Raw genomic sequence first — 120557 nt, 5'->3', positions numbered from 1 at the left:
GCAAGAAATACAAATCGCTTGTGAGTTGTGTTATACCCCCATCTCACTAGATGGCGATTCCGCTGCGATCGTCAAAAATCGACAAAGCGTGGTATATCGTAGCTTGAACGTGGCTTGATCTTTTCAATCTTCTCCGTCGTACCTTGATCTTTTCTGAAGCGGCAAGGATCGCCACCATCATCCTGGTCGCCACAAAATTTTGAACATGTTCAAAACTTACGTAGCGAGATCGCGGAGGTGCTAAAGCGCATCATAATCGAGTCAAGAGCGTATTACAAACGACATATTCGTAGCTGTAACGAAGCTCCAACGCACAAAGCGTAGGAGAAGCGCATTAAAAGCGCCACCGATCGCCCGTGTTTTTCAGGCTCGTTCCCAAGACAATTCTGCTACGCTGCTTCCGTTTACGAGGCGACTGCCTTGCGCTCGACACGCTTCACACCGTTTCCACCACGACGCTTTCCCTTTGGGTGATATGTGGCACACGTTCTCAGCCCGCTGCAGGCATTCGCGTTGCGCTTTTGCTGCGCCGCTGATGACTGGCCAGCGATTGAGCAGCGACCGTCTGCGCTGCTATGAAACAACGTGCCGATGGTAGCGGATTATCACATTTTCAACAGATTACGAGGCGACACCACGACGTTTTCAAATATACTTCCCAGAAAAAGGACCAAAAAGGGAAGCTGCCCAATCTGTTATGCGGCGGTCCAAGAGGAAGCTAACAAGAGGTTATTGTGGTGGTAGAGGAGGAGGAAGAAGAGGAGGAGGAGGAGGATGAAAATCTAACTGCTGAGCCAGCTTGAAAGAGAGAAAAAAAGACGCTCGCATGTCTTGATGACGAAATGGGTTACCTCCGCAAAAATATATAAATTGAATATGTTTTAAAAATAGAATGAATTCTAACTACAGTGACAGTAAACAATATTAAAATTTTAATGATTCGATCACTGATGTATTGATTGGGAAAGCACACTTTATGGGGATTCTGGCATTGTGCCACCCCCCCCCCTATGAGTGCTCTCACATCAGTAGACTACTTCTTGAAAGCAAATTTGAAAGGAATTTACCTAACAATTTTGAGTGACAAACTTTTGTGGAAAAAAATAAACAAAATATAAAACATTTTTATGCTCTTTTATGAAATTCCGGATGCATCCCTCATATTAACTATTAGGCTCATCGACATCTTTTGAGTGAAATTTTAATATATATTGTATATTATGACTTAAGTGACAGCCAGGATCGGACCCAGTATCTTTTTGGCCTCCTCCTTCTACTGTCCTCGTATCAGGTCCTCGTATTCAACTTCTAATTGAAGTTGTTGTATAATGCTAAGATGTATAAGTCCAACCAAATTCTGGACATCCATCTTGGTCGGAGGTTGGCAATCGACTGAAAAATGTCTCATGTGCCGCGATCAATATGCCGATTGCTTGAAATCGTTTCAAGAGCCCATCATGAACGTAACACAATCGTTCCATTCGTAGCACCACCGTACCGAGGTCCTAATTAGCGTATGGGCCTCGTTGTACGGTCGCTTTGATCGCAGAAGCAGCGCATCACATCTGCCTCAAATCGTGGCAAGAGAGTGGCAGCGTCGTACTACCAACGTATTACCATCGCCTTCAGCGCAGGTCCGTCGCAGTGAAGTTGTAGTGCAATCGCCTCGCAGGCTAAAAATAGAATTCGAGGACGATTCTGCTACGCTTTGCGAGATTTAGACAGATCGCCATGGTCGCCATGATCGCCATCCTAGTGAGATGGGGGCCTTACGCGTTTGCGATTACTGCTGCTGCATAGAGTACAAGTGCAAGTGACGCGTGTAGCGGTATCCTCAGCGGGGCCTAGTAGGTAAGCACTATATAGGTACCAATCCTGCAGACGCAAGCTGAAACCCTAATATCCTAATCCTAACCCTAACCCTAATCCTCATCCTAATCCTATGAATATCTATGAATATTTATGAGCTTGCGTCTGCAGGATTGGTACCTATTTAGTGCTTACCGGCCTGGTATTGGATATAACAACACGCGTGTGGCCACATGTATGTGGCTGTATACACTGCCTATAACATAAAAACTTTCTTACCACTTATGACCAGCATTTGATAGTAGCCTAGGCCTAGGCTATAGATTTCTAGATCTTGAGCCTTTTAAGTAACAAATTTATCATACGTTAGAATGACAGAATGGGGCTTCACTGCAGAATCATTCACAATAAAAGAAATAAATAGGTTTGTCAGAAAGTCGTACTCACCGGTACGGTAACCACTGAGGACATCGGCCGATTACGGTATGTTGTTTACGTTTCAGCAGCGCGCACACATGCATATATGCATGCAGCCAGCGCATGAGTAAGTACGTACCGTATACCGTACCATACCCGGTCGACAGTCGGCATGATGGCATGCATGCTTTGTATTTCGCTGACCCGAGAGAGGTAAAAGGGACTGGGAACTTCAAAGCTATACGCAGGGCTGCGAAAAAGAATGCCAAAAAGTTACGAATTGTAAAAAAAACTTTAAATAATGCGACCAAAATACCACAAACAACCCCCCTCATGACAATCTGTGAACAATTTAACCATGTTTAGAAAAAATTCCAGCTCGATTGAGTGGAAAACCACGGAGAAAAGCTGCGTCAAACAAACGGAAGGACACACAAGATTAGCCAAATTATAGTAAGGATAACACTAATAATAATAATAAAAAAAGATCGCATCCGAACTGCCGAAAATCATTCTTCAGTGCTTTAAAAAGTGAAATACATAGTAACTGAAAAATTTACAATATCATATTAATTTCTCCAAGAGATTTAGTTTATGATAATTTACGTAGTCACACACATCGATCTTGAAAATGCCTGTACGAATTTTATTTTAGCCTAAGCCTATACCATCATCAATCTAATTTTATTATTTATCCTCATAATAATAATTATTATCATTATCGATATTATTATTATCATTACAATTATCATTATCATCATTATCATTTTTTTTAAATTATTACTATCGATACGATCATTGTTACCATCATAATAATAAAAATATCAACAATATTGTTTTTTATTCATCCTCATCATAATAATAATTATTATTATCGATATTATTATTATCATGACAATTATCATCATCATTATCATTTTTTTATTATTACTATTGATACGATCATCGTCACCATCATAATAATAGAAACATCAGGTTAAGCTTGGCCAGCTGGGAGAACAGTTTTTGGAACTTATGTGGCTACCCTGGGTAAATTATAATATAAGGCCTATTTCTATTAGTGGTATTATTATTATATTTATTATTATCATTATTATTGTTTTCGTTGATGTTGTTATTGGTTGTTGTTACTATTATCATCATCAGCACCATTAGTATTAATATCAACAACAATATTGTCTTTTACATTTTATTTCCAGCGACCACTGGGTGTGGAAACCCATATTATCCTCCAGAGGATATATCATCGCTTATAGTAGGGGGTACAGTGGCTGCTGCACACAGCTGGCCTTGGCAGACACTGGTCCTCAATAGAAATGGGGCTCATATGTGTGGCGCTACCGTTATTGATGATCAATGGATCGTCTGTGCGGGACATTGCTTTGGTAAAAGGTAAGTTCGAGGCTTGCTCGAGGGGGGGGGGGGGCAGGGGGCAGGGGGGGCACTTGCCCCCCCCCCCCAAACGTGCCACCCTGAAAGATGAAAAATGATAAATTATTTAAGGACAAAAGTAAATGAAGGCACTTTTCTGCCTGAAAATTGTCATTTCCATTGTCAAAAATGAAAAAAATACATTATCATAGTAAGCCTCGCGTCTTTTGACGAACAGTTCCTCTGTGAAACATAGCTTTGATAAGCCCCTTTTCCATCTTATTACAGTGTGATAACGTTTAACCTTTTAATGAATACATTTCAGACTAAAAGCGAATGGCAAATTGATAGTGGTCCACCAATGATTAGGTTTATAATTCTATGATGCTGGCTGTGTCGTCTAACAAACGCGCGGTCGCCCAGAAACGCTCAGACCGGACCCGATATCACTAACGCGCGTGAACACTAGTTACTCGAGCAAGATATGGAATCTATGTCATATCTGTCAAGCCCAGAAACCATAACATCTCGAGAAACTTGTTTCAATTATTTCATTTTCAACTAAATATAAATTGTGTGAATACAGTGATAACAAGAGAGCGGTGTTGGCTCAGTCGGTAACGCGTCTGCCCGTCGAAGTCGAACCAAAGATCGTAGGTTCGAGTCCACCCTGGGCGGATGACTGAAGTCAGTGCGTTGTGTGTAAACGTCTCTCCCATTTTCATAGATGCAGGCTATGTTACAATGGCAAACACTTCGTCCCCCGGATAAGACGTTAAATGGAGGCCCCGTGTAGAGGAAAGTCACCACCTTTGCACGTTAAGAACCCACTGCACTATTCGTATATAGGGGGAAACCCCGGTGTCGAGGTCCACCTAGCTGCATCCCCCCAATCATTTATATCGGGAAAGAGACCTGTGGATCATAGTGATTCAGTTCGCTTTTCGCCTCCCAGGCACAGGTGACGCCAAACAAATAATTCAGTGCCCTAAACATGCTAAAGAAAATACCAAGGTCATTTCAACTCAATATAGACACGTTATCAGAAAATTACACTCAGAATAATCATGTGTAGAGGATTATAATTTGTACTATAAAAAAAAATCTTAAGATATTTTCACAGCCCCGTATTTTCCTTATTTCTTTTCATTGGCATGATTGGAAGGCGTTTTGTCTGATACTATTTCAGCTCATATAAAGCACTTATGTATTTTAGATTCCAAAACTCCCATTACCTGTTACTAATCAGATCGAGATGGCAGCTATGTTCTCTGGTTCATCCCAGCTTTTGTTATTCATGGACGTTTGCAAAAAAAAAAACCCGGGAGTGGGTGGGGCTGCAAGACCTAAATTTTCGAAGAAACGTACACTCTAAAAAATGAAGTGCTAATTCAGCTCTTAAAGTGCATGCATAGTGACTGCACTTCGGAGTGCTGATTTGTCTAGTTCAAATTTGAACGAGAAAAATCAGCACTCCGAAGTGCAGTCACTATACACGCTCTTTAAGAGCTGAATTAGCACTTCTAGTCGATTTGACAGTCTCATAGGCTCAATATACCAACCTAGAAATGTTCTTTCCGATGAAGTTTTTTTCTTGATTCGTGTTCCTTCAGCTTGGTTGCCCAAAGTTGCCGTTTGGGCAATTTTGCTAATTTGCATAAATCCAAAATGGCCGCCAGATGCAATATTGAAAACCAAACTTTTGAACCCCTGTCCACAAAATGATGAGTAATTACTCGTTTCAGGGGTTTAGAGATGTGTAAAACCGATTTTTGTAATCATTTTTGCAATATAAGGTCATCTTCAGGTCAAATCAAAGATGGCCGCTATATGCCTTCTTGAAAAATTGACTTTTGTTCCCCTTGCCTCAGAATGACGAGTAATACCTCTATTTAGGGATTTTGGGGTGTGCAGAATCCACTTCTGCTTTCTATTTTGCAATATAATGTCATCTTCAGGTCAAATCCAAGATGGCCGCCATATGACGCCATCTTGAAATATCAATTGTTGAACCTTTTGCCCCAGAATCGTGAATAAATACTCTATTCATGAGTCATTTTGTATGTTGATTCAATTCATGCAGTTATTTTGCACAAAGGATAATCTTCAGATCAAATCCAAGATGGCCGCCAACCGCCATCTTAAAAAATTATAGTCCGAGGCTTATACGTGTTAGAACTAATGTGAAGGGATTTCAGTAAGAATACTCATTTATTTTATTAATTCTCAAGTTCAAGGTCAAGGTGAAGTTACATCTTAGATGTCACATTTTAACATTAATTGCTCAACTTAGAATGAATCCTCTTTAGGTTTGGGCTATGATCCATTTCGAGTCTATTTTTATTTTTGTAAAGGTCCATCCATAATTTGTACTGAAGAGGCTTTTAGGGTCTTATTTGAATTTGAAAGTGTTTTATCAATATTTTTTTCTAAATCAATGTGTCCAATGATTGGTAGGCATCAGTTTGCCTTAAAAGACGATGGTGTAGCGCTAAGCCTTACAATTTCGAGAGTGACTATAGAGCTCCACTCTAGAATGGCAGTCTCTAGAGCAATTTTTTACAGATGAAGGAGGATGGCGCTATGACACGTTTATATAGAGATGCTGTCCTAGCCTTCCTCCTAGGCCTTTGGTCTGCCAATTTAGCATTCCGATTATTTTCTGACGTCTTGACCCCTGTACTAAGTAGCTCTCCATAGAATGGCGACTATCATCTACACCTTCATAAATGTTAGTGTCTTTGCCGGCAAGTTTTATGGCACGTTTGCAGGTGTCTTTGTAACGGAGGTGTGATCTACCGATGGGATGAGACCAATCACACAGCTCACCTTACCTTGGCGAATCCAAGAAGGGATTTGCCAAGGTTTCATGCGGCAAACATGCCCCAACCAGCTGAGGTGCCTTTGACTAAGGAGTGAGGATAAGCTTTTGATGCCAGCACGTACGCTGAAGGGCCTGCCATTTGCGCATGATACGAAAGCTGACATGGAAGGTGTTTAGCCACTTTTCTTGGTCGGCGTACGTTTTCCAGGACTTACTTCCGTGCAGGAGCTAGGCCATGACTGTGACAGATTTTACAATCCTGATGCTTATATGCTTGTCCTGTGAAAGGGGGCAAGAGACATATAGTCGGTCCAAGGTAGGTGAGGAGTTCACCACAACCAGACGAGTGTGTGCTGTATATATACATATCTGGAGGACAGTCGGTGTCTTGAGTCTATCAGAGTTCTGACTATCTCAAAGGCTGATGGATGATCCAAACCCCTTACATGCACAGGACAGGCAGCTGTTATGTATGACTAGGTCTTGTATTCCCACTTCTTGAGAGGCAGGGGCGACATCGTTTCCGTAAAACATTTCACGAATGAGAAAAATCCTGACCGTGGAACAGTATTAGGGGAGCCTATCTTCTGCAGGAGGCTAAAGAGTGCACTCCTGCTGACCAAGTCAATTGGTCTTGTCAGGAGGAAAAGTCCAATAATAATCATAAAGGAAGTTAATAAGTGAACTAATTTTTATGAAAAAAAAATTACGGAAAAAAATCACTTTTTAATTCAAATAATATTTTAAAGTCTTTTCATTGGAAAAGTATGGTTGCACAGAAATAAAAAAAGGATCAAAACTCCAGGACATAAGTCTCGTACAGTAATTTCTCAAGATGGCGGTTGGCGGCTATCTTGGATTTGATCTGAAGATTATCCTTTGTGCAAAATAACTCCATGAATTGAATCAACATACCAAATGACTCATGAATAGAGTTATTATTCATGATTCTGGGGCAAAGGGTTCAACAATTGATATTTCAAGATGGCGTCATATGGCGGTCATCTTGGATTTGACCTGAAGATGACATTATATTGCAAAATAGACAGCAGAAATGGATTCTGCACACCATAAAACCCCTAAACGAGTCATTACTCATCATTTTGTGGACAGGGGTTCAAAAGTTAGGTTTTCAGGATGGCATCTGGCGGCCATTTTGGATTTATGCAAATTAGCAAAATTGCCCAAACGGCAACTTTGGGCAACCAAGCTGAACTTGTTCTAAGACCCCATAGGAACATGAATTAATAAAAAAACTTCATCGGAAAAAACATTTCTAGGTTCGGAAAATGTCAAATCGACTATTCATTTTTTTGGAGTGTAAGAGCAAGGGGATTTGTGGTGGGGAAGCTTTTGCATTTTCTAGAATAAAATTGAAGGATTTCGTGCACACTTTTGGTGAATTTTGCCCTCTCGATCGGCGGCCCCCGGCCTGCCCGGCTGCGTACGGTCATGTTTGTCATCTTAAAGTCTTTAAAAGGCCTATATTACATTGGTTTGAAACAATTTCGTTTGCAATAAGGCTCGTAATTTGCTGGAACTGCAACCCTGGTCATGAATAAACACCAGGCTGGGTCAGAAGGGAGGAAACAGAAGAAGCAAAAAGAACTCCAAGACTGTTTAATTCTTAAGAAATTTTTGAATGCACTTAGAAACGCAACTTTTATACTGCATTTTTACACAAAAGCCTTACGGGGGGGGGGGTGGGGGTCCCATAGCCTCTCCCGCTCGATCGCTTCGGTATCTCACGCTGTCAAAAATTTGTGCCCCCTTCGGGATTTTGCCCCCCCCCAAAAAAAAAACTGAAATTGTTCCGGCGCGCCTGCAGATGGGGGTCTTGGGGGCTCTTGCCCCACAAATATTTTTTCACGATTAAGAAAACAAAAACGAGAAGGGTGCGATATATTATTTTCTAAATGTAATTTCCAAATCTATCACAAAATTGGATTTTGTAATAAAAATGTCTTTCCGTGTTTTATAACTTAACACGACACACCATATCTAGCCCCCCCCCCATTATACATGTAGCTATATATTATGCGAGAGAGCGCAGACGGACGAACGACATTTGGATCCCTTAGTCTCGCCTTCACCTCAAGTGGGCGAGACACAAAGGGGCAGTTTTCAAATGGGGCACGGGGCACCTGATCAGAGGTCAAAAGGGGCACACTATAGAAGAGAAATTTCAATACGAAAAAAGAGATCAATTAAAAAAAAGGGGGGGGTCAATAAACACAATTCGAAATGGATTTTGCAATTAAAAGATGCACCTGCCGAAGCAGGCAGGATGCCGGCTAAATAAGGAAAACAAGTCATGATCGGGCATGACAAGATCTGTTTTAAAGGAAAAGTTAACACTTAAAAGAAATCGTTGTAAAAATAGAGAAAAAAATATTGGCAAAGGCCTGGTGAAAATCCAACGATTAAGAAAGTTACTAATATGTTAATTTTCTTTTATTTGTGACGTCATATACGAGCAGGTGCCCTATATGTAGGCATAATACAAAATGCATACACTTCACTTTTTAATGGTTCATGATGACCAAATATTTTTTCCATGATCGGATGGATGTTCCTCAAACCACAACAATATTTTTTTTTTCATTTCTTCTGTTATTTTTACTATAACGTTTTTGTCAATGTGAAAAGGGCACAGAACTTTGCCAAAATTGACGTTTTTCTTGGGTAAAAAGGAACATGTTTTAGTGCTCAAAAGTGGGGGTACTGAGTCCCCTGCCCCCGTCCATCTTCGGGTTCGCGTTCCTCAGACCAGACTGAGCGAGTAACTGGAAATAACCATTCGTCATTTTGTACGCGTTTTCTTTTCAGGCCTAAGCCGGCGGACTACTCGTTTGTATTAGGAGCACACAACAAATTAACGGACAGAGACTACACAGTCACAGCAGAGACCATCATCGTTCATAAAGACTACTCATCATTTACACTCGAAAACGATATAGCACTCGTCAAGCTCGGCCAACCCATCACCTTCAGTAATGAAATCAGCCCAGCTTGCCTTGTTAGCAATAGACCCCAGGATGGCAATATGGCCTATGTCACTGGCTGGGGAACCACTAGTACGTACTTAAGTTTTCTTATTTCGTGCTTATTTAGAGCCCCCTAGGATTTAGAGCCTGTCTGAAGTAATGGGGCCATGTATATCCACGAATTTTAGGCAAGAGTATACTTTGAGCTAGCCTCTTGTCGAGGCCGCGGCTATAGGGTTAGGATGGAGGGGCTCAACTAACCTGTCTTTGCTTCCATGGCAGTCACAGCGGTATGGGCCTTGTTTTACAAAGAGTTACGATTGATCCGATCAATCTCAAGTATATGGAAATCCATGCATCAATGTCATAATTTATCTTACGGAGATTTGCTCAATATCCTTTGAAAACAAAGAGAAGCATACTGAACTGTCAAGAAAACAGTGAATGTATTGAATATACATCATTTTTAGAAACTATTTTGAACAAACATGTAATTTTAGATGTTGACGTTGCTGGCTTTCCATTGCAACTCTTTGTAAGACGGGGCCCTGGTCAAAATGTAATTTAGGGTCAATATGAACATATTTGGGGGAAACAAAACGAAATCTTAACCAATGTTAAGGTTTTTTTAAAGGTGCAGACCAGATGTCACACTGGGCGCACCTGTAAGGTTCAACTTTGTACCTTTTTGGAAAGGTGCAACTTTGCACCTCTCTTAAAGGTGCAAATTAGTGAAAGCGTTCCATATATACCCCCACCAAAAATAAAAGAATGTTGGGACTTCTGGTTTGTTCACTTTAAAATTTTCTACAGATTTTTAGGAGTTGCTTGTTTTCCTTTCGAACCCACCTCGTATAACTGCAGTCAAGACTTCGCGCCGCGCTATGCTAGCTAAAACCGCTGATACCAGAAGAGGGGGGGGGGGGGGGGGGGGGTTAGTGATCATAATCATGCCGATAGTTAATTCGACTAGTTTAGACTCAGAGACCCTTTGCTGACTAAATAAAACGGCGCTTATTGACAATTACACGCCCCTTGATCCTGCTCGAAAATTTGACGGAATAAAGCAATATGTTGGTATGTATTTCCTCTCTCCCATCATATATGTTCTATAAGGATATATTATCTTTAACCTTCTCCATATTTTTTTTCAATTTTAGTGGGGTGCATATTGAACTCTTCCCCAAATTAGCCGAAAAGGTGCAGAATGCCACCCAATAGGTGTTTATTTGCATCAAGAAAGGTATAAAGCTAAAACCTTAAAGGTGCTCCCATTGTGACATCTAGTCTGCAGTTTTAAAGGTGCAAAGTTAAACCTATAAAACTGCCAAGGATCCATCTTGACACGTTTTCAGAGACAGATATTTTTAACACTATACGACATTATTTAGGAGCAACACAAACAAAAAAGTACTTTTCATTGCCGAGCCGGTTCAACTTTGCGAGCATTTTGATAAGGATGAAGTATGGTAGGAAACTAGACTTTTCGCTAGGTTCAAACTTGCACCCCAACCACCCGATGAGGGCCTGCGCAGGCGCAGTTAACTGTTTTGACATTAAATTTTACATCTCAATAGATTTGAAAATGATTTTCTTCTTAACCTTAAAGAAACAAAAATGAATCCAATCTTCGGTTGTTCACAACCAAATTAGATTTTAATTCAAATTCTTAAAGTTTGGAGAGGCGCTGTAAACTTAGCTTTTATATGATAAAACAAATGGGTTATTGAATAAGAAGAATCTGGGAGAGAAATTTCTGTTTGCAGTTGACAGCAGATCCAACTAATTGTCAATGACATTATGAACAATAATTATGATCATAGGTTCAGGCGGAAGCACTACCACGCTCCTTAATCAGGTAGGAGTGCCGATCGTCTCGAATGCAGTTTGCAGGGCTTCTTATGGGAGCGAGTTTTACCCGGATGAGATGGTGTGCGCTGGATACCCAGAAGGAGGAAAGGATTCGTGCCAGGTAAATGGACTTATGTCATGTATGTTGGGCCCCGTGACATGTATTAGAAATCAAGCAGAATTAGTCCAGGATAGGCCCCATAGAAACTTGACCAAACCTTGTTTTTTATATATACAATATTTTTTGATGGTTTCTTGTCAATTCGAGGGTGCTGATTACGAATCTGGATGATGCCACTCGTGTAACCTTGAGCATTTTCCGCAAATTGGCAAAATCCAATGGCCGTCAAATGCAAATTACCCATAAAAATCCTAAAATTGTCCGCACATTGGCTATGAAATGCATGGAAGCGTGTGGCAGGAGTAAAATACACTCTGAGAAAATAATTTTTGACAAAATATTTATTTTCCTGATATTCAAAATGGCCGCCACAGTCCATTGTATACTCTATTATGTACAATATGAATAGGGAAGACAAATTTTTACAAAAATGAGCACTAAACCGCAAAAAATAGCGATATATGAACGAAGTAATATATGCAAATCATCATTACTAACGAGATATATCATTTATTATATCATAAATGGGAAGATTTCTGTATTTTTATGTCTAAAATGGCCGCCACTAGCTCAAACAGTATTGCGTACAATGGCAATGGGGGCCAAAAAATTCACAAGAGTGATCACTAAAATGCATATTATTAAGATTAAACGAGTGGAATACTGACTAAAAACATTGTTAACGAAATATATTATTAATATGCCATGTATGTGATGAATATTGTATTTAGATATTCAAAATGGCTGCCAAAGGCCGTAAAAGCATTATCCACAATGAGAAAGTGGGGCAAAGAAATCACAAGAGTGATCACTAAAATGCATATTATATGTGATAAATTCATGGGAAACTATTTAAAAACGTATTTTCTAACGAAATATATCATTCAGGTTTAAAGTTTGTGTTAAATACTGTATTTTTACTTTCAAAATGGCCGCCAGAGACATTAACAGTGTTATGCACAATGCAAAGTGGGAAACCAATATTCACAGGAGTGAGCACCATAAATGCAGGTATTAGTGATCTATGAGTAAAATATTGTCTGAAAGCATAATTTCTATTAAGAGATATCATTTATTATGCCAGATAGGTGATAGATACTGTTATTGGAAAGTCAAAATGGCCGCTACAGGCCCTACGATATTATGCACAATGTGAATGGGAACAAATTATTTCAGCATAATTTGGCTTTGCTTGGCCAATTGGGGATGTATGAGTAAAATATCGTCTGAAAACATGGTTTATAACAAAATATATGATATCTTGTGTAATTTATGTGATAAGTGCTGTATTTTGACATTCAAAATGGCCGCTATAATCCCTATATTTATCATGTACAATGCGAATGGAGAAACTAATTTTCACAAGAGTGAGAATAATGAAATGCATATGACTGTGATATACGAGTAAAAATATTGTCTTAAACATGATTTCTAACTAAATACATCACATATTGGTTGTGGAGGTTATGAATGCTGTACTTTGAAATCCAAAATGGCTGCCATAGGTCCTAAAAGTATTATGTACATTGTAACATTAGACATATAATTTTGACAGAATTTGGCTTTGTTTGACTCTAAATATTGCCTATAATTGTGAATTCTGATGCAAGTGTGAAATATTGTCTAACACCATGGTTTCTAACAAGATATATCATAATGTTGTGTATTTAAGGTGATACACACTGCATTTTTAAATTGAAAATGGCCAACATAAGCCCTTATCGTATAATATACAATTTGAGTGTAGACAAATAATGTTCACAAAAGGGCATATGGCAGCCATTTTGTATGATGAAATGCAGTATTTATCACATAAATTACATAAGAGATGATATATTTTGTTATAAATCATGTTTTCAGACGATATTTCACTCATACATCCCCATTTGGCCAAGCAAAGCCAAATTCTGATGAAATAATTTGTTCCCATTCACATTGTGCATAATACCATGATTAAAGGGGAAGTTCACCCTGAAGAAAACTTCGTTGCAAAAATAGCAGAAAAAATAGTAAAAAATATTGGTGAAGGTTTGATGGAAATCCGTTAAAGAGTAAGAAAGTTATTAGGGTTCAAAGTTTTGGATTTGTGACGTCATAAACGAGCAGCTGCCCCATCTGTTATGTAATATAAAATGCATGAATTTCAAATTTTGCATGGTTCCTGATGACTTAATTTTGTTTTCTTTTCATGATCGGGTGTGAAATGATTTGTCTATTGATATACAAAAGGTACAGTGAAAACCATTTTCAATTTTCTGAGAAAATGACATTTCATTGATTTTTTACCATTCGCTATGTAGGAATGCTGCTCGCATATGACGTCACAAATCAAATAATTGAAATTCTAATAACTTTTTAATTATTTGATGAATTTTTCTCAAACCTTCGGCAATATTTTTTATTATTTTTTCTGCTATTTTTACAATAAAGTTTTTGTCAGGGTGAACTTCCCCTTTAAGGGCCTGTAGCGGCCATTTTGATTTTCCAATAGCAGTATTTATCACCTAACTGGCAGAATAAATGATATCTCTTAATAGAAATCATGCTTTCAGACAATATTTTACTCATAGATCACTAATACTTGCATTTATGGTGCTAATATTGGTTTCCCACTTTGCATTGTGCATAATACTGTTCATGTCTCTGGCGGCCATTTTGAAAGTAAAAGTACAGTATTTAACACAAACTTTAAACCTGAATGATATGTTTCGTTAGAAAATATGTGTTTTAAACAGTATCCCATTAATTTATCACATATATATGCATTTTAGTGATCACTCTTGTGATTTCTTTGCCCCTCTTTCTCATTGTGGATAATGCTTTTAGGGCCTTTGGCAGCCATTTTGAATATCTAAATACAATATTCATCACATACATGGCATATTAATAATATATTTCGTTAACAATTATGTTTTTAGTCAGTATTCCACTCGTTTAATCTTTAATATGCATTTTAGTGATGACTCTAGTGAATTTTTTGGCCCCCATTGCCATTGTACGTAATACTGTTTGGGCCAGTGGCGGCCATTTTAGATATAAAAATACAGAAATCTTCCCATTTATGATATAATAAATGATATATCTCGTTAGTAATAATGATTTGCATATATCACTTCGTTCATACATCGCGATTTCTTTGCGGTTTAGTGCTCACTTTTGTGAAAACTAGTTTTCCCTATTTATATTGTACACTGTAGTATACAATAGACTATGGCGGCCATTTTAAATGTGAGGAAAATAAATATTTTGTCAAAAATTATTTTTTCAGGGAGTATCTCACTCCTGCCACACAATTTTATGCATTTCGTAGCTAATGTGCGGACAATTTTAGGATTTTTATGGGTAATTTGCATATTTTGGCGGCCATATTGGATTTTGCCAATTTGCGGAAAATGCTCAAGGTTACACAAGTGGCATCATTCAGATTCGTAATCAGCACCCTCGAATTGACAAGAAACCATAAAAAAATATTGTATATATAAAAAAAACAAGGTTACACCTCTTCTATCCTGGACTAAATCGGCTGGAATGAAGTGGCCGTCGGTCAACCACCAAGAAGTCAGGCCCCCACCCCCCCCCCCTTTCCTGCCGCTATTCAGCATACACCATGCGTTTGATATGATTCGAATGCTGCTGCAGGAAATGTTGCCAGACTGTAATAAAAATGGGCTTTGAATATAAGGGTGTAAATCGGGGGCGGTTCTCGACTAAAACTTTTGGAGGGGCTTCTGGGGGTTTGAGATATTCTGGTCATTGGTCATTATTTTAATACAAGGGAAATGGCCTGTCATTAGGCAGCAAGGGGATTGGAGACTACACGGCAGCTGGGAATTGGTAACTGTACTACCAGCCAGTCCCCCCTAAAACACATTATTTTAAACTGAAAAGTGAAGGAGCGTAGCGGCCGAGGGGAAAAAACATTATGCTTTAGAATATTCAGAACCATCTCGTAAATGTATAACCCCCACCTAGGCACGGCATTTGTTTTGTGATAAATAGCAATCAGAAGGGCCTCCTTCGGGAGTTTACTCTGTTTATTGTATTTTGACAACATTTTATGCATGAGGAAAACACCTGAAGTGACCCTCAGGACGATATCTAACACTCTTAAATATACATTTCAAAAATATCGCATGCACCATAATTAGTCATCTTCAATTGACCATAGTAATTACAGTGATAGCTAATTTTCTTGAGTCCCGATCCACTTAAAGACTGTTCCCGATTCTTAAATTCTACTAATGAGGATGAAATTGGCAAACTAATTGGTCCAATTAAGCGTGGAAAGTCTTGTGGGTGGGGTATTAGTCCCGATGTTGTTAGGTATGTTAGATAATCATGTAATAGCTAAACCCCTAACGCATCATAATAGTTAATCTTTCATTCAAAGTCGGGAAAGTAGCTCCACAACTCTATATTTTAATTTCATCATAACCATTTGTCCTAATGCTTAACATCGTTTTAGCGGATTCATTTCCTTCAAAGTTAAAACCATTGTTTTTACTTGAAAGACGGTGCATTATGTTCCCCGCCCAACACAATCTGATTACTATACAGTGCGTATCAAAAAAAAGTTTTACACTTAGAAAAAATCCTGTAAAATGATACAATCTGTAAAATGATACATTTGTAATATCCTGAAGATTTTTTCTCACTTTAACATTGGTACAGATCCATTTAAGCAAATGACGATATAACTGTCGAAAAATATTTCCGCTTGAGTGAGCACCACTTACTTTTGAAAAGTTAGTGAAAATGATTTGCGCAGAACTTTGAAATAGTTATGCGAATAAAAAGTAGACATGAAGAACATGTGAAATTTATCTAATAAAATTGATTTGAAGATATCTTTTACCTTTTTAAACTTGTTTCTTTGCCCAAAACACTTTGAAGAGTGAATTGCACCCCACCCCACTCCCCCACACACCGATGCCATCGTGACGATATTTGCTTTACACTGAGCTGTGATTTACATGAAACAGCTTAGGCTTGATTTTCATTTTGTTAATCATTGTCAAGCTTGGGAAAAGTGTGGAGAAACAAGTATTAAATGAAAAATGAAATGTAAACCAACTTTAAAATGATAAAAACTTAGTGAAAAAATGCTGGAGATGTCTGATATAAACTTTTGTTCAGATTCAGTTATATCCTCAGATCCAGCCGGCAGAAAAATGGTAAAGGTTGTGCTTACTATGTGTTGAAATTTAAGTTTGGGTGGCAAAATTGTTCCAAAATGTTTGAATGTGTCAATTTTATTTAAATTGACTAAAAGTGCAAGGGAAATATATTAGAAATGTTTCAGGTTAAGTTTGATTTCGCCCTTTCCCCTTGACACAGCTTGAAAACAAGCATTTCTGCGCAAACATATTTCTGCGAGCTTTAAAAAATGGACAGTGCTCACTCAAGTGTAACACTCTGTCAAAACTTTTACTTTCATTGGATAGATGAGACCCAAACCCAAGATTATATGAGAAAAAATTACCCACATGTTGTATATTTTTTAATTCCCAAGGCTTTTTCAAAGTGTAAACTTTTCTTTGATACGCACTGTATATTTAGTGTGTTTTTCGTTTAAAATATGAAGTGAAAACATTCTGCTGAAAATGAGATGTCCTGTGTGTTTCTCCATTATGCAGGTCAAATTTGGAGTATGAAGGACAGTGTGTGTGGGTGGGTGTATGTGTGTGCTTAGAAATCTATAAGAATTTTATTCATTTTGATTCTTGTTATACAGGGTGATAGCGGCGGACCAATGGTGGTGCAAAATAAAGACACTGGTTTATGGGAACTGGCTGGAGTCGTGAGCTGGGGATATGGATGTGCCCAAGCGGGTAACTACGGTGTCTATACCAACGTCGTCAACTATTTGGATTGGATTGCCAACACCATGGCCACTAATTAAGGCGCTAATGAATAATATTAGAGTTCATCCTGGTTAATCGAGGTTGATTGAAGTGTAGAGTAAATATATAAATTCTTGGTAGATCATGAGAATTGCATGATTATGTAACCCTAAAGATCCTAGTAAAAATATCCTATAACACCTACGCGTAGTACGGTGTGAAGAACACAATTGGTGTTTTGCAGGAATCACATCCTACGACAATAAAAGGGGAGAAATTACCACATCAGATTAGATTACAAAAAGAACACCTTTATTCAAGAAGGCATAGGATGAACATGCCGGCTAATATTTACACAATCATAAGGTAGCTTCAAAGAAACCAAACACAAACATTGGCGTGATACATTCTTCTTTCTTCATCTATGAAATGTAAAATATAAAAACATTATGCATCAAACTATGAACGCACAACATTCTAAAATGATCAAACGTGCAAATCACATGATCTGATTCCTAAACCAGCATATGTAAATCACTACAATAAAAATCAGCTTTAAAAACTATAAACAAGAATTTAACGATACAACGTGTACAGCCTTAAATATGATAAACAGCAAAACTACATTACCTTTCCATGACATCAAAAAGGCATACATGCATTGTAACTCAGGTACAACCTAAGGTGCTAGTTACACAATTAAACCATCGTGCAAATTTCAAGACATTTAGGCGGCCATCAATATTGAATACACAAATACTATGATTAGCAACAAATACATAAAAGTTTTTGCTCATCAACTTCTTATGGAAACCTAAGCAAGTACAAGTATTACAAAATATTCAACAAAAGCTACTGACTGAAATACATTATCACTTCAAACAGTAAGGTAATGCTATATCAACCAACATTTACTCACATTGACGTATGTCATTACATTTAAACAAACCACATGCTAGTCTTTCCATTTGTATAAAGAAAATAATAATCCATAAAAGTACCTATAAATAACCAACAAAACATAATACAAATAAGACATACGTTGTAACTAACTGCGACCTAAATGCAAACCCTTAATTCAACAGGTCATCTAAAACCGTCTCCTTCAACCTCTTCATCTACATTGGACAATCTAATGCACCAATCATAACTTAACCACTGCCATGCACTATGTCCTTCTAGAAAGTAAAAATAAACCAATCATCCTGTTCTGTAACAACTTAAAAAGAAAACCGCTTTTAGACTATAACAGTACAAAAACCTGAAATTGTAACAACAGCAAGTAAGTAGCGAACAAAACCTGTAAAACATGACAAAATTAGGCACAAAAGGGCGGCCGCATCATCAAACCACAAGGCGGGATCAAATTATACATGTATAATTAAAAAACATTGACTACATGTACTTCCCCAAAATCGCAGCATAAAAAAGGAATTTATACGGTCAGTATTGAACAAAAGCATAATAAGTCCTCTATTCAATAAGCACGCCAGGGTAAGCACGCGGTGTAAACATTAGTAATATCCAAAAGGAAGTAGCACGAGCATAAAAAATGAATCAAGCAATAAATATTCAGATTAAAAAGCATAACCTCACTGTACAGTGGGAAGTCCAAAAACCGTCATTATACAAAATTGGCTATTGGTTAAAAAAAACACAAATGATTACAGAAAACAACCAACAAAAGTAGGTGTACAAAAATTTAACTATGTGTTTACAACTAGAGGCCTACTGGACCAACAATAAAAATTAAAACAATACCAGTATAAACAAGGGTAAAACATTCCTAAGAACTGACCATACGGGCAAAGCACTGAGTAGACATGATAAAAAAATAAAATAAAATAAAAGACAAATATGACAAATAGACAAGGAATAAACCACCATCAATACAGTCAATAATTGTGAATGTTCAAAGGAAGAGTACAAGGGTCAAGTGAAAGCAGTAAAAATAGTCCAACAGTCCGTGTGGCGTAGAATGCAACATGACCGGCTGCTGCTAACTAGAAACGCTGATGCAGGAGACAGGTTGGGGGCGTGGAGGGGCCAAGGGAGGTGGGGTAGTAACCGGCGCATAGACGGCAAAGCGACCTATGTCTGGGCCTATGTCTGGGCCTATGTCTGGACCTATGTCTGGACAACAGATGGTGTTCCGAACCAGTCCAAGTAGAGTCGAGGGGTTGGCTCGAGGATCATAGATAGCAAGGGACATGGAGAACCAAAGAGGCGAAAGTCCATAGGTGAGTAGTAGTGAGGCCATCAAAAGTCCTGTAGAAGGGCCCATCTTGAGGGCAATGTCATAACAATCTTGGGCAGTTCCACTGGTAGACGAAGTAGAGACATCACGAACATGCTGAACGTCAGGAGGTCGACCAATGGGAGCAGAGTTGGTGGTACCCATAAGAACTGCACCAAGGCTGGCCGGGATCACATCAGATGCATTCTCCCTCTCAGGCTGGTAGATGGAGACCTCATGTTGTCGGTCCAGAGGACAATGGGATTCCTCATCCTGAACAGTGGTTGCTATGACATCAATCACAAAAGAACTGGAGTGAGTAACACCATGCTGGCAAATATGGACATCTGGGGGGCGTCCTTGGGGGACCAGGGCATCATCAAGCTGAAGAGAATGTGGTGGATCCTGACGTAGATCAGGGATGGTAATTTGCTCAAAGCAGTCCATGGTGAACTTCCGATCAGCACCTGGATCAATGACTCGAGTTGGGTTATCTGGAGATAACTGAACGTGAGACGCTGGCTCAAGCATGTACAGGTGCAGTTGACGTGTTGTCATGTCAATGGAGGTACTGCTAGCTTGGCTGATAGCGAGATCAAAATCGGCTATTCTATCATTCGCACATGCGAACCGAACAGAGGTATTGTTAGTCTGGCCGATAGCGATATCAAGAACGGCTAGCCTATCATTCGAATGAATGAATCGAAAACGAGCGCTTGTATGCTGAGAATGGTGCATGCACTGTTCAGGTGTGAGATGAGAGAACAGTGTATCAGAGCGCAAGAGCCTATCAGCCCCGTCAATGCAAGTAGAAGTTGGCGTAATCTGGAAACCAGAAGTACTGCCAGGGATAACTGACAAGTCTTTGCATGTTTCATCTCTCTCTGATGAACCAACATAGCGAACACTGCTATCAACATCAGCACAGAAATCGATCCGATCTTTACTCGCACCGAGTGTGCAAGTGCCTGATAAGATATCAAATGAAGGGGGATCACATCCCAGTCCAACAGTGAGTTCATGACCTTGGAAACAATCAGGCCCCAAAGAACACTCATCATCGGGAGGAATACTCAGATTACACATCACATCATTGTGAGACCCATGATCAGCACTAGCTAGATGCGTTGCTGACAACTCAGCAGCGCAACCATCAAGACTAACAGACTGCGTTAAAAGGTCGGTTAAATTTAAATCTCCGGACGATTTAGCTCTAGACCCATCTAACTCAACGCTAAACCGCGAAGTATTGTTAGTGTGAACAGGCCTACTCCAATCACCTACACCTGTCACTCCAGTGTTACAACCATAATGAAACATGTCATGACTACTTTTTCCATCTTCTCGCAAAGCAATGTCATCAACTTCACGACTGGAGATACCACTTTCATCCACATGTACGAAGCTCAAATCATTATCCTTGACATTGTATCCATGTTTATTTACATCACTTTCTTCATTACATCTCAACTCACTATCATTGTCTTCATGTTTATTTTCATCAATTCTATCATCACATCTGAACACCTTGACATTGTCTTCATATTTGTTTTCATCACCTCTGTCAATACATCTGAACTCATTATCATTGACATTCTCTTCGTGTTGATCATCATCACTTCCTTCATCACAACTCAACTCATTATCATTGATATTGTCTTCATATCTATTTTCATTACATCCTTCATCAATTCTCAACTCATTACCATTGACACTATTTTTCTCACATCCTGCATCATGTCTCAATTCATTGTCATCCAACTCATCTTCATCTTCACAACAATCAAGACTTTGACTGACATGATATTGATAATTGTCATTGGCTACTATTTGTGTGTCGAAACCAAAATGTATGCAAACAAGATCCCATATGTCTGCAAGTGAAGTGGATTTGTTTACAATAGAACCTCTGGCGATAATCGGGCAAGAAGCTGAAATTTGCCCCAGCATGAGTTCCAAAACCACAACTTTCTGAGCGGCTGTCTTACCGCCAGCAACGTCAAAGGGGTCGTCAACAAAACCCCGTAAGGTATTTGCCTTCGACTTCCTTTGCCATGAAACACCCTCAGATAGAAAAGGCGAAAAATCAGTAAAAGAACACAAATTTATCAATAAACTATGCTTCCACTCTAGGAAGGACTCGGGAGTCTCGTACCGACTCAACCTGCGCAACTGTGCGGGCGCTTCCGCTGACTGCGTCATCGTATCGTACTATACGCGAGGCTATCAAAGCGTTACCTGTGTGTCGCTAACGCTGGTGGAGCGATGAATCATCCAGTTCAAATTGTAAAAATCACTACAGTAAAAGGCTATACTGTCGATGCGTGACCCAGTTTTGGCCTAAAAATTCCTATGTGGCAGGGAACGAACCTAGCGCTGACACCACGACAATAAATGGGGAGAAATTACCACATCAGATTAGATTACAAAAAGAACACCTTTATTCAAGAAGGCATAGGATGAACATGCCGGCTAATATTTACACAATCATAAGGTAGCTTCAAAGAAACCAAACACAAACATTGGCGCTAAGGTGTTCAAACTAACCCCAGAAAAGTGCTAAATTAACCAAAGAATATATTACAATAGCTCCAGACAATCGGTGTATCTTGGTGTGGACACTTTAACGTCTGCCTCGATCGGTAGGATCATGGAGCTATAGCTCCATGGTAGGATGATCGAATTCTTACGTAGTACATAGAGACCGGTAAGCTCAGTGCGTATAGGTCATCAGTCTTGTTCCAAACTCGTCAATAAAGCTATCGATGTCACGAAGAGTGGTGATATTCCGGCTGTCATCATCAAGCTCTTGATATAGTAAGAAGGTGGATATCAAAATTTATAATGGTCACAAAATAATAACTGAAATTACGATATTGTAAGTGAGGTAATTGGGTCTCTGGTTCACTTATGCCTACGGGGTAACGCTAATTCACATGACATTCTAAAATTGTAAGTCCTCATTTTGCCAGCGGTAGAAGAGTTTAAATGATGGTGAGAGAGAAAAGGAAAACACACACAATCGGCCGGGTTTATGTCATGTCGGTGTATCTATTCTGAATCTATGAATTACGAATGAATCATGACAGGTAATAAAATACAAAACGGAGGACAATGCATGCAACAACCATTTGTCTCGTCCATCTTATTGTAGAGTAAATATTAGCCTCAGATAATTACGAGAGTATGTGTGAGAAGGAGAGAGAGAATTAGAATGAGTTCATGGTGCAACCCGGGGGGGGGGGGGGGACTTCCATTCACGAGTGGATACCATGCGCGACCATGGGGTCTCGAAAAGCACCCTAAACACGTAATTTCCATATTCTGAAAATGCGCCCCTTAACAAGTATTGGCGTGTGAAACCCTACCCTAAACAAGTATTGGAAACAAAATGATACTCTTGGCAAATATTCCCTGAAATGAACCCCTAAAAAGTAAAGGAATGTTTTATTATTACGGGTCCTTCGGTCGTCGGCTTTACCTTTTTTGGTTAAGTACAACCCCACCTTCTACATCTTGCGCAAATCGGACTCTAAACACGAAGTGTTGGCATGGTTGGGGCAAAATGGACATCCTTTATAAAACATTTTAATTTTGTTTTATCATCCCCGCAAATGGTCGCGCATGTTATCCACTCGTCAATGTAAGTGCCCCCCCCCCCCCGGGGTGCAACATAGAAGAGAAACTCAATGGTTGAAAGGTGGTTTTGTTAGATTGGAAGTTCATCCTCAAAATTGTTTGGTTTTAATTAAAAATATTGTTAATATTTGATGAAAATCCATCAAAAAAATACAAAAGTTATATATGAGTAATTAACGTATTTAACTTTGGACGTCATACACTTGCAGCTACTCCATATGTCATGTAATATAATTTCGTAAATTCACTTTTTCTAAAGGACCATGAGAATTAAAAAAAAACATTTTTCTCATGAACTAGGGGTTGTGAAATGATGTGGCTGATGATATATTCCGGGCAAATATAAAATCTTTTTTCTTCAGAAAATCAAATTTTTGGGAAATTTATATCGCACGATATAATGGAGAAGCTGCTCGTCTGTGATGTCACAATAATTTGTTCAAAAATTCACAACTCAGTCGTTCTTTGATAGATTTTCATCAAACCATCACCAATATTTTTCTTATTTTTCTTAAATCTATTAAAAATCAATTATCGTCAGGGTGAACTTCTCCTTTAACAGAATAGACTGTGGGATGGTCGCTAAAATTGTGACTTTCCGTGGGGCGGCAAATACAACCACGGTTCTTGGACATGAAAATATGTAAAATATTATGAGTGAATACATGCACAATGTTGCCATCGGTAAATTCTGCTCCTGACCTCAAAATTAAAATAATAATATGCAAAATCGTACCATTGATTCGACTGGAAATTCCGCCATTCACCCCGTGTGTTAAGGACTTCCGTGAACGCACACAAGCGTGCACAATGCATGTAACCTCGTTCGCGTTTTTTTTATTCGCTGTACATGATATACGTTATAATACAGAATGTACGATGGCGGATAAGATGTCGTCGTCTTCGTCGTGTTTTGACAGCGAAAATGACGATTTATCACTAGCAAATATATGCTACATGCACATCTTACCCAAGGAAAGAGGGCCAGTAAATTCCTTTCAAGTAAAGAGCTAGAACAAATTTAAGCCTTTGCTGCATTCGTTGATGTAGACTACCTGGGACTTCAGAATAAAAATAGCTATTCGTGCAGCAGAGAAGTTTGCGATTGACTTGCATGCAGCCCAGCCCAGCCCCGGCAGACCAGCCCGACGTCCGACCAGCATTTCAGCAAGATCCGAATGGATCAAAATAAATATAGATGTTTGATGTAGGCCTACTGCGTTTACATCTTGCCCAGAGCCAGGTCAAACATCGTTCGTATATCATATCACCAGTATTGAGCAATCAAGCGATCGAAGGTAATTTGTTTTCACTTTGTGCTCTTGCATTTCACTCTGCAAAAGTGAAGCGGTGCAAACTTTGATTTTTGTATAGGTCTACATCTAGATTTCTTAATTGAGTCGATGAATAATGTGACTCATGACTTACTTCGTCTTCTATTCATAGGCTTGTAAATGTGGCGGTGAAGTAAGTCATGACATGAGTCACATTATGTATCGATTTAATTAAGAAATCTAGACCTATACAAAAATCATCAAAGCTTGTACTGCTTCACTTTTGCAGAGAATGAAATGCAAAAGCACAAAGTGAAACAATTTTGGCATGGACAAAGATCGCTATAACAAGGATCACCATCTCAAAATCATCCTCTGTATCTTTTACACCTTCGATAGCTTGATTGCTGGAATGCTGGTGATACGAACGATGTTTGACCTGGCTCTGAGCAAGATGTAACGCGTTACATATATAACGTTAGTTTGATCCATTCGGTTCTTGCTGCAATGCTGGTCGGGATGGGCAGGAGCGTTACGGGTCGGTGGCCATGCAGGAGGGGAGAGCAAAAAAATCTCCGGTCTTATCAGGGGCAGATCCATGATTTTCCAAAAGGGGGCTAATTTTTCAGAGGAAAGTTTCGACCAGCCCCCCCCCAAAAAAAAAAAAAGTTTTTCAACCAATTGACAAGCAAAAAAAATTTAAATAAAGGTTTTCACCCACAAATGAAGTATATTTCGTACACGAAAAAAAGGGTCTTCAATTTCAAAAGAGGGGGCACCTTTGTTTTAATGGCATATTTACATTACAAATTTTAGTATTTTGTTTCTCAAAGGGGGGGGGGCAGGCAATGGTGTCATGAGGCAACATTTTGAGGGGCGATATGGTGTATCGGGTAAAAAAAAACAATGCAAGTGAGCAAAAAATTTTACATTTTTATTACAAAAATCCAATTTCAGATTTTGACATAATGTTAAAGAAGATAACATATTTTTCACCCTTCTCTCTTTCCTTTTCCTTTTTTTTCTTGGTCTGTACGCCACGGTAAACAAGATTTTGTTTATGATTTTGCATGCTTATTTAAAAAAAAATAAAATCACCTTTTCATGACAATCTATCTGTTCTTCTTTCTTTCCTTTTTCAGTTCCTCTTTTTCCCCTTTCCCTTTCATTCTCCCCTTTTCTTTTTTCCCCTTTCATTCTCCCCCTTTTCTTTTTTCCCCTTTAAGTTCCCGGTGAACTCCGCCAGGGGGGATAGCTTGCCCCCCCTGCACTGTTAAGCCACTGCTCCCTGGGATGGACCGGGTTGCATGCAAGTCAATCGCAAACTTCTCTGCTGCACGAATAGCTATTTTTATTCTGAAGTCCCAGGTAGTCTACATCAACGAATGCAGCAAAGGCTTAAATTTGTTCTAGCTCTTTACTTGAAAGGAATTTACTGGCCCTCTTTCCTTGGGTAAGACGTGCATGTAGCATATATTTGCTAGTGATAAATCGTCATTTTCGCTGTCAAAACACGACGAAGACGACGACATCTTATCCACCATCGTATATTCTGTATATAACGTATCATGTACAGCGAATAAAAAAAAAATAAAACGCGAACGAGGTTACATGCATTGTGCACGCTTGTGTGCGTTCACGGAAGTCCTTAACACACGGGGTGAATGGCGGAATTTCCAGTCTAATCAATGGTACGATTTTGCATATTATTATTTTAATTTTGAGGTCAGGAGCAGAATTTACCGATGGCAACATTGTGCATGTATTCACTCATAATATTTTACATATTTTCATGTCCAAGAACCGTGGTTGTATTTGCCGCCCCACGGAAATGAAAAACTAGAGACATTTTCCTTGTCCATCCCACAGTCTAGAATGAACAATTCGCCGAAATGGCCAAACCTATCGTCAATTATTTCCTCTACCACTGTTACAATCTACTGAAATATTTGCATCTGATTGGGTGAGAGACATTTGGTCAGTGAAAAATGGACGAGAAGATGGTTCGGACGGTGCCCCTTTCGTATTTCAGACCGCACTGTTCTCAATTCGAATTTAGGAATTCTCTCTGAGGAATTAAATCTACCTCCCCTTATTTCACACACATACGCACGCGCGCGCACACCCCCAAGTCACTCTCACTCATTATGCAATGGCATTAGAATGAGAGGTAGAGCGACGAAATACATCTATATAAATCAATGTGGAATACGTGGATATGTGTGAGGATTGGAAAAGAGTGTGTGGGTGAGGGTAGAGATACAGGGAGATGGGGTGGGTGTATGTGTGTTGTGGGGGGGGGGGGGGTGACGAACCATAACGATTGGAATCCACATGAAATTAAAGAAAAAAAAATTCAGTGTAAGAGAGTAGTGAGGGTTCATGGAGAGAAAACGAGAGTAGTGTGCGTGTAGTTACATGTGTGTGCGTATACCAGAGATGCGAGAGTGAGGGAGCGTGCAAGAGAGGGAGATAAGATGAGAGAAGGCAGCAATTACAAATACCAGGGGAAAAATAAAGAAAAGTTTGACAAAAGGATTGAGTTGACATGGGATAACATGTTTGAAAACTGAGTTAGAGTAAGAAAAAAAAATGTTATAATGTGTGCGGATCCAGAGGGGGGAGGGTGCTGCCGCCGGTGTGAACCCCCTGCTTTTTTTTTTTACAAAACAGTGATAAGCACAACACAGTAACATGCAAATTAGACAGATGGTGATGTTCCTCACTCACTATTTCTTTTTTTTATTGTTACTTTTTTACAGATTTGACAACAAGGACCAACTTGACTGTATCATATAGTATCAAACGATGCTAATTCCACATGTTCAGGGAGGAATTAATCGTTGTTTCACTTAGAATATTTCATATTTCAGATCATAAAAGACAAAAGTAGTGAGTGGGTGACGTCATCGGTCTCCTCATTTCCATACTGACCAGGATGTGCATATAATAATAATAATAATAAGACTTATATCGCGCCAAATCCACTCTGTAGAGTGCTCAAGAGGCTTTTAAGGAAATTATAATAAAAGAAATTAAGAAGAATTGAAGAGAAATGTTTTAGGTAATGTTTCAAGAGGTCAAGCCCTGTTTTGTGAAATCAAGCGAACTTTTATAATGTCATTACTTTCTTATTTTACATCCGATTTTGATGAAATTTTCATTATTATGCTTGGTGGATTTTTCTCTTTTATTCAAATCAACTTTTTGACTGGGTGGACTTGCCCTTTAAAGACCAAAAAAGTGCTTAGAATATCCAGTTTTCAGGTCGGAATGTCAATAATTTAGATATCGATCTTGTTCAAGATGGCAAAAAGTGCTTAGAATGTCAATTCTTTTTTCAAAATCTGATTGTGATGTCTCTTTGCTGCATGGCTTGATTGAGAGATAGGTTGACTGATCGATTGGATCCATTTATTTCATTTCGTTAAATTGATATTTACAAAGTACATGTACAGCATACATGATAATCACATACGTGCACTACTAATACATAAAAATATTAAATGAAATGAGAGAACTTGAGGAAAGGCCTTTAAGGCTTTGTATGTATAGGTTCCCTCAAATACATGTGTTACAATGCGCATATCAGAATCTTCAATTTGTTACCTCCCCCGGAAAGAACATATCAAAATAATCCTACACTTTAAAAACTGTGGTGTTAAAACAAACACCAACTGGTGTTATTAGAGGACCACATCCTGAGGTGTTAAAATAACCTACAGATTGAACATAACACCAAAGAGTGTAAATGTAACAACCATGGGTGTTAAACTAACATCACCAATTTAACACCAGTGTAAAATAACTGGTGTGGTCCTCTATGTACACCGGTTAACACCACAGTTTTTGCTGTGTACATGGGAATATGTAAATCCACACACCCTTACACCAAAAGCACACTCACCACACAGTCATGTCTCACTCATCAGAGATGATTTAAATGGCAAGGTAAAGTTGGTATAATCAATGTAAATAAATAATAATATGTCCATCTATATGTGCATACACTCAACTGCGCTTTGATACTTGGTATCATAATTTTACCCCGGCTGTAGCTGAGCCGCCATATTAATAGGCGCTAAACCGTTCAAGGTATTAATCCTATCCATTAACTTCACCTGGGTCGAGCGCAGCAAATGTGGACAAATTTAATGACGAAAGAAATTACGCCATGGCTGGGATTCGAACCCACGGCCCTCTGTTTCAAAGTCCGGATACTTATCCACTGGGCCACGACGCTCCAGTGGTACCCTTATGGAACAAACACAGTGTTACCACAGTGTGTTCACATAGTTGACTATGTGTAAACTATGTGTTAACTATGTGGTCACAGTGTTGTCACAGTGTGAGACTTCAGATCACATAGTTAATCACATAATTGCCCACATAGTTGGGTAACAAACACAGTGTTACCACAGTGTGTTCACATAGTTGACTATGTGTAAACTATGTGGTCACAGTGTTGTCACAGTGTGAGACTTCAGATCACATAGTTAATCACATAATTGCCCACATAGTTGGGTAACAAACACAGTGTTACCACAGTGTGTTCACATAGTTGACTATGTGTAAACTATGTGGTCACAGTGTGAGACTTCAGATCACATAGTTAATCACATAATTGCCCACATAGTTGGGTAACAAACACAGTGTTACCACAGTGTGTTCACATAGTTGACTATGTGTAAACTATGTGGACACAGTGTTAGACTTCAGATCACATAGTTAATCACATAATTGCCCACATAGTTGGGTAACAAACACAGTGTTACCACAGTGTGTTCACATAGTTGACTATGTGTTAACTATGTGGACACAGTGTTAGACTTCAGATCACATAGTTAATCATAATTGTCCACATAGTTGGGCAACAAACACAGTGTTGCCACAGTGTGTTCACATAGTTGACTATGTGTAAACTATGTGGTCACAGTGTGAGACTCAGATCACATAGTTAATCACATAATTGCCCACATAGTTGGGTAACAAACACAATGTTACCACAGTGTGTTCACATAGTTGACTATGTGTAAACTATGTGGACACAGTGTTAGACTTCAGATCACATAGTTAATCACAAATTTTGCTCACATAGTTGGGTAACAAACACAGTGTTACCACAGTGTGTTCACATAGTTGACTATATATGTGTAAACTATGTGGTCACAGTGTTAGACTTCAGATCACATTGTTAATCACATAATTGCCCACATAGTTGGGTAACAAACACAGTGTTACCACAGTAAGTTCTTCAATCATACCCGAGAAAAATTTAACAAGCAAGAACAAGGGTCTTCAAGCTCGCGCAGGGCGGGGGGGGGGCATGCAGGGAGGAGTACTAAACTTGAAAAATTGTTTGATGCACTATTCCCAATACAATCTCCATTTAGTTTTTAATTTACACTGAAATTTTGCCGGTAATTTTGATATTTGATGATTTTTTTATTTTCTTTTAAGATCATCATCGCAATGGATAAACTATCAGTAAAGGCTATAACGTTAATACTAGAGTTATGGATCTATACTAGATATCCGGAACTCTTCGGTAAATCTCGGCCTCGGAAATCTATTTTCGGCGAGGCATGCTAGCGCTAGCGCGCTAGTGCGTTTCAAATTCACTCGCTAAAGCTCACCGACGCCCGTTACAGTTTATCGCTTCATCCAATATTTACGCCCGTTAGAATCTGATCTTACTGCACTTTGTCTTAATCTTCTTGAATTGATAAGGATATCAACCATGTGCGTCTTAGTACACTGGGTGGAAACAAGGAACTGTTACTTCTAGCGATTTTGTAACAAACAAAAAGATGTCGGTCAACTTGGTGGACCCGAAGTTTGAGGGCCTGGTGGAGTCCGGAACCCCGCAGAGAAACGGCCGAAACATTGGCTGGGATGTGGAAGGCCAAGGTGTTAGTGGCCAGTGGTAAATATACATTATTATATCCTGATTTGTACCTAATATGTAATTATTTATGCTCTCCCTTTGTCCAGGGGTAATTGCCGAAGAACCGTATGTATATAGATCTATAGGCTATGTGGTGCTCGACTAGCCTGGAGGCGTCTGAAACTGAAAGTCATGATTTAATTTAGGCAGTGTATACAGCCACACGCGTGTGTCTTTACCATCCAGCCACACGCGTGTGGTTATATCCAGAACACCTATCTGTGGATACCGCCACACGCCGCCAGTAATAACAGTAAAACACGTATGTAGGTCTGACCGTCTATATCACGATCAAAATAACCTCATTTCTTCATTAAATTCTTACATTCTAAACCCCTTTGATATCCTTAGATCGTTTCAATTTCATTCTCACCGTCTTCTCTCCTTGCTTTTCTTGTCTTGTTACAAACGGTCGTCTGTTTAACAGCAAATTCTCTTTTTCTACTTGTGTCGATTCTGGCTTCCTTCGCGGTGGCAGACCCATACAGCGTTAGCGCAGCGCAGTAGTAGACATACGTACGTACACAGTTTGGGTTTAACTACTGCACTGCGCTAACGCTGTATGGGTCACCGCGAAGGAAGCCAGAATCGACACAAGTAGAAAAAGAGAATTTGCTGTTAAACAGACGACCGTTTGTAACAAGACAAGAAAAGCAAGGAGAGAAGACGGTGAGAATGAAATTGAAACGATCTAAGGATATCAAAGGGGTTTAGAATGTAAGAATTTAATGAAGAAATGAGGTTATTTTGATCGTGATATAGACGGTCAGACCTACATATGGTATGATGGGGTGTCCAAACTTCGCGCACTTTTCAAAAATATTCATCAGGCTTAATTTTGTCCACAAATTATTCATAATTTATACGAAACCAATTCAAGAAATAGTTACCACATTGACGGCAAGATCGTAAACTATAAAATCATGGATGAAATGTAAAGTAGGTCAAGGGGTTTCGCCGGTATCGCGATCTCAAAATTCTATTCCGATCGGCGAATGCGGGCTGTTCTGGAAAACTGTTCAGAAAAATTGTGACCTAACTTCGCGCACCAAAGCTTTTGTGGAGATTTAAACAAAGACTCAAGCTCAGAAAGTGAAATATTTATATCAGATTGATGGTAAAATGCTATGGAATCGGTTAGTACCATATTTAACTCACATTTTTTATGATTTCTGCTTGTAAAATGGTGATATTGTGATGCTTGTTGCTTTCTTCAAAACGGGCGCTTACGGTGACAAACTTGCCGATCTTTGCCAATATTTTCATGAATACTGGACTAATCCTAAAGAAACTTTTAGCGAAGGGTAATTTTAGGTCGCTTTTCACATTGATAATGTCAGATTTTAAAGATATTGGCTAGTTTTGTAAATAATGACCGTCCGCGAAGTTTGGACACGCGCGAAATTTGGACTCACTGCCATACGTGTTTTACTGTTATTACTGGTGGCGTGTGGCGGTATCCACAGATAGGTGTTCTGGATATAACCACACGCGTGTGGCTGGATTTGAGTGACCTGATAAAGAATTAACTCCATCAAATGTTATTTGAATGATTTTGTTTACCCTTATTTTCCGACCTACCTTTTTCATCTTTGTCAAGTTTCACAACTACAGGATGTTTGTGTTTTTTCTTAATCATATGGGCCACGTACGTGCACGAGCCATAGACCCAACGTCAGCTTAAAGGGCGACGCCATATTGCCAGATTCTGGCCAGATTTGGCGCGCGCCCTCACCCGGCTAACGTTGAGCGCCATTCATCTATACACTAATTCCTCTTGATTACCATTGATAAAAACCTCGTTCAAATCTTTTCCGGAATTATTATGAATAAGCGATTGATGTTTTTCCGTTAATCAAATATCCGTTATTATACCCATATTTTTGTGATATTTATAACATTTTTATTTTAATCACAATTTCAGTCCAAACGCGGGTCAGTTTTTGAGAACCCACGTTGTTTGTGCATGCCCACGTATGGCCTTACGCGTATTGAACGGAATGATGTTGGGTCGAACACCAGAATATTGTTGTGATTGTTTGTTCCGTGTTTGTTGGGGATGAAGCTATGATGGCGACCAGTCACGTTTGACAGTACCGCCAAATCGTTAAGATTAACTAATTAAGGTCAAGGTGAGACAAGAGAAATGAGCAAGGCGCTTTATGGGGGGGGGGGGGGAGGGAGAGAGAGAGAGGGGGGGGGGGGGAGTTAAGAGGACCCAGTGGGGATACAGTTTCATCATCAGTGCAGGGCGTCGATGAACAACTTAATTCTTTTTCTTCAAAATGTGGAAAGTGACAGAAAAATCAGAAAAAGGTTAATTGGTTCTTATTTTTTGAAAAAAAACCCAGAATTTATCAAGATTGCTGTTTATTCTTCATCATGGTTGTAGAATTTAATAAAGTATAATTCTTTCAAAAAACTCAAATTGTGATTAATCGTATTGGATTTATTTCACTCTTTTCTTTCGCCTTGTTTTTTTTTCTTCCAAAAATCAGGGAGATGAAAAATATGAGAGCTAGGACGTAAACATATGGACTCCGTAACACAAAGGTTTACGATGAATAGCAAAAATGAAAGAACGCTTCTGATTGGTTCTTAGTATTTTGCGACAAATGCACGTGTAACATTGATCTTGATTAGCCAATTCATTTAGAGATTGATCGCTAATCTTTGTGTTACGGAGCCATGGTGAAGTTATGACGTTGGAGAGGGCGCAGCCCCATGCACTTGCAGATCCAGATTGATTTTCATGGGGGACACTTAGAGTGCCCCTATATTTCTTCAGTATTATTTTTACACGCAAAAAAGTCAAAGAAGACATCATGCCACTCATGCCACCGACAGCTGCCTCGTCAAAGGGGGGCGGTCAATTATTTTGATTTTTTTTCATTTTGTCCTCGAAAGGGAAGCCGGGGGGGGGGGTCAATTCATTTTATATACATTTATATTGTGTTTATATATGGGAGGGGGTCTGCTACTGAGCATGTTTTTACAAGGGCTTAATATAACAGCAATGGCACGATTTAACACAATAAAATGTATCATGGAGGTTTATACTAAATTAATACATAATTAATAATTGTTTTAATTGAAAATGAAAATAATGAAGGCACCCATAGATCTTAAAAATATCTCATAAATACAGGCCTAAACCTGTATGAAGTTGAACAGGCATAAAGTATAAATGTTTAGCTATAGCTGAATTGATCCCGCAACCAAATAATGTTGGCATAAACTAGCTGTTATATCAGTGGCGTAACGACATGAACGAGCGAAAAAAAATTGGGGGTTATACACGATATGGCGTATCGATCAGGCAAAATTTAAAAAGAATTTAGTAAGTTGCAACCGACATGAGCATAATTTTGATGTTTTGGTTACAAAAATCCAATTGAACAAGTTCACAAGATTCTCTTTCTTTTTCCTCTTTTTTTCTGAATTGGGGGCATATGCACGACCCCCCCCCCCCCCCATTAAATCATTAAGCACCACTCTGTTCTGCCACTGTCTAAAATTGGATTTAATCTTTTAGAATTTTAATCTCTTATCTAATTAATCTAAAGGGATAAGGGTAAGACAAAAAATAGTTGCAGATTACTTATTTCAAAGTATTTTTACTTAACTCCCCAACTCTGCTCTTGCTGCACTGCACGTAACGGCCCTCCACCAAATTGCCAGGCCGACTCGCCCCGTGAGCAAGTGACCGCGTTCGCGTAAGTTCACCCGAAGCCATGACTAAATTCTGGCCATAAACATCACCTAACTAATCACTCTCTGACAATATTTCAAAGTGTATTTTATTACAGTCGATCCTTTGGGCCATTAAACGATAATATTTTCAATGTTATCATGACAAATAATTTTAATGAGATAGTGGCATTGTAGAAAAAACAAATTTATAAGCACGAAATGGCACCAGATATATCATCAAACATACAGCGCAGCGTTCGGGACTGGTGAGTGGGACGGCTCGCTTGGTGTTTTCGCCCCAACGAATTCGGCGAAAACGTTACCATTGCGCCGTGCGAATGTTAAATCTGCGGCTCTCAATCAGAGACTTGAATGTCTCTTTTTGCATTATCGAAAATAAATCATAGACTTTGTTTGATTTATTTACAAGTAAGTTGCATATCCGTCGTGATAATTAGGAAAATCCATGATGTCTTCTTCTAATTCTGTAAAAACTATGTCTTGAAAATGCCTATGTCAGAAAATTGCCGGAAATCGTAAAAACTTGCCTAAAATATCTCTTTTTGAAAGTTCATCCATGGTCTGGAAAAAAATGTTATAACTTTAGTAGACGTATACCGTAAACAAATACATCCTCGATCACTGAAATAAAGTGTTTGCTAAGCTTTTGTAATTCAGGCCATGTTACCATGACAACTTGGGAAAACCCTTATTTTTTCGAAAAAAAACTTTGGTTTTAAGGGTCATTTTACAGACATAAAACTAACCCAATTTTGAAGAATTGTGTTTAAATTTCACATAAAATTAAATTATCTATGTTTATACTTTCGTATATGAATATTCATATTTCTTATAGAATCTTAGTTTTTGATTGGTCAATGTTTCAGTCATGGATAATGACAGAGCGTAAAAAAATCTGAAAATGCGCATTTTATCGGCAACCAACAAGCAAGATGGCGGAACACATTAAGTTGGCGCTTTGCACGTACGTGGGGCCAATAGATTGGCGCGGTTCCAAAATGCCATTGAGTACGCGTGGCGCTTGCGCCACGCGTAATTCAATTTTGGAGATTTAGCGCCACGCGTAAATCATTCCATCGATGAAGCGCCACGCCTAAAAAAATAGCGCCACGCCAAATTCCGCGAGCGCCACGCCTGAATTGCTCGAAGCATTTTCTACCTCCATGCTCGAGCATGGACATATTACGGGAATAGAAGCAAGTGCGTGGCTGACCGCTACCATGCATCCCAAACCCGGGGATGCCAGCGCTAGCGCGCTGCACCCCGCTCACCACGGCACTGACTGACTCCAGCACACCTCCCTGACAGTGTAGGCATGGCGGTTTTAGTGAGCGTGTTTACGTTATTTGCCTGCATGGCGAGCTGGTATAGCCAGAGAGCTACACATTTTCTAACAGAGGTACATGTACACACACAATCAGTGACTGAGAAAGAATGTATTGCTATGAATTCAGTATCGAAGTCTGTGCATGATCGAGTATTTTAAAATTAATTTTTTATGATTGTTTTGAGTGACCTGATAAAGAATTAACTCCATCAAATGTTATTTGAATGATTTTGTTTACCCTTATTTTCCGACCTACCTTTTTCATCTTTGTCAAGTTTCACAACTACAGGATGTTTGTGTTTTTTCTTAATCATATGGGCCAATAGATTGGCGCGGTTCCAAAATTTTGAGGGGGTGGTTGTGTCTCCTAAATAAGACGACCTCTCTCCACTATAAGAATAATTTTTAAAAGTGCCATCATTCAGAAAGGAATTTGGCCCCCCCCCCTCCGAAAAATGACAAGCAAATAAAAAAAGTCATCAATTCCAAACTTATTTTGGGTACACTGTACATGCACACACCCCACCCCTGGATCCGCGCCTGTTATGATAGACCCGCTTTTATTTTCATTTTTATTTTTTTAATGACTTAAATTGATTGAGATATTGTTATGTCACTAATCTATAATTTCTCTTTCTTTGATGGTACCCGTGACGGTAATGAAATATCTGAGTGAAGTAATGAACACTCACAAAATAGAAAACGCCAGCTTAATTCATACATGCAGTTGGTGTTTACAAGGTAGTACACGGGTCATATAAAAAAAGTTCCTATTTTTTTTTCTAAAGTGTAATACAAAGAAAGTCAAAGTTACAATTTTTAGTGTTAGTGGTAAATGGTATTCGATGGTTGAATGTTATTTGAACTGATTTATGAATGTGTAATATTTGGGACTTGGGTTGAGGTGAGGTTTTTTTTTTTTTACCTGCACGAATTGTCAAATCAATCTTGAAACTGAAAGATATGCCTTTGTTTACAATTTTTCAGGGTGCAAAGTTTCGAGTGTTGGATAATTGTGATTTTTTTTTCAAGCAAAGATAAAAGTTATACATTTTTTTATAGGTGTTTGACAGAAATTGCAATGTATGAAATAAGTTGAGTTTTTACCAAAGTTAGGCAATCATAATAGATCATGAATGCCAATATTTTCCATGTTCGTACCATTATTTCATGTCTCACTGTTATGCTAAAACGGGCCAACATTGAATAAATCCCAAAATACATCATCATGAATGCTCAAGAAACCTCGATATCTAAGCAATATTCCTTCAAAGTCAAATAAGCTTTGTCTCGCCTTTGCGTATTTGATCTGACGGTATTTTCCACTCCCCCCACCTCCCATCTAGAATGAAAACCCCAGACAACACAAGTATCAGATTTCTGATGACCATGTGGTTCTCGATCAAGATTGCGCAATTTGTACTTTTCCGTAAACAAAAGGGAATGGGAGGAGGGTTCGTGAAAGGGGCTAGTCTACGTTTTCAGTCGGTTCTAAAATGTCAAACTACCAAAATGCATATTCTTCAGTAAACTATACATGTATTTAAAATAAGGAATAGTTGGATGAAACTAAAAACGTTTGCATTAAATATGACTGGAAAATGTCCATAATTGAATTTGAACCACGACTGGTACTTTTATTAATCATATCGTGCTATCATTGATTTCTTGCCAATAAGGCAAGTCTCCAATCTAAGACTAGCAAACAAACTTCTTCTTTATTAACATACATGTACTCGTCCAAAAGAATGATGAAAGCTGGAACGTAATTTTCTCAATATGGAAGAGATAAACAACTCGGGGGGTGGGTAACTCTGAAATAAAGTATATACAAGGATATGAAATTTAAAAATATATAGCATGTGAATTGAAAACAGATTTAAAGAAATAAGATCAAAAGTGGCAAAATATGTCATGCTAAATATATTACTCAATTTGATTTATTCATATACATATGGTATCCTGTTCCAAACTCTATTAATAAAAGAAGTACAACTTGTTAGAACAGAAATAAAGAAAAATAGAGGACTAAGCATGGAAGAAAAGATGGAATGGAGGAGAGACCACTCGATCTCAGACCCTCTGATTCATGGAAAGTCAGATGAACTGATGCCAAAAGGAGGGACATATGGAGTTGGAAATCGGTACAAAATATTTTTTCCGGGGGGGGGCTTGTTATCATCTACCAATACAGCAGATCAAGTTGACCAACTGCTCACACAATCCACACACAAATTACAGCGCAAACATGTGGTGTCACTCAATGGTCAGAAGAATTAAAAAAAAAGTTTTACGACCCTCGTTACTTACTCGCCACATCGAGCCTGGGGATCCACTTGTTAAGATCACTTGATCGACTGTAAATAAAATGTAACCTACGAAAATCCTGGGGGACAAGCTGTCCTTATCTGACCTATAGTCAAAACACTGAGGCTAATCATTTGTACGAGAGCCAAACCAGAGAAGGGAGATCATAACAAAATGTATATAAAACTAATTCTAAGCCATTAATACACGAAAACAGTTCTAAAACATTCTAAATCGATCGTTATTCTGAGATGTTTGTGACTTCTGTTCGAGAACGGGATTTCATAACGAAATCAAATGTATATAAAATATATTTTTACTTGTTAGCACAGGTCTCAAATCAATTTCGAAATGTTCCTGATTGTCCGTATATCTGAGATATTTACGACTTCTATTCTGTTTTATTTCCCTTTCCACCATTGTCTAAATAATATGCCATTTATATTTCTTTTTGGAGAACGGGATTCATAACGAAAGGTATAAACAATATATTTTTACTTGTTAGCATCTCAAATCAATTTAAAAATGTTCCTGATTGTCCGTTTAGTACTAGTAGTCTGAGATATATAGGACTTCTTATTTCTATTGTTTTATTTCCATTCCGCCGTTCCTTTTGGAGAACGGGATTTCATAACGAAAGGTATATAAAATATATTTTTACTTGTTAGCAGTTAGCACATCAAATCAATTTTAAAACGTTCCTGATTATCCGTTAAGTAATCTGAGATATTTAGGATTCTGTTTTATTTTCCTTTCCGCCGTTCCTTTTGGAGGACGGGAGTTCATAACGGAAGGTATATAAAATTTATTTTTACTTGTTAGCACCTCAAAACAATTTTAAAACGTTCCTCGTTGTCCGTTTAGTAATCTGAGATATTTACGACCTCTATTCTGTTTTTTTTTCCTTTCCACCATCGTCTAAATAATATTATGTCATTTATAGTTCTTTTTGGAGAACGGGATTTCATAACGAAAGATATTTTTACTTGTCAGCATCTCAAATCAATTTTAAAACGTTCATGATTGTCCGTTTAATAATCTGAGATATTTAGGAATCTTATTTCTATTCTGTTTTACTTTCCTTACCGCCGTTCCTTTTTGAGGACGGGAGTTCATAACGAAAGGTATATAAATATATTTTTACTTGTTAGCACCTCAAATCAATTTTAAAACGTTCCTGATTATCCGTTAAGTAATCTGAGATATTTAAGACTTGTTATTTCTATTCTGTTTTATTTTCCTTTCCGCCGTTCCTTTTGGAGGACGGCAGTTCATAACGGAAGGTATATAAAATATATTTTTACTTGTTAGCACCTCAGAACAATTTTAAAACGTTCCTGGTTGTCCGTTTAGTAATCTGAGATATTTAGGACTTCTTATTCTTATTCTGTTTTATTTTCCTTTCCGCCGTTCCTTTTGGAGAACGAGAGTTCATAACGGAAGGTATATAAACTATATTTTTACTTGTTAGCACCTCAGAACAATTTTAAAATGTTCCTGGTTGTCCGTTTATTAATCTGAGATATTTAGGACTTCTTATTTGTATTCTGTTTTATTTTCCTTTCCTCTGTTCTTTTTGGAGAACGGGAGTTCATATCGGAGGGTTTATAGAGTACATGTATTTTTTTTAATTAATTAGCGCCTCAAATCAATTTTAAAATGTTCCCGCTCGTCCGTTTAAGCAGCGCGCACGTAATGCGCACGCGCGCGCAACGGCGCGGCCGCGCCCAGCGCTAAATTTGGGTGTTGGAAAATATTATCAATTCTGAAAAATGCGCCACGCGTAATTCCTTACTTTGCGAGAGCCCTGGTGGCTGTATACACTGCCAATTTAACCCAGGGAGTTTCCTGGCCTGGGTTACTATGAATTTAGCTCTACACAGTACTCTACGTAGTCGTAGGGTTACTCCCCACTGACGCCTGGGATCACGAGCTATATTCACCCACGTACTGGTACAAAACCTGAAACTTTCGCCCCCGAGATTTCTACTTTCCCTCTAAATCTAGCCCTAAAACATGTAGGCCTACCTGTCATGGGGTTCAACTTATTTTCCAAGTGAAGTAGATTACCGGGTGTAACATTTCTGCGATATTGATTTCATTTTTAAAGAAGAATTCATAAAAAAACAAATCGCGCGATTTGCGTGCTGTCGCCAAGCGAAAGACAACGAAATCAAGATGGCGACATAAACACGGCCGTAAGCTCTTTCCATCTTTTCTACTAGCCTGGAGGCTTCTAAAGAGTAAAAAATCATTTACTAATACTATACTAACGTAGTCTTGAGGAAGCAATGATGATGATTTTTTTTAAATATGTCATATACTTCTTCATCATTGACGTCTTGACACTCTCTCCATAGTGTCTTAAGCGAAGGACCAAAACAAAGATGGATTTCCCTAGAAAATCCATCTTTTTAAACCAAAATCACAAGAATTCTATTAATTCTATTCATTCTTACACCTTCCTATGCCTAATGCGTAGGGAGGTGTTAAATATTATTATATAAAAATATAAAATTTAGAGATAGAAATTAGAGATGAAAATTCTTATTCAACAAATCTTAAAATTTATTTCGTGATCATCAATAATTTATGTATATTAATATGAATTATTTATAATGAAAATATAAATTTTAATGGGTTAGTTAATGATTTGTTAAATAAGAATTTTCATCTCTAAATTGTTAAGACGGGATTGCTTTCCGGAAGTACGTCATACATAAGCGGTTCAAGGGTCGACGCTATTGAATTTCCATTGTTTACATGTGGAACGGGGGGTCTACGCGGCATCAGTTAGGTAAGAAATCTTCATTTTTTTATATTTTTTATGATAATATTTAAAACCTTCCTATGCATTAGGCGTAGGAAGATGTAAGAATGAATAGAATTCTTGTGATTTTGGTTTAAAAAGATGGATTTTCTAGGGAAATCCATCTGTTTTGGTCCTTCGCTTAAGACACTATGGAGAGAGTGTCGACGTCAATGATGAAGAAGTATATGACATATCTAAAAAAAATCATCATCATTGCGTCCTCAAGACTAATACTAACGTATCTTATGGTATGTTTATGCTTCCATTGCGAGGACAGAATCAGCGATTTCAAACGTCGATTCAAAACGCCGATCGTAAACGTGGTTCTGGGAGTGCTGTTTATGCTTAACTTTTCAGAGCATATCATGATCTCCAGCTGGCTTCGCATCGTAAAGCGAGGTCAAATTGGGCGCCTTTTTTCAAAAGTTTTTTTTTTTCCGATTGTTGTTTTTACGTAGAGATAACAAGGAGCAATACGACTGTATTTGCCCGCGGATTTTCATCTCACCGGAAGCATGTACCAAATGACGTCATTTAAACACGTTTATGATCGTGGTTCTGTTTATACTTCCCCAGGAAGCCTGATTCTGGTCAAACGACGTTTACAAACGCACCTTTTTGTGAGTTTACGATTGGCATTTTGAAACAGCGTTTAAATGAAAGTAAGCATGGACGCAACCGTGTTTTGGACTAATCACGTTTGGAAACGCTGATTCTGGCCTGAAAAGTGGAAGCATAAACACGGCCTTACTCTCACCTAGCCAGGCGGCTTCTAGTTCTAGAGAGTAAAAATCAGTTACTAACGTAAGGTTACTCTCATCCGAAGCCAGGTCTTCCTTCTCATTGACCCACACGACGGAAGCCAAACCACCTGAAACTTTCACCCCCAAGATTTCTACTTTCCTTAATAGAAAAGATCTAGGCCTAAATCATGTACATTGAAAAAACTTCATTTCCGACATTTCTACGCTCTCGTTATTTTTTAACAAGAATTCATCAAAAAAATGAGAGAAATATTGTGAAAAGACGGAAGAGACTTGCCCGATGTTTACGCCGCCATCTTACTTCCTATTGTTCTTCGCCAACGTTACCCGACGCACGCGTCTATGAGAAGGAAGACCTGGCTTCGTATGAGAGTAACCTTACGTTAGTAAATGATTTTTACTCTCTAGAAGCCGCCTGGCTACTCTCACCCACGTTACGCGACTCAAGCGTCCGTATCGTGGGTGAAGAACAATAGAAAACAAGATGGCGGTGTAAACATCGGGCAAGTCTCTTTTTTTTCATGACAATTTTTCATTTTTTTAATGAATTCTTGTCTAAAAATAAAATCCATAGCATAGAAATGTCGGAAATGAAGTTGTATCCCAGGTACATGATTTAGGGCTAGATCTTTTAGAGAGAAAGTAGAAATCTCGGGGGCAAAAGTTTCAGGTTTTGGCTGCCTACATGCACATGTATACAATAGAAGCCCTGGCTTCGTATGAGAGTAAGTTACGTTAGTAAATGATTTTTACTCTCTAGAAGCCTCCTGGCTAGACTGGATTAGCATTACATCGGCTAATTAACAAATTTGGGGACAAATTTAATGATGTGAAAGATTCTTACTAGTTTTTTAATAATAATTATCTTATTTAGATCTACTGAAAAATATGTCTACAACTCAAAATAGTTTGTGTGTACAGAATTCAGATAAAATTATTTACGTCTATAACTTAAAAACTGGTGTCTGAATTCTGATTTGATAACTTGTCTATACTCTGTAGTAATAATTCTAATAATGCTAAAACCCCATTTTTACAATGCATTTCATAAATGGCTCTTTGAAATTACTCTGATTATTTATGTCTGTCCTTAATGTGCCTGTCCCTTACAGAAAAAAAAGCTGATGTACTAAAGAAAGAGAAGGAGTTCCTAAACACCGCAACCAGAGTAGATGAGGCTATGGATGAGTCTGATGCCACAGATGAGGACATGGAGGATGAGGCTTCAACCTCAAAAAAAGATGTGAGAAAGAGGGTACATTGAAGATTTACATTCAACTTAAATTTTTAAGACGTGCATGGATCAGGAAATTTTGAAGCATACTAGCCAGGAAATTTAGTCCAAAGTGATAAGTGTTTACCTGAAGCAGGCCAGACTTTATTCTGTGATTTGCAAAAAAAAAATGACTTATACATAACTTGATATCGCTGCCAGTGGTGATTCAAAAAATTGCTCTTAAATTTCTACTTGAAAAAAAAAATTGATGGAATTGGAAAGTATTGGTGGTACTACTTCAATAAAAGAAAATTCATTAGAAAAACTAAAAATAATGATACTTATGAATTTTGTCTGGATTCCTAGTCTAGATACAGAATTGCATTGGATTTGCACATGACCGCGTACCCAGGTGTCGCAAATTTGAACTCAGAAGATATGCGAGACTTAAATGTGAGTGGCGCGGCGCGGTCACCCCAAAAAATCGTAGCTGGATGGTCTTGAAAATGTTGAGCGGGGGAGGGGGGGGCTACATTAAATTTAATTTTAAAAATTCTAAACATATTCCATATCTGTTCATATTTTATTTCCATTTTTGGTTGCAGGTTGGGAAAGCTGCAAGATCTGCTATGGCAGAGCTTCTAAAGAAGAAAAAGACTGAAGACCAGCGGAACCATAAAGGTCAGTTTAAAAGTTTATTATTTACGGCAAGATTCTGTGGCCAATTAAATGAAAAATCATGACCAGAAAACAAAATTCTCATATGTCCAGAAAGAGTATCTTCTCCAGAGCATTGCATTCATGCTTTTGGTGCAAATAGAATTTTACATCACAACAAAGAATACCTCTTAATTATCGAAGGTTAAACATATACCACATAAAAATTGTATCTGAAATTATGATGGAGTAGATGCTCTTTCAGGACATACATCTATATGAGATGAGAGTTATGTTTTCCGGACATGCTTTTTCATTAAATTGGTGATTTTTTTAAATGTTAAAGTTTTTTTCTGACTCTCTTGGTAAATCATTGTAGGATATTGGCACTCTAAATGGATGAATTTCCATTGCTAGCCCTGGCATATCAACATTCACAAATAACACTGTGTCTCACACACAGATTTGCTTTATGGTAAATTCTAGTAGAAGGGGCTATGAAATGATGTGTCTGAGGATATATCCACCGCAAAAATAAAAAAATCACTTTCAATTTTTGAAAAAATTGCATTTTGGCCAATTCATATCGTCTGTGATGTCATAAAATCATATTCTAAAAAAATCTCTGTTCTTTAATGATATTTATCAAACCTTCACTGATATATTTCTCAATTTTTTTTTGTTTCTTATTACAACCAATTATTCATCAGGGTGAACTTCCCCTTTGATAGCTTTTACATTTTCTTGTGTATTTTGCCAAGAATGATTGTCTCTGCGTGAATCTACAAATGAATTCAGAATATCACAATTACTGTAAATAGGAAGATGCTCTGTAATTTCTCATATTACCAAGCTTGTCAATAATTTCAAGGCGGAGGGTTAGGGTGAATCTCCCTGAAAGAGAAACTACATGTACTAGAATAGCACAGTCTCTCCAAATGGTAATCTACAGTGAAAATAAGTTTTTGATGTGGAAACAAAAACAAACTAACAGAAAACGGAGGAAAAGGACACCGACTTTGATTTGAATCTACGTAACCATAGAAAACATTTTAATGTTTTAAGTAAGTGATTGATCTTCACAAATGTCTTGTCATTTTACATTTTACAATGATGCTGCCTGTCACCGGTACAATTTCTTCCAGAGCGGCGGACCAAAAAAATTAGAAATTCACAGAGTCAAAGGCTTAGACAATCAACCAGTTTAAGAACTTAATTTCCTTTAAGTCACTTCCTTGTCATTTCATAAGATATTTTCAATCAAGTAGGACTATAGAAATAAGATTACCGAGCCTGAAATCTTGATTTTCTTGCTTTAACTTATCCGCCCCTAATATTATAATCCTGTTTCATGGGTATGCATGGTTTTTTTGTTGTGTTTGTGACTCTTAGATACTCCACTGCAGCTGAGTAACCAACAGTCACAAACAGACGGAACTTGACTTGGCTTTAATTAATATTTATATATGATGTAGAGTCTTTGATAAAAGTTTGAGACTTTGAGCCAGTTTTTGTGTCCTTTCATTTTCTTATATTCAGCACACACAACAAGCATGACAACAATTTCCCTGCACTTCCACGGGCCAAGTACGTGCACGCATGGGCCAGAAGCTGAAAGATGTCCGTGCATCTCGAAGACGTGCAGAAAAGCAGGTTTAAGTGTGATACCTTTTTTTTTGTTTGGAAATAAGCCTTAATATTGCCTCATACGAGTCATTAAAAAACCCATTTTATTCTGATCATGGGTATATATTACACGAAAATGTCTTTCATGTATTATGACATGTCTGCTAATACAGCCAACTCAGGTTTATATAGTGTGTGCTTTCAAAATTTATCATGACATTCCAACTCCTGCTTTATCACCTTGTGATATTCATCAAACTCAGATTGATATATTTTTATATTTATACTATGACAAATCATTTTCTTGCCATGTGCCTTCCGTTTGATACTGTTTCCAAGTTCCAACTAATACAAAGGAATACTTATATGCAGCTATATGGACGCTAGTATATGCACTTCATGCAAGAGATTTGTGGACATTTTTTGGCTCTTGTTCATATTTTTCTGATATTTGTATATAGGTGTGAAAAGGCAAAATATATGCAAAGTGTTCTTATTTTTGAAAAATAAATGTTGGTTACTTGTTCCTGTTTCGAAATTTCACAACTCTCTGTGATGGTAGGGATTTGCTTTACTACATGTATAGGCGTTGCTTTTCCGACTACGGCGGCGTCGTCGTCAACATTGAAATCTTAACCAAGGTTAAGTTTTTGAAATGTCATAACTTAGGAGTTAGGAAGTATATGGACCTAGTTCATGAAACTTGGACATAAGTGTAACGAAGTATCACTGATCATCTTGCATGAGTGTCCAGGTTGAATGATCAAGTTCATTTAGGGTCTAAGTTTTTTTTATGTCATAACTTTAAAAATATAAGGGCCTATTTTATGAAACTTGTACAAAAGTTAAATTGCTGATAATCTTACATTAGTGTCAGCCTGTCAGGTCACATGATCAAAGTCAAAGGTCACAGCACTGAAACCTGAACTGTTAATTTTTTTAACTGTCATCATCATGATCCTATTTCATGAACTTGAACATAAGGGTAATCAAGTACCACTGACAATGAGTTTCAGGTCACATTGTCAAGGCCAATGATCATTTATGGTCAATAAAATTTGACCATGTTTGGTTATCAAAATTGAAATCTTTAACCAAAGTTTTTGAGATGTCATCTTAACTTTGGAATTTTTTCGACCTAGTTTAGGAAAATTTAAAGCCTGTGTATAGCCTGTGTATTTAAAGCCTGTGTATAGCTTTGGTAAAGGGTCAATAATGTGATTGATAATCGAATATCATCTAATATGACAGTCTTACTGAAGCGTAGAGACCGTTAGATATTTTTCCAACTGCACTTCTCTGAGAAAATTTCAAATATTCAAATCTTGGATATATAGCGCCCTCTCTCGGCGATGCTTGTTTTAAATTTTAAAAATGGGCATTCAAGCGCTTATTTTATAAATTTAGTGATTAGATATCCAAAAGTTACAGACAAAGAGCATATCTTGAAAGTTTAAGCCCATTCCATGATTTGGAATAGGATTTAATTGAAAGACAAAAACGCACAGATATTTTAATTTGATCGGGTGACCCGATCAAGTTAAATTTCCATGTAAAATTGCAAAATTTATCCTGTAAAACACATTTTCATTTCATATCCTCCACATCATAACTATTAAAGGGCATATCCATTCATATTAGCTAGCAATGAATTGGAATAGTGATAAGTGCATTTTGGTGGATTTACCAAAACTATACACAAGCTTTAAGTTTCACTTATCATCTTGCATGAGTTTTAGGTCACATGATTAAGGTCAAAGGTCACTTAGGGTCAATGAACTGTGACCATGCTCGAGATATTTTTTTAAATGTCATAACTTTGAAAGATTATGGATCTGGTTCATGAAACTTGGATATAAGGGTAATCAAGTATCATTGATAGTCTTGCACTAGTTTTTAGTCAAATGATTAAGGTCAAATGTCATTTAACTTTGACTATGTTGGGAGTAATTTTAGAAATGTCTTCATAACTTTGAAAGTAAACTTGAACATTAGGGTAATCAAGTATCACTGTTTTTATTCAAAGTCAGCATTGTTGCTATATTGAATTGCGTGACGCAGGCGAGACTGTCAGAGGCGTTCCACTTGTTTTTTTTTTCAAGTAACCTTTTCTTTTAAGGTTAAACAGGTTATTTTAGTTCGATGTTTTCATCACTTGTAACCTTGCAAATCTTGTTTCGAATGAAGATACTTGCATTTGAATGAAAGAACAACCTCAAAGATAAATTTGTCAGAATATAGACTCATAAATGTTAGATACCTTAAAGGGGTACATATCAAAATAAATATAGTAAAATCCACCGAGCAAAACGCTGAAAATCTGATAGCAAATAGTGAAGTTATAGAATTTCAAGCTTAGCAATATTTTGTGAAAATAGTCATATGCAAGTCATCATGAATGTGCAATAGGTTGACTAATGATGTCATGTCCCCACCTTCCTTTTTCTTATTTTATTTAATAAAATCATGATCATTTCATATTTTCCTACATGTGTACACGACATGTCTCCCTTGTAACAAAATAAGTTGGCACAATGATTTTCTTACAAACTAAATCAGTTGTCAATCCAATTTTTGTAATTATATTTGGTGACAAAATTTGACTAAATATAATTTTTTGAAAAATACAAAAGATTACGTGGGGATATCATCAGCTTGCTCATTGCATATTCATGAAGACATGCATAGCACTGTTTTGCCCTAGTAATGCAAAAGTTAAAAATGTAATGACTTTGTCATCCTTGTCAGATTTTTATGAAATTTTCAGTATTTTGTTTGTCTCATTTTACTTTATTTGTTAAAATTGTATTATGTCAGCCTGGAGTACCCCGTTAATATGTTTACATTTAAGAAATATTTCATACCAGGCTTGTTTTCCCAAACAATTTCATTCCACAACGTATGTTTACTTGTGAAAATCGAGGAGAAAAATTCATGTTTGTATTCACAGTGCTGGTATTTATGACCCAGTTATTTTCATGTTGCTTTTATTTTATTACTGTTTATTAAACTGAACAAAATGAATTTTTTCATTTTTTATTTCTAATTATATTTTCTCGTGTCTTGTGGATTGCTCTCCCTACTCTTCAGATTGGGACCAAAGCACAATGTCTACCATGATACAACCACCCAAGTACCTACAGCCAGTGACAACAGACAAATTCTCAAATCAATTATGTTGTGATCAGGAGGATGGAAATTTTTAGTGTTGATTTTTTTTTCTTTTTTTACAACTGGGTATGCAAAATGATGAAAGATATATTCTAAAATTTGATTTGAATTGGTGACACTATTATTAGCTTCCACTCCTATTGAGATCAGCACTAATTGGCAATGATGGTATACTTTTGTGGTCAAGATTGCGGGACACTGTGCTTCGTTCCAGTTGGCCTGTGTTGCAGTGGTCTACATGGTATGTGCTGCATGGGTATGTAGTAGTGGACTGCATGTGGTAAATGAGCTAGTGGCACATGCATACCACAGTTTGGTGGATTGTGTAGTCAATGTCCGTGTGGTGGACTGTGTGGTAGACATCACAGTAAGATGAGCACCATAGTGTGGGGGACTAAGTGGTGTATGTCATAGTGTGGGGGAGTATGTGGTGTATGTCATAGTGTGGTGGACTCTGTGGTATATGTCATAGTGGGGTGGACTCTGTGGTATATGTCATAGTGTGGTGGACTATGTGGTATATGTCATAGTGTGGTGGACTATGTGGTATATGTCATAGTGTGGTGGACTATGTGGTATATGTCATAGTGTGGTGGACTATGTGGTGTATGTCATAGTGTGGTGGACTATGTGGTGCATGTCATAGTGTGGTGGACTCTGTGGTATATGTCATAGTGTGGTGGACTCTGTGGTATATGTCATAGTGTGGTGGACTATGTGGTTGATGTCATAGTGTGGTGGACTATGTGGTGTATGTCATAGTGTGGTGGACTATGTGGTGAATGCCACAGTGTAAAGGACTATGTGGTTATAAACGTGTGGTACACAGTGTGTTTAATATGTGTTTCGGACTATGTGGCGACTGTGTGGCAACACTGTGTTACACAGTGTTGTAAACACAGTGTTACCACACGTCCCAAAATAATATATTAAACACATGTGGTACACGCTGTGAACACACTGTGGTACACACTGTGTTACACACTGTGGTACACACTGTGTTACACACTGTGGTACACCCTGTGTTACACACTGTGGTACACACTGTGGTAACACTGTGTTTGTTCCATAAGGGTAGAAACTGTCAAAATAATTAAATGTTAAGAGATGAGAGTTCTTTAATGAAGAGATTAAACGAAAACTTAGCTGTTTGAAGTTTGATCTCCATTTTATGAAGTAGGTGTACTGAAGAGCTAATGTGAGAAGCCCGCCCCGCGCATGCGCCTTCCCACAATTAAACGTGAGGACAGAGTTTAAAAACCCCACGTAGTGCCCACTGGTTTAGTTTTCCAATTCTGGGTAAAATTTCCCATACACTACGTGGAGATATATAAGTACAAGTATGTAGGCGTGTGAAGCTATAACCCCTCTTAGACCTTCAGTTAACCAAACATGGGAGGGAGCGGAGGGCACATTAGCTCTTCACTACACCTACTTCATAAAATGGAGATCAAACTTCAAACAGGTAAGTTTTCGTTTAATCTCTTCATTTTATTTCAAACGGTGTACGTTCGATCTAACGTGAGACTTAAAAGTAAACTCTGGCCTCGAAACCATAACTGAAAGGACATATGTTTGGTGTAAAACTCACATGAGCTATTTACAAATCTGTTGCTTCATTGGTCGAATCTGCAGTATCCCCTAAGAGCGCAGACACAAACGAGTCAACTTCCTCTACTATTGGCTTGTTATAGAATTCCTGGGATGTTGCTTCTGACCTCCATTCCACATGATGCACAATGTTTTCTACTGACAAAGTCCTGCCAACTTTAGAGGCAGCAGCAGATCGCGTGGAGTGGGGTTTAAACACCCCAATGTCTATACCTGCTTTAGACATTACTAACTTAAGCCATCTGGCAATAGTATCCACTAGACACACGGCAATGTGGTTTCCGGGTGCTGATAAACAGGTAGGTTTCATGTCCTCTAAGAGGCCTAGTACGGCCAACATATTCTAACAAATGCGTACAGATGCAAACACGCGAGTCATGTCCATACTTCGTAAGCACTAACTTCTGCCCAGTCTTCCCCGGTTTGCTTGTTTTTAACAGTCCATCTACTGAAAAGGTGACTGCTGAGTCTGTAACATCCATACTGGTGATACTAAGAAGGTGAAGGGTATGCTGTCGTTGAGCAGACACTAATGTTAAGAGCATGCAAGTTTTCATTGTCAAGTCCTGAAGGGATAAGGACGTCAGGGGCCATAATCCTCACAAATAAGATATACAATTGTCACATCCCAAGTTCTTTCATACCTAGGTCTGGGAGGCTTCAAATTAAACACACCCTTCATGAAGCGGGTAACAAGTGGATGTGTACTAAGACGTATTCCATCTGACAAAGTCACTGTAGCTGCCAGTGCTGATCTAGATGTATTAACCGCACTGTATCATATAACGTGTAGACAAGTCCATAATCGTCAGGAGAAATCTGTGACCCGACCTCGTTCTGGGTAAGGGTCCGACACAATCAACAAGAACCCTAGTAAAAGGTTCATCAAATGCAGGAATGGGTATCAATGGAACAGGCTTGATAGAAGGCTGTGCCTTACCAATAATCTGACATGTGTGACATGTCTTACAGAAATGCACAACATCTTTGTGCATCTTAGGCCAATAGAAATGCCTCATAATTCTATCTTCTGTCTTCCGAATACCGTCATGACCTGCCATAGGTAACTCATGAGCCATTTTCAGAATATCTGTGCGGTAACAGGGAGGAACTACAACCTGGTGAATTATACACCAATCTTCATCAGCTGGTCTCCGGGGTGGTCTCCACTTCCTCATCAAAATGTCATCTTTGACATAAAAGCACTCAGGAACCTTATCAGCCTCAGAACATGCTTTCTGTGACAAGCATTTTAATTCTGGGTCTGCCTGTTGTGCCTGTACAAGGGAGAATTTACTAAACAAACTATCATTGTTAGCAACAGAGCCTTCAACACTATCCCCATTCAAATCCTTGAAAAAGGTTTCAGCTAACCAGACATCAGTACTGTCCTCTACATCAGCAGATACCGCAACATCCTTTTCAGCTCTACGAGTCTGAGACCTAGTAACAACAGAATCCGGGAAAATCCCAGGAAAATCTTCCTGCAACAATTCAGTTTCAGCTACCTCAACGGGCTTCTCCGAAACCACTGGAGATGCAACAACTTTTTCTCCAGCCAAGTCGTTACCTTACAAGAAATCAACACCTTCCATGGGTAATTCTGGAACGACACCAACAGTCACAGGACCACTAACTAGGTCACACTTTAAGTCGACCTTATGCAAAGGAACCGACATGAAATTTGGGCCAATACCTTGAATTAAGACTTTGGCATTCTCTGAACTCTCCGGAGGAAGAGCCGAATCCCCTGGCACCATCAGGGACTGTGCAGCCCCTGTATCCCTAAGGAACACCACTGACCTACCAGCAGCACCAGTCGAACAAGGGGATACTTCACCATCATGCAAAAAACTTCTAAAGGTTTCATCAACCTGCTTGACTTTATCAGCAAATACTAGAGAAACACTCTCAACATCTTGATTGGGCTCTGATGGGACAAACTCCATCGAGGGAACACTTGTTTGCTTGACAAAACCCATGTCTTTCTTAGTTTTGGTTGGCATTCCAACCAATTTCCAACATGATTCTTTCAAATGTCCCGATTTATGACAATGAGTACAAATTTTGGAACTACGACTCTCAGACCTTTTGGTTGATTCTGTGCCCCCACTAGCCTGATTCTTATTAGTGTCTTTGTCCTTGCTTGCATACTTTTCCTCACTAGGTTTATTGTGGGATTCAAATGACCCTTTTCCTTTCTTTTTCCAATAATTCTTGAAAGGAGGCCTATCTCCACTACCTTTATGTGTGACCTCAAATTCATCAGCTACTATGGCTGCTTTACTGACTTCAGTAACTATATAGTCATCTAAGTGAGATTTAATGCCAAAAGGAAGACTCTTTTTTAATTCTTCTAGGAGGACAACTTCCCTAAGGTGAACAAAGTCTTTGTCAACTTTCAGTGATCTATACCACTTATCGAACATCATCTCTTGTTCCCTAGCAAATTCAACATAAGTCTGGCCTGATTGTCTTTGCATGTTCCTAAATTTGTCTGTACGCTTCTGGTACCAACTCATATGCATTGAGAATTGTTTCTTTCACTGTAGCATAGTCACATGATTGCATTTCAGAGAGTGAAGAATAGACTTTTGCAGCCTTTCCAACAAAAACACTTTGGAGGAGAAGAGTCCAGTATTCCTCGGGCCAATTCAGTCTCTTGGCCACTTTTTCAAATGACACAAAATATGTATCAACTCCCTCTTCATCAAATTTTGGCACAAGGCGAATATTTTTCGCCACATCAAAGCCTTGGGGAGATTTATCTTTAACAGAGTTAGTATTAGTATTTGCATGAGCTAACTCTATTTCTTTCAACTTTAACTGGTACTCGAATCTCATTTTCTCCATTTCAATGTTTTCTCTGATTCTTTCCTTTTGAAGGTTTTCTTTGATTCTTTCCTTCTCAAGGTTTTCTTTGATTCTTTCCTTTTCCAATTCAATGTTTGCCAGTTGGATCTGAGCATCCTCTGACATATTGATAGAAGTTTCAGACTCCTCTGTAAGCTTCATGTGACTAGCTAACAAGCCAATTATCTCTGCCTTCTTTAAACCTGGGGCTAGAGATACACCCAAATGATCACAAACTGTTATCAAATCATCTTTCTTCAGTGACTTCAAATGATCATGTGACAATTCTGTCATTGCAAGAAATTCTTCAACATCAAATGTAGCTATAGTGAATATACACAAATACAAGCAAGTAATAACACAGTATAGTATATTCTAGATCTTTCCAAAAAATTCCAAAATGTTTCCAATTCAAATTGGCTTTTGTTTTAAATTGACTTTCGTCTCAAATTGGCTTTTATTTCCTGAAAAACTGTTTTTAGTTTCAAATTGGCTTGTACAAATTTGGTTTTCGTCTCCCGGACAAGCCCCCAAAATCATTTGTTACGATACTGCAACAAATAACAAAGAAGATTTTATTTAAATTTCCTTTTTTTTATTACAGGAAATAAATCATGTATTTAAACAAAATAAAACCAAATAATCTTACATTAATCTCTTGAAGTGTCTGATGTACAATCCAGGGTTATAGTTCACTGTTATGGAAGTCCAATATATATATTCCAGGTAGGCTGGGAAGATTCCTTATTAATGATGGCAATGATGAAACTGATGTTGAAGGACGATGAATAATAACAGTCACTGTAACGAGTTGAAATGTCCGTGAAGACGATGTTGACGATGATTAACAGTCAATTTCAGCAATCCATGGGTTGAAGCGTGTTCATTGAACAGGTTGATGATGTTGATGATCTCGATGAGAACTGAAAATTCCTCTCTCAAAATAAATGCAAACAGTTCATTGATGGTGTGCAAATAATTCCACACAATATAGATATTCTAGGTGGAAATAAACTGCTCTGATCTGATCTGGTGAAGTGATCTCATATGATGTGATGATCTCATATGATGTGATGTGATGATCTCATATGATGTGATGATGTCCTTGTAGAAACTGCAGCTTTATATATACCCAATTACAACTGTCTAGATCATTCTAAAATTCAGTCACCACTTTTTCTTTCAGGAGCCTTCTTCATTTCTAAAACATCCTTGAATGACCTCATTGAAATCAACAGTGTCAATAAAATAGCTAAGCCTATTGTTCATAATCTCTATTCACAAATAACAATAAAACTCCTTGGCCTTTAAATGGCAAGGCCTGCATAATAAAGACATTCTGGAATGTTCTTTACAATTCTTGGCTATCCTTAAAGGGAAATAACTAATAGATGAATGTAATTGCTTTTAAAATTCTTTTACAATTATTCTTATATATAACAGAAGTTACACTTCACTGGAGTAACTCAACACTGTCTGTTGTTGGGGTATATATGTTTTAAAAATACCCTAGTGTTAAGTTACACCGTCAGGCTGCAGGTGTTGAAGAACTTGAAATCGGACACCAAATTAATGGTGTGAGTCCGAACCGTGAAACAACAACAAAGCTGGTGTTGGTATTTTTTTACACCAATGGGTGATTTAAACTTTCGTTTCTGCAGGTGTTCGAGGGTGTCAAATGAACACCAAATGGTGTTAACTTCATAACATTCTCCGACTCGTGTTCAAATCGAACACCAAGACTGGTGTTGATATATTTTAACAGCCTAAATGTTGGTATCTTAACACCAGTGGCAGTGTTACTCCAACACCAGATGGTGTGGTCCTTTATTGATTGGGCTGATGTTAGATTTAACACCCGTGGTGTTAAATATAGCTAACGTCGCATAGTCTCCAATATTATATTTAATGGGATTATCAGTGATTCACCGTATGATTTCTACTTAATGGACAATGAATTCTAGTTTGTTATGCCTATTTAATAAGAGACATACCACTGCCTTGTTTCCTTTTGAATGAACAGCCGAAAGCAGCACACGATCCCGGCATGATTTCCTCAAAATTAACTGAAAGGAGGGGAAACTTCAGACCAAGCCCTGATCTTCATCATAAGTAACGCACTTACAGCAACCTATTTTTGCCCTCTTTTAAGATGGCGGCCGCCCCGAACATGGATTCACAGCAATTTGATGAAGTTCGCCCTCTAGTGTCAATAATATACATCTGTATGATCGAGATAAACACTCTCTTCCCCAGGCACTGACAGAAGATAATTTTCGTTAACTGTCAGCAAAATTTATGTATTTTACTTTACATCAACATGGGTACTTGCACACCTGACACAATTTCAGAACCTCAATTTAGTAATATCGTCATTGGTTTATTTACTCAGGTTAAGATACCACTGCAGTGGGCATGATCACGTCTTTTTGTACAGGTAATGCTACAGCAACACCAACGAAACCGATTCCAAACCGATCGGTTGTCTGTCATTTGTAATAACTTAATAACTTTGATCGGTCTGGAGTTGGTTCGCCAATGTGACTGTGACAGAGCAATCGGAGAGAATAGGTATAAATCAGCAACGTGGCATTTCGCTTCGACTTCACACAATGTTAGTGAGGCAAGATGAGAGGGAGATAGAGCACAAGTTATCATCTGAAGAGCATATATTGGACAGATCTCGGCCGATTATCGACCGACCTCTGTCCGGACAATAGTCACTAACCGACAGATGTCAAACCGGTATGCATCGATCTACGGCCAATGTGATTGACATAGGCCGGACATCGGTCCATGATCACATATGTATTGGGTGCCCTTTATAAACCTCGCCATTTCGCATGTACAGTACATCTTTCGGCGTGTTTGTACAATACACAAAGCAAGAAGTTGTCAAGAAGGAAAGTGCACCGGCTGTCAATCGCCTAGGCATCGTACGATGTCCGTACAATACTAATAAATTTTCCTTGTCTGGTTTCTCTTATCACTCTCAAACAACCCTTTTAACAGCGCACCTGACATGCCCGAGGGTTATCATGGTCATATTATAGTAGGTACATGTAGTTGACGAGGAAACTCTCTACAACGCATCGATTCCTTTGAAAATACAATTAAAATCACAATGGAGAGAGGGTTTTGTCAAAAGTTGGTGGACTGGGACACCCTGGGACAGCAGCTCATCCGAAGATTTGCACCGGACGAACAATTGCAAATATGTATATGTCGTTGTCAAGAGTCATGAGATTCTGATGCTGTCCCGGTCCACAAAGTTTGGACAAAAGCCTATCAGCCCTTCAACGTCATTTCAATTGCATTTTCAAAGGAATCGATGCGTTGTAGAGAGTTTCCCCGTAGTAAATGCGAATTGGCCAGTGTATTGGGAAAAAAACTCGGCCCTAATCCTCATTTCGATTTTAATTGAAGGACTAAACCTGTATCAAAATGTGAAAAATTATGAATTCGGTAGATATCAAAGTGCTCAGTGCTACAGGAATATTATCTATCACATGCTTTTCAAATGATTTCAGTGAGTTGATCGAACGAGTGTATCAAAATAAACACTCTTCTCCAGGTACTGAGAAAAGATAATTTTCGTTAACTGTCAGCAAAATTTATGTATTTTACTTTACATCAACATGGGTACTTGCACACCTGACACAATTTCAGAACCTCAATTTAGTAATATCGTCATTGGTTTATTTACACAGGTTAAGATACTGCAGTGGGCATGATCAGGTCTTTTTGTAAAGGTAGTGCAACAGCAACACCAACGAAAGCGATTCTTAACCGATCGGTTGTCTGTCATTGGTAATAACGTAATAACTTTGATCGGTCTTTAGTCGGTTCGCCGGTATGACTGTGACATAGGAATCGGAGAGGGTAGGTAAATCAGCAACGTGGCATTTCGCTTCGACTTCACACAATAGTGATGCATTAGTGAGACAAGATGAGAGGGGGATAGAGCACGAGTTGTTGTCCCAAGGTATAAGGGGCACCAAACCCTTATATCCTGAGACGTGGTCCGCCGGTCCCTGGCGAAAAAAAATGTATTTAATGTAACATCTTTTCAGCAATATCTTCATTCATCGGATTGCGGCTTCAAGTTGTTTACCGGTCATCATTTCTTCATCATGCTGAGGTTCTTCGTACTCGCCTGCGCTTTGGGCGCCATCCAGGGTAAGCTCTGGATCTTCTATCACCCAAAGTATTTTGTTTTACTGAACTATATTTGTTGAACGGTTTGCCCAACTCGTGCTGAGCCACGAGTTCGCTGCGAAGTAAAAAAAGAATAATTGCCCATCGGTTTGGTAACCCTTAATATTTTTCACATCTCTATACCAAGAAAAATATTTGTTGTACTGGATAACTTCAACTTAAAGAAAAATATAATTTCAAAGCATTTTTACGCCTCACACACTCTTTGTGAATAATTGTGGCACATGCAGACATAATGATTTGCATATTTGTTTTTTTTTTCTTTCCTTTATTATTAGCTAGTTTCGTTTAGACATTTTAACATTTTTGTTTAAATATTTATGTATGTACTTTACATATCCAAAGGCTCAAGCATCTGCTTATATTATCATACCACTGTATGTCGTCTGCAACCTTGGTATAATCAGTTATGTAAATGCTCATAATTTCACATTTTTTGTGTAAAAGGTAATGTATTTATTTTTATGATGGTCACACTAGTGCGTATTAAAATTAATTACACTTAAAAAATATCCTGTAAAATTATACATTTGTAACATCCTGAAGATTTTTCCACATTTTGACATTGATACAGATCCATTTAAGCAAAAGAGGATTTAACTGTCAAAAAATATTTCCACTTCAGTGAGCACCACTTACTTTTGAAAAGTTGGTGAAAATGATTTGCGCAGAACTTTGGAATAGTTATGCGAATAAAAGTAGACCTTAATCATGAAGAACATGTGGAATTTAGCTCGTAAATTTGATTTGAAGATATCTTTTACTTTTTTTAACTTGTTTCCTTGCCCAAAAAACTTCGAAGAGCACATTGCGTCCAACACTGAGGCCATCATGACGGTATTTGCTTTACACTGAGCTATGATTTACATGAAATGGCTTGGGCTTGATTTTCATTTTGTTAATCATTGTCCAGCTTAAGAAAAGTATGGAGAAACAAGTATTAAATGAAAAATAAAATTTAAACCCACTTTAAATGATCAAATCTGAGTAAAAAAATGCAGGAGATGGCTGATATAAACTTTTGTTTAAAGTCAGTTATGTCCTCAGATCCAGCTGAAAAAAAGGGTAGAGGTTGTGCTTGCTAAATCTAGGTGGCAAAATTGTTACAAAATGCTTAAATGTATCCGTTTTATTTCAAAGTGCAAGGGAAATGTATGAGAAATGTTTCGCAGGGGCACCCTTTCCCCTTGACACAGCGTGAAAACGAGCATTTCTGCGCAAACAGATTTCTGCGAGCTTTCCCAAAATGGACAGTGCTCACTCAAGTGTAACATTCTGTCAAAACTTACTTTCATTGGATAGATGAGACCCAAACCCAAATTTATAAGTGAAAAATTTACCCACATGTTGCATATTTTTAATTTCCAGGGCTTTTTCAAAGTGTAAACTTTTTTTGATACGCACTGTACATTGTCATGACATGCATGCAGAAACGAAATTAAAAATAATAATTAAATTCATCTAACAGTTAACTATGATTCATAAAACCATTTTCAAATGGTACATTCACCCTATCGATAAATATTTATTTCATTTGATTTTTTTTATAATAGCGTATTTTAGCATCCACTACACAGACGTTTTCTGCAACATTGAAAATCTATTGAAAATGTCCGTCAAATCAAAATTATCAAATTGGAGGACCCTGTCGAAGGTTGGTGGCCTGGGACAGCACATCGCCTGCAGATTCGGACCGGACAAAAACATGCAAAATGTTGTCTGTCCAGAATCAAGGACGGCACTGTTGTTTTAATTCACTGATTTTAGACAAAGGCTGCTTTATTATGAAGGGTTTTTGACATAAGATTATCTGCGTAATAGGTGTCTGCGTAGTGATTGCTAAAATGCTCCAATAATTGGTGCCGCCTCGTCCTGTTGTGTTGCCGCGTTCCACATGGCTATTTAATATACCATATCCTCTCTCCCTTTAAACTAATAATAGGAGGGATCTTTGATCCACCAAAGGACGAAACGTGTGGTAAACCAGCAATTACTCCACTAGATATGTCAACTTTTATCGTTGGAGGGCACGAAGCCAAGCCTAACAGTTGGCCTTGGATGACACAAGTGATCAAGTACACCTATACTTATAAAGACTGGTACCATTACTGTGGAGCGACCCTTCTTAATGAAAATTGGATCGTTTCTGCAGCTCATTGTTTTGATGAGTAAGTATGAGGCACTGAAGAACGCGAACTTTGATAGACCCTTTTGTTTTTTCTTTAAAAAAATCACAGTGGTACTTGTATATAATTTCACTTTTTAATGTCTTCACAACATTTTTCACAGTATTTATGTTATCACATTCTAATAGCTAAGTTTATATGTATTTCATGTATTTTGAATCATGATATTATTGTAACTTAATGTGTTTTTATCCTTTTAAAATCATGACGTTGATGTAAGACAGGAATTCAGCTGATCTTTTTTTATCCTGTATAAATTTTTCTAATAAATAAATAAATATAATATACACGATACGACGAGAACGATTCGCTTGTGCCGAGAGCATTTTGCATTATATTGTGAAGAGCCAAAACGTCTGCATCGTCACATTAACGAATTTGGAGATGTGAATTTAATTTATAAAACAGATCGGCAATATATAATTCATGTAGGAAAAAATGAAATTCCGCGGATCACACACTCGAAAATGCAGCCAGTTGCCCCCTATGATACTCATTCGCGGCTGACAAAAGCGCATGAATGTCATCTCCATAGGCTAGCTTTCTCGTGCATTTGAGGGCGCTCAGATTTTACGCGCAAGAGGAAGCCAAAGGCATAGACGGATCCAGGGGGGCAAGGGGCCCGCCCCCCCCCCCCTATTGGTGGAGCAACAAAAAAGAAAAAAAGGGAAAGAAAGAAAAAAAGAAAAAGGGAAAAAGATGACAAATAGAAGGGGAAACATAAGCATAAGAAGACCAGTGAATAAAATAAGATGAGGGGAAGACTTGGAAAATATTTAAGAAAATCTTTCATGCCACTATATAAAATTTTCGCTCGCGCTTCACGCTCGCATTGCCTATCAGGTGATTTACAATATGGAGTTGAGATATCAAGTTTGGAAGTCAATATATTACAAAAATACATATTTCATCTCGAAAATCGAACTTTCATTATTTTGTGTGATTTATACATTGATTTTAAAAAGTGCCCTGTAAAAATTTAAGTTTTGTGGTTTGAATATTGACATTTTCTGCTCGCGCTTGTGCAAATTTTGATTTATCAGGTACCTATTATTTTCGTGTATTCCATAAAGTTTTCAAAATATCCTTTTTCGGTTCTGATTGTCAAAACGAATCAGCTAGCGCTGCACGCTCGCATTTTGATTCGCGAGTTATGTATGTCTCAATATTGATTACACAACAAACTACTTAAAATCCCCTATTCATGACAGTGACATTTAGGCTCGCATTAATGATTAATAATATATTAACTGATGCATCCTATTTATAATTACAAAAGTGCTTGTAATGTTCAGTTTTCAGGCCATCATAATTATCGTCAGATTTTGCGCCCTCATAGGCATTAATGAATAAGATATTAATTTAATAATTGAATAGTCCCTTTTGTTTAATTTCACGCTTAGCAAGAAGAATAGGAAAACAGTCTTCATTTTCATATAATTACATGACTTAAGGATGTGCCGGTCCTATGTCAAAACTCAAAGTGAAAATAATGAAAAATATCAGCTCTTAATTAAGTGCGATCCATATCCACCTCACAATTTTCCTACAAAGTGCTTGAAATATAGAGTTGAAATTGACTCTTTTTAAGATCAGAATATAAATTAGTTAAAGCTTAGAATTTCCATTATTTGGGTAAAAATGTCAAAAAATTCAGCTCGCGCTTCGCACTCGCACTATTTGATTTGTAAAATATTTAACGCCTTCATTGCTAAATGCATGCAGTCTTTTACAGGTACATTTTCCATAAATTCATTTCTGCTCGCGCTTCGCGTTCGTAATTATTTAGTTGATTTATTTGCAGGTTTGAAAGAAAAATGACAAGCAAAAAAAAAGGTGTTCTTTCACTTCAGAATGAATGTGATCTTGGCGAGGAAAACTTTGACAAGCAAAACCAAAAAATAAAAATTGTGGAAAGTCACTACATAATTAAGGTGCTTTTGGTTATATATTCTACTTTTTATTGCACACCTACCTGAATTCCATGGTGGTGCTGCCTATTTAGTGAATAACACACGCAAGTACCCCCAGGCAAATCTTGAAGGTACACACTGCAAAAACTCTGGTGTTGAATCAACACCAGCCCGGAATGTCCATACCCGAGAAGTGTGAAACAACACCAGTTTAGTTTTGGTCTAACACCAGATAGGTGTTTATACAACCCCAATTAGTATTAAAACAACATTGGTTTGATTCCAAATTGGTGTTGTTTCAATACTTCTCTGGTGTGGACATATTTAGATTCCGGGCTGGAGTTAAATCAACACTGGAGTTTATGCAGTGCAAGTGCTCAGCATCCCCGCTTCCAAGGGCCATGGGGACCTGGTTACTTTGTAGGGGCCACAGAATAGAAATAATGTTTTGTTGTTTGATTCAGATACCGAAAAGTGACTTTTGGTATCATTGTGCGCATTGTCTTTATTCACTCATGCATAAGTGATGGACAACTCGTGTGTGTAAGAGGAGATTCTGAGCTTTACAATGATAAGTAGGCCTACTGAGTCTATTGTATTTGTGATTACGTTATGATAGATCGTCGATAATTCTCAGTTTCGTTTTTTTTTCCTGGGACGCACTGTAAATTAACTTTTTGTGTCATTTTTGCAGCAATGACATGCAACTATGGGACTACCTATTTTATGTGGGAGCTCACGAGAGAAAAGGATGGGGGGAAAGCACTCGCCAGATGCTCGAAGCAGAAGAGATCATTCTGCATCCAGGTTACCATCCTTTTGGTGATCACGATCATGACATAGCCCTTATAAAGATCAAGGGTAGTGTCCAAATGAATGATTACGTCTCGCCAGCCTGCATTGCTTCAGATAGGCCGGCTGATGGTAAAGATTCGTATGTTACTGGCTGGGGACATCTAGGTACGTATAAGTTGGTCATACGGGGCATTGCAAGAAACCTTTGTTCAATTCATCATTATAGAGTACCGAAGCGATGACGTCAGTTGCCATGGTGTCATGGCGGCCTGGTTCTAAACAAATAAAAGTCGGAATACTTCCGGGTGGGTGTTTCATAAAGCTGTTCGTAAGTTAGGGGCGGCAATTTAGAATACAATTTACCACACGAAGGACCACCAGTCGTTCTTAACTTACGAACAGCTTTATGAAACACCGACCCGAAAGTATTCCGACTTGCTCATATCGCTTTACAGTGAGTCAGAAAAAATGTCCCACTTTTGTAAAGTAGAATTGTTTAAAATATGAATATTTCATCATTAGTTTCATGATATGTCTTGATAGAGGTATCCTCCCAGTACAATCAGGTACCTTTTTCATTTGATCCCGTGCACGCATGACTGAACAGCGGACAATCTTTAGAAGACGGTCAGATCTCACTTGCGCCAAGTTACAGAATGGGGAGTAAAACACTCTTTTGAACAAAGATAGTCCGACAGACTGAAACACACACACACACGTACGCCCACCCTAACACACACACATGCACACGCACTGGCAGATCCACTCAAACATGCACACACACACACAAATATCACCTGTACGGTGATATTTCTGAACAGCCTTTCTGCTGGAACACCGAACATCTGGGTAACAGCGGCGAAACCCTTGCAAAACAACTGCTAGTCTGCTACACTCTGAGTCCTTGCATACTCGGTGACCATTAATGACCTATGTTGGGTTGTGAATTGAGGACGACCATGATTCGTGTACTTTTGCTACTGTAAAAAAGACGCTCAAGTGACTGCTGCCAAATCAGGCAAGCCCTTTTGTAGGCAAGTGCAACAAATGCACAGACATCCATTGTAAATTTTCATTGTTAACCAACAAAAGACATAACCAGCATATTGGATTTATGCGCACTTGATGATGATGATGGTGAAGAAGATCAAGATGATGACAATGAGGATGATTATATGATGGTGGTAGTGAATGTGTTTTAAGGGGAAAGATTGTCGGGAATTACCACTTAAACATTCAGCGATCTTGCAAAAAATCAATGCTTAATCAGAGAAGAGAAAACTATGAACCAGTTATTACCATGTGTGTTGTGTGTGTTTGGGTGTGTGTGTGTGAGCATGCCAGTCTGTCTGTCAGACTGTCTTTGTCTAAAGCACTGTTTTATTCATCACCCAGTAACTTGGCGCAAGTGAGATCTGACAGTCTTCTAAAGATTGTCCGATGTTCAGTCATGCGTGCACGGGATCAAATGAAAATGGTACTTGAATGTACTTGGAGGATACCTCTATCGAAGACATATCATGAAACTAATGAGTAAATATTCATATTTTAAACAATTCAACTTTACAAAAGTGGGACATTTTTTCTGACTCACTCTGTATATTGCTTGTTTCTATAGCACATCACATTTTTTGCAAATACACATGTGTATAGATGATCGTCAGCTGCGACTCTGTTTAGAACCAGTCGGTTTGTTATGACATCATGACGTTACACTTCGGTACTGCCGAACCGTGGAGATATCAGGAACTTTTCGCACAGCGGCGCAGAATAGCCTATAGGTAGTTTTCGCATTTCCTATGGAAAACTCTTTATGAAATTAAAATCGCAATGGAAAGCTGAGAGGCTTTTGTCGATCAGTTGGTGGACTGGGACAGCAGATCATCCGAAGATTTGCATCGGACGATTCCGATGCTGTCCAGGTCCACCAACCTCCGACATATGCCTCTCAGCTATCCATTGTGATTTGACTTGCATTTTTTTAAAGGAATCGGTGCGTTGTAGAGAGTTTCCCCGTAGTCAAGAAGAAGTCCGATAGACTCTTTTACAACGCAGCAAATGCAAGTCAAATCACAATCAAGTATCTGTCGAGGGTCGATGAATCGGAACTGCCTATTCGTCTGACGTTTGGGAGGTGACGAAAAATTCAGTGCAAACATTATGGCCCGAATTCATTAGGAAGGACTAAAGTTATACCGGGGTTAAATTTAACCAGAGGTTAACTAATATCCGGGTATAAAGTTAGTCCACCACACTTTTCACAAACGGTGGACTTACTAATCCATGGTCTAACTTTAGCATCCGGGGTTAAATTTAACCCACGGCTGAGTTATACCCAGGTGCTAACTTTAGTCCATGGATAAAATGACGTCAAATGACACTTTTATACCCCGGGTATAACTTTTAGTCCACCTTTGTGGATTCGGGCCTATGTCGTTTGCTTTTCCGATTTATTCCGAACCTCGACAAAGACTTCACTGTGACTTGATTTGCATTTTCAATGCATTTGCTGCGTTGTTCAATTCATTCTGCGCCGCGGCTGTGAAAAGTCCAACGCTATTATTCAGATCTGCATGGCCTCACCAAGGAGTTGCTAAGTCGTACCTAGACGCAAGTTGATTTGCCTTTATTTGCCACTTTCTCGCAACTCGCAACTCCTCTTAATTTTGGAGATTAACCCTAACTCTCTGGGCTATTTTGAGAGTTTATAGTCCTGAAGGGGGCCCTTTAGGCCCGTCCCCCTAAGATCTCGACCGCGGATTGCGCAATCCCGAAGAAAATTTGCACGAAGGTTAAGAGTGACATAATTTACGCCATTGCAGATATAAATTGCACAAAATTCATATATTTTTAATATTAATTAAGCTAATTTCTTCATGAAATCATACGTTTTGCTCTGATTCACTAAATAAAGCTCCTTGAAAAATAATTTGTGGTGAAAATATTCTAAATGGCAATCCTAACAACTGTAAAGGAAAAAAATCCGGTACCAGCAATTTTATTGTGTATTTTTTTTTAAAATATCTTACGCATTTCTTTGTTTTTAATCTTTTTATTTTGTTTTTTTTTCCACTAAATTCATCGGGGACATTATATGAGTCATGGGTAGCATCAAATTAAAAAATTAGAATCATCAACCACTTACAAATTTTAGGTGAAACAGATTTAGTATTTATTTTGTGCATGATAATACGTTTTCGAGCAATTTTGGTCCGACATTCACTTACATAATAATATTGCGTAATTTCTTAACCGCGTGCCCGGGTGTCACAAACACCGTGTTTACACTTAATCGGCATTTGAATCGGCTCGCGGTTCTGAACCAAATGCCGATTAAGTGTAAACACGGTAAAAGTTGGTCTAAAAAGTTTCGCGAGACTTGAAAGTAAAAAGTCAGCGAATGGCGCGGTCCAAAAAAATCGCGCAGTGGATATATCGCGAAAGATTTTAGAGGGGGGTTCTGGTCGACCGAGAGCAAATAAGTCGTTGGAAAGTAAAAATTTGACTGACTACAGGAAGAAAAATATGGCGTCGTTTCTGTTTTTTTTTTGCCATGAAAATTCTAGAATCTGACGGGGATTCTCCGGATGTTCTCCACCAGGTTATGGTACCCATTGTCAGTGATACTGATTGTAAGCGGGCTTATGGCGGTATCACCTACAATCCCGATTATATGATTTGTGCTGGCCTATACGAAGGGGGCAAAGATTCCTGCCAGGTAGGTATACAAAACTAACATAACTTTAATATAGGCATATCAAACCAGTATTGCAATGCTGTTGTTCAACTTTGAAGAGTGAATGGCTATTTGGGGTTTTTAGTGGGGGTATTCTGTCTACATCTTCTACATAACTAAATCATATTAATCAGACCCTTTATTCGTAAATTTCGTCCGATATATTTTTCAATACTATGAATAATGATAACGAAATCCACACTTTAGAATAGCGGGAACAATGTGGAGAGGAGGAGGAGGGACGTCAATACCGTGCTCGAACATGCACTTTCAAAACTGTATACGGACGGAATCACCGCTGTTATGCTGACAGTCCTTCTTCTGTATTCACTTATTTTTTATTTTTCGCATTTTTTTACGGGAAACTCTTTACAACTAATCAATTCCTTTGAAAATGCAAGTCAAATCACAATGGAGAGCTGAGGGGTTATTGTCGAAAGTTGGTGGGCCGGGACGCGCGTTTCCGTTTTACACCCTGGCGAAGGCATTTTCCGGAAAAGTAGCCAAAAAGCGACTAGTGAAGAGTCTACACACGTCGCTGGTTGCATTCAGCGTGCGACACAGGAAAGACAAATTGAAGTTTGATGGATTGATACACTTAGAAGCTGCCGAAAGAAAGATATAGAAGACTGATGAATAGATAGAGACAAGATAGACAGATAGATAGATAGATAGAAATAGAGAGAGAGAGGTGGATAGACAGATAGAAATAGAGAGAAAGAGGGAGAGATGGATGGATAGATAGATAAATAGAGAGAGGGGGAGAGACAGAGAGGTCGATATATAGAGGGAGAGGGGGAGAGAGAGAAAGAGAGAGAAGGATAGATAGATAGATAGATGAGAGATAGATAGATGTTAGATAAAGAGGGAGAGAGACAAAGAATATTAACAAATTAACAGATAGATAAGTTTAAAAAATAGATAGATAAATAGATAGAGAGAATAAGAGAAAGACAGACAGATGGATAGATAGATAGAGAGAGAGAGATATATATTAAATAGATAATTAAAGAATGAGAGAGACAGAGAAGATTATCAACAAATTAACAGATAGATACTCTAGTTCAAAAATAGATAAATAGATAGAGAGAAATAGAGAAAGACAGACAGATGGATAGAGAGATAGATAGAGAATTTGAGAGATAGATAGATGTCAGATAGATCGAGAATGAGAGAGAAGAGCGACAAATTAACAGATAGATACTGTAGTTACATAGGTAGGTAGAGAGAGAGAAATAGAGAAAGACAGACAGATGGATGGATAGAGATAGAGAATTTGAGATAGATGTTAGATAAAGAATGAGAGAGACAGAGAAGATTATTAGATAAATACTGCAGTCACATAGATAGATAGATATAGAGTTTGAGAGATAGACAGATAGAGAGAAAGACAGACATCAGCGAATCGGAAAGGCAAATGATCAAGGCAAACTTTCGTATTGAACCTGGAAAGTATAACTATAAGCTCAGCTGCATTTTCAAGTACGGTATGTATTTTCTGCGGATAACTTCGGTGCGGACTTTGGATCGCGCGCCCAGCTGATAATGTAAACAAACGTAGACGTGGACTCTTCACTAGTCGCTTTTTGGCTACTTTTCCGGAAAATGCCTTCGCCAGGGTGTAAAACGGAAACGCGCGGCCGGCGCAGCATTGGAATTTCTTGACCCTGGACGACATATTTGCAATTGTTCGTCCGGTGCAAATCTTCGAATGATCTGCCGTCCCAGTCCAACAACTTTAAAAAAAAAGCCTCTCAGCTCTCCTTTAAGATTTTAATTGCAATTTCAAAGGAATTGATGCGTTGTAGAGTTTCCCCGTACTAAATGCGAAGACTCCCTACTACTCAACTGTACAAGAACTTATTTCTGATTCTTGTTCTCCATGGATAGGGTGACAGCGGTGGACCATTGGTGGTTAAAAATTCAGACGGTCAATGGGAACTTGCTGGAGTCGTGAGCTTTGGCCACGGTTGTGCCAAGGAACGTTACTATGGGGTCTACACCAACGTGGCCTACTACTACGACTGGATTCAGAGTTACATTAACTGAACCTTCGTATGAGACAGAAAACATATCACAGTTCCTCCAAGATTGAGTGTAATCAACGAACGTAGAGGGCAATGCAAAGTGTTGACGCCCTCTACGCTCGTGAGTTGTAATCTATGATGACATAATAAAATCCAAAACGTTTGATACTGTGTTCTGATCGTCTAAGAAACAAGCATACATAATCAAAATATAAGTTCCTGGTTGTCAGTTTCATTCAATTCTATTCACAGTCTATGAGTATTATAACAATAAGCCAAGTAACTAAATAAGACATCTGAAACAGAGTACCTTCTCATGAAAGTTTTCAGCACTACCAAATAGTCATCGTCTGATAGTTAGCATTGTAAAACCAAAAAGAGCAAAGCGCTTCTCTGTACACATAGTTTGCTAAGCAAACCCTTCATTCGAGGAAAGTGGTCTAAATATTCAGCAGAAATAGAATGTTTTCTTATTGATTCTTTCAATAAGGGACTGTATCCTGGAAAATGCAAGAGAGAAGGGGAAAGATGAAAGTGTATGCCCTGAAACAGTAGGTGTGGAAGATATAAAATTATCATTAAAAAGTGTTTTAACCAAGGGCCGGAGGAGTGGATAACATCCACAACATGAGAACTGTGTGTGCAGGGGTATAGACGCGTGGAACATGAATAGAGTGTCAGAAAATGCCAAAAAGAACCCCGCATTATTAGTCACCATGTAGGTCCCAGTGACATTTAGGATGGATTGCGCATAAATTACGGATAAAATTTGATTACAGACGCTAAACATCCGCAATATTCGTAAAGTATGCTGTTTTAAGACGGTTATTTTCCGCACATGTCCGTAATCATCCGCAAAGGCACATTTTTCCGTTCCCAGGAGTTTTGGGCTGCCCAAAACTCCTGGGAGCGGAAATCATCCGGTTTATATGCTCAATGCATACGCAATGCATACTCAATGTATGCGCTGAATTTTCGCAGTTATCCTGTGATATCCGCAACGGACATGGGGTTGCGGATAAGTAGCGGACTGGGATAGAATGCGAAACGAATGCATAGCGTGCCTAATACGACTTTATACCAAGCTATAATAATTTATAAAGAATGCTTACAGACTGGTCACGAATAGTGCGTTTGTATTACGACTGTTTCGCGAACAATTTGCGAGTACACAGCAAACATTCATCGTAAACCCAGATTACTATATAAATGTAACAGAAAATGAAATTTGACCGTCATTTTAAGAACAGTTGTGTAGAATATTGGATGTTGCCATGGATCATCACGGACAATTGATAGTTGCAGCCATCCAACAACATAACAATCTTCTCTTCCAAGTTCAACGTTTGATCCAAATACGGAAAAGAAAGCGAAGGAGAAATCAAAGAGCTGTCTGGGGGAGACCTTGTATTGGCAGAAGACTAGATCTGGGCATGTACGATAGATTGATGGTGGAGCTGCGTAACGAAGATCCACGTGCCTTCCAGAACTTTATGAGAATGCCCCAGACATGTTTGACGAACTGGTGAACCGGCTCACTCCTCGACTGCTCAAGACACAGACCAACTTCAGAGCGAACTTAGAGCCTGGACTCAAAGTGGCCATAACGCTACGCCACCTTGCCTCTGGTTCAAAATACAGGGACATGCAGTACGGTTGGAGGGTCCCTCACAACACAATCAGCAAAGTTGTCAGAGAAGTATGTACAGCCATATCAGAAGAGTACCTTGATGAACAGATGACTTGCCCTACCAACGATGAAGAATGGCGTGAAATTGCCAATGACTGGTTGCAGAGGTGGAACTTTCCTCACACAATCGGCGCGATTGATGGCAAGCATGTGGCATGCAAAGCTCCCCCAAACTCAGGCTCGGAATATTACAACTACAAGGGCTTTTCAGTATCATTTTAGTTGCCCTGGTCAGTTCTGACTACAAGGTTCTTTTGGCTGACGTATCAGGAAACGGTTCCGCATCAGATGCTCAAATATACAACCAAAGTGAGCTGAAGCAAGGTCTCGAGAACGGCGACATTATGGGTTGGCCAAATCCAGATCCCTTACCCAATGACACCCAAGATGTCCCATACTTCATTGTGGGCGACGATGCTTTCTCTCTGAGAACATACCTAATGAAGCCATACAGTGCAAAGGCCCTGACCAGGGAAGAGCGTATCTATAACTACAGGCTGTCGAGGGCCAGGAGAGTCGTCGAGAACATATTTGGTATCATGGCGAATATATAGATTCCAAGTCCTTCTCACCACCATGCAGCACCATGCCGACACAGTCAGGCTGATACTGAAGACTTGCATTCTGCTCCACAACCTAATGCGCACCCGCTACCCAGTCCTACAGAACAGGCTTGTGGACCGGCAGCTGAAGAATGGACAAATAGTTCCTGGAGAATGGTGAAGGGGCCAAAACCTTGTTGACACAGTGGAGGTTCGAGCACGACGCTGAAGAGTGGAGTGCTCTTATGTTATATGGTCTTGATTCAAATGTATCACATTCGCAATGCGACCGTTGTTTCCGCATCACGTGCGCATTGCATTCTCTATGCATACGTAATACTTCCGCAATAATCGTTTAGCATCCTATTTTTGTCCGCAATACATGTGTTATACTTCCGCATTACTTTCGTTATGTCTACAATACATTCCACAATTTTACAATCAATATCCCTCGTAAAATAGCATTCGCAAGGTAATTTGTTTTTATTCGTGATATTTCCGCTTTTAATCGTAATTTGTTCGCTGTACATCTTTTATGTATCCGCAATTTTAAAGTGGATTTTTATTTTTTTTTCCCAAATTTAATGCGGATGACAACGAATGACCGAAATTTGTATTCGCAATTCATGCGTAATTCAACTTCCCCCCAGTGGGACCTCGCATTTAGTCATGAAAATTTAAAACACAAAGACAATGACTGTCTCGTCTCTTCAACTGAGAGCAAGATTAATTTGTCCTAGTCTTAATGAAGACCTACTTGTTGATATCAGGGTCTGTGCCTGGAAATTATAGCGCTCCTGTGGCAATCAACAAGCTGGAATTCAGTCAGACAATGAACTGCTGGAACTGATTTAGAGTAAACTTTAGTATAAGTCCACGTGTTTCTTTAATATTGATCAAAGTTTACAGGCAGACAGCTTACGGATACATAAGCACAATAAGAATTGTAAGTGGCAAAATGGTGGAGAACGATTAAACCAATTAAAAAAGTCAGATGAGCTTCAATGACAGTGAATAATAGGTTGAAAATACCAATGAATCATGTTAAATAATAAAAAGGGAGGATATATTGCAGTAACTTATTGGACTGTTTTATTTCATTGACTGAGTACTACACTGAGATAACGAGTTCTTGTGGTATATGTTGTTTTCAATTGACTGAAAATGAGAATCAAGAGATATATGCAAGCGGTTGTAAAGAGCTTTTGTGAATCACTGTAGTAGAGTGATATACTATAAAAACGGTGTTACAGGCACATTGGCGGCCCGTATTCTGAAGTCGGGTTTAACTTAAACTCAGGTTTAAAGTTGTGGTTTAAGTATGGATGGCCAATTGTTACATAAATCCCCAACAATCGAGATATCATATTTCAGCTCATTTGCCTCTCAAAATTATTCATAATTGTGTAGGAAGTATAAATAGATGATTGTCTTCACCATCGATGAATCAGGAAAGAACACGGTGAACATAACACACAACTTAATAAAAATATTGACACTTTTGGCTTCCCATAATTTTAGTACAGAGTTAGACTATGGTCTAAGTTAAACCTGACTTCAGAATACGGGCCAATGTGTTTAACAGGACCAAACTATCAAGGGCCCGTTGCATAAAAGTTACTATTACCGTAACTTTGCCATCCAGAGGTAACTGCCGCGGAGACCTTAAAGGGGAATGAAACCTTTGGAACAAATAATAGGCTTGTATAGAAACAGAAAAATCAAAGAAAAAGAATAAAGAAAGTTTGATAAAAATCGGACAAATAATGAGAAAGTTATGAGCATTTGAATATTGCAATCACTATTAATGCTATGGAGATCCTCCCATTGGCAATGCGACAAGGATGTGTGATGTCACTGATGAACAACTTTCCCTTTGGTGGACTATAAAATACCCTCAAAATGTCTCTTTTTGCTTTTTTTTATGATGATACAAACTCTTTATCCATGATGTATTTTTAGAAAATATGTATTACATGCCCTCATGTAGAAAGAACACATGATCTATGGATAAATGTGATAAAAGAGGCAATTCAAGTGAAATATATACTAAAGTAATGGGAGAGTTGTTCACAAGTGACATCACACATCTTTGTCACATTGCCAATTTGATATCTCCATAGCATTAGTGATCGCAATATTCAAATGCTCATAAGTTTCTCATTATTTGTCCGATTTTTCTCAAACTTTTGTTAATCTGTTTCTTTGATTTTTCTGTTTTCACACAAGCTATCTTGTTCCAATGGTTTCATTCTCCTTTAATTCCAATGGGCTGATGAGCATTCTTACCATGGTAGTTACCATACATCGGGACAGTTCGAGACAAGTGTGAAAACAGAGGGGAAGAGAAGTGTCAACGGAGACAGATAAAGCAAAGAATTTAAGTTGAAACAAAGCCTTTGCCCAAACATAACTTCAATATACATGAATCAAATTAAATTAGTCAACTTTTTTTCACTGACTGTGTAAGACAAAAGAGAAGCACGCTCTCCAAACTTATAAAATAACTCTGAACTGACTGAATGTGACGTCATGCCCGGGAGGTCTTATCAGTTTGTGATTTTCAGTCGAAAATGAACGTAATTTTTTCGCGTACGAGTTCTATTTTCGTTCTATTGTGTGTATATTTGTTTGAACCTGACACCATATTATTTAAAGGTTAAGTCCACCTCTTATAATGTTGATTAATCCATGGATCCATTAAGAAAAATTAGACAAGCATAATGCTGAATTTTTCTATCAAAATCGGATGTAAAATAAGAAAGTTATTTTATTTTAAAGTTTCGATTATTTTTCACAAAATACTTATATGCACAATATTTAGAGAGAATCGATGATGTCCCTCACTCACTATTTATTTTGTTTTTTTATTGTTTGAATAATGAAATATTTCGATTTTTACAGATTTTATAAGGACCGACTTGACTGAACTTACACAGGTTCAGGGAGAAATAAAACTCATTTGCATACTGACCAGGTTGTGCATACAACTGTTTTGTGAAATTAAGCGAAACTTAAAATTGTTATAACTTTCTTATTTTACATCCGATTTTTATAAAATTTTCAGTGTTATGTTGTTGGAATTTTTTCTTTTTATTCAAATGAACATTTAATTGGAGTGGACTTGTACTTTAATCATCAATATCGAAATCCGAGCACAAGGAGGAGCAGTGGCCGAGTGGTCTAAGGCGACTGACTAGACATTTCAAAGTCCGGAGTTCGATCCCCGACCACGGCACCTATGCCCGTGAAATTGTGCTCTTTTATCCTGGGTGGTGTTTCATAAAGTTGTTCGTAAAGTTACGCACAACTTTACAAACGACTTGAACATGTTCTTATGCATAAGTCAGCTACATAGGGATATATCATTTGGCACAAGAAAGGGTCTCCAGTCGTGCGCAAAGTCATTCGTAACTTACGAACAGCTTTATGAAACGGGCCCCTGCATTCAAATAAATGGAAATGCTAAATGCATTCTTACTAGGTGTGTACTTGTTTTTTTATGGACCTGCCTCATGTGACGTCACGGGATATGATGCAGCCTTGCAACCAATTCTCGAATTCAGGACCCTCAGCTTCCAGCAGCTTATTCATGGATTTAACTTCCGACTTTTATGCAATTTTATATACTTATAATTTTTCTATACTAATTTTAGCCTAACTCATATTCAATGCAGGCCCGTGTCTACTTTAAATGCATTGGAAAAATTCATTCCTACATATCAAAATGCCGGGGAATAAATGTTGAATTGAAACAATAAATAACCAAGGGCGAGATATTGGGGGTGAAAATTGCACGTCAGGAGAAAAACAATGTAAACACTCTTTGCAGAGAAGTGTTTAACCCACAACCAACACCCGCCGTTGCTCTTGGTGAAATCATTATCTACCATTACCATCATTTTCTATTCAGGGATATTTGTCAATGAAGGTTCGGTGAAAAGACCCCTGAAAGGAGTCCTGATAATCAATACTCGTTTGCTCGAATAGCACGGGTCAATGAGCACACAGCGTCCCGTTCACAATAGCAACCGACCAGTGGCGGAGAATTTAAATGTACACAACTAGTCCTCTCTTCTCAATAACACTGTGAGTTTCGTGCGTACAAGAAGAGGAAGACGGGGTGTTGCCATCATTTAAACTTGCAGAACATGTTTTGTCAACAATAAAGGTTCATTGGACGAGTATAAAGAGGCTACAGAATCATGGTAAGTTATCACCAAAAATTAAATTGGGACAAATATTATTTCACTGTGTGGTTTACATTACAATTAAGCAGACTCATATAGGCCTACAAGTATGGGTCTAGACTAGAGTGACATTACCAGAGCTGCCAACCTGAAGATAGGTTTCAGTATCTGAAAAACTGAAAATCGGTATTTTCAACGAAATATCATAGAACGACACATAAAACTGAAACAGAAATCGGTATTTTGCATGAAGCCATCAGTATTCTTCTCATTGTTCAATTCTTAATCATGTAAATACCGAAAATGAGTATTATTTTGCAACTCTGCATTACATTGTAAAAACATGAAGCATAAATTGCATTTTATTCAGTTTCCAGGAAAATAATATTTTTCACGAGCCTCCAATACCTGGTTAATGGGGAAATACGGCGAGGCATAGAAAACATATAAATCGTTTATATTGAATCTAACAATTTTTACGATCGTCAAAATTAAGAAGTGTTAATGTAAAATGACGTTGTGACGTTTAGACGTCATGGTACTATTCAAGTGATATGATACTTGTACCTATAGCTGCATGACCCCTTGGCAATATCATAAAGGCCTCCTTAAAGTGAGAAACTCACTTTAAGAGGCCGAGATTCTCCTTGACTTTTGAGGACGGTATTTCAATCAATTATACACTGTACATCCGACCACCAATCTTTCGGATATTTCTGTTGTGTTTGTTTTGTAGTTCGTATGAGAATTTGTATTGCTCTCAAATTATCATGACCAGAGCAATTCTAGAAGTGAAGTTAAAATCAGAGTCTTAAAGGGATGGACCGGGCTGCAAATAGTTATATCTTATAATACATAGAGTAGAATTCACTGAGCAGAAATGCCGAAAATGTCATCAAAATCGGATAACAAATAATAAACTTATTGAAGTTTAAAGTTTAGCAATATTTCGTGGAAACTGTCGTCATTAATATTCATTAGTTGGGATGATGATGTCACATCTCCACTTTCCGTTTTCTTATGTTATTACATATTATTAAAAATCATTTTATTAAAATCATTATATTTTCATCATTTATACTTGTGTGAATAATATGTCTCCCTTATAATGAAATAAGGTGCAGCAATGAATATCTTATGCACTAAATCAGTTGTTAATCCAATTTTTCTAGTTCTTGGAGAAAAAAATGAATAAACCTAATTTCATGTAATAAAATACAAAAGAACAAGTGGAGATGTGACATCATCAGCCAACCTAATGAATATTCATGACGACCAGTGGCGTAGACAGGTCCTTAGACCTGGGGGGGATGATCCCTAGCTGGGTCATACTATATATATATATATATATATATATATATATATACATAATTAATATATAAATATAAAGAATGAAGGAGATAACGTACTCGATAAAAACAAAATATCATGGGCCAAAGCAGACGAGTTAAAGATAACAAAATAACACGATCTGCCTCATGGATTATCTCGTGTGTCTTTTAATCACTTTGCTTTCAGCAATAAACAGGGCATCCAGTAATAAACAAACTTCCTTACACATTTTTCATGGCAGTAATCTTTTGTTTGATTAATGACAATGAGTAAAGATGATCATAAGAGAAATGTCATTTGTCGGATGTCTAGTTATCATCTTGGTCATGACAGTCCTGCTAAGCATGATCTAGAATAACTAGTATTCCTTATTTTACTAGTATAGTAGTATACTCTTTTAAAAGTAGCGATATTGTTAATGATCAAACGAATGAATCAACAACTAAAGGAATAAACAAATAAACAGCCAAATAACTAAAAAAAATATCAATTACAATTATAGTAAAAGGGGTAAAATAAAAAAAGCTCAACATTATATTTCTTATCCACGTGCAGATATGCGGACACTAAAATGATAAGCACACTCTGTTTAAAATTACCATGATTACAAAGGCTTGATTGAATTAAGTATGGAAATGAAATAAACCTCACCGGGTTGTCGGAAGTAAGCTGTATAGAACTTGTTATAATTTCGATTCATTTCTTATTATGTACCTTGTTATGATGATTATGATAAAAACATAGGTAAGGAAATGTCAGTTTATAACCTTCAAACCTAGAAGACTGCGCACGTACAGAAATCACTGGTATAAGTAATTCCAAAATACATTGCGCCTCGACTTACTTCTTCTTGAAACTGGAAGACGTTTATTTTCACCCAATATAGTTATGCAAAACAGTCCTTAACAGTAAAGGATTATAATGCCCAACATGAAGGAAAAACAGGCATACTAATGCTTCATATGGCAGTATCAGGTAACACGCTCGAAAGGAACATACTTGCTAAGTTCCTATTCTCTTGAACGATTCAATAATCAGTACATGTATAAGTACAAAAGTATGAACGCTAACTTAGACCATAAATTAATCTTATCCATGGATTGATTCAATCTGCCTTCGTGAATTAAGGCATGTCTATATATTGATTCATTTGATTGATTGTACCTTCTTTGAAAAGCGCAAAGTCACGGTACTCTGAAAAAATTAGTGAAATAGTTCACTCTTTAAGGAGTGAATATATGAAAGAGTGAATATTGAGTGAAAAAAACCTCGGATATCACTGAGGCCATCCAAAATTTGCACTTTCATTCCAAAATCATTCATTTACTAATTCGCTCCTTAGAGACTGAAAATTTTCACCTTTCCTTTGCAAAGTAGGTGTTGAGGACATGGCCAGCAGGGAAAAGGGTCAGTGTATGTGTATAGGTAATTTCTTATTAATTCGTTTGAACAGTGTTAATGTGTTATGAAAGCAATTGCTCTGAAAGGGAGTGATTAAACGACACTTTCTTAAATCTGTAATGAAATATTTTGAACTTATCTCCTTTGCAAATACATAATTATTATAAGGAAATGTACTTGGTGAAACTCTGAATAACGATCCTTAAATGTATATGACGACGCAAGACAGTTGTTATTACTTAAAACTTGCAAGTTGTAAATGCATATAAGATGATTGACTCTGAATAAAAGTCCAATTTTGATCATGTTTGTCATTGCTGTACGTTATGATTATTACTGCTATTATCATTGATTGATTTTAACTAGCATTCATTGCTTTATTACTGTATAGTTTTGCTTCTTCCCCCACAGAAACCTGGGGGGGGGATGATTGTACACACCATCCCCCCACCTAAAATTCTGGGGGGATGCATCCCCCCCCCATCCCCCCCCCCCCCCCCCCCGCTATCTACGCCCCTGATGACGACTGTTTTCACAAAATGTTGCTAAACTTTAAAATTCAATAACTTTGTTATTTGTTATCCGATTTTGATGAAATTTTCGGCATTTTGCTCAGTGAATTCTACTCTATTAAGTTATACATACTTTCAGCCCGGACCATCCCTTTAAGCGTACACATATGTTGATCATACTAGATGAATAATTGCAAGAGTGGCAACCAAGCAAGCGACTAGGAAAGCTTAATAAATGCCAAGCCCGGCGCAATTTGGGCGATAGTATTGAACGTCGTATGCGTATGCTACTAAACATGAAGACAAAAGGTATAAGAACTTGTGAAAAAATAACACCACCATGAAAACTTTTTTTCAAAAGTATAGATGAGTTTGACCAACAGAAAGAATACGAGTGAAAAGAAAAAAGTTTTCAAACAGGATTAATTAGTGAAGGAAAAAGGGCATTAACTTCCATCAGATCAGGGTTCAATTAAGAATTTGTAACATACAAGGAAGCATCCACTCCCTGCTATCCAAACGGATTACTCCCCTGTGACCCCTCCCCTCCACATCTGTACTTGGATGTATATTAACTTTGCTTCATTTACTTTACAATTTAAGTCAATACCATTATTATTATCTGCCGTGTGTCTGTTTTCTTAAGGCGTGTTACCAAATCACACACACAAAAAAAAACGTTGAAAGCATCATTGTCATAGACCTATGTCCACAACATGAAAGAAATCGTTGTGAAAAAATCACATGATATTGATTCAATTTTATTGTTTCGGACAAAACTCTGAGTAACCTCTGTAATTTAGGTTCGCTTGAATATATTTCACAACAACATTTTCAAAGTTTTTATTTGTTATCCAGAAAATTAGCACCAATTTTATTCATTTTCTGATACAGGATCTGTCTGCTGATTCCCCTAATTTCCTCTTGAACGATCTGTCACCTCGAAAGAACCCTGTAAAACTGAATGTTCCTGCATCGTTTGGCCGGCGTTCTCCTCTCAAACCTTCTGGCAAATCTTCATCTTTCATCAGCAGCTCTCTCAGTTCCATCCACGGCGGTCGCGTTCTAAAGGAACTCAACTCATTCCGCAATCAGGGTCTCCTCTGCGATGTTTCCATTGTAGCCAATGGGACCAAGATTGACGCTCACCGAACCATACTTGCAGCAAACAGCAAATATTTGAGAGATCAGCTTCTGAGGATTGCTTCAAGGGGAAAGTCGCCGGTCAACAAACCAGAGATTCAGTTAGATGGGATATCTGTCGGAACACTCCGTTCGGTGACATCATTCATGTATACATCTGAGCTTGGTGAGGACTGTTCCATAGAGCACATCTTAGATGTCTTCTGCGCTGCAGTTAAACTTAAAATGCCAGAACTGAAGCAGCACTGTGTAGAACAAACCAGGACCTTGCTCAAACCTGACACATACCTCCTTGCACTGAGACAGGCAGGGAAGGCTGATTGTGAGAAAATCACAACAAGCATTGAGAAATATATCGCAGAGAATTTCACGCTACTTGTCAATAGCAGTGATGACTTCTTGAACATCCCGGCTGCTAACATCATGGCTATCAGTCAACTTGAAGAGTTTTTCAAGAATGGTTCTGCAGCAGAGTTGCTTCATGCCCTGATATCTTGGATCAAGAGTGACCCTGAGGCTCGAATACAGCATACAGAACCTTTACTTGACGCGATCCGCTTCCATGATATTCTCCCGTCAGCCATCCGCGCTGAGATCTCTTCCATAGAATCCAACCTGGTTAGACTGGAGGATGCGCCACTGAAGCAGAAGCTGTTATCATGCATTGCCTCTCATACTCAAGACTGCATTCGCCCTTCTCAGATGACCCAAGCCCCTGGGAAGACATCATTCCTGTTGGTTGGTGGAGATGATACCACTGGAGCTCCAATTGACAGAACCTTTACATTCAATCCAATGGTAGGAGACTGGACAGAAGGAACTCAAATGCCTATTTGTAGGCTAGATCATGCCAGTGCTGTTCTCAATGGTCTCCTCTATGTTGCAGGTTAGTATGAAGGGTTCTCTGAAATCAGTTCTTCAGTAGACCTACTGTAAGAAGTGGTGCCAGAAAACTGTAAGAATACAGTTGAGGTTTGAGGCAATTATCTACTTTTGCCCTTCTCCACTCAGGTGAAGTACATGGGTACCTGGTAGGAAGTAATTCCTTGAATACCTGAACAGCACATGATCACGATATTAAGCACTATATGTTGCACATCACTTTTTTCATTATTATATGAGAGGCAGTAAATTGTGTAAATAATGGTCTGCCCCTCGAATCCCCTGTCTGATCAGGATGCTCAAGCTATATATGCAATGACAATGAGGAAATCCTGGGGCTTTTCTTTATGCATTCATAAGTTCTCATTACCAAAAATCCCGGAATAACATACAGTCTAGTTGATTGTGTATATAAATATACAATAAGTATTTTGATGACAAGATAAAATTAATGTACAGGCAGCAAGTTTGACTTTGTAAGTACACATACACATTGCACAATGATATTTCTAAACAAGTCTTTCAGATCCTTGTCCTAATTTTCTACTACTTATCATCTCTCTTGTCTTTATTATGCACAGGAGGCCAACACTCTGCACACAGCAAGGCAGCAGACAGCATTGGTACTGTCCATGCATACGACACCAAAACTTCAACCTGGACACAGTTATGCCCCATGCAGAAGCGCCGCGCTGTCTTCACCATGAACAGCCTCAACAATCGACTGTATGCAGTTGGGGGGAAGAATGCCCATGGTTCCCTGGCCAGCGTTGAATTCTATGACCCTGCCTCGGAGACGTGGACCTACGTAAGCCACATGTACACAGGACTGTTCGGGCATGCCAGTGTGGTCCTGGATGACAAGATATACGTCACAGGTGGAGTCGTTGCCGGGCGTCACTTCACCAACGCCCTCCAGTGCTACCATCCCAAGTCTGACAAGTGGATCCACATGTCTCCCATGTCATCAAAAAGAGCGTTCCACATGATGTGCACAGTTGGAGGTAGGCTGTATGTCTTTGGAGGCAACACGAGAAACTCATCTGCTAAGCGGATAGACTGTGAGTCTATGGAGTGTTATGACCCTGACACAGACAGATGGGAGACCATCGAGAACATGCCACGTCCCGTGTGCTTCGCAGCAGCCGCAGCATTGGAGGATAAAATCTACGTGTTCGGAGGTTACAGCGGTAAGAAGGCCAAACGCTATGCAGACATACAATGCTTTGACATCCAGAGCAGAACATGGTCCCTGGTTGGTCAGCTGCCAGACCCTATCATGAGGCTTTCAACAAGTGCTTTACAAGCACCATCTGCTCTGATAGTTCATTGACCCTTTCAAGACTTGGAAACAAAACAGTAGAAATCAAATGCAACAATCAGTCTTAACTTATGTTAAAAGGCAAACAACTGCTGATCTTCATACAGGTCAAATGCCTACCCTTCAGGGATTTGCTTTTTCACTTACTGTTCTTGAAATGTATAGACCTTGTTACTACATCATGAAGGCAAAAATTTTAAGGAAATGTGTGAATGGCAATGTAGACACATTGGGAGCATTTCATTGAGCTACTTTCACTTAAAACTAAAATCTTTGCATGTGATTGGCTGGAAGCTAATTTGTCAGTAAAAAATCGGTGACAAGGTGCTTGATGAAACAATCCCAAGGAAAGTGATGACCAAAATCATCACAAAGCAACATTTTAGTTAGTAAAACTACAACATTAGAAAAAAATACCATTTTTTTCACTTTTGTCTTGCAAACTGATATAGGAATCTTTCTAACAATCATATTGTGGATGTCATTTGACACCATATATTTCCCCACCTTTTAGTTGGCCTGAAGCAGCACCAGCTTTACACATTTTACAGAACAAATCTTGAGCACAAAATATATGATAGTGAAAAATGATTGATTTACAACTACTGAATTTCTAATAAAACTAAAATCCTTTAAAACGGATAACTGTAGATAAATTGATGAATGAATAACATTTTGTTTAATTTTGTTTAAATTTTTTTTATATATTTTGTTTAAAAATACACACATATAACTATGACTCATATATTTTGCTAATGTGTTTTATATATCATATAACCACTGACTGAAATTAACTATTTGAAACTTAATAATAAAATGTTTTTAAAAACTCAAGTGAACATAAGATTTATATCTCTTTTGTGAACTAATCAGCTTTTAATGATTTGTAAATACTACCCTAAATACACCTTTTCTGTTTAAAGGGGAAATTCACCCTGACAAAAAGTTTATTGTAAAAATAGCAGAAAAAATGATAAAAAATATTGCCGAAGGTTTGAGAAAAATTCACCAAATAATCAAAAAGTTATTAGAATTTCAATTATTTGATATGTGATGTCATATGCGAGCAGCATACATACATAGCAAATGGTAAAAAATCAAATAAATGTCATTTTCTCAGAAAATTGAAAATGTTTTTTCACTGTACCTTTTGTATATCAATAGACAAATCATTTCACACTCGATCATGAATAGAAAACAAAATTAAGTCATCAGGAACCATACAAAATTTGAAATTCATGATTTTTATATTACATAACACATGGGGCAGCTGCTCGTTTATGACGTCACAAATCCAAAACTTTGAATTACAGTATAATAACTTTCTTACTTTATAACGGATTCTCCTCAAACCTTCACCAATATTTTTTACTATATTTTCTGCCTTTTTTACAACAAAATTTTCTTCAGGGTGAACTTCCCCTTTAACTCTTTGTGTACTGGGCCATGAACCCTAGCACTCTACTGTATTATTTTAAGGGAGGAAAACCATGCATTGATTGTCTGGGCATGAAATGCAAAGTTCGCGCAGCACCGAGTGTGCGAAGCACGCATGGAACTCTAATAAAGAACACGGAGAGCAGCAAGCAAATGCCGTTACAAAACTCAAATTCTGATAATTTAATTCACACAGCACAAGACTATGTAATAAATACATATGGAGAGAAGTGAAGGAACCTATCTATTACAAAAAATTGTTAAAATTCACATAACCTTTACATAATCAACCTAACAAGAATATTCAGTCATCGTGCTATATGATTTCATTTTTATATAGATTTTCAGCATTTGGCTGAGCCTTTAGGTCCATGTTAATTCTTTTCTTCTAACCTGCACTTTATCTTTTTGCCAGAAAATGAGTATTAGGTACAGCTGCCAAGATAGACTTAGTTCCCCTTTACTACACTTCAAGGTAAAAAAATGAATTACATCACACAGAACTTGCATTCAACCATGAACCTTGCAAGGACTGATCAAAATCATTATTACAAGAACATTTTGTTAACATGGCCTACCGGCTACCAATCATAATTGTTATTTCGAGTCTCTGAGTTGCTCGCAAGCCATTGAGTAGCTAGACCCTGATATATGCTTCACACTTCTTCAACAAACACTGTGACATGATCTAAGAATTGGATTGGCCTTATACACTTTGTCTAAAACTGGCTTGGCATTGTGGCATCACCTAGAATCCAAGCTCGACCCTGCTTCACTCTTCAACAACAAATACTGTGAGATGATCCAAGAATTGTCTTAGTCTTATATACACTTAAGGGGTGTTGCAAGAAAATATTTGCAATCAATTGCAAATCTTAAGCTCTGCTGTAATTTTACAATTGATACATTAAATTCTGCTGTAGCAAGTCAAATTGCACTTCTCGTTTCAAGAAACAGATTGGCAATCAATCACAAATTTTTAAGCAGTTACTAAACATCTGATTCATTTAGGGACCAAGAATAGACTTGCAATTGATCGCAAGTTTTTCAGTGCAATGCCCCATCAGTTTAAAAGTGATATAAAGGTGTTGTGATATTGCCTGTAATCCAAGCTACAAGGAGGAAGTTCCGAACTGATGCAGATGTTCAAGGTTTGAGCCATGACCATGTCCTTTGCATGGCGATATTCAAGGTCGGTACCAAGCGTAGGTAATCATACAAGATTGAAACACAGGTGTACAAGCTAAATGCACAAAGACACACACCCACTGATTGGTCTTCTTCAAGATGGGCTATTGCCGTTATCTGCATTCAGGCTTAACCCATTATGGTTCCAACTTTACAATTGTCAGAAGATCTAAAAAAGGCCACTTGGGCTAACTATCACCACATTTATCTGGTCTTATTATTCTTTTCATCATAGTCTTGAGCTGAGAAATCAGCTCAAGTATGTTAAACTGAAAGGATTACCAAAATTGGATATTAAACCAAATATTACGCCAACCAAAAAAAATCAACTACTTGAACTGTATAATTGAACTGAATAATAGAATAATGATGAACTGGATCCAGTCACATAAAGGATACCATTATAATAAGTTTGCCATCATTGGTAGCTTCCATGGTGAAGATTCTCTACAGTCGATCAAAATTAAAGATTCAATTGAAAGTTATCAATGGATGACACAGTTACCATAATGTTACCTTTAACACAATGAGGCCCTGGTTGTTAGCAAAATGATGTTAGACCATGCAGAGTTCAATTCACTGTTAGAACAAGTGGTTATTGATGAAACAAGAGTGTACCTATCAATCCTTCATCTTGCAGTCGGTAGAACGTCGGTGATATCGTGGGTAAACTGTCAATAACTTTCTTCAGGTAATGGATGTATCTTCGCTAGGTTCAGATGGGTTATTTTCAAATATCAGATCTGTGTAATAAAATAGAGACAATTGGGGTATTGTGAATTATCCAAATTTATATTCAATTCAGTTTTATGTAAAAATCTCAACCAAAAGTTAATATCTGGGGCCCGTTGTAGAAAGAGTTGCAATCAATCGCAACTCTAAAAATCATTTTCAACTTGGTTTTCAACCAATCAACAGTGTGCATTTGGGACTTACGATTGATTTTTTTGACTTGCGTTTAAACAAATCTTTCTGCAACGGACCCAGGAGGGACAAAGAAAGTCAGGATACCTAATTAACAATAGAAAAATCTTGGTCTGCATGAAATAATTAATTGCATATATACACTTTATAAGAAGTCTCTAAGTTCTATACAGCAATGTAGCATATTAATTAACCTGGTGTTAGCAGAGCAGCTATAACACGCACTACATTTCCAGGAATAAATTCCTGACAGGTACCCATTCACCTAACCAGGGTTGAGTGCAGCAAAATGTGGGAAAATTTTAGAGGAAGGAAAATACGCCATGGCTGGAAATCAAATCCATATCTCTCAGAATGAAAAACAAGAGTCAAAACCACTATACCACAATGCCCTCACATTAAATAAGGTATATCAAATTCTAGAAGAAATTGTCACGATGTGATTTTAGCCAGGTGGAATTGTTTAAATTTTCAATGTTATCAGCTCACCATTGTCATTGTACAGCACTTCTTTGAGATACAAGCCATGAGCAGGAGCCATTGTAGTACCATGCATGTGACTGTTATCACATGACTGCAACATGGTTGTGATGTCAGAGGGCGATATACGACCAAGACCAACTGCGACTAATGCTCCTGTCATTCGACGAATCTGAGGAACAGAAAAAAATCAGAAATAAGTTGTAAGCGTCATGTGTGATCTTCTGTCAAAATCTATACAAAACTTGAATAATCCATGCATATCAATGGCACGATACATGAATTTTATACATATAGGAGAATTTTCCAAAACATTCCTCCTTTTAATAGAGAGGATACTCACAGTTGGTCTCTAATAGCTCTATGGTTGGTCTTAACATATAGCTTTTAAGATAAACTATTAATAATACAGAGAATTAATTAGCCTATAAGTTTATTTTTATAAGGAAATAGAAAATTTTAAGAGGAAAAATACTAAGTTGCTACTAGGTAAAATATATTTCAGGAGTATAACTGCTCAGAATGTTGAATTGTGGGTAAGGAAACTGGCAAGATTTGAGGATTTGAGGTGAGGCTATACAAGGCTTTAAAAGGAGTGAGGGAGACAACAAATTACCCCCCTCCCCTTGCAATCCACTCAACAGGCGGTTTCAGACCGCCTCGAAGTTCGCCAGTTCCAGGTATTCTCTGATCGGGAAATTTACCCCGATCAGAAAATACCAGGTATTTTGGTAATGTGAAAGCAAACTACGCGTAATTTCCCCGAAAGAAAATACCCGCTAAATAGTAGGTACTTGGCGAAATTACGAGAACTTTCGTGGGGATTTTTCCAAGGTCGCAGGTATTTTGGCGATGTGAAAGCAAATTACGGGAACTTTTATCCCAGCGTGTCATTGGGCGCGGCGGCGTGGGTGGCTGCTGGGCTAGTGATTTTGAATCTCCCGCCTTGCCTGCTTATCAGACCACACTGCGCATGCTCGTAACTTCGGGAACTTATCCCGAAGGATGTGTTTCGGGGCGGTGTGAATGCAGGAATAATTAACGGGTATTTTTTAGCCTTAAAAAGTTCTCGTAATTTAACGGGGATTCTTGTGATCGAGGCGGTTTGAAACCACCTTACTACAACTCTGATCTACAGTCCAACCAACCTGTCTGTATAAGAAAGATCTACTCTGAAAGGTGACCTCGAGAAATTCTAACCGAGCTTTCTCGTTACAGTGATGATCAAGGAATCCATGTGTTGTCCTGAAGTCAATCGTATTGATGGTCTTGATGGGGGATTTCTTGTCGTCACCTACGCTGGTACTCCTGAAGGCGGTGAAATCATGGGTACCAAGAAATCTCTCGGATGCTTCCTCCATCAATGGGATGTCAAGCCTTTTGTATCAAGAATATCCAAATCAATATCAACATGGTGTCAGATTTCTAGTTTTATGGGATTTATTTGAAGACCCGATTACCGTACGACGTGAAGCCAGTCCGTACATATATATAAATATCTTGTGATATTGTTGATGGTGACACAATATTTGCTACTGCGACAATTGCTCCATTTTGTCTAAGATATAGAGTTCAGGTTGCAAAAGGGTTTCAAGTTAGGTTTACGATAGGGTATATGAACTTGGTCATTCCATTATTATGGGGAAAATACAGCGGAGCAATTGTTGCTTGAGCAAACGCCATGGAACCCTTGTTGATACATCTCAGGATGACTAACATAAGGTTAACGGTATGCAGAAACAGTACTGGTATTTTTATAGAAGGGATAGGGTGGCCTGACAGAAAGTATTATCATATATTGTTACAAATCCTAGCACTCTTTTTTTTTCCTCTTTAATTTTTTTTGTTGTTGAGGGGCTTGTATACGTTTCATTCAGCTTGAACCCCCCCCCCCCTAAATATGCGTACACTACTGTTATAGACCATGGGGTCTCGAAAAGCACCCTAAACACGTAATTTCCATATTCTGAAAATGTACCACTTAACAAGTATAGTGTGAAACCCTTCCCTTAACAAGTATTGGAAACAAAATGATCCTCTTGGCAGATATTCCCTGAAATGAACCCCTAAACAAGTACAGGAATGTTTTATTGTTACGGGTGCTTTGGTCAACGGCTTTACCTTATTTGGTTTAGTACCTCGCTCAAATCGGACTCTAAACACGAAGTGCTGGGGCAAAAAGGACATCCTTTATATCACATTTTAATTTTGTTTTATTTTCCCCGCAAATTTGACCATAAACACGTAATTTTCCTAGCGAAATAGATACCCTTTTTTCATTATTTTTGTGTTTTTGACACCCTTATCACGTTACGTACGCAACGTGTCCTATCGTGAAAGAGACATCTTTCACGATAGGACTTGGTCGCGCATGGTATCCACTCGTCAATGTAAGTGGGCCCCCCCCCCCCCCCCCGGGAGTAAATATATACCACACTCACCCTTGTTCGATGGCCCAGCACCTGTCCTTTTCAAAGACAGGCAGATGAATCTGTCTACATCCCAAGGCAAGGCGATAGAGGTATGTTCTACGCATGGCAAGATGTTGGCTGTGAAAGTTGTCTGGAACTCTCACAGTCTTGTTGATTCTGATCAGGGGGGAGGTTTCACAAATGCTAAGTGTCAAATGTAACATAACATTGCTCAGAAAACTGTATTTTACACATCAGCAAGTAGGGGAGAGTATAAATATTGTATGCGCATTGTCACTCCTGCATGGCTTTGAGTCCACCTTTCCTGGAAAAGGTAGAATACATAGAAGAAGGGGGAAATATATCTATTTTATACTGTAAGGATCAAAATCATCAAGTAGATCAGCTGAAGATTTTCCATACAACCCATTTTCTTCATATTTTTAAAATTATCCCTTACTGCTTAAGATATGCTTGCTCACTTCTGTTAAAAACCGAATGAATCTGGGTGCAAACTTTACTGTGAAAGGATTTCAAAAATTAAGTTGTAGGCTTGACCGCTACCTGATATCCTGACGCTGTAGTTTCTTGTTGACGGCCGCTGTGATGCTTTCTGGAGGTATATCCCGAGGTTCACCGGTTCTCTTGGACCTGAAGACCATGTCAAAATGAGCTGTATTACACAAGGCATGGACTCCGGAGTCTGTTCTGCTGGAAACATGAAGACGAACAGGATCTACCGGTCTCAGCTCGTCCAATGCCTCCTGCAGGTGACATACCAAGAAGATGAGACTTGAGTTACAATAGCTACAACAGGATTAACAATGGAGCTTTGCAGTTCTCAAGTAGTAGAAGAGACAGGGGCACAATTATATAATTTTGAAATCATCATCATTATCCCGCTTTCATTTCTTGTTTTTATTACTTATGTTATCATCCTCATCATCACCATTGTCATTATTACTTGTATCATTATCATTGAAAACCATCATTATCACCATCATGATATCATCATTATTATTATCATCCTTATTCATTACAATTACTATTATTTCTATTCTTATTGTTTTATTGTCATTATTATCATTGTTATAATTTTAAAGAATAAGTAGGCCTATCATTATCATAACTATCATTAAAAAGTAAAATATGATCCTGATTAACAGAGTATCATGCCATGCCCCATGCAGTGGACAAATTACGATACCCATGGCTGATCTGTAAAAAAAAAGCTTAGCTATTGATCATATGGATTATGGGGATGATTTTTATGATTGATTGCATGGAGTACAGTCCGACCTCTTTTATCTGGCCTCCCCTTATCCGGATCTCTCTGTTATCCGGACGCACACTTGCCAAGATTTTTTTTCCAATTCAACCATCTAGTACGTAGGGAAATGAGATTTCAATCTAAACTCAATCCTATATGCAAACTAACTTTGATTACACATATTTTCCAATATATAGTCTACCAATAACAACATTATTATTCATGACAACATCTCACCCAGATCACCGGAAAAACTTAGGCAGGATAATTTTCCCAAAAATCAGGGCGCAGCGCAAACATTTTGTCACATTCTATTTTAATTTCCCGGAGAAAAAACAACACATGTATGTCTCACTACCGAGTTACGGACAGCGCCATCTATCATGTTTGAGCCTACAGTCAGTATGCAGCTGCGTGTATTTAATATTGGGTCTCCCAAATCCGGATTGGTGCTGGTCCCAACGTGTCCGGATAAGAGAGGTCGGACTGTATGATCTGTAATCAGCTTCACTATCAAATGCATGAATAGCCAACTTTATGTTACTGGGCCTTGGTCGCAATATGAACTTGGAATATAATTTGGTTCTGGATTTAGTTGGGATTGCTTACTTCAAGTACATTTTGGACACCAATACACCTTTCTCCAGCAGCTGAATGACCAGTTGTTCTAACAACACCCCTAAATATTAATAAAAGAAACAATTTAAGTTCATTACGATCACATTATAATAATTATGAGTTCATCAATATGATCGCATAATGAACTAGCCCAGCCTACGGATCCCTGGGTTGCAGTATGCATAGGCCTATATCATAACACATATACAGTAGGCCTATATATTTGCACGAGGGGGGGAGGGCAGTCAAACGTACTGCTGTACACATGCATGATCAGATTATTTCCAAAAACTGGCCCCTAAATGAGTTTTTCCTCTGTGTGCAAAATAGCCTCCTAAACAAGTTTTTCTTAGGCTTCATTTACACACTTTGACCCATAAACAAGTTGTCGCCAGAATATGGCCCTAAACAAGTTTTGTCTCGGGCCCAAAATTTTTTCCGAAACGAGGAAGAAAAGCCCCAAAGAAAAAGCTTGGGGAAAAAACATACCCTAAACACATAAGTTTATGACTATAAGTCTTAAAAAAAAAGCTTTGGAAAAAATACCCTAAATTAAAATTGAACCCGCGATTGATCATTGACCAGTCTTTAATTCAAAACCACCTTTTTTTTTAAATCTGTGTTTTTGATACCTTTGACGAGTGCACACACAGCCCACGTCCAAAACTGAAAAACATCCCTTTAAACTTGTGTTTTTTTGGTCACGCATGTGTACAGCCAGAACAAACCCACTAGGACTATGGTATGCCAACGCTGTACACAGCACACAATTTAAAAAATCATTAAAATATCACTTTTGTGACCAACAGTTCTAATTTCCATACAGTTGCAATTTATATTTCATTAGTAACTCAGGAGTAATTTTTGTATTCACCAGAGCGCTCGAAAACTTGAATTTTGGGCATATTTTTGTGTACGCCCTCTACTGGTGGAAAGAAATATGGCAAGACAATTGTAGATTTTCAATTTCTATTTTTAATTAAGAAAAATATAAATCAAAGAATCAAATTTACTCAAGAGCCAAGTTATATGATGAAGCGAATAGCTGTATTGGAACCTGACAGTGTAAAAAAATCGGGACACCAAAAAATCAAGCATTTGTCCCGAGGAAAAAGAGAAAATAAGCCAAACAATGCCAACCTTATTTCACCACACAGGGTCAGGGAGGAGTAACAGAAAACCACTCATTCAATGAACAAGCTTTATAATCACTCACAGTATTTCAGAAATAGAATGAGCTGCATGGTAATATAATATTAAGACAAGTCTCCTTATTGGCAGATCTCGCTGATGCAATAAACCACTAACGTAAAATAACTGGAAAATCAACGAAAAAAAAACAGGGAACTAAATCATATTGCAACTTGTGAATGTGTGATTGTGAATTATTAACAATACCAACTGCCGGCTGCATCGGTGGGACCCGCCAGGATTCGCGGCGCGGCGCCAGGAAAGAGCTGGTGGTGGTGGTGCTGGTTGCATTGCTCACGTACACACAGCACAGTCACTCATTCAATGAACAAGGACAGGTTACACTCAGTCATTTCGTTTTCAGAATGAGCCAGAAGCGGCATAACTCAGGACAACAGATAGCTGATAGGTATCATAAATTTATAAACAAATAAAAATTTCGAAAATCATACCTATATCTTGTTCCAATGTATTGAAAATAAACGAGAAAACGTCCCATTTTTACAACGGTGCGGTAGACACGAACACATGCACGATCCGACGTTAGCAGACTCCATAATAATATATGGAACGCCAAAGAGCAACATATTAATTTATATTGTTCATATTTATCTTCTGAATTAATCGCAGTTTATAATATAACTTATAGTTTTCTTTGATATCTTAATCTATATGATATGCTTTTCTTTTGGTATAAATCTCTATCAAGTATTCCTCTTTTGAATCATATTCGTCTTTTTTATATTTTCAATCTAGCCTTCTATTATGACGAATGCGGGGAGGCCGGGGCGTGGATTTTGTCTCGTGTTTCTAAATTTTTCTTAAAACTCTCCAAATAAACAGGTGGCAAAAAACTTTGGCAATATTGGCAACTTCGAGGGTAGCAACTGCCCACCTTCCCGCATTGGTACGCACGCCCATGATTCAGCATCGCGTCTCCATCTCTACCTTCATCATCTTCTATCTTATCATCGATGTTGTAAGACGAAGCCTATAGCTGTTCATCGATCACAGTAGAAATGTATATTGCTGCTGTAGCTCTCATTCAGACAAAGTTAGATGCGACCTCCACGTCCATGCCAACATCAGGGGCCCGTTGCATAAAACTTTTTACCTGAGAAAACTCAGGTTGTTTTTACCGGAGTTTTTGCCCTGTGTTAAAGTCAATGGCAGAAATCAGACTAACCTTAGTTTTCAGTTTTTACCAGAGTTTTCTCAGGTAAAATGTTTTATGCAACAGACCCCAGTATGTCCGAAGGAGAGCAGCAATAGACATTTCTACTTTGATCGATGAACAGGCTTCGTCCGGCCTACAACATCGTTGGAGTAAACTAAACTAATCATCATCGTTGCCATCATCATCATCATCATAATCATCCGCTCATTGCCATTACATTCATTCACATCCGATCACCACCACCATCTTCATCATTATCTTCTTCTTCATCACCATCGTTGGCATCATTATCATCACTGTTAGCATCACGGCATTATCATCATCACGGCATCATCATCATCATCATGAGCATCGTCATCTTCATCCTATGATCATGATGATCATTATCTTCCTCTTCTGCTCATGATCATCACCATTATCATCATCTTGTTAATAGTCATCATAATCATCATTATTTCATCATTATCAATTTTATCGTTATATAACACAACCACCGCCAAAAATTTGTAACCAACAACATCACCACCAGGGAGGGGGGCACTTACATTGACGAGTGGATACCATGCGCGACCAAAAAAAACACGTAAAAAGGGTGTCTTTTTGACGACAGGGCACGTTACGTACGTAACGTGATAAGGGTGTCAAAAACATAATGAAAAAGGGGTATCTATTTCGCTAGGAAAATTACGTGTTTAGGGTAGAATTTGCGGGGATGATAAAACAAAATTAAAATGTTTTAAAGGATGTCCTTTTTGCCCCAAAACTTTGTGTTTAGAGTCCGATTTGTGAGAGGTGTAGAACATGGGGTCGTACTAAACCGAATAAGGTAAAGCCGACGACCAAAGGACATTCCTGGATACTTGTTTAGGGGTTCATTTCAGGGAATATTTGCCAAGAGTATCTTTTTGTTTCCAATACTTGTTAAGGGAAGGGTTTCACACGCCAATGGGTGCATTTTCAGAATATGGAAATTTCGTGCTTAGGGTGCTTTTCGAGACCCCATGTCGCGCATCCACTCGTCAATGGCACCGCTGCCACCATTACCACCACACCATCCTCTTCCTCACCATCACAGTCATATAAAAGAACCGATAACCCTCATCATCTTTAACAACAGCTGAGTTTTGCTTTTAATGAAGGATGTTACATGATGTTAGGTCTACATTATGTTACTGCTCAATGTGATTCTAACTACAATTGTATGAATTAAATAACTAAATTTCCAAATGGAACTGACATTCATTCATTCTGTATCATTTTGATACACTCCTTTGGGGCGAATAAAATACCACCTTGAAAATTAATGCTAATAGAGGTTAATCTGAAATAACAGATTGAGTAGACTCATAACTGTAGAATAATACTTTTGATTATTCACGACCATAATTGACACTATTTACAGAAGAGATTACAAAGGAAGTGTATGTTTTATAACATTCATCAGTCTAAATTAAAATACGTGCATCTTGCTATACATATTGGCTCGGGGGGGGGGGGCACTCAGTATATAATGCATAGTGGGTATGTGCCGCGGAGGGGACCCCAATTTTTACACTCAATTTCCGTTCCAAGGCATAGCAGTTTTGTCTTATTGAGTAAAATAACAAAGCCGCTCCTAGGCATAGTATTTTCTTCTTATCGAGAAAAAAAAAGAAGACAGAAATCCGCTCCAAAGCTTCGCATATTTTTTCGTTACGCCGTTCCGGTCGCATCGATCCGCTACAATGAGCTGCAATTTTGCTTCAGAACCCCCCGCTTTCCGCAGGGCCATGGGATCCATCTCCCTTGGCAACGGTAAAAAGTTTCCATTAGAAAAGAAAAGGGACTGTTAATAGCATTTTATTTATAACAATAACATTTTTATTTTCTTTGATTCTTTTTTATTGTGCGGATAGTTGATGAAAGAATATATGAGTCAAAGTTATAGATGAAATCGTGCATCATTGACTACTGAGCTTTTTGAAAACATATTATATTTTCAGATAATAAAAATACAGAAGCAGATCGACGACTACAGAATTCAAATGTAATTCATCTCAACGCCACTTTTTTTTTTTAGTAATAAGCCAGGGCTCGTGTTGTTTTGCAATGTGGATGTTCCATGTTATATATAGGAAGATGATGTCATTCCAATGACTGGCACTGCTACTTAGATTATACTCTCAAATCTGTATACAAGAGAGAGAAAGAGAAGAGAGAAAACATGAATATAGGGGGATCGAGGGGGGGGGGGCGGGCGAAAGATGCAAGGAGGCGGGATGGGGAGACATAATACGGTGAAGGCTTGACAAGTTGTTTTTTCGGACACTATACGTAACTTGGCATCCCCACCAACATGACCAAGAAAAAACTCTCACATAATAAAGATAAGTCGCGAGGAGAAAAAAAAATTGTAATGAAATTATATACAGAATCCTCTTAAAAGTTCCATGCACTGTAAGAAATGAAGTGCTAATTTAGCACTTAAAGTGCTTGTACAGTGACTGCACTACGAGTGCTGATTTTCTGGTTTAAATTCTAATCAGCCCTCGTAGTGCAGTCACTATGCAAGCGCTGCAAGTGCTAAATTAGCACTTCACTTTTTACAGTGTGGACGTATAGATCAACGGCGAAGTACCTTTATAAAATAAAATGACACGGTTACCTGGTAATTCCTGTGATCATTGGACTGCGGAGAAGCAGGCTTTGCTGTAGGAGGGGTGGATGTCCAGTTGGCGCGTCTCTGCCGTTGTCCTTGCATATTCCTTATTCTTTAATATGAAACAAAATTTTTACAAATATAAAAAAATAGAATAAATCAGGGAAAAAGTTTGTATATACGTGTATTTAATTTCATTAAAAAACGGTTTTCACTTTCTTGGCGGGGGGGGGGGCACACTTCTGTTTTTAAGGGCATTTTTTACATTACAAAATCTTATTACGCCCCCGGATACGCCAGTGATTACGCTTATATTATTCTATACAATTATGCAGAAGCGGTCAGGGGCGGACACAGCTTTCGCTTATAGGGGGGGGGGGCGAAATTGTTTTTCACCCATATCTTCCTCTATCAGCCGCTCAAAATTGATTTTTGTTTGTTTCTTGTATGGGGAAGTCTAAACAGTCAATATAGCTTTATTCTTTTAACACAACATAAATATATGACGATCTATTAAGCTTAGGCGGATCTAGATGGGGCCCGAGGGGCCTCCCCCCCCCCCTTATTAGGGGGGGGGGCAGAAAAAGAAAAAAAAAGAAAGAAAGAAAAAAGGAAGGAAGGAAAAGAAAAGAGAAAATAGAAGAGGAGGAAGACGAGTGAATAAAATGAGATGAGAGGAAGACTTGGAAAAAAATATTTCATGTCACTACATGTACATAAAATTTTTAAGTTTTATAGTCTGAATATTAACATTTTCCACTCGCGCTGTGCGCTCGCGAATCAGGTACCTATTATTTTCATGTATTCCATAAAGTTGTCAAAATATCGCTTTTCAGGTCTGATTGTCGGAACGTATCAGCTAGCGCTGCCATGCTCGAATTTTGATTGGCGGGTTATGTATGTCTCAGTATTGATTATACTTAAAATCCCCTTTTCGTGACAGTTTATCAAAAATTTCGGCTCGCGATTTGCACTCGCATTAATGGTTAAAAAAAATCAACTGATTACTGATGCATCCTATTCAAAATAAAAAAGTGCTTGAATTGTACAGTGTTCAGGTTATAATATCATCAGATTCCGCGTCCTCATTATGCATTGATAAATAACATATCGATTTGATAATTCAATTGTCCCTTTTGTTTAATCTCGAGCTTAGCAAGATGACTATAGTCATCATATTCATATGATAACATGGTCTATATGTCTCAAAAGTAATAATGAAAAATATCAGCACTTTATCAAGTGCGATTTATATCCACCTAGCAATTTTCCTAGAAAGTGTTTGAAATAAGCTGAAATTGACCCCCGTTTTTAGATCAGAATATCAAATATTTTAAACTCGCACTTCGCGCTCGCTTTCATTTTCATGATAAAAGATGTATTTAGAGTGCATTGATTCTAAGTCTAAATCTGCAACACGCTCGCGCCAGTTATCCAGGTTCAGATCAGAATATCAAAAATTTCTGCTTGCCCTTTGTGCTCGAATTATTAATGTAGGAAGATCCCAATTTCTCAGCCCTTTCATGATTTACAGAACATGAATAGAGTGTCCCGTTCCAGGTCTAAATCTCGAATTTTCCGGCTCGCGCTTCGTGCTCGCATTATTTGATTGTTGAAATATGTAACGTCTTCATGGCTAAGTGCAATCAGTCCTTAAAGTTGAGTACGGTCAACCAGCTTGGTTGGCACTTGCATACGAAATATCTATCCCAAAAGGTCGAAAATGTTCAGAGACGAGCCCCCGCATAACACTTAACCCTAAAAAGACTGGGCTATTTTGGAGGCTAGAAAAACTGGGGGTGGGGGCCTTTTGGGCCCCCCCCCCCTAAGATCTCGGCCGTTGGTCGTCCGATCGCAACCAAATTTGGCACACACATCCTTTGTCATGTCCTCTAAAAGAAAACATAGTAAAAATACTGATATTCATTGTATTTTTTAATATATGCATAATTAATTATGCGAATATACAAATTTTTATCAAAAAATTGAATTTTTCATACTTTGGTACCTATTGCGGTCCATAAATTCCCGTTTCAAGGTTTTCAGCTATAAGAAGAGGTTGTTTATCATGGAATTGTGTTATTTCGTGCTTGAATTATTAGATATGCTTATGCAAATTAGTAAGTACTAAATATGCAAATAAGTACTCTGCACGCGTTATGTAGAGAAATACAACACTTGGTATGTTTTATTGTATTACACTCTCTTTCAATGAGCCAAAGCAATCTTGGAAGATAAACAAGTGATGTGTTACATGTACACTAGCTGGTGAAAACAAAGCATAAGAGATATCACATAATTTATGCAAATTATATTCATAATTAATTATGTGAATATGCAATTTTTTTATCAAAAAATTGAATTTTTCATATTTTGGTACTTATTACGGTCCATAAATTCCTGTTTCAAGGTTTTCAGCTGTAAGAAGAGGTTGTTTATCATGGAATTGTGTTGTTTCATGCTTGAATTATTAGATATGCTTATGCAAATTAGTAATTACTAAATATGCAAATAATTACTCCACATGCGTTATGTAGAGAAATACAATAATTGGCATGTTTTATTGCATTACACTCTCTTGCACCCAAGAATATAGTTGTGCAAGCGATTCTGGTATTTTGCACTACTTTTCTTATGTTTTTCTTTGATTTTAATTTCTTATTTGTATTTCTTTATTTTGCATTTCTTATTTCTTTATTTTTTTATGCAATGTTTTTCATCATTTTCATATCCTAGAACTGCTAATTGAATTCACAAGTGACATAATATAGAAAGAAACAAATAAAAATGTAGTTAGAAAACAATGTGTATAACATTCATTCAAATACCATACACTTTACACACAAACGAATACAAATTTCAATTTCTTACGTGACATGTGATACGAAAATGTTACGTAACTCCGCAACCGCGGCATGGGGGTATACAAATTTGGTATCAAAAGTTGCGGAAAACTCAAGAGAAAAAAGTCATGAAATGGCGGCGCGAACGCTTCATGCGCAAAAAAGTTATCGCGATTTATGTACAGGGGGGGCCCAGTCTTTTTAGGGTTAACCAAAGAAGGCAAGAAATATTCTATCATGACAGATTACTAAAACTCAACTGGCAAACATTGGAATCAAGGAGGAAATTTTCATTAATAATTTATGTTGTCAAGGCTTTATATGGTATTGCACGTTGTGATGCAGTTGGATGTTCCGTTGTGATAAACAGTAGGCACTTGGAGGTCGTGAAGTTCAACCGCCTCCGAGGGCATACAAATCGACTTCACCTATCAGCCATCAATTCTTTTCCCCGTATTGCCGGCAAGTTTGCGCTCTGGGGTGGTTGTAAACTCACTTACTTCATGGACAAATGAACTAAGGAAAAATTTTATGCCTAATGAATGACCATATTCACCCTTGCACGAATTCATTATTTATTTATTTAAACAGCTAATTTCGATATTCTGAAGTGTCATCAAGTAGACCTATGTAATTTTATTCTATTATAATTGATCTTAAACCTTTTTGTTCATGCTCACTCTTTTATCCGCTTCTGTTTTAGGTCCATGGTTTTATGCTAGCACCCACTGGATAGGGTCAAATGGTCTTTATTGACTACAGTAATTCAGTTAACTTTATTTGACCCTGGCAGTCCATGGGTGCTCAATCTATGCTATGTTTATTATGTGTTGTACTACACTATACCAATTTCTTATAATTTTCATTGCCGAAATAAATGATAATGATAATAAAGGCACTTTTCGATCAGTTCAAAACGTACGAAATCATTTTCTGCTCGCGCTTTGCACTCGCATTATTAATGTAGGAAGATCCCCTCTTACTCATCCTTTTCATGATGTACAAAACATGAATAGAGTGTCCAGTCCTAGGTCTATAAAGCTAGAATTTTTCCACTCGCGCCTCAAGCTCGCATCAGTTGTTTAGTTATATAGCCAACATCCTGTTCATGATTACAAAAATTGATTAAAATTTTTCCATTCTTTATGTACAAATTTCAAAAATTTTCAGCTCGCGCTTCGCGCTTGCATTATTTCATTGTTGAAATATGTAACGTCTTCATGACTAACTGCAAGCAGTCCTTAAAGGCACTTTTCGATCAGTTCAAAACGTTTACAAACATTTCCTGCTCGCGCTTTGCGCTCACATTCTAGTCAGGCAGCATATGTCATGATTTACCGCTACTTCGAAAAATTGGCTAAGTCTGATTTTTCACTTTTATGTAATTGGTGACATCATAAGCAACAACTTCCAACTTGGTGACAAATTTCTAATGGTCATCTTGACCATGTGAGGGGTCAAAATGGGGTAAATAGGGGTCAATTTTTGAAATTGCCCCAATTCTGTCGAGTCATACCTCAAATTGTTTGTCTTGTTATACTGAACAAGAAAGTGTACACAATTATATACTCTTGACCTTCCGTTAAAAGGTTATAACCGGAAATGTCAAAAGGTCAACAAACTTTCATTAAAATGTCAAATTACACTGTAGGTGTTTAGAAAGCTATTTTTCTTCTTTTTTGTGAGTACTTTTTAAATTTCGATTTTGACCGTCAGAGGTCCTTATCCAGAAGATATAAATGGTCAAGCCAAGGTCAGGGAAAGGGCAAAAGGTAAATTAACTTTTATTGGTAGGCAAAATATACTAAAAACGGTTAGAATCTTAGAAGTTGGTTCTTTATTTTGAAAAGTCTCTATTTAAGAAGACATTATCCCTTAGATAAAAAAGGGGGTCAAATGTGCTCACTTAGGAACAAACAGATAAACAGAGATAGACGTCGAATACATTCAGTGTGGTATCATAGTATTGCAGGAATACCATAAAACGACTTGACAAACCCTAATGCCATTAACATCGTATCATCTTCACGATGTTGTAATTGCAACCAGCTCTTTCCGGGTTTCTTGATTTAGGAATGCAATTCAAGTCCAATTCATTTTCAATTTACTAGTCTTTGATATGTAAAGAAACATTTCATCCATTTGCTTTGTACAGAATATTTTAATCAATAGAAATTATTGTAATGTATATGTGTAATACTATGTTAACAGAGTAAATACATCGATTGATCAGTGCTCCCAGCTCCTAAGAAAGATGACTATTTGGATTAACTTACGAATAAGATGAGGTTAGGATTGAGGATGATAATTGGGCTCCAATTGCTCCTCAATTAATCATAATGTGTGATGGTTATATTATTTCTGTCAAAGAGGCAGCAACATCATGCAGGCATGCTCATTGTAGTCATGGGTGTCCATTATATGCTGATGTGATATAGTCTGACCATTACTCGATCTCTGGAGCCAAGCAGGACTATACATTGCTGGTGCATGTGCTGTTTTGAGCTTATCATTGGTGCCCTTTAGCATTTTGTAAAGTGAAATTTAAAGATTTCGTGCATACTTTTGGTCAATAGTATTTATTTTTCAGTAAAAATGCAAGTCTTCAAAATTTTTGGGGCAGCTACCCCCCCCCCCCCCCCGCTGCGGTATGGCCGTGGTTTACTTTAAGTTCAGCAAGTAGGAACAAAACAAGAACGACAAAAGAACAAAAAAACAAAATCTGCATCTATATGCACATCACAATCATGAGAACTGGTATTAAGTTTAGTTTCACGTTGTATACTCTGGAAAAAAAACACTTGATAAAATAGTACAAGCCGTGTTAATGGCAGCACATCAGAAATGTGTAGTCCTTCTTGGCTCCAGAGATCGAGTAATGGTCAGACTATATCACATCAGCATAATGGACACCCATGAATACAATGAGCATTCTTGCACGACGTTGCCTCTTTGTCAGAAATAATATAACCGTCACACATTAGAACTAGTTGAGGAGCAACTGGAGCCCAACTTATCATATCATCCTCAATCATAACCTCATTATCGTATTCGTAAGTTAATCCAAATAAGATGTTAGGCATCTTTCTTAAGAGCTGGGAGCACTGATCTATCGATGTATTTACTCTGTTAACATAGTATGACACACATACCCCAATACATTACAATAATTTCTGTTGATTAAAATATTCTGTACAAGGCAAATGGATGAAATGATTCTTTGCATATCAAAGACTAGTAAATTATAAAATGTATTGGACTTGAATTTAATTCCTAAATCAAGAAAATCGGAAAGAGCTGGTTGCAATTACATTATCATGAATTTTGTCAAGTCGTTGCAAGGTATTCCTGCAATACTATGATACCACCCTGAATGTATTCGACGTCTATCTCTGTTTATCTGTTTTGTTCCTAAGTGAGCACATTTGACCCCTTTTTTATCTAATGGATAATGTCTTCTTAGATAGAGACTTTTCAAAATAAAGAACCAACTTCTAAGATTTTAACCGTTTTTTAGTGTATTTTGCCTCCCAACAGGGGCGGAAATCTCTCCCAAAAGGTAGGGGGGACACAGTGCGGATCCTGCCCTCGCCAATGGGGGGGGGGTTGAATTTTTTTCAGCCATATTAAACTCGATTCATGTTTTGTAAATCATGAAAGGATGAGTATTAATATTGTGAGCGTAAAACGCGAGGAGAATTTTTTTCTATACGTTTAGAACTGGTACCTGTTGAAAAGGTACCTGTTAAGGACTGCTTGCACTTAGCCATGAAGGCGTTACATATTTCAACAATAAAAAAAATGCGAGCGGGAAGCGTGAGCTGAAAATTTTGAAACTTCTAAAGAAAGAATAGAAATTTTCAATTAATTTTTGTGTCTAGGATAGCTATATAATTCAACAATTGATGCGAGCGCAAAGCGCGAGCAGAAAAAAAATCGAGATTTAGACCTAAAAATGGGCCACTCTGTTCATGTTTTGTAAATCATGAAAAGGATGAGTAATAAGGGGTCTTCTTACATTAATAATGAGAGGACAAAGTGCGAGCAGAAAAATGTTGACATTGTGATCTGAAACTGGATAATGATTTGAATAGGGAACAAGTTGAGTATTTGAATAAACATGCCCGCGAGTTTTTCGTATATAGACATAGAATTTTGGCATTCTAAATACATTTTTAATCATGAAAATCATGAAACTTTGAAATTCCGATCTGAAAAATGAGTCAAATTTAGCTTTATATTTCAAGCACTTTGTATGAAAATTGTAAGGTAGATATGGATCGCACTTTTAAAAAAGAGCTAAAATTTTCATTATTATTACTTTGAGTTTTGACATAGGACCGGGACATCCTTACGACATGTCATGAAAATGATGACTATCTTCCTATTCCTCTTGCAAAGCGCGAGATGAAACAAAAGGGACAATTTAATTATTAAATTAATATCATGTTTATTAATGCCTAATGAGGGCGCGAAATCTGATGATATTATGGCATAAAAAAACTTGACATTTTCTTTTGTAATTATGAATAGGATGCATCACTTAATATATTTTTAAGCATTAATGCGAGCGCAAATTGCGAGCTAAAATTTTTGATAAACTGAAAAGGGCATTTTAAGTAGTTTGTTGTATAATCAATAATGAAACATACATAACTCGCCAATCAAAATGCAAGCGTGCAGCACTAGCTGCTGATGCTTCTTGATAATCAGACCTGAAAAGGGATATTTTGACAATTTTAGCGAATACGAATATAATAGGTACCGGATAATCAAAATTTGCGAGCGCGCAGCCCAAGCAGCAAATGTTGATACAATTATTATTCAGACCATAAAACTGACATTTTAAAGAGCAATTTTTAAAAATCAATTTGTAAATCACACAAAATATTGTATATTGACTTCTAAACTTGATATTCAAATTCAAATTCAAAATTTATTGATTATAATCACAAACATGTTGGATTGTTCTCAAAATTATACAATGAAACAAAAACAGAAACAAAATAATTTAAATGATATACATAATAATATACATAATAAACATACATATCAAAATAAATATGAACTTGTTGGCAATTTAAATTTAGTTGCATTACTCATGACTCTTTCGCTTTTCTAATAGACATACATGTACATAATACATAATAGACATATACCTAATATGATACATAATAGAATATACCCACTTATTTACATAATAATATACATAATAAACATTAACATAATACAGTATGTGGAGTCTTAGGTCACATGACCTACTGAAATACATATTTACATCATAATGAATTAATACAAATTATAATAAGTTATAATAAGTACATTGTGATATTTAAAAGGAAGAAGGGGAGCTTGAGGAGAATGGTAACAATAATAACAACAATAATAATGACAACAACAATATTAGAACATAAGCAGATCAATAATAACAAAATTTTTCTACTTTTGTCTATTAGCCATATTCAGGTGAAAAAAAATAAATAAAAGGGTAGGTAAGGGTAAATAATTACAATGTAAAACACTTAAAAACCTTGAGTATTAGGCGCTATAAAAAGTTATATTATTATTATTATTTATTATTATTATTATTATCACTATCATTATTATTATCACTATTATTATTGTCATTATTTTTTATTATGGATACATTACTTATTATGTTGCAAGAGCTCCAGACGTTTATCAAACATTGCACTTATTCCCTTAACTATTATTGCGTTTAAGTCTATTTCGGAATTCGACATCATTAGTTTAAATTTATCATTATTGTTTAAGCTTTGGAAATCCGGTAATATTTCATTCAATTTAGAGTATAGTTCTAACCTGGGCTCTTTTAAACATGAGCAGGTGACAAGGAAGTGAGGTTCATCCTCTATACCGGCCTTGCATAGAGGACATGTTCTTTCTTCTGGTTTTAGTTTCTTATATCTTCCTTCTTCAATCATAAGATTGCTATTACTTATTCTGAGTTTAGTGAATTTGGTTACATGTGACTTTTCTATGTCTAGTGATAAGTAATTTTCCATTTTGTATTCTAGTTTAAAGGTTTTATATGTTTGCAGTTTGGTGGAGTATTCGGTACTTTGTTCATTGCAGAGAGCGTCTTTCCATGATTTAATGTATCTGTCTTGTAGTTTGCTGTGTATAGCTTTTTTTAATCTGTTAATCGAAAACGTATTTTGGTTTTCCCATACATGGGAGAAGCTCAATGAGCTTAGAAAAGATTCAATATATTTGCAGTAATTTATGTTTGTATTTTTGTCCTCAACGTACGTTTTATTTACTAGGCTTTTACATGTTTTACGTGCGGAGTTAGTCATGTGGTGCCAGAATCCGATAGTATCTTTCAGTGAAGTGAGGGCAAGAGGGAATCGTCCGGTTTCTGCTAGCATGGCGCTATTCATTGCCGCCTTGTTCGTACCCAAAATCACTTTGAGAAATTTTGATTGTAGGGCTTCAGGGGGAATGTTTTATAGCAAGTCTCAATTAACTTTTTTTCTTTTATTAAATATTCAACAGCCCAAACTTCTGAATTATAGAGGGCAATTGGTTTTATACAAGAGTCAAAAAGCTTAAGGTGAGCTATAAGGGAGATTCTGTCTTTTGGTAAAATGTTTCGTAAACTGAAGAGGGCTTATTTTGCTTTGTTGAACAAGTGTTTTATAGCATGAGTAAATGTGCACGATGGTTTAAAAATTATTCCTAAATATTTATATTCGTTAGCAATTTCTATCTCGGTATTATCAAAGAAAAATTTATTCTTATTAAGTGTTCTACCTGCTTTATTAAAAATTATTATTTTGGTTTTCTTTGTATTTATTTCTAGGTTCCACTTTATACAATATGTCTTTAAATGGTTTAATGCTGTTTGAAGCCCAAGTTCATTTTCGGAAGTGATAACAAGATCATCGGCATAGAGAAGACACGATATCTTTTGACCTGAATTCAGTGTTGATATTTGAGCTGATATTTGAGCTCCATATTAAACAAGATACATAAATCACCTAATAGGCGATGCAAGCACATAGCGCGAAAGAAAATTTTATACAGTGGCACGAAAGATTCCTTTTTATTTTCCAAGTCTTCCCCTCATCTTATTTTATGCACTCGTCGTCCTTCTTTTCTTTTTCTCCTCTCTTTTCCCTCTTTTTTCCCCTTCTTCCTTTCCCTTTTTTTTCTTTTTTTTGCTCCGCCAATAGGGGGGGGGGGGAACAACAGCCAGAATCGGCCCCCCTGGATCCGCCTATGGGGACAAGGGGCGGGGAAATTTGACAAGTAAAAAAAAAGGGTTATCATCCCAAAAATACGGTCATCTCGTCCCAAAATAATGTTTCATTTCGATTTAGAATGATGTATTTCTTACCATCATAAAAGACCAAAATAGTAAGGGGGACATTTGATATTGTGTCCCTCCTACTATATTGAATAGGGGGGACATGTCCCCCCTGGGATTTCCGCCCATGCCTACAAATTAAAGTTTATTGACCTTTTGACCTTTCCCTCACCTTGGCTTGACCATTTATATCTTCTGTATAAGGACTTCTGAAGATGAACTTATCAAAATCGATATTCAAAAAGTACACCCATTAAAAAAAAGGGGAAAAAAGCTTTCTAAACACCTTCAGTGTAATTTGAAATTTAATGAAAGTTTGTTATAACCTTTTAACGGGAGGCCAAGAGTATATGATTGCGTACACTTTCTTGTTCAGTATAACAAGACAAACAATTTGAGGAATGACTCGACAGAATTGGGGAAATTTCAAAAATTGACCCCTATTGACCCCCATTTTGACCCCTCACATGGTCAAGATGACCATTAGAAATTTGTCATCAAGTTGGAAGTTGTTCCTTATGATGTCACCAATCACATAAAAGTGAAAAATCAGACTTAGCCAATTTGTCGAAGTAGATGACATATGCTGCCTGACTATTATTAATGTAGGAAGATCCCCTCTTACTCATCCTTTTCATGATTTACAAAACAGGAATAGAGTGTCCCGTTCTAGGTCTAAAACTAGAGTTTTTCCTCTTGCGCTTTGCGCTCACATCAGTTGTTTAGTTATATAGCTATCCTGTTCATGATTACAAAAATTAATCAAATTTTTCCATTCTTTATAGATCATTCTGAACTATGTTTCTGATCCTGAACAATCAGATCAGTATGTAACTCAGTAAAGTTTTAATAGTCTAGCCTGATCGAAATGGGACATGTTAGTCACTGTTTGTAGTTAGCTATGGAAACAATTCATATTTAAAAAATCAAATAATGTGAACGCGATTCGCGAGCTGACGTTTTGACCTAAAAAAAATTGAATTCTGAGCACTTTTTGTAATCATGAACAGGATAGCTATATAGTGCGTATCAAAAAAAAACGGGACAGATTTGAAAAGTATATAAAATTTTTGTTTCAAATTATGATCTCTATATTTTGGTGTCAATAGGTGCTCTGAGGTCTTATCCTTCAAATACAAATAAAATAATTTAGTTTCATTCATGCTTGAGCGAGCACGGAATGTTTTTGTCTGGGGTTAAAAAGGACGCTTGCGCCAGAATGGCATAAACGATGAATATGATGATTGGAGTTCTTGCTAATCAACAGACTTCCTCTTAATCTTTTCATTATCTTTGCCATAATTTTCGAATTATGCGGTCAAAATTCATTTCCAAATTTACTTATTTGCTTGAATATTTCTGTTGTTGTTCCTTTTTAATATGTTCTCTTTTAGCTTTGAATATTCCTTCTTTATGCAAGAACATTTTTTTAACCGAAGTATGGGAGAGCGTTTTTTTTTTAAATCCTTTCATTGCGTGCTACAAAAGTTATGGTGCCTTTGAACAGTGGCATACTGATGGGTGGGGGCTCGGGGTGCTCCCCCCAAAAAAAAAATCATGACCAAGAAAAAAAGTGGAAAGGGAAATGAAAGAAAACATTAAAAATGAAATATGATATCATTTTTCTGAATATTATGTCAACATCATAAAATTTGATATTTTAATAAAAAAGTGGAAAAGTTTGCTTGCTCGCTTCACAACTTTTTAATACATTTTACCCGATCTGCCATATCTTGCTCCTTCAAAATTGACTCAATACACCATTGCCATTGAAAGATATGAATCCTTTCCTGTTTGCCCTGTCAAGCACATAATTAAACTTGGTGAAGGATTCAATAGCCCCTTGAAAAATAGGATTTATGTCTTTTATAGGTACCATAACATAATTTGTTTCAGATTATAAAAGGATTTGAATAATTACAAATTCTCCCAATTAATAATGCAAATTTTCTTACTTGGGTTGACAAAAAGTCTTCTTTTAAAAAAAGTCTTCTTTTCTTACTATGAAAAAAAATCAACGGGTTAAAGAATTTTAGATGAAAAACAAAATAATTCAGATAAATAAATAAATTTGTAAATGAAATTTGACAGCTTAATTCGAAAATTATGGCAACGATAATGAAAAGATTAAGAGGAAGTCTGCTGATTAGCAAAAAGTCTAATCATCAAATTTCTCATTTCTGCCATTCTGGCGCAAGCCTCTTTTTGAACCCCCGACAAAAACATCCCGTGTTCGCTCAAGCATGAACAAAATTTATTTTTTTAAATGGCATTTCAAAGATAAGATCCCAGAGCATCTATTAACATCAAAATATAGATATGATAATTTGAAACAAATTTTTTATAGACTTTTCAAAACTGTCCCGTTTTTTTTGATACGCACTATATAGGCCTAACCAAACGATTAATGCGAGCGCGAAGAGATTTTGACCTAATAAACAGGACACTATTCATGCTTTATTTGTAAATCATGGAAGTTGCCTCCTTCCGGGGGCGTGTCCTAGATTATACCATAGATTTAGTCCTAGAATCTGGGTATTTTTATCATAAATCAATAATGCGAGTGCGAACTGAAACTATTTGATATTCCTATCTGAAAATAGGTCAATTTAAGCACTATTTCAAGCACTGTGCAATAAATTGTGAAGTGGTATGGGTCGCACTTAATAAATCATGCGACATTCTAAGAACATTCGTCATCATATTAAAAGGCATATAATTATCTTCCTATTCCTCTTCCTATAAGCGCGAGATGAAATTTGATCATTTGACTTTGATTATTATAGGAATTGATAAAAGATGTTGTCATCTTACTAATGAGAGCGGGAAATTTGTAGATATCAAGGCCTGAAAAGTTGAAATTTTAAGCATTTATGTTAATATGAATAGGAAGCATGGGTATGAATATATTTTTAACAACAAATTTATCGAGCTGAAATCACGAGGCGAGATTTTTCATTGTCATGAAAAGGAGATTTTAAGAAGGTTGTTATATATAGGCCTACCGGTAACTAAATAAAAACTCAATCAACATGCGAGCGCACATCAGCGCTAGCTGATACCTTTTGACAATCAGACATGAAAAGAGATATTTGAGAACTCATTTTATTGAAATACACGAAGAGGAAAGTAAGGTATTTGACAAATCAAATAATGCGAGCGCGCAGCGTGATCTGAAAATATTGACATTCAGACCATAAAACGGACATTTTACAAAACGCTATTTTTATTAATTTGTAAAGCAAACAAAAGATTGAAAGCGCGATGTCCGAGTTGAAATATGTTTTGTACATTGACTTCAAAACTTGATGACTACAGTTTAAGCTCTAAAGCAGCCTATTGAGCATGATAATTATCATCGCAAACAAGCTTAAATGCGAGCGCGGAGCGTGAGCAAAAAATTATAGTGACATGAAAGATTATATTCCTGCGAAGAAAATGTGCCGACAAGGAATTCAGTACGAGAAAGGAAGTAGACATCAAGGATGATGCCGCGTAAGGAATCGTCTGAGTGTCCAAGTCTCCCCCTCATCTTATTTAATTCACTCGTATTATTTTCTCTTTTTATTTTTCCTCCTTGCTTTTTCCTTTTTTTTCTCCCCCGGCCTCCCCCTCATGCTCCGCAAATATTAGGCCCGGAGACAAGTAAAAAATGATGTCTCTTTTTAAGGGCGTATACCAGAGTAACAGAGTTACACACGCCCGTACAATGTTCCTTTGATAGGCTACTTTCTACCCTTCCACTCCTCCCCATTTAAATTTTCCAGCCCCTTGTCCCCCTTTGGTTGAGATTCCCGCATGTCACCACGCCGAGATAGACGGTCATCTGCCCCCCCCCCCCTCCCCCGTCCAATCACTATGAACATTGATGAAGGACATTCTTGGAAAAACATCTCCATTTGCCATCTTGTGACTTTGATACTGAAACCAATTGATGTGAGTGGTTTTCATGGTTTTAGTCTCCCTGTGATTGAATCTTATTGACATGAGCTTTGTAAAGATTATTGAAGCTAGCATGTGTAAAACTTTTGTTCAATTGGACTGAGTAGAATTTGCCCTTGTAAAGTTGGATCAGTTTCTAATAACCCTTACAAAAATATAACCAAGTAGATAATAGAATATGGAAAGAGAGAGAGAGAGAGGGAGGGAGAGAGAGAGAGGGAGAGAGAGAGAGAGAGAGCGGGTTGGGGTGGGGGGGGCTTGTAATACGAAGAATAGGCCTTAATATATTAGGAAGAACAAGAAAAATAGCTGTCATCCGGCCGACCCCCCCCCCTTCGAGAAGTAACATTATGAAAATTATGTTTTTTAAAGAAAAGAAAAGAAGAAAAGGAATACAAAAAGAAGGAAAAGAAGAGGGAAATAACTATATATGTAAAGAATGAAATGAGAGAGGGAAAGAAAGGAAGAGATTAACAAAGAGAAAGAAGTATCAAAAAGCAAAGATGAAAGAAGAAGAAAAAAAAACACAGAAAAAAAAGAAAAACAAATAAAGGAAGAGGATAAGAAGAAGATGATGAATCCGACAATCTGAGAACATAGTAATTCCTCTTCATAAGTCAGGGGCCCCGGAACCGGGGGGGGGGCTGGCTTCGGCTCCCCACTTTTTTTCCAAAATCGTGTACAAATACGTAAAATTGATCATAATTATGATTGTGATTTTTAGCATGGTCCCCCCCCCCACTTTGAAAACCGTTCCGCGGCCCCTGTAAATTATCTTTCAACGAAAATAATTGCAAAACAAGGGAAGACTATACCGAGAAGGAATAAAAAAAAAACTTACCCCCTAACAAGGCCACCGCACACTGTCAATGCCAAGCTCAGTCCAACTGAAATACCTAATATCTCTGGTGGGTTAATAAAGAAAAAAAAAATTCTCTATAGACAATTCAAATGGTGTATGGGATTGTGTCGTTGTGATTGTTATTGGTGCGTTTTGGAAGTTAAATAATGAGGGGAAGAAACCCCCTGTACACTGTGAAAAAATGAAGTGCTAATTTAGCACTTACAGTGCTTGTATAGTGACTGCACTACGAGTGCTGATATTCTAGTCCAAATTTAATCTCAATTAGCACATCATTTTTTTACAATGTATATATATATATGTGTGTGTGTGTGTGTAAAGATTTACATGTACAACAACTTTTTGGCAACTCTTTTTTATTTAAATATTTTAAAGAACTGGGTGAAGAAAACAATGGTAGGCGTAGCTTAAATCAAGGTTCCCCAGAGCTATCTACCCTTTGGAAAAATTGGTGATGCCCAAAAAATGTCTCTGCCGGGAATCGAACCCGGGCCCCCAGCTTTGAACGCCGGTGCCTTAACCACTAGACCACAGAGACGGGTTAGTGGCTAGGGTGAGCCCGGTCCGATTGACCGTCAGATAGACAGATTTTCGACACTATACCAATACTATTTTCCTTTGTCGGGTGAAGGTGAGTTTTGAACAATGACAAGCCGCCATGTCTCAGCTGGATCAAAGCTATTGCTTTGATACAGGACACGTATGGATGAAGAGAACAATTCCCTAGAGCTATCTACCCTTTGGAAAAATTGTTGATGCCAAAAAAAATGTCTCTAAAAAGCTATTGCTTTGATACCCTGGGGAACCTTGATTTAAGCTACGTCTACCATTGTTCTCTTCATCCAGTTCTTTACAATATTTATATAGATATATATTATATATGTGAACATGCAGGATGTGTATCTCGCTACAACAAATGGATCGGATCGCAAGAAGAATAATTTCTGCATATTAACTTGGAAACTGTTTTTTTTTAAGCTCATGCTATCCCATATTGCAGGTGCGTAGCCAGCGGGTGGTGGGGGCGGTCGCCCCCCCAAAAAAGTCCCCAAAAAGAAAAAAAAAAGAAGGGGAAAAACGAAAGAAGGAAAGGAAAAGGGAAGGGAGGAAAAGGAACAAGGATAGCTTTGTGGGGTTTTTTGTTCTATTATTTTTTTTCTCTCAAAAGAGAAACTCCTTCACTCTTGCTCTAAGTTTGTATACATGAATTTTGCTTCCGCGCTGCCCGCGATTAAATGACAATATTGAAGTTCTCCATTATTTCCCCACCCTTTCTCTAACCTTGTTTTCCACCTCAGCTACATGTATATGTGTTTCTTGTCAGTTAAAGTTAAAATGTATACATTATAAGGTTAGGCCGAAGTATATGAAGTTATCTTTTTTTAAGTGATCGCGCAACTACTTCTGGTCGGGTACGTCGGCTCCGAGTGGGTAAAATCTTCATATCAATTTCTGCCGTCACCTCCATAAAGTCAACTTCTCCCACTTTTCAGCATTACTAAACAACCATAATTCTGGGGCAACCAGGTTCCTGATTAAAAAAGATGAAGGTATATAAAAATTCGTGTCGTTTTAAATTAAAAGTACAATATTTGTATCCAATTCTATAAAACTTAATTTCTCTGCACATTCATCTCCTGTCCTGTTTTGCGCCCTCAGTTTGAAATTTTGAATGACACGTTTCTTTATAATTCATAGTGAAGCGAAGAATAAGTAAACGCAATTTGGCATCCTTTTTTAATATATATATAATTTCAATAAGTTTCAACATTTTGCGCACTATTTTCCTTGTAATGAAGTTCTGCGGGGGGAAGAATATCTTCCTCTCGGCACATACACTTCTCCTCTCTTTTGCGAGTTGTATGCACTGTTGCTAAATTGTTTGTAATCAACTGATCAAATCCGATCTTTCCGAGGATAGTATTCAATATATCATGGACATGATGGAGAATACCCTTTTCTCGGGACCCTTTTCATGGCAAAAATTGATAAAACGCTTTATTAGCTTCCGCGATTCACGCGGGGTTATCATTATTTTAATTTCCTCCATAGTATTCCTTTTTTGTGCGTTCACAATCACTTCTGAAAACAAAATCCATGAAAACAAGATTCAAAATCACAATGTAGTCAACTGAATTGGAGCTGATATAGGTACTAGAGACAAGAGAGACGGCCCCTTTTCATTTTAATTAATGAAACACCAAAAACTTCGCGCTTCGCGCAAGAGGGGGGGAGACTCCCCCTCCTTGCATCCACCCCCTATGGAGCGTGCTTCGCGCGCTATGTAAGTGTTGGCACGGCACCAAGGTTGGCACGCTTCGCGTGCATTTACCATGTTCACCCCAGCGGCCCCCTCCAAAGTGAAATTGTGGCTACGCGGTTATCCCATTGAACAGATTAATCATTTCTCTCAACCAATTACGGTATTAAAAAGCTTGCACTGTAATCGCAAAGCGCAAGTCAAATTTATTTTAGCTTTTTTATTACTTGAAAGATTTGTGCTAACAGTAACTGGAAAGGAAATTTTTCAAAATTTGATGAGAAATAAAGTTGTTTTGTAGCACTATAATACATTTTGAGTAGGATGCTTAGGACAGCATTTACTATAATATATTTTTGGCATTTTGGCTTTGCCCCGGCCCCCCCCAAAAAAAACGAAATACGTTCCGCAGCCCCTGCATATGGGCTGCAACCATACAGAATATGAGTAAAACTAGATATCGAGAAAAGATGACGCACGGACTTGTATGTCAGTTAATATGTCCGTAGTAAAGTTAGTATTTTAGATATGTAAGGTTACATTGGATGTTTTGTTAAGGTATATAGTTAAGTTGATAAGTAAGTTTAGTTTATTAAGTTAAGTAGTTAGGTTTTGCGATGTAAAACGCTTAAAGAATTTTTTAGGCGCTATATAAATATTGAATTATTATTATTATTATTATATAATGTACTGATATGGTAAAAGTATAGTAATGTGAATAATAAAAGGATAGTTAAATATGATATTGATAGTAATGATAAGAATAATAATAATCAAATCTTAGATTAATTATGATAATGAATCAAATAGTAAATGGTTATAAAATGATTGTATTACAATGATGACTGATTTGGCAATAACGTATGTACACTGTATGTATTTACCCCAGGCATGTGATTTTTTTTTCACAAAATTGTGTTTCTAATTCCCGTTTCTCGATCATTATGTTGTAATTTTCATGTATATTTTTGTATTTGTCTGAAAATCTGTAATTCGGCCTTTGGGCCGCGAATGATTTCTTTTGTTCAAATAAACCATTTCTATTCTAAATGGGATGGGAAGTAAGTTTTAGGATAATACGTACTCCACTTTTTGGAGTGGCGGTCGTGGTCATCTCGTATACAGATTGGTGTAGGTCCTACCCATTCATAGGTTGAGTTCTTCTTCTGACATACGAGATCAACATCACTAGAGAACTTGTATCCATTATCACAGTAAACCACAGGCTCACATTCCAGCCAAGCAATGGAGCTTGTGCATTGTAAATAATTTTCGCTGTCGTATAAATCAAAGCCCCCGTTGGGAACGTACATGGTGGGTTTGCCGCATGGACCATAAGGGTCTGGCTCATGATCTGAAAGGGAAAGAGAGATGAAGAAAAGAGTCTGACAAAGTACCAATGATGATGATTAAACTCATGACAGTAATTTATTTATTTCTGATATTTTGCTAGGGTTGCCCATTCACCAATAAGTAGTGGTCTTCCATGGGGCTAACAATATCATATTTACAAAATGCATAACGTATGTACAGAATATAAAATGTTGCGGCATCAAGATTCAAAACTAAAACTAGATGACGCACGGACTTATAATGTACTGATATGGTAAAAGTAAATTGGATGGGATGGGAGGTAAGTTTTAGGATAATACGTACTCCATATCTTGGAGTTGATTGTTTGGTCGTTGTTTCCTTGGTCATTCGTAGGTTCATCTCGTCTGATACAGATTGGGGTAGGTCCTACCCATTCATAGGTTGAGTTCTTCTTCTGACATACGAGATCAACATCACCAGAGAACTTGTATCCATTATCACAGTAAACCACAGGCTCACATTCCAGCCAAGCAATGGAGCTTGTGCATTGGGTAGGAATGTTAAGTAAATAATTTTCGCTGTCGTATAAATCAAAGCCCCCGTTGGGAACGTACATGGTGGGTTTGCCGCATGGACCATAAGGGTCTGGCTCATAGTGATCTGAAAGGGAAAGAGAGATGAAGAAAAGAGAGAGTCTGACAACGTACCAACGATGATGATTAATCTCATGACACCCAGAAGGAAAAACCAGTTCCACTGGACCAGTTAGACCAGTATAATTTTAACTGGTAACTCTGGAAATTGGAACATCGGTTTACTGGTCTAACTGGTCATACTGGTCCAGATAAAATTTTACTGGTCCAGTTAAAAATTAAACTGGTCTTGGAGTACTGGAATTTTATACTGGTCTTGTTTCTGGTGGTTGTTACTGGTCTCACTGGTCTTTATACTGGTCTCACTGGTCCTCTGACTGGTCGAACTGGTCCTCGTACTGGTCTTACTGGTGCAGTTTATTACATGCATTTGGTTTGTTATATACCATGGCCAGTGAAATGTGATACGCAAATGAGGTAAACCACGTGATCAGCATCATCAGAATTACTGGTATTACTGGTCTTGACCAGTTTAATTTCAAACATTGAATTACTTTAGACCAGTTGACTATATCAGAGGAATACATCTTGCTTTGATCTTAATCATAATTAGAGGAAGTAATTATTTTAATGATAATATTAATACTTGGTAATTATGATAATATTAATAATAATAATTACAATATCAATAACAATAATAACAGTAATAAGAATGATTGCAATGATCATAATAATCATAATAACAATACTTGTGATAATTATATTAGCAATGATGATAACAATGATAAATGATAACGATAATAACTTCCTCTGAATTGCAAGATTCATTTTTCATAATTTGTTAAATGATCTGACTTGAAATAAAGTCATTATTTATTTGACCAGTAAACAGAATGCAATTGTTTGAACTGGTCTCCAGTTCATTTTTACTGGTCCAGTAAACATCAGTGTTGTAGTGCCTTGATGCTCGGCCTTGGCCTTAAGGCGACTTAAGGCCTATTTTTTCAAAGCCTTGGCCTTGAACATTCAAGCCTTGGCCTTGAGAGGGCCTTGGCCTTGGCCTTGAGGATTTTGAGCCTTGAAATTTCAAGGCATTTTCAAGGCATTTTCAAGGCCTTTTCAAGGCATTTTGTATTTTCATTTGTTTTATGCAAGTAATTATAGATGTTTCAATTGTTCTGTACATCTAATGACACTAAATACTACCAGTCAACAGCAGCAGAAGCAGTAAGTGTACTTAGCAGTGCCATCAATTGCAATTATCATCACATAATTATGTAACAAAGAGAAGTGATGAAAATTAATATTATTTATTGGTAATATGATGTAATCATGACTAATAAGGATAATGACAATATCAATAATAATGATAATAATTATGATTAGGATTATAGTCAGTGGCGTAACTACAGGGGGCATGTGCCCCCCCCCCATCGGCTGACTTAAAAAAAGGAGGAAAAAAAGGGAGAAAGGAAGAGAAATGTAGTTGGAAAGAAGACATGAATGTTTCTGTTTTCTGATCTGAATATCAAAAATATTCAGCTCGCGCTTCGCGCTCGCATCATTTGGTTAGTGAACTACGTAAGGTCTTCTTGGATTCCTACAAACAAGCCTTAAAATGCCCCTCTCCAGGTCTGAATTTCCTAAATTTTCAGCTGGCGCTTCGCGCTCGCAAGATTTGATTAGTGAGATGGGTATGTTAATCATGATTACAAGTGCTTTATGTGCATGTTTAGATGTAATTCTAACAAAATCAGCAAGCGCTTATTGGCACTCCCATTAGATGACCATGGTGAGATGTGTATAATCATAATAGATAAAAGATTCCTAAAATATAGTCCTTAAAATCTTCCTGTTTGGGGTCAATATTTACAAAAATTTCAGTTCGCGCTTCGCGCTCGCATTATTTAGCGAGACAGGTACGTATCACGATTAAAAAAGATTGATTGTAATGTCCCTTTTTAGGTTTGAATATCAAAAATTTTAAGCTCGCGCTTCGCGCTCGCATTATTCGGCTAATGAGATACATGTCCGTTTATTGGCACTGTCCTTATAAAAATATCTCTATTAGGTCAGTATACCTGGCAACTGGGCCCGCTTCCCGCGCTCACTAGGCAATTCCAAGTTTTTGCTGGTGCCCCCCCCCAACGCCGTGACCCACGGTACGCCACTGATTATAGTGATTTTATGACAGGAATAATTCTGACAGATCTGACTGCAATTTTGACAACAATTTTCATACTTTAAAAATAGCTTACTCTAAAGAATGATAACAAGGTTGATTTGTATTCCATTAGGTTTTCCTTGTATTATTTTCTTTGACCAACAAGAATGTTTTAAGTCTTAATGATATTCTGAAAAGATTCGGTATACTTGAACACAAACTTCAATTTCATCATTTCCAAATGGGCTATGGCATCAATGGCATGATGAGCCAAAAATTTTGAGGGGCCAAGCATGGCATACAGAGCAAAATTTTAGGTTTCAATTTGGATTGGGCTTGCATAAATTATTGTTGAGTAAGGTTCGCATTCAATTTACACAAAAAAATGCTTAGAATGTCTAGTTTTTAGGTCGGAATATTACAAATTTTTAAGCTCGCGCTTTGCGCTCGCATTATTAATTTTGATTGGTGAGTTATGTATCCTTTTTATGAGTCACTAAATGCAGTCCAGAACAGCTTCCTTTTCTGGTCAGTAAAAATTTCAGTTTGTGTTTTGTGCTCGCGTTAATTTGTGTAGAAAGATGCACACCTTTTTCATGATTACAAAAACAGCTCGAAATATTTAAATTTCATTTCTTATTACAACATCTCGCAAGGATGCCCTTTTAACAGTGATTAGCACTATAATTGACCCAAAATCGAGTTTTACAACTTCAAAATTGATATATTTTTTTTAAACCACTTGCTCGCTATGCTTTCTATAGCGGGAAATTAAAGCCTAAATCAAAATATCTGTCTTATCAATTAGAAATCACTTAAAAAAAGCTTTGCTGAACTGCACCAAAATTCTCATTTTGACTTATACTGTAAGTGCATTTTTGGCTTTGACCTCCCCCCCCAAAAAAAATACATTCTGCCTCCCCTGTCCCAGGTAGAGGAGAAAGACATATGTTGAGAATGGGCATGCCAGGATCAGATCACCTTGGTAATAATAATTATTGCAATGTGAATCGCCTAGAACAATAATTAAATGTACAAAGGTAACTATATATTTATTTTAATTTTATGTCTAAATCTACATGATCTATCATGAAATTATTTTCGTTTTAAATGTACAAGGGTCAAAAATTTTGCTCGCTCACACCTTTTATACATTTGGTCCTGTGTGTCATGTATGCTGCCAAAGCATTGTCTATTTTTTTCCATGTATTGTACAATTGAAATGCCTTGGCCTTGAGGTTTTCAGGCCTTGGCCTTGGCCTTGGGTTTCCATGCCTTGGCCTCAGCCTTGGTTATTGAAGCCTTGGCCTTGGGTATTAAAGCCTTGGCCTTGGATGTTTGAGCCTTGACTACAACACTGGTAAACATATACTGGAAACCAGTAAAAATCTATACTGGAAACCATTTATTGGACCAGTAACACCAGTTTAATGAAAAACAATTTAAATGGTAATACTAATTGCTTCAACTGGAATGCAATTGTTGGAACTGGTCTCCAGTTGATTTTTACTGGTCCAGTTAAAAATCAACTGGCCCAGTAAAAATATACTGGAAACCAGTAAAATTATACTGGAAACCAGTAAAAAAAATTTACTGGTCTTACTGGTTTTTCCTTCTGGGCAGTAATTTATTTATTTATTTCTAATATTTTGACAGGGTAGCCCATTCACCAATAAGTAGTGGTCTTCCATGGGGCCCTGAATAACAATAATCATATTTACAAAATGCATAACGTAGGCCTATATGTACAGAATGTTACGGCATCAAGATTCACATTAGGATTTGAATGTAAAATGAAACATTAACAAACTTAGCGGCAAACAAAACGCAGACGGGCACTCTTTTGGCACATAATCAATATCAATAAATCAAATTAACTAAGAAGGACATCTTGAAAATACTCAGTATAGGCCTACACCAAATCATCAAGGTCATGCTAACACAAAATACGCACAACAGTGGGTGTTCCGCAAGTTATTTATAAATTACAAGTTCTTTAAACATTCTCTTAAATGAAATGACAGAAGGAGCTGTTCTAATTGCATCATCAAGCTTATTCCATTCAAATAGGCTATTGATCAAGATACGATTGGACGACACTTATAACAATCAGTGCGAAACTTGGGCACGCGTAAATATCCACTGTCTCTCTGTCTGGTATATGTTCATGTACATCATTTGGATTGGTTAAGTTTACCTGAAGGTAAGAAGGTGCTAAATTATAAACACATGTATATATCATCAAAACGCGACTGAGCTCAAATCGTTTGTCTAGTGTCATCCATTTAAGACTTGTGAACAAATCAGCCGACGGTGTGTCCTATATGTCTTGTTCAGTATTATTCTGGCAGCCCTCAATTTTTTTTGCAGCTTAATTTTGTGGGATTGAAATCTATTCAACCATACAGCAGAACAGTAATCAAACCTTGCCAACACTAAACTGTTATAAATCAACAATAAAGGGGTGGTCCAGGCTGAAAATCTTTATAACTTAATACACAGAGTAGAACTCACTGAGCAAAACGCTGAAAGTTTCATCAAAATCGAATAACAAATAATAAAGTCATTGAAGTTTAAAGTTTAGCAATATTTTGTGAAAACAGTCGTCATGAATATTCATTAGGCGAGGTGATGATGTCACATCTCCACTTTCCGTTTTCTTATGTTATTACATAAAATCATATTTTTTTCATTATTTCATACTTGTGTGAATAAAATGTCTCCCTTATAATGAAATAAGTTACAGCAATAAATATCTAATGCACTAAATCAGTTGTCAATCCAATTTTTCTAGTTCTTGGAGGAAAAAAATTGAATAAACCTAATTTCGTATAATAAAATACAAAAGAACAAGTGGAGACGTGACATCATCAGCCCACCTAATGAATATTCATGACGACTGTTTTTACAAAATATTACTAAACTTTGAAATTCAATAACTTTGCTATTGTTGTCAAATTTTGACGAAATTTTCGTCATTTTACTTAGTGAATTCTACTCTATTTATTAAGCTATAAATACTTTCAGCCTGGACCACCCCTTTAAGGACTGCACAGGCAAAGAACTTCTCGCTCTCTTTATTATGGCAATACTTTTCTGAGTAAGTTTACATACATTTTCAATTTGTTTTGACCACTTCAGTTCTTCATCTATCAAAACCCTTCAGCATTTGGTGAATTGAACTCTATTTATCAAATCACCGTTTAACGAAATCGTGAAAGAATCTATTTTCCTGAGATTAGCACCGGGGGGGGGGGCACTCGACCAAAAATGTGGTGGGGGTGTGCCGCGGGCGAGACAAAAAACGGGGGCCTTGGAGCGGGCTTATTATAAAAAGGAGGGTCCTCGGAACGACAAAATGTTTGTGAAAACGGGGGTCCTTGGAACGGATCGCCAGCGTGTGAGTGCGTATGCATCCCTATGGAACGGTCATGCGTGCATGCATGATGCAGCTAGCGCGGCCTCCGCCGGGGAGCTCTGCGGCCGCTTTTCACCAAAATTGCAGCTTCATTCAATGCGATCGGAGCGGCGTAACGAAAAATATGCGAAGCTTTGGAGCGGATTTCCCTCTTCTTTTTTCTCGATAAAAAGAAAATGCTATGCCTTGGAGCGGCTTTCGTTGTTCTTTTTCTCAACAAGGCAAAAATGCTATGCCTTGGAACGGAAATTTGAGTGTGAAAATGGGGCCCCTCCGCGGCACATTCCCACTATGCCCCCTCCCCCGGGATATATAGCACTACCTACTAGAACCTATTATCATGACACAAGTTCTTTTTGCAGTGTTGAGGACGTATGTTAAGGCCCTAAACCGCAAATTGCACCTAAACCGCAAATCGCCGCCGAAGCTTGTAGAAAAAAAGTATTTTTGAAACGAAGGACCTTGGATGAGTGGTTTCACTCCCCTGGTAACATTTAGTATTAAAGTTTGAAAATTTTTGAAAATAAGCTACTATTACTACTACTACTACTACTACTACTACTACTACTACTCCTACTCCTATACTACTACTACTACTACTACTACTACTACTACTACTACTACTACTACTACTACTACTACTACTACTACTACTACTACTACTACTACTACTACTACTACTCCTACTCCTCCTACTACTCCTACTACTACTACTACTAAAACTACTACTATACTGCTACTACTACTACTCTTACTGCTAGTACTACTTCTACTACTGCTACTCCTACTACTACTACTACTACTACTACTACTACTACTACTACTACTACTACTACTACTACTACTGCTACTACTACTCCTCCTACTCCTACTCCTACTACTACTCCTACTACTACTACTACTACTACTACTACTACTACTACTACTACTACTACTACTACTTCTAAAACTACTACTCTTACTGCTACTACTACTTCTACTACTGCTACTCCTACTACTACTACTACTACTACTACTACTCCTACTCCTACTACTACTCCTACTACTACTACTACTACTACTACTACTACTACTACTAAAACTACTACTACTACTACTCTTACTGCTACTACTACTACTACTACTACTACTAAAACTACTACTACTACTACTACTCTTACTGCTACTACTACTACTACTACTACTACTACTAAAACTACTACTACTACTACTACTTCTCTTACTGCTACTACTACTTCTACTATATACTACTACTACTACTCCTACTACTACTCCTACTATACTACTACTAAAACTACTACTACTACTACTACTACTACTACTACTACTACTCCTACTCCTACTCCTACTACTACTCCTACTACTCCTACTACTAAAACTACTACTACTCCTACTACTACTACTACTACTACTACTACTCCTACTATACTACTACTAAAACTACTACTACTACTCCTACTACTACTACTACTACTACTACTACTACTACTCCTACTCCTACTACTACTCCTACTATACTACTACTAAAACTACTACTACTCCTACTTCTACTACTGCTACTCCTACTACTACTACTACTATTTCGTACTGATTATGACTATAATATGAGTACATGGCTTCATTACCCTCGTAACATTTTGTATTAAAGTTTTAAAAAGATTATAATAAATATTTAAAAAATTATTTATAGCGATTCTTTATTTTCCGCCTTTCATTTCTTCCCTTTTCCTTTTCCTTTGCTTAAGCCTACAGGCGTTAGATTATACTAGGGGAGAATTAGGGATACACAAAAAAAACCTCAAAAAAAAACACACAAAAAAAACGGCACTATGTACAGCCCAAGTTGCCCAACTCCCATAATAACCAAGAGTCCAAAACCAACAAACAAGAAGAACAATAATGATAGCCTTTTAGGGCCCCATGGGAGACCAACTTTACATGTATGTTGAATGAGCACCCTGGTAAAATATTTAAATAAATAAACAAATAAATAAATACGTGTATCAACAAAGGGATCAACAACAACATTTCTCATAAAAATGAGATCAGCGCCCTAGTTCTAATTCCTCACTCTTCAACCTCTATCTTTCTGCGATTTATGTTTGCCGCCCTCTGTGTTCACGCCTCTTACGCGCACACGGTCCTTGTTAATATATAGTAGAAGTAGTAGTAGTATAGAGTAGCAGTAATAGAAGTAGTAGTAGCAGTAAAAGTAGTAGTAGTAGTAGT

General features: G+C 37.6%; 6 protein-coding genes across 6 annotated transcripts in view; 4 read left to right on the top strand and 2 right to left on the bottom strand.

Moving 5' to 3' along the window:
* Positions 1-17397, top strand: part of LOC121427754 (trypsin-like) — a 21182-nt gene extending 3785 nt beyond the window's left edge. The window contains exons 2-5 of the mRNA XM_041624301.1: positions 3426-3618; positions 9251-9498; positions 11232-11380; positions 17115-17397. Of these exons, the coding sequence (XP_041480235.1) occupies positions 3426-3618; positions 9251-9498; positions 11232-11380; positions 17115-17282 (758 nt within the window). The 3' untranslated portion in view covers positions 17283-17397. The remainder of the gene's footprint in view (positions 1-3425; positions 3619-9250; positions 9499-11231; positions 11381-17114) is intronic.
* A 38921-nt stretch (positions 17398-56318) lies between these two features.
* LOC121428165 (trypsin-1-like) lies at positions 56319-67930 on the top strand. The gene is made up of 5 exons (XM_041624761.1): positions 56319-56556; positions 58538-58763; positions 61389-61654; positions 65056-65207; positions 67116-67930. The coding sequence occupies exons 1-5, from the start codon at positions 56511-56513 to the stop codon at positions 67272-67274; spliced, it is 849 nt and encodes a 282-aa protein (XP_041480695.1). The 5' UTR covers positions 56319-56510; the 3' UTR covers positions 67275-67930.
* Positions 67931-69097: 1167 nt separating this feature from the next.
* LOC121427293 lies at positions 69098-69496 on the top strand. Its single transcript, XM_041623631.1, has one exon. The coding sequence runs from the start codon at positions 69098-69100 to the stop codon at positions 69494-69496; it is 399 nt and encodes a 132-aa protein (XP_041479565.1).
* Positions 69497-73538: 4042 nt separating this feature from the next.
* LOC121427443 (kelch-like protein 26) lies at positions 73539-80629 on the top strand. Its single transcript, XM_041623832.1, has 3 exons — positions 73539-73692; positions 77814-78948; positions 79526-80629. Exons 1-3 carry the CDS (start codon positions 73690-73692, stop codon positions 80275-80277), a joined length of 1890 nt encoding a protein of 629 aa, XP_041479766.1. The 5' UTR covers positions 73539-73689; the 3' UTR covers positions 80278-80629.
* A 1673-nt stretch (positions 80630-82302) lies between these two features.
* On the bottom strand, positions 82303-90345 carry LOC121427775 (tRNA pseudouridine synthase-like 1). Its single transcript, XM_041624331.1, has 7 exons — positions 90237-90345; positions 88585-88654; positions 87270-87469; positions 86736-86882; positions 85443-85671; positions 84304-84466; positions 82303-83633 (listed from the first exon to the last, which is right to left on the bottom strand). Exons 1-7 carry the CDS (start codon positions 90281-90283, stop codon positions 83578-83580), a joined length of 912 nt encoding a protein of 303 aa, XP_041480265.1. The 5' UTR covers positions 90284-90345; the 3' UTR covers positions 82303-83577.
* Positions 90346-92071: 1726 nt separating this feature from the next.
* LOC121427292 (protein MTL1-like) lies at positions 92072-119741 on the bottom strand (the record flags this gene model as incomplete). Its single annotated transcript, XM_041623630.1, has 9 exons — positions 92072-93129; positions 93606-93711; positions 108559-108622; positions 111924-112193; positions 112496-112813; positions 117341-117350; positions 118948-119016; positions 119061-119546; positions 119607-119741. Coding segments are annotated over 9 exons (1464 nt in total), but the record flags the coding sequence as incomplete, so codon positions are not given.
* Positions 119742-120557: the final 816 nt, after the last annotated feature.

The sequence above is a fragment of the Lytechinus variegatus genome, chromosome 14 (genome assembly GCF_018143015.1).
Source record: "Lytechinus variegatus isolate NC3 chromosome 14, Lvar_3.0, whole genome shotgun sequence".
NCBI lineage: Eukaryota > Metazoa > Echinodermata > Echinoidea > Temnopleuroida > Toxopneustidae > Lytechinus > Lytechinus variegatus.
Note: the sequence above shows the minus strand (reverse complement) of the source record. Positions and strands in the feature narration are given on the sequence as shown.

What these genes read in the sequence shown, in the direction of transcription:
- LOC121428165 (XM_041624761.1), top strand. Translation starts at nt 56,511, where the DNA reads ATGCTGAGGTTCTTCGTACTCGCCTGCGCTTTGGGCGCCATCCAGG. An exon ending in GCAGCTCATTGTTTTGATGA is followed by an intron (nt 58,764 to 61,388) that starts GTAAGTATGAGG and finishes TCATTTTTGCAG; the next exon opens with CAATGACATGCAACTATGGG. An exon ending in GGGGCAAAGATTCCTGCCAG is followed by an intron (nt 65,208 to 67,115) that starts GTAGGTATACAA and finishes CTCCATGGATAG; the next exon opens with GGTGACAGCGGTGGACCATT.
- LOC121427293 (XM_041623631.1), top strand. Translation starts at nt 69,098, where the DNA reads ATGCAAAGCTCCCCCAAACTCAGGCTCGGAATATTACAACTACAAGGG.
- LOC121427443 (XM_041623832.1), top strand. An exon ending in TGGTCTCCTCTATGTTGCAG is followed by an intron (nt 78,949 to 79,525) that starts GTTAGTATGAAG and finishes TATTATGCACAG; the next exon opens with GAGGCCAACACTCTGCACAC.
- LOC121427775 (XM_041624331.1), bottom strand. Translation starts at nt 90,283, where the DNA reads ATGGGACGTTTTCTCGTTTATTTTCAATACATTGGAACAAGATATAG. An exon ending in TACATTGGAACAAGATATAG is followed by an intron (nt 88,655 to 90,236) that starts GTATGATTTTCG and finishes ATTAATATTTAG; the next exon opens with GGGTGTTGTTAGAACAACTG. An exon ending in GTGTCCAAAATGTACTTGAA is followed by an intron (nt 87,470 to 88,584) that starts GTAAGCAATCCC and finishes TGTCACCTGCAG; the next exon opens with GAGGCATTGGACGAGCTGAG.